General features: G+C 43.9%; 6 protein-coding genes, 1 long non-coding RNA gene and 1 pseudogene across 14 annotated transcripts in view; 4 read left to right on the top strand and 4 right to left on the bottom strand.

The window, feature by feature from the left end:
- Window positions 1-9,587, top strand: part of LOC309703481 (NLR family CARD domain-containing protein 3-like) — a 24,329-nt gene extending 14,742 nt beyond the window's left edge. The window contains exons 8-11 of the mRNA XM_082528338.1: window positions 1,790-1,963; window positions 4,861-5,031; window positions 8,480-8,526; window positions 8,684-9,587. Coding sequence (XP_082384464.1) covers window positions 1,790-1,963; window positions 4,861-5,031; window positions 8,480-8,526; window positions 8,684-9,213 — 922 coding nt within the window. The 3' untranslated portion in view covers window positions 9,214-9,587. The remainder of the gene's footprint in view (window positions 1-1,789; window positions 1,964-4,860; window positions 5,032-8,479; window positions 8,527-8,683) is intronic.
- Window positions 9,588-14,493: 4,906 nt separating this feature from the next.
- LOC309703527 (E3 ubiquitin-protein ligase TRIM21-like) lies at window positions 14,494-18,377 on the top strand. The gene is made up of 2 exons (XM_082528432.1): window positions 14,494-14,882; window positions 16,452-18,377. Exon 2 carries the CDS (start codon window positions 16,461-16,463, stop codon window positions 18,126-18,128), a length of 1,668 nt encoding a protein of 555 aa, XP_082384558.1. The 5' UTR covers window positions 14,494-14,882; window positions 16,452-16,460; the 3' UTR covers window positions 18,129-18,377.
- Window positions 18,378-21,033: 2,656 nt separating this feature from the next.
- LOC309703675 (CST complex subunit CTC1-like) lies at window positions 21,034-23,235 on the bottom strand. Of its 3 annotated transcripts, XR_014275925.1 has the most exons (5): window positions 23,123-23,235; window positions 22,865-22,920; window positions 22,602-22,758; window positions 21,783-21,903; window positions 21,034-21,712 (listed from the first exon to the last, which is right to left on the bottom strand). XR_014275925.1 is itself a non-coding variant. In XM_082528625.1 (4 exons), the coding sequence occupies exons 2-4, from the start codon at window positions 22,779-22,781 to the stop codon at window positions 21,621-21,623; spliced, it is 393 nt and encodes a 130-aa protein (XP_082384751.1). In that variant the 5' UTR covers window positions 22,782-22,920; window positions 23,123-23,235; the 3' UTR covers window positions 21,034-21,620. The 3 variants fall into 3 exon arrangements, 1 of the variants encoding a protein (XP_082384751.1); XR_014275924.1 differs by having other exon boundaries at window positions 21,783-22,455; window positions 22,602-22,920; XM_082528625.1 differs by having other exon boundaries at window positions 22,602-22,920.
- A 45,966-nt stretch (window positions 23,236-69,201) lies between these two features.
- On the top strand, window positions 69,202-73,108 carry LOC309703540 (E3 ubiquitin-protein ligase TRIM21-like). Its single transcript, XM_082528445.1, has 2 exons — window positions 69,202-69,609; window positions 71,180-73,108. The coding sequence occupies exon 2, from the start codon at window positions 71,189-71,191 to the stop codon at window positions 72,845-72,847; it is 1,659 nt and encodes a 552-aa protein (XP_082384571.1). The 5' UTR covers window positions 69,202-69,609; window positions 71,180-71,188; the 3' UTR covers window positions 72,848-73,108.
- A 6,387-nt stretch (window positions 73,109-79,495) lies between these two features.
- LOC309703662 (ladderlectin-like) lies at window positions 79,496-81,403 on the bottom strand. Of its 2 annotated transcripts, none has more exons than XM_082528608.1 (7): window positions 81,349-81,403; window positions 81,180-81,257; window positions 81,032-81,082; window positions 80,704-80,813; window positions 80,465-80,599; window positions 80,074-80,185; window positions 79,496-79,782 (listed from the first exon to the last, which is right to left on the bottom strand). In XM_082528608.1, exons 2-7 carry the CDS (start codon window positions 81,253-81,255, stop codon window positions 79,712-79,714), a joined length of 555 nt encoding a protein of 184 aa, XP_082384734.1. In that variant the 5' UTR covers window positions 81,256-81,257; window positions 81,349-81,403; the 3' UTR covers window positions 79,496-79,711. The 2 variants fall into 2 exon arrangements, with proteins under 2 accessions (XP_082384734.1, XP_082384735.1); XM_082528609.1 differs by having other exon boundaries at window positions 80,704-80,810.
- An 18,219-nt stretch (window positions 81,404-99,622) lies between these two features.
- On the top strand, window positions 99,623-106,996 carry LOC309703547 (E3 ubiquitin-protein ligase TRIM21-like; annotated as a pseudogene). The gene is made up of 2 exons (XR_014280842.1): window positions 99,623-99,728; window positions 105,197-106,996. The product of XR_014280842.1 is annotated as an E3 ubiquitin-protein ligase TRIM21-like (transcript).
- On the bottom strand, window positions 104,081-124,082 carry LOC309703465 (CST complex subunit CTC1-like). 4 transcript variants are annotated; one of them, XM_082528294.1, is made up of 25 exons: window positions 123,747-124,080; window positions 119,228-119,312; window positions 118,744-118,843; window positions 118,446-118,668; window positions 117,181-117,410; window positions 116,975-117,104; window positions 116,597-116,905; window positions 116,394-116,516; window positions 116,078-116,307; window positions 115,813-115,957; window positions 115,537-115,739; window positions 115,295-115,464; window positions 115,102-115,216; window positions 114,554-114,956; window positions 114,387-114,476; window positions 113,925-114,062; window positions 112,866-112,912; window positions 112,636-112,721; window positions 112,329-112,464; window positions 111,984-112,052; window positions 111,748-111,910; window positions 111,490-111,545; window positions 111,227-111,383; window positions 110,399-110,519; window positions 109,653-110,331 (listed from the first exon to the last, which is right to left on the bottom strand). In XM_082528294.1, exons 1-25 carry the CDS (start codon window positions 123,930-123,932, stop codon window positions 110,240-110,242), a joined length of 3,807 nt encoding a protein of 1,268 aa, XP_082384420.1. In that variant the 5' UTR covers window positions 123,933-124,080; the 3' UTR covers window positions 109,653-110,239. The 4 variants fall into 4 exon arrangements, with proteins under 4 accessions (XP_082384421.1, XP_082384419.1, XP_082384422.1 ...); XM_082528295.1 differs by lacking the exons at window positions 109,653-110,331; window positions 110,399-110,519 and adding an exon at window positions 104,081-104,527 and having other exon boundaries at window positions 115,126-115,216; window positions 123,747-124,082; XM_082528293.1 differs by lacking the exons at window positions 109,653-110,331; window positions 110,399-110,519 and adding an exon at window positions 104,081-104,527 and having other exon boundaries at window positions 123,747-124,081.
- A 1,833-nt stretch (window positions 124,083-125,915) lies between these two features.
- LOC309703713 lies at window positions 125,916-131,773 on the bottom strand. Its single transcript, XR_014275976.1, has 3 exons — window positions 131,641-131,773; window positions 126,517-126,570; window positions 125,916-126,401 (listed from the first exon to the last, which is right to left on the bottom strand). It is a non-coding gene; the product is annotated as an uncharacterized lncRNA (long non-coding RNA).
- Window positions 131,774-143,138: the final 11,365 nt, after the last annotated feature.

Genomic DNA, 143,138 nt, shown 5'->3' with positions numbered 1-143,138 from the left:
ATGGAGGAAATGAGTGTGCCGACTAGAAAAATCAACCGAGCGTGACCGAAGAAAAACCAGATGATGGTTCCAATAATGCCGGAGAGATTGTCGAACGGAAGAGCCATAGAAGCTCCGTAGGGTGAAGGTATTTCGGCTATTTCAAGTCTGACAAAAACAGAGTAGCGTGCACTGTAAATGTGCCGAAAGCAAGTCTGGAAATACAATAAACTGGTGCATGCGTCACACTGTGCGCCACGTTATTGTTTCGGTGAAATGAATTTCTACAATACTGTTAATTCTACTCTCTGCAGTGTTTAAATGCTTACATATACACACAGTTACTGTCCGTCCACACATACGACTCGGTTCTGCTTCTATGCCCCAGCTTTGTTTACTTTTTCCACTTCTAGACTTCTGATTGGCCAACATTTCTGCACGGTTAGGAATCTAGCGCCACCTGCTGCTTTGGCATGTTCATAGCAGCGTTTTCCTTCATTTCTGCCTTTATGTGTGGACGGGATTATTTTTTAAAACGAAAACGGAAAATCTCCGTTTTCAAAAACACCCGTGTACGTGTGGACGTAGCCTCAGTCTCTGACTGGAAGCGCTAATTCGTCATTTGGCTTTTGTCAGACTAAAGTAACTGTTAAAACTGTTTGAAAAGCTCAGCTATACAACAAGGAGAGATTGAGAATTTCCTTTTAGTTCTCAGTTTATTTGATATTGACAAAAGTTAGTCATTTTTGTCTGTTCTTCTGTAAAACAAACTAAGATTTATTTTTAGAATTAATATTTTGTTTCTAAGTGGAATTGACAATTTAGTCTGTTTTGTTTGTTCTATTTTGAAACTTAAACGCTTTAGCGGCTGCCTTTTGTGTAGTTTGCAATATTTGCCTTTATTTATCTGAAAAAGTCTCATGTTCCTGAAGTACATCTACCCTGTTGAACTTATTATGGGAAATAAATATTTAAATAAAAACAAGCTGCTGATTATTTCACATTTTACTTGTGAGCAACGGCACATTTAAATCTTACAAATATAGTTATTTGGCTTATATCGTGATAGATATCGTTATCGTCTGAAATGAAAAAAACATATCGTGATATGAAAAAATCTCATATTGCCCAGCTCTAACCCATTTCAATTATTTATTTTTACCAGTGAAACCAATATAACATCTCCACATTCACAAATATACATTTCTGACATTCAGTCTCTGAGTATTGCACACCTTGTGCTCTTGGGCACTCCAGTGATGTTGCAGCTCTGAAATATGGCCAAACTGGTGGCAAGTGGCATCTTGGCAGCTGCACGCTTGACTTTTCTCAGTTCATGGGCAGTTATTTTGCGCCTTGGTTTTTCCACACGCTTCTTGCGACCCTGTTGACTATTTTGAATGAAACGCTTGATTGTTCGATGATCACGCTTCAGAAGCTTTGCGATTTTGAGACTGCTGCATCCCTCTGCAAGATATCTCACTATTTTTGACTTTTCTGAGCCTGTCAAGTGCTTCTTTTGACCCATTTTGCCAAAGGAAAGGACGTTGCCTAATAATTATGCACACCTGATATAGGGTGTTGATGTCATTAGACCACACCCCTTCTCATTACAGAGATGCACATCACCTAATATGCTTAATTGGTAGTAGGCTTTCGAGCCTATACAGCTTGGAGTAAGACAACATGCATGAAGAGGATGATGTGGACAAAATACTCATTTGCCTAATGATTCTGCACTCCCTGTATGAAGTGTATTTCTCTTGTCTACATGAAACAATAAAACTATTTTCAATAATAATTGTTTCAGACTAAGTGGCTGCAACCTCTCAGAGAGAAGCTGTGAGGCTCTGTCCTCAATTCTGACCTCCCTGTCCTCTAGTCTGATGGAGCTGGACCTGAGTAACAATGATCTGCGAGATTTGGGAGCGAAACTTCTGTCTGCAGGACTGGAGAGTCCATATTGTACACTGGAAACTCTCAGGTTAGAACTCAGACAGTCAAGCAGTCATTTACCCTTCAGAAATCAAAAGTGTAACTGGCTATTTTTCACTAACTGTAATGTGACCTTTCTATTCTTTTACATTAAAAGAAAATGTCTCGTTTGTTGGCATTCTATTTAACACAACCTCACGTTTAAATTGGCAGTTTCTTTGTTTTTTTCATTTTGACGTACTGCCTTAACACAACCTAAAATCTCACAAAAAACACTTAAAAACAATGTTTTTTATTTTTATTTTTTAGCATTAAATCACCAACATGTTTAAGAAATCATTTAAAACTTTAGCCGCTAATATTAACTAGAGCAAAAATGTACTGCTATTGAGTATAGTTTACCTTTCTTTCACTAGAGGAAGCCAAACGCACCATGACTGTAGTTTGCCATTCATACCACTAGATGGACTGTAGTTTCATATTCATTTCAATAGGACCAAAATTTGTGCAGAAATTTCATATATAAAAAGTATAAAGGGTTATAACCATCAAAAGTCATAGAACACCATTTGCGATCAAGCCAGACAAAACTATATAACATATTTTAACATCCCTCCGACAGAAGACAGAGACGATATGTTATCTGGTTACCGGGTGTTTTTATTTATTTATAAGAACAGTAACACAGGCTACCGTGGACCGTAGCCAATGCCAAAACTACAAGGGAAAAAATGTGTTCCCCTGAATCAAAACAAAAGTTTTTACAGAACCCCCGATAGAACCATGCCCAGAAAGCGACGCAACGTGTGCCGAGTTTGTGACACTGGAAAGTCCACAACGGCCTGAACTTTTTCAGTCACGGGCCATACCTGCCCTTGTCCCACTTGCTTGCCCAAATAGGTAATAGTAGCCTTCCCGAACTCACATTTAGAAAGGTTGAGCGTGAGGGAGGCATCGTTGAACCGCCCAAACACCTCAGAAAGTGTTGCAAGATGTTCAGGCCACAAGGTAAAATAGACAACCACGTCGTCCAAGTATGCCTCGCACTTAGACACTCCACACAGCACCTGCCGCATTGAAACGTTGAAACGTTGCGGGCACATTACGTAACCCGAAAGGCATCACTGTATATTGGAGGAAGTGATCGGGCGTTACAAACGCAGAGATCTCCAAAGCCCTAGGTGTTAATGGAACCTGCCAGTACCCCTTTAATAGGTCCAGCTTTGTAACATACTGAGCAGAACCAACACGATCGAGGCAATCTTCCGTCCGCGGGAGCGTAAACGAGTCTGGTTTGGTAACCGCATTCACTTTCTGGAAATATTGTCCGCTATTGCTACCAGAATACAAGGCGAGCTCCACGCGTCATGACTGGAAATAGCAAGGCCATGCTCAATGAGATATTCAACTTCTACTGCATCAAGCTCCACTTTGTGGTGTTTACACGATAAGCGTGCTGTTTTATCCTCCTGTCAGTTTCCACCGTGATGTCGTGACACAGGACAGATGTTTGCCTACGGTAGTCAGAAAACAAAGGTTGATGAGCTTTCACTAACGCAAGGACATCCCTATGAGCAGGGGGTGGCAAATGAGAGCGGGAGGACTCCAAAGTGGCCAACATCTTGCAATTCCAATCTCCGAGCCCCCAGTATACAGCCACTTTTTTCCATCAAACCATCGTCTTGTGGGTGGTACTCTGTGGTGCCCAGAGCAAATTACATCACCGGTGGCGAGCTCTTTGGACACATAACATTTGAGCATATTAACATGACACACTTGCAACTTTCGCTTCCGATCAGGCGTTTTAATGACATAGTTAGTATCACTTATTTTCCGATCCACCTCATAAGGACCAGAAAATTGAGCTCGAATGCTAGACACAGTCACTGGAAGCAAAACCAGCACCTTCTCCCCCGGGGCAAAATTCCGAACCACGGATTTCTTGTCAAAATGTGCTTTCATACTGCCCTGGGCTCGCCTCAAGTGGTCGTGGGCCAACTGCACGAGAGAGACGTTCCTTAAAAGCACACACATAATCCAACACATTATCCTCCACCGGATGCGATTCGGACAATAATTTCTCTCTAAGTAATTGCAACGGCCTGCGTACCGTGTGTCCAAAAACAAGATCAGCTGGGCTGAAACGGAGGAATTCCTGCTTGGCTTCTCGAACGGCAAACAACAATAAAAGAAGCTAACTCAGAGGAGCGATTGCTTACGTAGCCCCCAAAAACATAACTAAACAACAATCACTTCCCTCCCTGACTAACTAAACATGAGAAAACTGTACCCAACTGAAAAGGCGATCCACTCGAACTTCCTCATGACTTGCAGAGCAACACAGGACATGTCGCAGCCCCAGCTGGTTGGGGTAAAACCGAGGATGGATGATTGCCGTCCTCAACCGCGCCATCTTATACTCCTGGTGTACCATCTTCGGGATCCACCACTCCTGGAGGCGCACCTGCACACTCACATTTACATGTCATAATCCCAGCCCACGACGGCAGCCGTAACAGCAGTGTGTGTGACATTCCATCATTGTCCAACTGTTCTGACACACACACCAAACAAACAAACAAAAAATGTCTAAATTGCACACTACCTACTAACTGTGTAAATTCTCTGTTATGACTGGTTTTCCTTGGCCTATAAAAAAAAAAAAATTACAATATTACATATCAGAATTTGATGAAATTGTCTATTTCTTCTTAAACAAATAAAACAAGAAATCTCACAAAGTTTTCTTCAGGTGTTTGAGGGTGCATGGAATTTATCCAACAAGTCTACATGTATCTTGTGGACTTGGCATTTGACTATCATTCATTTGTTTGTGACAAATAAAATTTGAATTTGAATGGGTATTTTATCCATAAAAATAATTGAAAATAAGCCTTTAGTGACGTTTTAACAAATGTATTGGTTTTTTTGTATGTGTTTATATAGTCTATCAGGCTGTCTGATCACAGAGGAAGGCTGTACTTCTCTGGCTTCAGCTTTGAGCTCCAACCCCTCCCATCTGAGAGAGCTGGACCTGAGCTACAATCATCCAGGGGACTCAGTCCAGAGTTTGTTGGCTGGACTGAAGGATCCACATTGGAGACTAGACACTCTCAGGTATGGAGAGAATGTCTGATAGAGGAGGAAAAGTTGAAAACATCTGCTGTGTCCTACATTCAGTTCCTGATTGTTTCATGCAGATGTCACAAATGAAGGGAAGTGCTTGCTCATTACAGACAATCTAAGGAGCTTGAAAAGAGCAACTGGGCTTTTTCTTGCAGACATTTCATATGAGAAGCTTCTTCAGTTCTAAAATAAAATTTTGGAGAGACTTAGGTATTTAATTTAATTTAAAATTTGGTTATCCCTAAAAAGGGTCGTTGACCCATTATTAATTATGTGCCTCATCACATGAGCCAAGCTGTGAAATAGATAGAAATGTTCAGCTGAGTCTTTCCCTGTAAAGGTAGCGGCCATCTCTGTCCCACATCTTGGGTAGCACTGCTCTGTTCTGTCAGGGTCCCATGTATGGGGTGGGCTATGTTGTCCAACAGGGATGACATCTTAGCCACCATTCTCCTTTCTCCATTCTTACTCACCACCTCCACTTGGTCTAGAGGGCATCCTAGAACAGAGCTGGCCCTCTGGATCAGGCTGTTCAGTCTCTTCCTGTCACCAGTAGAGATGCTGCCGCCCTAGCAGACCACACCGTAAAAGATGGCTGAGGCCACCACAGAGTCATAGGTCTTCAGGAGTGGGCCCTTCACTCCGAAAGACCTCAGTCTCCACAGCGGGTACAGCCTGATCTCCCCTCTTCTGTAGAGGGTTTTTAAATTGTGAGTCCAGTCAAGTTTATTGTTCAGATGTACACCAAGGTACCACAGCCTCAAAATGTCCATACCTTGGATGTTTAGTGGTTGAAGTAGAGGATGTTTTTGGTTGTGGAAGTCTACCACCAGCTCCTTGGTTTTTCTTGTGTTGATCTGGAGGTAGTTCTGCTGGCACCAGTCCTCAAAGTCACTGGGTGAGGTGTTCCGGAACATGCCCAGAACACCTTACCCAGGAAGCGCCCAGGATGCATCCTTGTCAGATGCCTAAACCACTTCAGCTGGCTCCTTTCAATGTGGAGGAGAAGCAGCTCTACTCTGAGCCCCTCCCAGATGGCTGAACTTCCCTACCCTCTCCTATCTCTAAGGGAGAGACCAGCCACTGTTCAGAGGAAGCTCATTTCCACTGCTTGTATCTGTGATCTTGTTCTTTTGGTCACTACCCACAGCATGTGACCATAGGTGAGAGTAGGGACGTAGATCAGACAGGTAAATTGAGAGCTTCACTTTTGCGCTCATCTCTCTCTTCACCACGACGGACTGGTGCAGCGGCTGCAGCACCAATCCGTCTGTCGATCTCCAGCTCCCTTCTCCCATTACTCACAAACAAGACCCCGAGATACTTAAACTCCTCCATTTGGGATAGGAACTCGTCCCCGACCCAGAGTGGGCACTCCATCCTTTTCTGGCTGAGAACTGTGGCCTCGGATTTCGAGGTACTGATCCTCATTCCCACTGCTTCACACACGACTGTGAACCGTTCCAGAGTGAGCTGGAGGCCATCAACCGATGAAGCCAACAGAACCACATCATCCACAAAAAGCAGAGATGAGATTCTGAGACCACCTACGTGAAAGCCCTCCGCCACTTGGCTGCGCCTAGAAATCCTGTTCATAAAAATTAACAGAATTGGTGACAAGGGGCAGCTCTGGCGGAGCTTATCCCCCACAGGGAACAAGTCCGAATTATTGCCGGCAATGTGAACCGAGCTCTTAATGGTTGTATAGGGATCAAATAGCCCGTAGCAATGGGCCAGACACCCCATACTCCCATAGCATCTCCCACAGGACACCCCGAGGGACACGGTCGAATGCCTTCTCCAAGTCCACAAAACACATGTAGACTGGTTGGGAAAACTCCCATGCCCCCTCAAGTGTCCTTGAGAGGATAAAGAGCTGGTCCAGTGTTCCGCAACCAGGACGAAAACCGCATTGTTCCTCCTGTATCCGAGGTTCGACTAGCGGACGAACTCTCCTTTCCAGCACCCTTGTATAGACTTTCACAGGGAGGCTGAGGAGTGTGATTCCCAATGTAGTTGGAACACACCCTCCAGTCCCCCTTTTTAAAAATGGGGACCACCACCCTGGTCTGCCAGTTCAGGGGTACTGCCCCTGATCTCCACGCAACATTGTAGAGGCGTGTCAACCAGGACAGCCCTACAACATCCCGAGCCTTCATGAACTTGGGGAGGACATCATCCACACCAAGGGCTCTGCCACCAAGGAGTTGTTTAACTGCCTCAGTGACTTCGCCCCCGTAAATTGGCGGGTCATCCCCCTCATCCCAAGACTCTGCTCCCTCCTTGGAAGACGTGTCAGTGGGATTAAGGAGGTCATCCAAGTATTCCTTCCACCGTCCGACTATTTTCTCAGTCGAAGTCAGCAGCGCTCCACCAACACTATCCACAATACTGGTAGACGCCTGACAGTTTACCAGAATCTCTTTGAGGCAGTCCAAAAGTCTTTTTCCATGGCCTCTCCGAACTGCTCCCACACCCAAATTTTTGCTTCAGCCACTGCCTCAGCCACAATCCACTTTGACTGTCGGTACCTGTCAACTGCCTCCAAAGTCCCACAGGTTAACCAAGCCTGACAGGATTCCTTCTTCAGCCTTGTGGCTCCCTTCACCTCTTGTGTCCACCATTTGGTTTGGGGAATACCACCTGCCCTGGGGCAGACTGACAGAAGCGAGGCTGCCATATCGCGCCATCGGCCCCTCTGGCCAACACCAGTAGGCGGTAGGGTAAAGTGTCTTGCCCAAGGACACAACGACCAGGACAGAGAGCCCGGGGATCGAACCGGCGACCTTCCGGTTACAGATACGCTTCATAAGTGCACATGACAATCAGGACTTGTTCCCTGAACCTAAGGCGCAGAGAACAAACCCTCTCATCCACCGGGAAGAACCCCAATGTACAGGCAGCAAGCCGAGGGGATAGTAGCATACCCACCCCAGCCCGCCAGACTGAGACAGAGTCCACCGCCTCTCCAGGAGACTGGTTCCAGAGCCCAAGCCATGCGTAGAGGTGAACCCGACTATATCTAGCCGGTACCTCTCAACCTCATGCACTAACTCAGGCTCATTCCCCACGAGAGAGGTGACATTTCATGTCCCAATTGCCAATATTGGTAGCCGGGGATCGGTCCGCCAGGGCATCTGCTCCTGGCTGTCTCCCGGCACACAATGCACCCGACCCCTACGGCACCTCATGCGGGTGGTGGGCCTGCAGGAGGATGGGCCCATGTCCCCTCTTCTGGCTGTGGGCCTCGGTAACCCTATCCAGGGCAGGATAAACTGTTGTCTCAATGTTTTCCTCATAAGTGTATTCGTGAAAATGTTGCACTGTTCCTTTATCAGTGTCTAACAGTATGTATATGAGAGCCATGTAATGTCCAGTTGTGTATGCTGAAAGAGACTGTGCTGGTCTGACACCCCCCCCCCCCCCCCCCCTCTTTCAGGGTGGAGCCTGCTGGAGTCCAGTGGTTGAGACCAGGTCTGAGGAAATGTAAGTGGGTTTTTAATGTGATTCATGAAAACAAAGCAGCACACATTCAACCATCTTCAAACTGTCACATCACTCATTTACATCTCTGATGTCAGGAGTCAATCAATGAACAGATGATCAATAACTGCAGCTGGATTGTGTTTGTTCTCTCCATCAGATTCCTGTCAACTCACAGTCGACGCAAACACAGTACACACAAAACTCCAACTGTCTGACAACAACAGGAAGGTGGCACATGTGGAGGAGGTTCAGTCATATCCTGATCATCCAGACAGATTTAATTACTGGCCTCAGCTGCTGTGTAAAAATGGTCTGACTGGTCGCTGTTACTGGGAGGTCGAGTGGAAAGGAGGGGTTTATATGTCAGTGAGTTACAGAAGAATCAGAAGGAAAGGAGACAGTAAAGATTGTTGGTTTGGTTACAATGATCAGTCCTGGAGCCTGATCTGCTACGATGATGGTCCTCATTCTGTCTGGCACAATAGCAGAGGAACATCCATCTCCTCCTCCATCTCTGTCTCTAACAGAGTAGCGGTGTATGTGGACGTTCCTGCCGGCACTCTGTCCTTCTACAGAGTCTCCTCTGACAATCTGATTCATATTCACACCTTTAGCACCACATTCACTGAAACTCTTTATCCTGGGTTTAGATTCAGGTATCTTGGTTCCTCAGTGTCCCTGTGCTGAGCTGAGTTTAAAGTAGGGCTGCTCAATTAATCGAATTTTAATCTCGATTACGATCTGGGCTTTCAACGATCATTAAAAATGACCGAGCCGATTATTAGCCCCTCCCTCGTGCTTTACTCTCGCGCTGCTCCGTGTGGCAAATCGAGCGCACCTCTCTGCATTTCGAACACGCGTCACAACAATTAAGAGCAGCGGTCTCCAACCTTTTTTGCGCCACGGACCGGTTTATGCCCGACAATATTGTCATAGACCAACCTTTAAGGTGTCGCGGATAAATACAACAAAATAAAACTAGTACCGGTACCGAAAAAAAGAAAATTTATTCCTAACACACGTGAAAAGACCAAGGAAAACCGAGTAAATGATAAAAATTATAACAAAATAACGCTGAAAACCGATAAAAACCCTGAAAACTATACATTTCACACCTGAGCCTCAACTCTCGCGGCCCGGTACCAAACGATTCACGTCCGAGGCCCGGGGGTTGGGGACCGCTAATTAAGCGGACCCGAGGGAAGCTCGGAAAGCTAAGCCGAAGTTATTTGGAGAGGAGAGTGACTGCCGTTGGTTGAAAAGAGAGGTAAAAAAACTTCAGTGGTGTGGAAACATTATGGGTTTGAGGGGTCAGACGTGGATCAAGTAGACACAGTGTGTAAACGTTGCTACAGTGTCGTAGCTGCACCACAGAGCAACACTGCAACGTTCACTAAACACAGATGTTTACATTTTTCATTCATTTTTATATTGCAAACATTTGCACTGTTATCAGTATTTGCACTATTTTATATTATTTTTGACAATCTTTAAAGTCATTATTCAACACATTGTTATTGTTAAATAAATATCTTCAAATAATCGAGATCTCAATGTCAGTGAAAATAATCGTGATTATCATTTTTGCCATAATCGAGCAGCCCTAGTTTAAAGAGTGTCTCCTGTTAGAGAAACACTCTGACTGTTGAACAGATAGTTCAACTCTGTACATGTTAGTGTCTTTCACTCAGAAACACGTTTTCAGATTCATACATTCAGTCAGTTGATGTTTGAAGCTGTTCTAAATGATTCCTGGTAAACTTCTTCCTCTTCAGTCCTTTAAAGATGGAAGCTCCCATTATTCCAGCATCCACATGTTGTTTTTCTGTCTTTTTACACTCAAAGCTTCAGAGTGAATATCAATATGTTGTTTTTCTCTGAAGCTCAGTTCACAACAAGCTCCTCTGCATTTTCAACAAGTCGGAGCTCATTAAAATGAATCCAAATGTTCGATTTCTCTTTCTTAATGGGATGTTTCCAAACTCTCCACATCTTTTACTCGTTGTTGGAAGCTCATCATTTCAAAATGTTTCAGCCATATAAGCTGAAAATATAGGCTCAATTGTTTTGAATGCAGTTCAAGCAGAATATGATTTTATATATATATATATATATATATATATATATATATATATATATATATATATATATATATATATATTAATATATATATATATATATATATATATATTAATATATATATATATATATATTAAGAGGACAGTTACAAGTACCTGGGGATCCCGCAGGCAAATGGGAACCATGAAGAGGCCGCTAGAAAGGCTGCAACCACCAAGTACCTGCAGAGGGTCAGGCAAGTCCTGAGGAGTCAGCTGAATGGTAAGAACAAGATCCGGGCCATCAACACATACGCCCTGCCCGTGATCAGGTACCCTGCTGGGGTAATAGGCTGGCCAAAGGAGGAGATAGAAGCCACTGACATAAAGACAAGAAAGCTCCTGACCATGCATGGAGGGTTTCACCCCAAGTCCAGCACCCTGAGGCTGTACGCTAAGCGGAAGGAAGGGGGCCGGGGACTGGTGAGTGTCAGCACCACAGTCCAGGATGAGACAAGGAACATCCAAGAATACATTGGGAAGATGACCCCAACTGACCGAGTGCTCAGTGAATACCTCAGGCAGCAGAAACCCAAGAAAGAGGAGGGAGACGAGGAACCATCATGGAAGGACAGGCCCCTGCACGGTATGTACCACCGGCAGATAGAGGAGGTGGCTGATATCCAGAAATCCTACCAGTGGCTGGACAAAGCTGGACTGAAAGACAGCACAGAGGCACTAATCATGGCAGCACAAGAACAAGCTCTGAGTACAAGATCCATAGAGGCTGGGGTCTATCACACCAGGCAAGACCCCAGGTGCAGGCTGTGTAAAGATGCCCCAGAGACTATCCAGCACATAACAGCAGGGTGCAAGATGCTAGCAGGCAAGGCATACATGGAACGCCATAACCAAGTGACCGGCATAGTGTACAGGAACATCTGTGCCGAGTATAACCTGGAAGTCCCGAGGTCAAAATGGGAGATGCCCCCAAGGGTGGTGGAGAATGACCGAGCTAAGATCCTGTGGGACTTCCAGATACAGACGGACAAAATGGTGGTGGCTAACCAACCGGACATAGTGGTGGTAGACAAACAGAAGAAGACGGCCGTAGTGATCGATGTAGCGGTTCCGAATGACAGCAATATCAGGAAGAAGGAACACGAGAAGCTGGAGAAATACCAAGGGCTCAGAGAAGAGCTCGAGAGGATGTGGAGGGTGAAGGTAACGGTGGTCCCCGTGGTAATCGGAGCACTAGGTGCGGTGACTCCCAAGCTAGGCGAGTGGCTCCAGCAGATCCCGGGAAAAACATCGGAGATCTCTGTCCAGAAGAGCGCAGTCCTGGGAACAGCTAAGATACTGCGCAGGACCCTCAAGCTCCCAGGCCTCTGGTAGAGGACCCGAGCTTGAAGGATAAACCGCCCGCAGGGGCGTGCTGGGTGTTGTTGTGTATATATATATATATATATATATATATATATATATTAGTGTATTGTCTGTCTTGTTAATGTTGGTTTTTAATGGAGCACTGTAACAAAAATAATTTCCCCCAGGGATCAATAAAGTGTTCTGATTCTGATTCTGATTAGCTGTTTGACAGCTACTCTTTCAAGGATGTTTGCTATAAAGGAAGGTTAAATCTGTTTTTATAATACGTGATGATAACTGTGGGAAACAAGCTTCTTTCATCACTTTAACTATAAAACATGTGGATGATGCTTCACTCCTGGCTGTGGTTAACTTTGCATCTACAGTGGTTTATTCTCAGACTATTGGTTCACTCTACGATGATGACATAATGATCTTCACGATGTCCATGTGAGAAGCTTCAGCATGAAGACAGCGTTCCTCAGTGTCTCTGTAGATGATCCACATCCAGAGGAGGTTCTCAGTCTCAGTGCCTGACAGAAGGACGAGGGAGGCTGCAGACCTCAGCTGACGTAGGGCAAGAGGCAGGGTACACCCTGGACAGGTCAGCAGTCTGTCATAGGTCAGCATATATTAAAGGTTGATTCTTTTTTTCTTTTGGTTTGTGGAACAAAAATCAGCAACGAAGAAACGCGAGCGTAAAAAAAAAAGCTGTAGTGCCTTTCACTGTGCAATACTTTTGTTAATATCCACCGGTGCAAAAGACTCACAGTACTTGAAATGTGGAATTCCCTTGTATTCTTATTTACTCTATGATCCCTTCTGCATACTCTGTATTTATACCTGTGTATATATGGTATATTTCAGCTCACATTCTGTAACTTCTGTCGGTGCTGTGCTATTAGAATCCACCCGAGGGATTAATAAAGTTTTATCTAATCTAATCTAAAAACTTGGTGTAGATGTGCAACAAATGTAAGCCGGCTCATTTGATGCTGTGAAGCTTGAAAAGGATTTGCGCACCTACATCATTATTTACGGTTTAAATTGTGCTGCCTTCAGGTGCACCTGGTAAATTCAGGAATCTCTACTCCAAACCACAGCAGGTTGTTTTAGAGGCTTTTCTGGGTTAATGTTGGTTTGTTGGCAGAAACATGTCTGTGATCGCTGTGTTGTTCTTTTTGATGCAGGATTTCATGTAACTCGGTGCTAAAATCATAACAATGAAGTTGAACAGTTCTAGTGCTCATGCGGCAGCTAGCTGATGCGTCAGCTAGCATGCGTCAGCTAGCATGCAGCCTGTTTCAGTTGCTCCTGCTTTTACTCTTTACTCTAATTTTTTCTTACTTATTTCTTTGTCCTTTACTGAGTGTGTTCATCTGTTTAAAAGCTTTCTTTTCAAACATGTGGATGGAGAGAGTTTTTGTTCTGCTGTTGCTTTCACTGAGGAATGGGAGCGCAGCACAGCAGCTACACACCAGAGATCAGCTGAGCCGCCTGATGCTGCTGTTGCAGATTAACTGGTGTCTCAGATTAACTGGAGACGGTCAAACAGATGTGTGACAGACTTTAAGGAGCTGCTGCCAACAAACCAGCAAATAAACACTGAATATTTCATGTGTGACATTTGTGAGGTGGCCTTAAACACAGTCCGTCAGTCTTTTTGCTCTTGAACAGTGAAATATTAAAAACTGTCTGGAGTTTATTTGGTGATGTTCTCGTGCACGAGGCGAAAACAGCAAACAAACGTCACAGTAAATCTTTCCAGCTGATGTTAGGCATCCTCCACCTGCTGAATCCACTTCAGCCTCTTCCTGCTCATGTTCCTGTTTAGAGGCACAGTCGGCCTGTAAATGGAGAAAACTGAACACAGGAATATTTGGATTTCCTTCTTTTTCTCTGCTCATGTTCAACTTGTCTGATTCAAGCTGGGAATATTTATTAGAAACAAAGTGAATAATATTATTTTATTATCACGTTGATGCAGCACATGGTTCAGTTAGCTTTGTATAAACACGTGTTAGAAATGTTCTTCAATCAGCTCTTTTTACTCTCATTTCACAGCCACTACTTTTTACTTTTACTTCAGTAAAGAAGTTTATTTATTTATTTATTTATTAACCTTTATTTAACCAGGAAAAGTCCCATTGAGATTAAAAACCTCTTTTGCAAGGGAGTCCTGGCCAAGAGGCGACAACACGTTGAAATTACAAAGTTACATACATATTATAAATAACAATTACATTTTAAAAACATTTTTCTCTGGCTCTCTCAATCTGGACTTAAAAGCATTTAATGAAATAAGATCTGCTATCTTCCAGTCTTTTTGCATCATGTTCCATGTGAAAGGGGCAGCATAAGTAAAAGCCCTCTTTCCCAGTTCAGTTCTGGCAAATGGAACATTGAGCAATAAAAGATCGCTTGAACGCAGGCTGTAAGAAACAGTACTTCTCCGTGTGAGCAGATCGCAAATGTAGGTGGGCATTTGTCCAAGCAGGGCCTTATAAATAAAGTTGAAACAGTACTTGGAGTATTTTTAACAGTAGTACTTCTACTTCAGTACACACTGTGTGTACTTTTACCACCTGTGTCTGAGACCTCCTTCAGGGTCCACCTGAAGCTCTCAGTCTGCTGTGGAAAAAGGAAATCCAGGTGAGTTTCTCCTGATCACCTGAGGCCGTCATTACTGTGTGAACCCACACACCACTCCTCACTCCTCCCACCCGCTGCACACAGTCACTGAGTACAGACCGGCTGATTCCTGTAAAGGGAGAGGCAAGAAGAGGCGGAGCAACACCTGAAAAACAAGAAGCCCAACGTCATTTTGCAGAAGTGAAAGTGTGAGAGAGCAGCAGCAGAGCTGCAGTCGAGTCCTGTTTGTCTCTAAAAGAAGATTCACTGGAGTCCATCAGGTTCCTCTCAGCAACAGTGGTGAGTGCAGCTGATCACACTTCCTGCTTCTACACAAATCTTCACTCTGTTCACTTCATCAGGACTCATCACAGTCACACTGGATCCATAGAAATCTGCTCATGTAACCACAGATCCACTGTAGGAGCATCGAGCTGCTGCTTCAGTCTCACTGTGGCTCTGCTCAGGACTGTGGACTCAGGCTGTGCTCTGGACTTCAGACTGACTCCACACTTCCTGGTTATTCATCACTTCCTGTTCCTCTTAGATTGATTCTGGATCTGATTGATCATAAGGATTACAGACGTGAAAACACCTATTTATTCTTTATTGATATAAAGCCTTTGATACTGTAAACCAGCAGATTTTGGTCAGTACTTCAAAAAGTCATTCACACATTTTACAAAGATTATCTGACTTAGTGTATCCTGTAAGAGTCACAGATGATCCTCAATCATTCAGAAAACAGTCGATGCTGCACTTTATAACTTTGTGTGGAAACATGAATCTCATTATTTAGACAGATGTGTTTGAATCATCCTGATAATCAGGCTTTAAACATGTCAGAGTTCCACACATCAGCTGTGATATTCAAGCTGACCTGGATCAAACATGTCATCAGACACAAACATAGATGATGCTGTTTAATCCCAAAGCTTATTTAAACAAACTGGAGGACAGAATTCCTCCTTAAATGGGATTTTGATCAAATCCACTGATCTCGTTTTCACACACAGGCTTTATCATGGTGGCTTCTTCTCTACTAACATCAATCTTTGATTTGGACAAACAAATATGTGAAACACAAAAATAAATCAATGTTTTCTGAGGATCCAGAATAACATGAATGATGTATCCCAGCGAGTGACTGGAAAAGTTCATCTTCTTCCACATCCTGAGTTTGTGAGGATGTTCCAGTATCTGTGAGAGAAAACAGGACAGTTTTTACTGACGCACAAATGGACCAAATATACAGACACCTCTGAATAAACATGTTCTCATCAATGCCATTAAAATACTGGATCAACAGTTAATAACACATTTCTGAGGTTTGTGATTCATCGTCCTCCTCACTGTCAGCTCTACTGGAACAGTCACTGTTTAATATTAATGGCTCGTTGATCTGGACGTACAATAAGAAGTATTCAGTCACCAACAAGGTCGAAGTTTACTTCACAGTGATTGATGGAAAATATCCAACAAACTGATTTATTCAAGTATACAAATGATCTGGATGAATCTTGGACCTTCTGTAAAACAGAGAAACAATTTCACATCTTTGTAACGACTGTATTTATCTTCATCCCCAAACGTTGATCCTGTCTATCTGGACGCTGCACTGTACAGCAGACACTACGATGTTAGGTTTGTGTTTGGATGAACCAGTTTGTGTCTGAGTGTGTTGCTGGGTCTCCACCAGTTACTCTGAGAACTGAAGAAGCTTCTCTGATGAAACGTCTTCAAGAAACTCAAAGAAGTCCAGACGCTTTTCTCTCCAAGCTCCTCAGACTACTGACGCTTGTTTCTCTCTTTGTAAAATGAAATTTAAAGTGAATTTTGAATCAAATGTTTCTCTTCTTTCTCCCTCAGAGTGCAGACATGTCTGCTGCCAGCAATCTGCGATCTGAAGATCAGTTTCTGTGCTCCATCTGTCTGGATGTGTTCACTGATCCAGTCACTACACCATGTGGACACAACTTCTGCAAAACCTGCATCAGTCAGCACTGGGACATGAGTCAGAGCTGTCAGTGTCCCATGTGTAAAGAGACTTTCTACACTCGACCTCAGCTGAGGGTCAACACCTTCATCTCTGAGATGGTTGCTCAGTTCAGACGTGAAGCTCAGCAGAAAGCCAGCAGCAGCAGCTCAGAGCAACAAGCTGCCAAACCAGGAGAAGTTCCCTGTGACGTCTGCACTGGAACCAGACTGAAGGCCCTGAAGTCCTGCCTGGTGTGTCAGACCTCCTACTGTCAGACTCACCTGGAGCCTCATCTGACACTGAAACGTCTGAAAAGACATCAGCTGGTTGATGCTGTGGAGAACCTGGAAGGCAGGATGTGCACGAAGCACGATAAACTCCTGGAGCTGTTCTGTAAGACCGACCAGACATGTGTCTGCATGCTCTGCCCTGTTTTAGACCACAAGAACCACGAGTTTGTTCCTCTGAGAGAAGAATATGAAGGAAAGAAGGCAGAGCTGGAGAAGACAGAGGCTGAGATTCAGCAGATGATCCAGAAGAGACGACTGAAGATTCAGGAGATCACAGAGTCGGTGAAGATGAGTAAAGATGCTGCAGACAGACAGAAAGCAGAAGGTGTTCAGGTCCTCACGGCTCTGATGGAGTCTGTTGAGAGACGCCTGAAGGAGCTCATGAAGGAGATCGAAGACAAACAGGAAGCTACAGAGAAACAGGCTGAAGGTCTCATCAAAGATCTGGAACAGGAAATCTCTGAGCTGATGGAGAGAAGCTCTGAGGTGGAGCAGCTCTCACGCTCTGAAGACCACCTCCACCTCCTCCAAAGCTTCTCCTCCCTGAAAGCTCCACCCAGCAAGGACTGGACAGAGGTCAGAGTTCATCCACCATCATATGAGGGGACTGTGGGGAGAGCTGTGGCTCAGCTGGAGGAGACAGTCAGGAAACTCATGAAGAAGAAGCTGTTTGAGGCTGAGCTGCAGAGGGTGCAGCAGCATGAGGTGGATGTGACTCTGGATCCTGATACAGCTCATCCTAAACTCATCCTGTCTGATGATGGAAAACAAGTGTACTGTGGTGATGTGAGGAAGAATCTTCCAGACAACCCAGAGAGATTTTCTAAGTGTGGTATTGTTTTAGGAGAGCAGAGTTTCTCTTCAGGCAGATTTTACTTTGAGGTTCAGGTTAAAGGAAAGACTGAGTGGGATTTAGGAGTGGCCACAGAGTCGATCAACAGGAAGGGACGAATCACACTGAGACCTCAGGATGGTTTCTGGACTGTGATGCTGAGAAATGGAAATGAGTACGAAGCTGCTGCTGGTCCTCCAGTCCGTCTCTGTCTCCATCCTGGTCCTGAGAAGGTGGGGGTGTTTGTGGATTATGAGGAGGGTCTGGTCTCCTTTTATGATGTAGGTGCTGCAGCTCTGATCTACTCCTTTACTGGCTGCTCCTTCACTCACAGACTCCACCCATACTTCTGTCCCAGTTTGAATCATGGAGGTAAAAACTCTGCACCTCTGATCATCTGTCCTGTCAATCAAACTGATCAACGACTGATTTTATTGGATGAATGATTGATTTTTCTTGAAGGGAACAAATGAACATATTGAGTGTAAATCCTCTACAGTCTCCATGTTTCTATAGAATCTGATCATCAGGACTCTGATTCACACTTTGATTCTCATGGAGTTTGATTTGAACAGAAGAAAAGTTGAATCAGGAAATGTTCCCACTGATGGAGACTCGAGCTGAAGAGCAAATATCAGAGAACAAATGTCCAAAAGCTTCATTTCCAATAAAGTTTGTTCAATGCTTTGAGTGAATCCAGACTCATGTGTGGCTGTTATACGGAGCATCAGAGTCCAGCTGAGTTATGTTGGATACAAACTGCTTATTTTGGCTCTGTGAGGAGTTTTGTTCACTGAAAACTGATGAGACGGAAAATATTCAAAGAACTCTGTAGAGATTCATGCATCCATGTTCTCCACCTGCAGGTGTGGAGGAGAAAGGTGGAGCACAGACTGCTGCATCCTTCCAGTCACATCATTTTGATGATTATATTTGCATGTTGTGATGATTTGGGTTAAAGACAAACAGAGTTGAACGGCTGCAGTCACAGCATGAAGACGATGCTGAAGCTGAGCTGTCAGTGAACATGTTTCACTGTGATTTGATTTGAAGAATAGAAAGTGTGTGTGGCTGCTGACAGCTGCAGTCTCTGCTAGTCTGCATAACACACACACAACTTTCCCCCTGAGGCAACGATGCAGCAACAACACAACAGCTGCAGACACACACACGATTGTGCGCTCCCTTTCAGTCTGAACTCTCAAACACACAAACAAACTCTATCAATGTCGTACTGTTAAAGAACTCCTCCTTCTTCAGTAACAATGATTTGAGGTCTCTACCAGTGTCTCTTGTTTTGACCTTTGACCTCTTTATTCCTTATAACCAAAAAAACCCTTTTATCTGATATTTTCACCTTATTGATTGATTATATATATCTATTATATTTTCTCACCTTATTTTGACCTTTGACCTATGTCCTTGTTAGCCTTGATCTTCCTTCATCAAACGTGAAATTTCTTTCACCTTTGAACTTAAAGCTTAAATCAAACCTTTGTTAAAAAGCTTCTTACCAACTTGTAATTCCAACTCTCTGCATTAAACACGTATCTTATCATATAAACACTGGATCACTGAGAGAACTTTAGGCAGAACCAAATGAAGCAGCTGACCTCGTCAAACTCACAGCGACAGTAACTGACAGTGAATTATTTTAATCTTCTTCACTGTATTTGTTAGAAACATTTATTTTCCTTTAATTGGACTTTGGTTAAGTTCAATCCGATGTATTAACCGACCTTTGAGGTGAAGTGCAGCTGCGAAGAACGCTACGGCAGGCAATGAGGTGCGTTTAATGTCGCTCTGTTAATTTGAGCGTCCATAAATTGAATGTCTTATTTTTTCTTACTTTATTATTGCTCATTTATTGGAGAATTTGGCCATTTAATCAAGATAGATTTTATGTTGTTGGTGGTAAAGATCTGGATGGATGTTTTATTCTGTGTTTCTATTTTTCAGTTTTACTTTTCAAGACTTGGTGAATTGCCTTTTTCTACTTTTTGTTTTGTTAAAATTAGCAGCAGTGAGAAGTGTTGTTGTCGGTCTTGAATATATTTGATGTAGCCCATACTGTTAAGGTAAGTGTCATGTTTTTAGTTGTTAGTCTGATGAAGAATCTTTTATTTTTCTCCAAAAGTTGATTGTGTTTATCTGGACATAGTGTTCTTCAGGTCCAGCTGAATGCAGGTTTCCCCAGTCTTATACGTTGTGACAGCCACTATGGTGTGGTGTCCCTTTAAGACACCCAAGTCGAGGGTTGATGGTGTCATCAGTTTGTGCCGCTGCTCTCTCTCTCTGGGATTATGAGGACACGTGCCTGCACGCTTCTGCTTAACGAGGGACGGATTTACGTTTTCTTCTTGTTTTGTTTGCAACGCTTGGGTTGTATGAACGCTGGGCGTTATGTTGTTGAGCCGCAGCCGTTCAGCCGGGCTTTTATATGGTTGTTGAAGAAGGCGTATTAAAGAACCACCGTGGATTACCGATACCAGCGTGGGTGTGTGTTCTTCCGACTAGCCTGCTAGGTGTTTTGCCGCCTCCTCTCAACCACGCAACACAACCCAACGTTCCAACGTGTCAGGAGCATCAGCACAGCTGAAATGCATTTTTTCTAAGCACCGCGTCTCTGTGGCTTTTAAACCCCAAAACACGCTACAACAAAAATGGGTCCACCCCAAGGATGGGGTCCCCCGGTGTAGTTTCCACTGTGAGAGACTGTGGGCTTCCTCAGAGTGAGGCTGAGAGCGGCAGGCCCAGGTGGAGTCTGACCTGTGGCCCTTCAGATAAAGCTGAAAAAGGCCAATATATGATATTAAATATAAAATATAATTAAAAAACAACATCAGAATGAACAACGAGCTGCTGTTAAGAACTCCCGACGTCCATCCAAGGCCCGATTGGTTTCTGTTTCCATGACAACAACAACCGTATGTGGAAAAGACCAAAAACTGAAGCGGTGAAAAAGTTTTGTTGCAGATTAACTATTAACTTTATGTTATTCATTGTCAGCTCGTGCCATCATTAAAGCATGTTAGAACACACATGTAGGATTTCACAAATCATCGCTCCTAAATTTAATCGTCTCCATAACAACTGTGTGTACGTGTTCGCTTTGAAAACATCACGTTCTTTATGTTGGTTGGTTTAGACGAGTGATCTCCAGGATGAATGAGGGCAGAGGCCCGTTTCATGGAGACTGTTTAAGTGTAAACCTGGATTAAAAGCCACATTTGAACACCTTCATCAGAGGCTGTGACCATGTTGAAGGACTGATGCTGACGTGCTCTGACACTCATTAGCATAGAAAACAAAGTGGTGAAAGCACAGAGCCCTGAGGAGCTCCACTGGACGGTCTGTTCACAGAACATTTAATTATTTCACTTTTATTTACATGCAAAACAGCCTCAGAGAGAACAGCTGTTTCAGAGCTGCCAGCTTTATTGGAAAGATGAACTGAAATCCTAAAATAGTCCAATTCATGACAAACTGACACGGTGAAATGTTGCAGGATTCAAATGTGTCGATGGATGAACTCTTTCAGTATAAGATGCAATAATACAAAACACATGAAGGTGAGGAGGAATTCATTTAAAGTAAGTGTGATTTAAAGAGGACTGATTCTTTCCTGGTCAGGCTGAAGCTTTCACCGTCTGACCTCTGTAAACAAACCGAAACACGTTCAGTGTTTAGTTTTACCAATTAGGTTTCATGAATCACCATCTGAGAACGTCTCCGATGTGGGCGCCACTCACAGGGATCACTTCCTGTAGAAGGGTCACATGACCTGTTAAACCCAGAGAGCTTCGTGTGACCTCTGACCCTGATCACCAGCGTCAGGGTCAGTGAAGGTGAGATACCGTGTGACAGGAGGAGGAACTATAAAGTTTTATTTGTATGAACACGTAGAACAGATGAAGTCAGAACGAAGCAGGTGGAGCTCAGTCAGGGTGGAGGTGCAGACAGGTGAGCTGAAGGGGAGGAGCCAGTCTGGTCAGGAACTCTCTGTCTCCTCGAGTGAACCTCCTCACCTCTGAAACACACACACACACTCTGAAGGTTGCAGTCAGGGTGGTGAGGGTGGTGTGTGAGGGTGGGGTTACCTTCTGGTCTCTGGTTGGTGTGTTTCCTGCAGGTGAGGCTGAGCGGCCGAATCATGACATCGCTGCTGCACAGACACAACAGGAAGTGGAGGAGGAAGTCGTCAGCGTCCCCGTCACACACCTGAGACAGACACAGAGGTTATGTCTCTGCAGACTCACGGCTCGGCCCTGTGGAAACGTCCTGCAGGACGCCTGTTTCTCTCTGTGGTGGCCCCCCCACAGCGTCCCCACCGTGCTTCACTGTGTGGACGCTGTTCTTTGGGTTGTAGCTGCATCTTCTTCTCGTTTCACCTCCTCTGACCACAGGACGTTTCAGTCTTTTAACACAGCTCCACCTGTGGGTGGAGGGGCCCTGTGGGTTCTCCTGGTGTGACCCGAGTCCTAAATGCCTCTCGCTGTCCTGCCCCTCCCCTGTGGTCTCCACCCTCCATGTGGGAGGTGTGGCGTTCACAGTCAGCCCTGATTACCCTCAGAACTACACCACCTGCTGCTTCATCAGGTCGAGTGGGTGGAGTCAGGGGCACGACCTGAGTCTCGCTGAAACACACGGCTGTAAGGCCCCTCCCTCCTGTTCACGTGAGCCCAGCGTGGGTCCGTCACACCTACAGACTTTTAAAGGTGGAAGTGGCCACGCCCCCAAACCAGTTCAGCAGTAAGGTGTGAGCAGACGGAGCTGTTACCAGGATGCAAACAGGATGTGTCCTTTCACAGTTAAAGCCTCATCTTAAATTTTAAAGACAAAATAAAGTCTAAAGACGACGATGAGCACGTGACTCACCTGTGACAGGTTAACATATACACCTGACAGGTGCTACTGACCTGGCTCTGCCCACGAGGGAAGACTCTGATGTGACCTCTGACCCTGAGTGCTCTCTGAAGCCCCTCCCACTGAGCATCAGCCAATCCCAGCAGAGCAGGAACCAGAGCAGCTGAGAAGCAGACGTGAGCCTCACCTGTCCCGTCATCGATCACCAGCCTGATCGAAGAGCAGAGCCACATGGTTTGATCATGTGACTGTCACCTGACTCATCCAGGTGATTAACACGTATCAGCAGGTGAGCTCAACAGGAAGCTGCTCTTACTTTGCTTTGGACTGAAACACTGACGAGGTCGAGTGACACTGAGAGCTGCTGCAGCCCTGAGAGAGAGAGAGCAACAGGTAAACACACACACCTGAAATCGTGAGCAGTTTCCTCCAAAACGACACTTTACTTACTGCACCAACACTAACACGCCACCAACACGCTAACAACACATGAAGCACTCTGAGTACTTTCACTGCACCCGAGAAACTGACACTAAACACATCCTGTACACACTGTGTGTATTTTATGCAGTACCTGTGTGTACACGCTGCCACACAGCGAGCAGCTCCACTGCAGTTGCAGGAACAGGAAACACACCACGTGACCTTTGACCTGTCCCACAGCGCACCTCTGCTTGCTGCTCAGAGCCCACTCTCCTGCTCTTGTTTTTCCTGTAACAGACTCCTCCGCTCCTCCCTCCTCCTCCTCATCTCCACACCTGCACCTCCTCTAATCCTGTGAACTCTCCTGCTCTTGTTTGGCCTGTAACAGACTCCTCCGCTCCTCCCTCCTCCTCCACCCTCGTGCTGGTTGTAGCAGGTCTGGTTTCGGTGGTTCTTCTTGTTCTGCTGGTTTGGGGAGTTCTCTGGAGGAAACAGAATGAAATCTTTCAGAGTTTAAAGCATGATGTCAAAGCTAGAAGGTCTCCTGACTGCAGACTGGGAGCTGACGCCACAGTAGAGCGGGTAGAACAGGAACCAGTGTGAAACAAACTCTGGATCAGCTGAAGGCTTTTCAGCAAGTTTTTAGGACGTCCTGATAATAATGAATTACGGTCGTCCAGCCTGGAAGTAATAAATGCAGGAACTAGATCTTCAGCACCACTCTGAAACCCTGTGAATGTGTTGGTGTGTTTCTTTGTTCAGGAGCGCTCCACTCCTCCTCTCCTGTACATGTGAACAGTGACGTCACCATCAGACAGAGAGCCAATAGGAGAGCTGCGTGTGCTCTCATAACACACACACAGTTTCTCAGGTAAATGATCCTGTGTGTGTGTTTTCCAGCTAAAAGTCCTGATGATCCAGATGTTATCTACTCTGATGTGAGGACTCGCACTTCAGGTACAGATGATGATGACGATGGTTCAGTGTAGTGATGAAGGACACACACCTTCTTCAGTCTGAGTAACTTCCACAGTGGGAGCTGCTGAGAAGGTTCATCTCTGTTTGATGTTTTGTTCTGATACTGATACTTTTGATTCTCTCTGAACACAGATGTGCTCTTTTTAAAATCAGTGAGCACAGTTAGTGTGACTTCATTCATCCTTCAGAGGAAAAGTCTTTAACAGAGATGATGGTTCAGAGTCAGTTTGGAGATTAAAAAAATATTTGGAGATAGGCAGACTGCAGGGGATCCAGAGTGTCTGTATACGTCATGTTATGTTCACCCCGCCCTGTCTTGTTATGGTTATCTGTGTCAGCTGTGCTCCCATGTATGGCCAATCCCCTGATCATCCATCATGTGTATTTAGCCTCTGTGTTTCATGTAGTCTGTGTCGCGTCGTCTGTGTTTCCACCCTCCGTGTTTCCATGCCCGGTCTTTTGTATCCCCAGCCATAGCATAGTTTGTTCCCAGTTTAGGTTTGTTTAGTTGCTACGCTTGTACTGCCCTCATTCTTGTTTGTTTCTTGATCATCAGCCACAATAAAAGGCTCGCTTTTGGTTAAAGTGCACTCCCGTATCCTCACTTGTGTTCGCACCTGGGTCCTCAACACACTCTCCACACGGTCTGCCACTGCGACCGTGACAACACATCTGATCAAACTGTGAGTCACAACTGAAGCTGCAGCATCACTCATTCATTTTTCTGTCTTTAGGCCCTGATGATGCCGTTTACGGTGAGGTGATCTTCAGAAGGTAGAGGAAATCTGGTGAGACAACAGGTAACCATGACAATCACACCTGTAAGTGAATTTATTTACCACCAAATGTGAAAAAAATGTCAAGTCAAAATTGAGTCAAATATGACTCCAAGGTTCCTCACAGTGTTCCTGGAGGCCAAGGTAATGCCATCCAGAGTAAGAATCTGCTTAGATACCATATTTCTAAGCTTTTCAGGGCCGAGTACAATAACCTCAGTTTGATCTGAATTAAGAAGCAGAAAGTTAGCATCCAAGTCGTTATGTCTTTAAGACATTCCTGCAGAGTCCTGCATTCTTAGAGGACTCTCCATTTACATGCACAAACTAGAGTCTATTAGATAGATATGATACAAACCACTGCAGCACAGCACCTGTAATACCTACAGCATGTTTTTCAGGCCCCTCTTCTGTGGAACCAGCTTCCAGTTTGGATTCAGGAGACAGACACTATCTCTACTGTTACATCCCCCAGGAGGATGTCTCTTCTCCCTATTAACCCTTTGTTTTGTCCAGGCTCCACCTCCTCTGTTCTGATTGGATGTTGCGCAGAGTCTGGCTGATTGGTAATCAGCAGAGCACTATTTAAGGCCTGTGGAGCTGTGCTTCTGGGCCCTCCGGCCATTTTGGTTGCCATACTTGTGCAGTCTTGCATGCCTTTGTATTTTGTGTGAGCATTATTGTTTCATGTTCAGACTGCTTGTAGGGGAGAGCTGCCTTTTGTTTTGACACCCTGTTTTCTCCTGTTTATGTGTTGTTAGGTAGGTTATGGTTATAGGTTGTATATTTTGTTTCTTTGGAGTTAGGTAAGTTTCTTTTATTTCTACGTCAGGGATGTTTTGTTTGTTATGTTGGCCTTGGCCGGAGGTTTCTTCCTGTTAAAAGGGAGTTTTTCCTTCCCACTGTTGCCAAAGTGCTGCTCATAGGGGGTCATATGATTGTTGGGTTTTTCTCTGTATCTATGAAGCGCCTTGAGGCGACTTTTGTTGTGATTTGGCGCTATATAAATAAAATTGAATTGAATTATTAGAGATAGGTTGATCATATTTAAGATTGATGCATTAATTAATGGCAGGACTTTTTTGAGCAGTCTAGTAGGAATGGGCTCTAATTATGAGATGAAAGCAGATGAAATAGCAGATATACTTGGAAAAAAAGTTTGTTTGTTTTTTGTTTTGTCATGTTTTCTCAATGAGCCTGTAGGGGGCACTACAGATATAACTTAACTGACTAATCTCCAAAAGTTGATTCTGTACATCTGGACGTAGCGTTTTCACACGAGATTTACGTACCTGGATGAGCATGCATCAAGACATAAACTGAGTAATAATAAAAATTGTGGTGCTCTATAAATAGTGAACAGCTGACATCAGTGATGTTTGTCTCTGAACAGGAAACTGAGGACACACTCGGTCTGATGGACGACCTTCATCCTTCACTCTGCTCCTCTTCTTCTCTTTGTTTCTCCTGAAGCTCAGTTGTTGTATTGTTTACCATGAACAGCTGCACAAAACATTGATTAAACCTAGCTGGTCTGTTTTTGTGCAGATATGATCTGAAACATGAAATTTACACAAATGAAGAAAAAGAGTCAGAATAAGGAAATAAATATACCTATGACATTTGAATATCACAATGAAATAATTCTGTAAAATGAGCTGTACTCTCAGGATATTTTTAGTAATTCAGTTACTCACAGACAGTCAGTGACGGCTCCTCTCCTCAGCTTTTCTGCTGCCATCAGATGCTTGTTGTTGGAAATCTCACTCCTCATGCACTGGTATGGCACTTGGTGACAGCAGGAAGGAAGAACTCCCATTAAAGGGGAAGTTTTAAGACTGTTTTATTTTTCTGTATGAAAAAATAAAACAGAACATCAGCATCTGTTCTATGGGAAGCAGGGAAAGCTGTGATGAGAGGTAGAATAATTTCTTTCTCATCACATAAAAAGATAGAAGAAAATGTGGGGCAGCATCTCCCTCACTTGAAAAACAAAGCTTGTCATAACTGATGGCAATTTAAGGGAGAAACATATTAAGATAAAATTCTGCTGGTGGAAATCACATATTGCCACAGTCTGGGACCAAACTCTTGCGTCCAAGATGAGAACTCTCACCCTCCCAGAAGGGAGCTTTTCAGAAACTTCCTCCAGGATTGCCATCATTTCATTTTCGATTTCTCCGTCCTGATTCATTTTTGTACTAGGTAAATCCCCCCCCCCCCCCCCTTTTTTTGAGATATGCACATTCGTTTAAATTCTGAAACTTAAATACTTATATTTAGATTCTGCTGTTGTTGTTGAATTGATTCATCCGAGTTTTGTGATCAATTAACCAGTATCTGTCCAACAGTTTCTGGCCTCATCTCTAAAATCCCTAACTCAATTTAAATGTGTCCAACACCCAAGGTCCAACCTTTGCTGCCCAAAAAAGCGCAAATAAAGTGGTCCAACCACTAGCTTATTCCAGGATGCCCTGTACCCCACAGTTAAGCCACACTGAACTAATCCTCTTCGCCGAGAGGTCAATGTCGCGGCTCCACGACAAGGAGGGAGCGTAAACTCCGGGCTATGCGCTTCTTAGCAGTCCAACCGTCGTTCTGGAATAATTTATAATACTTTGGAACAACAGTAAAACACCCAAAAAAGTGTAAGACTGAAGCAGGTCCAACCTTATAACCAGTAGGGACTCTAACCCAAAAAATAACCAAATTCCCAAATATACTAAATTCACTCAGCAGTCCAACTGCTTTAAATCCTCATTAGCGGTCCAACCGCATTAAATCCTTTTTAGCAGTCCAACTGCTTTAAATCCTCATTACTATCATGAGATTTTCACCAAAATCAAAACAGACATTCACCAGTAATTTCAGGGAGTAGACTTTTATTTTTTGTCCAATTTGTCACACTTTGGAAACAGGTAGTGTCTTACCTTTGGATAAGCCGGCTTATGCCCACTCACTTCGACCACTGGCACTCGTGCCTGCCCGTCTGACCACCTCGGACCCCGGATTTCTCCGTCCAAGCCTCCAACTCACTCTCCCTCCTTAACAACCGGACGAGCCCCCAAATGTTAAGGGTTCAAATATTAAGGAGGAATATAGGAGGAAATCCAAATAACAACACTGGTCCGGCCGGATTAGTCAAAACGATGATTTTAATGAACACACGTGTGGGAGATGAATCCTGCACGCACACAGCATTGATCTCTCCCTAACAAAGCATAAGCAGATGTTTTATACCATCAGGGTTTAGATTTACTGACGCCCCTTCAACGTCAAACAAATACAATACATACATAGGTTTCAAAACCACAATGACTTTTAACACAGTTTAAAAGAACATTGTCTCCGTCTCCACGGCAGGTGCTTCCTGTCAACCTTCTGACCCTTCGCTTCTCGTCTGGAACATCAGACCCACATCCTGCAAGAAACTGTTCTTTTTTGCAGAGACAATTTTGCAGTTGCAAGAAAACATGATTAGCCTATAAATGAGTCTATCTACTATGTGTGCGTGGGTGTGTACGTGTGTGTGTCAGCATGAAATGCACTCAGTTTCACCTCTCACCTCACCAGCTGAACCTTGTAACCTTTTCCACCAGACAGAAGGCCAGCACGTACACAACTGAAACTATACGTGTAATATAAGAAATAAATGTTTTAATCAAATGGATGCCCCTACTTCAAAGCTTAATAAGAAGGATATAAATGAATACAAGATAACAATGAATCATCTGGAATAAAAGGTTAATATGATAACAGTATGCATAAACATTTTAAGGCCACCTTAAAGCTTTCTGTTATATTGCTAAAGCAATGATTATACCGCAGATTATATAAAGACAAAAGGCATTTTATTCCCCTTTACTAACAAGGAAACATCTCACGCTGGTTAAGTTGGGGTATGCATGAAAGCATGTAGAGTATTTCTTCTTTTGGCTAAAACTTGTGGATGATTTGAATGGGATTACAGCAGGTGTGTGTGTGCTATGAGAATGGTTCAGGAAATGTGTTTCCTGCTCAACCTGTTTCCAATGAGCCTTTGTGTCTGTCATGCTTTCCAAAATTGAAAGCTGCAAAATAAGGAAATAAAACTTTTTGAGAGAACGATAAAAGTAAATGGTAAGTAGATTTGAAACAAAAGAAAGAAAATGAAAGAAAGAAAAACTGAGACTAGAATTGATCACTTTAGAGACACTGCAGTCACTACCAAGCACTTCAACACCTTCAGTTCAACACATTAGAAGTGAGGGTTCAGTGGCATTGCATACAGGTTAATCAGAGATAACACAAGATTGTTTACACTACTGCAAAAATTGGAAGGGAAAAGAGCAGTGAAGCAGACATTTGTTTCAAAGGCTGTGATCACAAGTGGTCAAATTCATTCAGGTGCAAAGCGATTGTTGTTTGTGTTTACTTGTTCACGGGGCCAGAAAGTAGAGAACTATGGAAATCAGTTCTACAGGAAATAAAAGCACGCAATAGTGTCTCTGAATTGTTGTAAGAGAAAAACTTTGGTATGATGTGAAAAGGTATTTGTCCGTTTGCATTTCGCATTCATGTGAAATCGAGTCACATCTCCTTCTTAAGTCATAGGATTTAATATGATGTCGGCCCACCCACTGCAGCTATAACATCTTCAAGTCTTCTGTGAAGGCTTTCCACAAGATTCTGGAGTGTTTAGGAGAGTTTTTAACTTTTTAATTCTTCCCGAAACTCATTTGTGAGGTCAGACATTAATGCCCTCAGTCGCCTTCATAATTCATCCCAAAGATTCCTTATTAGGTTTTTGATTCTCGTCAACAAATGTACTATGAATATAATTTGGCAGTGTTACATCCAGCACGTGCACGATCCTTACTAAAAGGAGGAAAAGAAGTAACATTGGTTTTCTTTTTATGCTGCTCTTATTAAAATGGCTTAGCATGCAACCTCAGTTCATCTCTCACAAGTTATATGAAGAATTCCTGTCTGAGGAAATATATTCGCTAGGTGAACTCACTGAGCAAAAAGGAGAAAGGAATCAAAAGAATTCAGGACGGGTTTGTCAGTTTGTTGCAAAACTTATTAACGTGTGGTATTTTTCTGAATTCACTTCCTGTTTAACACATTTTTTTCATTTGAATCATTTAGTCAGAGTTAAACCCTTCTCTTTCCTTATGAGTGCAAGGGAGACGCATTATGCGCTTATGAATCAGAAAAGTCAACAGAGGTTCTAACAACTGGTTCATGGTGATGGCTAAGTGGAAAACACATCTGACTTGGCTCAGGGCTACTTATGGCTGACAGAGAACAAAGAGCCATAAAGACTGAAAATGTGAGTGGTGGGAGCTGTGCTTGGCACCTGATAGCTGACAGAGTAGAGAGGCTGTGAAAAGCTAAGACTTGCAAGGGACAGGTGGGAGAAGACCGTGCCTTAAGGACCAAGCTGCTGTAGGCTGGAAGAGACCACTGAGACCATAATGAGGCCTAGAGTTGGCAATGGGAGTAAGAAGACAGACCTTGATAGCAACGCTAGATATACGCCGACTTGTTAGAAATGAACATAAATGAACCCCCCCCCCCCCCCCCCCCCCCCCCTCTGTCCCCTTCTGGCTGCCTCTGCCTCAATTTTATCCCACAACTTAGACATTCACATTACTCACACTCTCATTACACATACATATAGGATCTTGGGGGTGGGCACAATACACGGAGTCCAAGTTACCATCAGGGTGTACACCTCACCCCTGGCATCGTTGCCCACCTCTCAATTTTAAATACACGTAGACATTGAGGGCTAACAGGAGGGACTATGCGCTTACCTGCTGCTCTCTGGCAGGTAGCTCCATGCCCTCCTGGGTTTTAATTGCACCTTAGAACACACATGCATCAACACTACAATGAGCGGGTGGAGGGAGGTTTGGAGTCTTCTCTCACCCCCGTTCTCTGCGGCCTGCTGGAGCGGGGGGGCTGGGAGGAGTTGGCCGTCCGGCTGCGGTCTGGGGTGTGGGGCCTCCCTGCTGCTGCGGAGTCGGGGCGGTCGGCCTCTCCCCACCGCAGGGAAAAGGGTAACACCACCTGGGTCTGGGTGCGGTTCCCCCCTCCAGGGGCAAGGGTACCTAGACCCGGTTTGTAGAGTACGCTTGGGGAGTGTGATCGTGGATACAGCGTCTCTTTATGTCTGTCTCCACGTCGGTTGAGTGTGAAGTGCACATGAGAGCATGAGGGTGGGAATGGATGTTTGTGTCTGTGTGTGCCTGTATGTCTGTGTCTATATGTCAGGTTGGATATCAGACGCCACCTCTCTGGGGACATCTCAGGCCCTCCAAGGTTTGGAGACCTATCTCCACCCACCACCACTTCCCCTGCCGGTGGCGGACTCCCTCAGGTGTCGGTGCGTTGGTGGTTCTTTGTATCTGGGGGTGGGCGTCCGGGTACACACCGGCTCACTCCTTGGCGGCCGCTTATTGGGGCTCGCTCGGGCCATTTCGGAGGTGGGGTGCCCCCGGCCTCTCGGCCTGGGGCTCGGTCACTCAGGCACAGCTGGCTGCCGGCGGAGCTCACGGGCGCATCACTGCAACTCCCCCTGGCTTCTGCTCCGCGGCTGCTGAATGAGCCCTCATCTGGGACTCTCCTTAGCTCTTACTGGGACAGTGGCGCGGCTGCCCCTCTGTGGGTCTTCCTTGGTCTCTTGTGTTCTGGGGGCCTCTGGATGTCTGGAGTTTTGATCTCCTCCATACCTGCTTGATACCATAAAGGACAGGGCTGTGGCTCCCCACACTCCCTAGCAGATCATTACATGGAGAAACCTTTGGAATGCAAGCATGCTGATCCACACAGGTATGCACACAGGTGTACACATGGGTATTCACAGACGCGGACTACAGCTTTCTTGGCTGCTGCCTCAAAGCACACTGTGCGCTGTCTATCTTGCGTGTTGCACAATATCGTTTATTATTTAGTAACTATTGATATCTACTGCTAGCTAGTTTATTGTGATGGTGCTTTTTTTTTCTATTATTATGTTGCTCTTTGTTGTTTGCTGTCTCCTCTGTTTTGTTTTTTTCTCCATACAGGTGACCCAGGAGTTGTTTGCTTGTTTTTTCTCTCTTCCCCCCCTTCTCACAGTCTCTTCTCCCCTTTGGTTTTCTTTCTTTCTCTCCCCCTCTTTCTTTCATTCTTTCCCCCTATCCTATCCCACAGTTATGTCTGTCCCGTTTGCAACTGAAAATAAAATAAATTCATAATTATAATAAAGGTCAAACAAATGGACCAATATGGCAAGGCCATGATGATCCACTTGGTAAAATAAATCCGCTTGGCATCTTTCTTGGCCTCAAGACAACAATTCTGATGGCTGTAGATCCAAACGGGACAAAAAAAAGAAAAAAAAAGAAAAAAAAAAGAAATGAACATTTAAAATGCTGCAGCAAGAGTCCTGACAGGGACTTGAAAAAGAGAGCATTTGTTTTCCTATATATCCCAAAAGGTTGATTTTGTTCATCTGTATGTAGCCTTTTCAATGGGAGAAACGTTTCATCACTCATCCAAGTGACTTCTTCAGTCTCAGCTGACTGCAGGTTTCCCCAATCTTATAAAGAGTACATTTGTACAATAAGTGAAACCAGTCCATTGAATGAACAATGGACTCTGAGGTCAGTTCCTTGATCATTAATCAGTAATATGATCTCCTACATAGGTTTCTCTTCATTTGCTCCCTGTTATATCCAATATTGAATTCACAATTCTGGTCCTCACATACAAGGTCTTGAAAAATCAGGCCCCATCTTATGTTAATGATCTCATAGTACTGTATCACCATATTAGAGCACTTCACTGTCACACTGCAGGCCTACTTGTTGTTCCTAGACTATTTAAAAGTAGAATGGGAGGCAGAGCCTTCAGTTTTCAGGCCCCTCTTCTGTGGAACCAGCTTCCAGTTTGGATTCGGGAGACAGACACTATCTCTACTGTTAAGATTAGGCTTCAAACTTTCCTTTTTGCTAAAGAATATAGTTCTTTAGCAGCATCAGCAGCAGCGGCCCGGTGTGCGTGCACCGTCACCAGAGCCATGCTGTGGCATCATTACCCCGCTGCCTCATGAGCCAGTAGCAGTCAGAGTCGGAACAGTGAGGCTCACCACCAACACACCATTGGCTCACGCTTCATTGGCTTCCGCATCTTCGCCACCGCCTGACTGCACGGAGATGCCAGAGGCTGTTGACTTTGGTGAGGAGGAGCGGCAGCAGGTGCTACGGGCGTATCAAGAGGATGAGCTCCGATGGAAGCCCTGGCTTATCTCCGAGGAGGAGCACCCGCCAGCCGCCCCGCCCCGGACCGGCCGCCCATCCTCGCCGCCTCGATCGGACTACTTGTCTCCCGCTTCTTATTTGGCACGGATGTGGTCGGAAGATGAGGAGCCGGTCGCCACAGAAATCCAAGTTCCATCCACGACCACTTCAAAAAGGAAGCGGCGCTCACGTCGCCGTCGCTCATCGCTACGGCATGTCTCGCCCTCCACTGAGCAACACGAGGAAGCTGTGGAGGGCATGGATTTTGACCTCGAGGAGCGGCAGCGCGCCGCATGCGCGCAACTGGAGGAAGAGCTACGGGAGGAGCCATGGCTCGCTCCTAACTACGGAGAGGTTTTCCGCGGGACACGCCTGGCCCTTGGGGGCCCCCGGAGTTGCCAGGAGCTCCCGCCTACCGCTCCTCCAACACTCGCCTCCTCAGCCTCTGCGACGCCGCAGGAGGCTCCGCCTTCCACGTTAACGGGGCCCACGGCCAAAAAGAAACAACTTTCGCGTCGCCATCGCATCGCCCGACGCTCGGAGGTGAGTGAAACTGTCCAGTCACCCCAAGTTACCTCTGAGCGGAAGGCATGTGAGGTGGCTACAGACTTAGCCGGTGATGTGGCTAGTAATGAGCTATTCACCAAGCCACAGGCTAGAGACAGTTCTTCTCAGACTGCTTCACTCAATCCTGCAGGGACCACAGAATCTACACACAGACTGACAGGGTTTCCCACTGCCTTTTGTTTTAAAAGCGGTAGGGAGGTGTTTCCTTTGGTGTCTCTTTCCGTGTCTGCAGTTCCAACCAAGTCTGAGTTGCCTGTGGCTAATTTCTTCCCTCCTGAGCCGGCCCTGCTCCTCCACCAGTCACTGAATGAAGGTAACGAAAGCATAACTAGTGCTCCGCTTTGCCCAGCTACACTTGTTTCTCACGAACTGGAAACTGTGAACGCTGATCATGAACCCATGTTAAGTTGTTGTGAGGTAAACATAACTGCAGATCCCGATGACCCAGACTGCGTAATGCCACAACGCGAATTCTGTCCTCCTGAAGGTAACACAGAGGGCGATTTTGAACGGTCTTGCTCCTGCACGATTACCTCCAATCAGGAGATAGAGGCTGACATCAGGGTTAATGTGACACCGTTTTCTCCTGTTTCCATGAACTCATCACTGGAGAAAATTCTGCTCTTGGACAATGAGGTTACCACTCACTCACAGCCTAAAGTGTCACCTGCCGCAGTTAATGGTTCAGGTGCCGTTTTATCTGTGTCTGTTTCTCAACTCAATATAGCCATCACTCCGAAGCCACAGATCACTACGGGTGCGGGTTCCAACAAACACATCCATCCAACACATCACAGTCATGTTACCACAGTGCCATTGGTTAGGTCCATACCTGTGTATTTACTGTTTGTCCAGGAGTCAGCTCCTGATGTTCTAAGCCTTGTTTTTATGGGTCGAGTGGCAATTCTTGTTTTCCGTATGGTTGAACCAGCTCCTCTGAGCCGCACACTACCATCGATTAAGTCCAACCAGCTTATGTTGACCTCTCCTAGGACTACAGAGACTGGGCCGTTAACCTTTGAGCCACTTTGGACTGATGCAGACTCTGGGAACCTAATGATTGATGGCTCAGAACTGGTGGTCACTACCACTGTTCACTTCATGGTCTTTTGTGCCAAGATATTAAGCCCTATAGACTGTTTTTCACCTGCTCTCTCTCTCTCTGGGATTGTGCTTCAGCAGCCTGTGTTTCCTCAGCTCCTAGTCCAGCCAGGGGCCTCCATAACTGTTTGTCCTGCGTCTGCTGTTGGACTCCCGGGTGTGCCTATCCGGCACCCTGCGGCGACACCACCGCTTCACATCACATCAGCTGGAGGGTCCGAGGGTCCTGTCCGACAGCCGTTTCTCGTCTCCGCTGGCGGCTCTGGTCAGCCCGGCCAGCACCTCCTCGTCTCCGCTGGAGGGTCGGAGGGGCCCGTTCAGCCTCCCGTCTCCGCTGGAGGGTCCGAGGGCAGCCAGCCTCCTGAACTGCTCCGTCGTCTCCTTCGCCGCCGCCGCTACCTTCCGCGCGGCTGGTCTCCTGAACTGCTCCGTTGTCTCCTTAGCCGCCGCCGTCTTCCACGCAGCCGGCCTCCGGACCCACTCTGCTGCCGCCGCCGTCTTCCACGCGGCCGGCCTCCGGACCCGTTCTATGGCCGTCTTCGACTTGGCCGGCCTCCGGATCTTTTCTGTCGCCGTAGCCACCTTTCCCGTGGCCGGCCTCCGGAACGGTTGGACTGGACTTTTGTGCTGTTGCCTCTCGGGTTGGCCTTTGGGCCTCTTTGGACATTCGCCTCCCTGTTCTGGACTTTTTTGTGTATTTGTGGACTCAGTTTTGTTCTCATGCTCCTTGTTTTTTGTTCGTTTCGTTCCCTCCGTCCTGGTCCCCCGCCTCCCGCCCTGGGTGGGGTGTTTTCTGTTTTGCTTCTGTTTTAGTTCCTGGGTTTGGGCTGTCGGGAGCCAGCCCTTGTGGGGGGGGGGGGGGGGGGGGGGTACTGTCATGGTCCTGGGCCATGTTGGCCCAGTATTCTTAGTTTCTTGTATTCCTGTATTTCATTCCTTATTTAGGCCATGTTTCCTGAGTTGTCCTGTTGTGTTGTTCCCTAAGTGTTTTCCCTTCGTGACTCTTACCCCCTGTGTGCCCCTCTGTGAATTTATGAGCCCTCGTCTCTCTTTGTGTTTATTCCATGTTTCCCCTGCCCGTTATGTTTATGTTCTTCCTGTGCTCTCTCTCTCCCCTCCTGTCTGAAGCCCCGTGTACTTCCTGTTTTACTTTGTGACTCTCGTGCCCGTATACGTCATGTTATGTTCACCCCGCCCTGTCTTGTTATGGTTATCTGTGTCAGCTGTGCTCCCATGTGTGGCCAATCCCCTGATCATCCATCATGTGTATTTATTCTCTGTGTTTCATGTAGTCTGTGTCGCGTCGTCTGTGTTTCCACCCTCCGTGTTTCCATGCCCGGTCTTTTGTATCCCCAGCCATAGCATAGTTTGTTCCCAGTTTAGGTTTGTTTAGTTGCTACGCTTGTACTGCCCTCATTCTTGTTTGTTTCTTGATCATCAGCCACAATAAAAGGCTCGCTTTTGGTTAAAGTGCACTCCCGTATCCTCACTTGTGCTCGCACCTGGGTCCTCAACACACTCTCCACACGGTCTGCCACTGCGACCGTGACAACACATCTGATCAAACTGTGAGTCACAACTGAAGCTGCAGCATCACTCATTCATTTTTCTGTCTTTAGGCCCTGATGATGTTGTTTACGGTGAGGTGATCTTCAGAAGGTAGAGGAAATCTGGTGAGACAACAGGTAACCATGACAATCACACCTGTAAGTGAATTTATTTACCACCAAATGTGAAAAAAATGTCAAGTCAAAATTGAGTCAAATATGACTCCAAGGTTCCTCACAGTGTTCCTGGAGGCCAAGGTAATGCCATCCAGAGTAAGAATCTGCTTAGATACCATATTTCTAAGCTTTTCAGGGCCGAGTACAATAACCTCAGTTTGATCTGAATTAAGAAGCAGAAAGTTAGCATCCAAGTCGTTATGTCTTTAAGACATTCCTGCAGAGTCCTGCATTCTTAGAGGACTCTCCATTTACATGCACAAACTAGAGTCTATTAGATAGATATGATACAAACCACTGCAGCACAGTACCTGTAATACCTACAGCATGTTCTAATCGCTCTAATAGGATATTATGGTCTACAGTATCGAACGCTGCACTGAGGTCTAGCAGGACAAGCACAGAGATGAGTCCACTGTCAGAGGCCATAAGAAGATCATTTGTAACCTTCACTAAAGCTGTTTCTGTGCTGTGCTGAGCTCTGAAACCTGACTGAAACTCTTCAAATAAACCATTCCTCTGCAGATGATCTGTTAGCTGTTTGACAACTACTCTTTCAAGGATGTTTGATATGAAAGGAAGGTTGGAGATTGGCCTATAATTAGCTAAGACTGCTGGGTCTAGACATGCTTTTTGAGTAAAGGGTTAACTACAGCCAGCTTGAAGACCTGTGGTACATAGCTGATTAATAGAGATAGGTTGATCATATTTAAGATCGAAGAATTAATTAATGGCAGGACTTCTTTGAGCAGTCTAGTAGGAATGGGCTCTAATTATGAAATGAAAGCAGATGAAATAGCAGATATACCTGGAAAAAAAGTTTGTTTGTTTTTTGTTTTGTCATTTTGTCATGTTTTCTCAATGAGCCTGTAGGGGGCACTACAGATATAACTTAACTGACTAATCTCCAAAAGTTGATTCTGTACATCTGGACGTAGCGTTTTCACACGAGATTTACGTACCTGGATGAGCATGCATCAAGACATAAACTGAGTAATAATAAAAATTGTGGTGCTCTATAAATAGTGAACAGCTGACATCAGTGATGTTTGTCTCTGAACAGGAAACTGAGGACACACTCGGTCTGATGGACGACCTTCATCCTTCACTCTGCTCCTCTTCTTCTCTTTGTTTCTCCTGAAGCTCAGTTGTTTTATTGTTTACCATGAACAGCTGCACAAAACATTGATTAAACCTAGCTGGTCTGTTTTTGTGCAGATATGATCTGAAACATGAAATTTACACAAATGAAGAAAAAGAGTCAGAATAAGGAAATAAATATACCTATGACATTTGAATATCACAATGAAATAATTCTGTAAAATGAGCTGTACTCTCAGGATATTTTTAGTAATTCAGTTACTCACAGACAGTCAGTGACGGCTCCTCTCCTCAGCTTTTCTGCTGCCATCAGATGCTTGTTGTTGGAAATCTCACTCCTCATGCACTGGTATGGCACTTGGTGACAGCAGGAAGGAAGAACTCCCATTAAAGGGGAAGTTTTAAGACTGTTTTATTTTTCTGTATGAAAAAATAAAACAGAACATCAGCATCTGTTCTATGGGAAGCAGGGAAAGCTGTGATGAGAGGTAGAATAATTTCTTTCTCATCACATAAAAAGATAGAAGAAAATGTGGGGCAGCATCTCCCTCACTTGAAAAACAAAGCTTGTCATAACTGATGGCAATTTAAGGGAGAAACATATTAAGATAAAATTCTGCTGGTGGAAATCACATATTGCCACAGTCTGGGACCAAACTCTTGCGTCCAAGATGAGAACTCTCACCCTCCCAGAAGGGAGCTTTTCAGAAACTTCCTCCAGGATTGCCATCATTTCATTTTCGATTTCTCCGTCCTGATTCATTTTTGTACTAGGTAAATCCCCCCCCCCCCCCCTTTTTTTGAGATATGCACATTCGTTTAAATTCTGAAACTTAAATACTTATATTTAGATTCTGCTGTTGTTGTTGAATTGATTCATCCGAGTTTTGTGATCAATTAACCAGTATCTGTCCAACAGTTTCTGGCCTCATCTCTAAAATCCCTAACTCAATTTAAATGTGTCCAACACCCAAGGTCCAACCTTTGCTGCCCAAAAAAGCGCAAATAAAGTGGTCCAACCACTAGCTTATTCCAGGATGCCCTGTACCCCACAGTTAAGCCACACTGAACTAATCCTCTTCGCCGAGAGGTCAATGTCGCGGCTCCACGACAAGGAGGGAGCGTAAACTCCGGGCTATGCGCTTCTTAGCAGTCCAACCGTCGTTCTGGAATAATTTATAATACTTTGGAACAACAGTAAAACACCCAAAAAAGTGTAAGACTGAAGCAGGTCCAACCTTATAACCAGTAGGGACTCTAACCCAAAAAATAACCAAATTCCCAAATATACTAAATTCACTCAGCAGTCCAACTGCTTTAAATCCTCATTAGCGGTCCAACCGCATTAAATCCTTTTTAGCAGTCCAACTGCTTTAAATCCTCATTACTATCATGAGATTTTCACCAAAATCAAAACAGACATTCACCAGTAATTTCAGGGAGTAGACTTTTATTTTTTGTCCAATTTGTCACACTTTGGAAACAGGTAGTGTCTTACCTTTGGATAAGCCGGCTTATGCCCACTCACTTCGACCACTGGCACTCGTGCCTGCCCGTCTGACCACCTCGGACCCCGGATTTCTCCGTCCAAGCCTCCAACTCACTCTCCCTCCTTAACAACCGGACGAGCCCCCAAATGTTAAGGGTTCAAATATTAAGGAGGAATATAGGAGGAAATCCAAATAACAACACTGGTCCGGCCGGATTAGTCAAAACGATGATTTTAATGAACACACGTGTGGGAGATGAATCCTGCACGCACACAGCATTGATCTCTCCCTAACAAAGCATAAGCAGATGTTTTATACCATCAGGGTTTAGATTTACTGACGCCCCTTCAACGTCAAACAAATACAATACATACATAGGTTTCAAAACCACAATGACTTTTAACACAGTTTAAAAGAACATTGTCTCCGTCTCCACGGCAGGTGCTTCCTGTCAACCTTCTGACCCTTCGCTTCTCGTCTGGAACATCAGACCCACATCCTGCAAGAAACTGTTCTTTTTTGCAGAGACAATTTTGCAGTTGCAAGAAAACATGATTAACCTATAAATGAGTCTATCTACTATGTGTGCGTGGGTGTGTACGTGTGTGTGTCAGCATGAAATGCACTCAGTTTCACCTCTCACCTCACCAGCTGAACCTTGTAACCTTTTCCACCAGACAGAAGGCCAGCACGTACACAACTGAAACTATACGTGTAATATAAGAAATAAATGTTTTAATCAAATGGATGCCCCTACTTCAAAGCTTAATAAGAAGGATATAAACGAATACAAGATAACAATGAATCATCTGGAATAAAAGGTTAATATGATAACAGTATGCATAAACATTTTAAGGCCACCTTAAAGCTTTCTGTTATATTGCTAAAGCAATGATTATACCGCAGATTATATAAAGACAAAAGGCATTTTATTCCCCTTTACTAACAAGGAAACATCTCACGCTGGTTAAGTTGGGGTATGCATGAAAGCATGTAGAGTATTTCTTCTTTTGGCTAAAACTTGGATGATTTGAATGGGATTACAGCAGGTGTGTGTGTGCTATGAGAATGGTTCAGGAAATGTGTTTCCTGCTCAACCTGTTTCCAATGAGCTTTTGTGTCTGTCATGCTTTCCAAAATTGAAAGCTGCAAAATAAGGAAATAAAACTTTTTGAGAGAACGATAAAAGTAAATGGTAAGTAGATTTGAAATAAAAGAAAGAAAATGAAAGAAAGAAAAACTGAGACTAGAATTGATCACTTTAGAGACACTGCAGTCACTACCAAGCACTTCAACACCTTCAGTTCAACACATTAGAAGTGAGGGTTCAGTGGCATTGCATACAGGTTAATCAGAGATAACACAAGATTGTTTACACTACTGCAAAAATTGGAAGGGAAAAGAGCAGTGAAGCAGACATTTGTTTCAAAGGCTGTGATCACAAGTGGTCAAATTCATTCAGGTGCAAAGCAATTGTTGTTTGTGTTTACTTGTTCACGGGGCCAGAAAGTAGAGAACTATGGAAATCAGTTCTACAGGAAATAAAAGCACGCAATAGTGTCTCTGAATTGTTGTAAGAGAAAAACTTTGGTATTGTTAAGGTTCAAAATTGAGGAGGGAGAGTACAAACCACTCTTGGTCCAGAAGGTCTTTGGTCAAACAATGATTTTAATGAATACACGCGTGGGAAGACACTCTGTACGCAGACAGCCAGTAGTCCTCGACTTAATCAAAGCATGAACAGATATTTTATAGCATCAGGGTTTGTTTACTGACGCCCCTTCATGCGTCACCGGTACATTTTATACATAGATCAGATCAACATCATCATGACTTTTCACCCAGAAAATCATCTTCTATTTTCATGGCTTGGTACTTTCCGTTCTTATCTCAAAGTGAATTGTTCCTCTTTCTTGTCTAGACATAACTGATCTCTCCTCTAAATAAGTCTAACTAATATGTGTGTATGTGTTGACCTCACATGCTCTTTGTGTCACCTCTTAACTGTCTGTGTCTCGTCCTCAAATGCTCCTCAAAATAACCTACACTTAGACTCTGCTTTCGGTTTCAGTTCTGCAAAAGGCACACTCTGCAAACCTGCAACTTCCTGTCAGCCTGCAACTTAGTCTCTCTGAAAGACACACACTGTTTAAACATCTGAATGCAATATAAACTCCAGATTATATTATTAATGCAATGGTACTGATGACAATTATTTAACAATAGCAGTAAAATAATTTCCCTGCTCCACACTCCCTCTCTTGACCTCTGGAACACCAGAGGTCACAATACATTGTGTCCTCACGCAGACCCTCTCTGGTGGTCTCGGACCTCGAGATCTCCAGGATCCTCGCCCCTCCTGTGGTCGCCGAGATCGATCTTCTGCAAAAGAAACAAAACACCTTTTCCTGCACCTCCCTAACTTATCCTATCTGGGACTCTTTAATCAAAAGCCTGATCCTAATTATCTTCTTAACTTATTGACTTGTATTTATGTATACTCTTCAACGTTACTCATCCCTTTAGAACTCTTTAAGCCCTGCTTTCACGTCCGGTTGCTCGCTCTATTTTTCCCTTATCTGATCATCAACATCCTGTGCACAAATTGTCGCTGCTGCAAGTTCCTCTACTCCAAAAGAAAACAACCACTTTAATCAATTAAGTTTAAGCATATAAGCAATTACTCCTGTATACATTTCATCATAGCTAAATGCTGCCTTGAAACAACTCCTATGTGTTAACTTCATTTTAACCTCACATTTCCTATGTTATAACCCGTTTTTGGTATAGCCTTTTTATTTCATTTGCTCCTTTTAATGTAACAATACCTTCTAATTCTAATTTATCAGACTTACCCAAAATATATGCTTTCCTTCCTCTTTGGTCCTTCTTTAAGTTCAGTCAAAAAGCTAAATGAATTTGAGGCCTTTTGCCTGGAATCAATACTGTCATGTGTGTTTCTTAACTCTGTGTCTGTAAGCGTGTGCAATCCTTCATGAACTCATATTATCCTCACAGTAGATTGGCTAATCATAGCGCTAGCCAAAGGCTCGTGACCCTCAAGAGACAAATTTGAGCCACAACTCCTTTAAAAGCACAAAATGCAATATGTATAAAAATCATTTCTACGTAGAAGCTCCCCCTTTATCCTAAAGATAAACCTATGTAATATCTGTATGTGTACGCCTACATTATAACCACTTCTTCTAGAAATCAAAAAGAAATCAAACCTGTTCTACTCCTTCAACCCTCACTAATTTTCCCTCTAAGATTTATTCACAGCTTTGAAAAACCGGCATTGTATCTTCTAAACAGGATTCAGTTCTGTCATGGTCCTGGGCCATGTTGGCCCAGTATTCTTGGTTCCTTGTATTTTCGCTCCTTATTTAGGCCCGGTTTTCTGAGGTGTCCTGTTGTGGTGTTCCCTAAGTGTTTTTCCCTTTGTGACTCTTACCCCCTTGTGCCCCTCTGTGTATTTATGAGCGCTCGTCTCTCTTTGTGTTTATTCCATGTTTCCCCCAGCCTGTTATGTCTGTGTTCTCCCCGTGCTCTCTCTCCTCCTGTCTGAACCTCTGTGTACTTCCTGTTTTACTTTGACAGTCTCTCGTCAGTATGCATAATGTTGTGTTCACTCCTGCCCTGTCTCGTTATGTTTATCAGTGTCACCTGTGTTCCCCACCTGTGTGTAATCTCCCTGTGCTCTCTGGGTGTATTTAAGTTGTGTCTTCTGATATTGTAGTTCCTGGTTCGTCTATATTGTTTCCCCTCGGTCTCCCTGCGTCTCTTGTGTATTTCCCCGGACCTCCCTGCATCCTCGTTTCTGGTTTGTGTTATTAGCTTACCCAGTTTAGGTTTCCGGTTTCTTGTTTTTCCACCAGTGCTGTTTTGTGCCCACCGTTGTAAATAAATATTCACCTGCACCAGAGCTGCCGCCTTTTGGGTCCTTTTCTACAACTCCACACGGCTTGCCTCGCAAACCGTGACAAGTTCACTTTTAATCCTTTAACCTTAACTTAAAAATAACAGTTTCAATTTTACCATATCCAAATGATCAAAAACCCCAAAAGTCCTAAAATGATCCTAAATTATTAAACAATTAAATTAATAAACCCTAAACCCCCCTTTATCTTGATACATTTCATGTGTCAAGATACTATACAAAACTTAAAAATGCTCAGTTTTCCCCACTCATGTTCCAATCTATGTCATAAAAATAAACTTAAAACAGAACAGTTATCAGTCATGTGTTTCTTCAATTAATGGTAACTGAGTTACATCAAAAAATATTTCCCCTTTAGCATTTGGCATTCTCCCAACAATATACTATAATCCCATAATCTAACCCCAGTCAACAAAACAAAACAGAAATTTTCTCTGGTAAAAACAAATTGTTTGTCCACATTAATTCATCCTCACTCACATTCAGTCACACATTCACTCACATGCAGTCACACATTCACTCACATGCAGTCACACATTCACTCACATGCAGTCACACCATGTATTTGCTGATAGTGGAGCTTCCCGCACGATCAGATACTCCACCCTCAGCAAAATGAGCTCAGTCATTTTATATTTTCCATAGGAAAATATTTCTTTATGCTTTTGGACTGGATTGACTCGCATAAAATCCTTTTTACAGGGACTTACGACCTGAATAGTCCCCAGGTAGCTTTCTCCTCAGCCAATTGAAATCTGGAAAGCCGCCTTATATTTGCTCTTCCCGAGAATTTTCAGCGCCGTTATTCACTGTTTCAGGCCTGCTTAGAACAGAAATGAAAAAATAGAGCTGATTGTTAGCTCATAAAAACAAAACAAAATCACTTGACAGGTTTTCTTTAAGTGCACTGTTACAAAATAATGGGCCCAATTTTTTAGACATGTCCATGTTTCCTAAAACTCCCTCTATTAAAAACAAAAACACCAACCCAAACCTAACTGACAAAATCAACCCATCACCACAACAACCTTAAACACACAAGTCTTGCCACCACATAATTTCACCTCCTCAATACACCGAAAGTCTCATTAAAACCACACAATTTGCAAACAAAAATCACCCCCTTTAACATACTTAAATTCAGCATAAAACCCCCTTACGACAACGTATAATCACTAAACTATAAACTATTTCCTACCCAAATCTGTACTTCTCTTGTCTGCCATGCTTCCTCGTCTGAAAGTCACTTCCTCAGTCACACACACACACAGGAAGTTCCTTCGTCACCACTCACTCCAACTAATTTGCATACTGAGTCATCTCTCAAGAAGCTGTAACAACAGAAACATATGTTTAAACATCACCAACTCATTAAATTATTTTATTTCTTTCTACAGTGATCACTGGTTTTGATCACTCAGTACGAGAGAGCACTCCTAAGTCACTCTTTTAAAACTACTTTAATCACTTTTTGTTTTCATAACTCACTCCCTTTGTCATATGGCTTTTTCTATTCCTCAATTACAAACTCAAATGTATTTGATTAAACATTCACACCATTGTATCATTCATACAAAATAGCAAGCTGTTCTTCATTGCATATGTTTGTGTTCTTAGCCAGGTTTAATCAGTGTCTATGCATTAAACTCCATGAGCTTGTCTTGTCTTTATAAGGTTAATGCATTTTCTGTTTGTGTATGTGAATTTGCATATGTTGCTTTTGCAGTGTGTCAGACTCCTTCATAATTTTGCCTTTAAACAGTCAATTTTCTCCTCCCCAAATTTACTAACCCAAATTCTGATTTCCTACCTTAAATAGCAGCATTCCTTGTCCTCAGCCAGAAGGTAGGGCTCCACTTGCCACTTACCCCCTCTGCCTCAGCCCAGCGGCCTTACCCGTCAGGTCCCGTCTTCTTACTGAAGCCGAGTAATCGTGACTGTGCCTGCCTTAGGTTGTCCCAGGGTTTCGAGGTGGGATCTTACCCGTCATGGGCTATCCAGCCTTCCATACTCGCCTGATACGGGGCCCAAGTGGGCAGGGGAGGGAACACACTGGCTCTGGAAATTAAAGGAGTATAAGCTGCTTCCTTCATTGCATCTTATATTAAACTATCTCAGTTCTGACTCCTTCCTAGAATAATTTCACATATGGCACTTTGTGTATGTGTGTTTTCTATTCATTAATGTAATTGTCAGTTATTTTCTCTCTTCATTTTACCTTCTTTTGTTTGTTTGTAACGTTCTACTTTAGTTCTACTAAATCTTGACGTAAAAACAATACTCCCTTATTTCACGCACACACTCTGCATTTTGCCTACGCACACACTTCTCTCTCAGACTTCCTCTGTTCACGCACCACCTTGCACTCACTCTACTATCAACTTTCATAGTGTTATTATTATTTAGTATTTTGTACACCTCACACAGAATCATTCAAATCGAGTACTCACAGCATTCACATCACAACCTTCAACTTTCACTTTCAATCCTGCAAGACGCAGAGATGGACATCTCCTTCACCTAACATAAAACTAAATTACCATATCAACATACAATTACTGAAATTCAAACTCAAATACACCGTCTGTTTTAATAAAGTCAAAGAGTAAACAGGTGTACCAAGTGTATGTACTTATGTGTTTTAAACTGAAAGAAAAAGAAACTCAAACTCTTATAACATCACTCATGCCTCTCTCAAATTAAAAACACTTTCAAACTTTAAAACCTCCTACTTTACATCACCAAAGAAATACCTCTCACACCTTTATTCATCATGTCAAAGCTTTCTCCATTTTGCACAGCCTGCCACATGTTTAACAAAAAAATCGCTGCCCGAGAAGGCTCCCACATATCAAGGTGGTCGTTCTCACAAATTTCCAGCAGACCCTCAAATAAACAAAAACAACGACCCAGGCAGGCTTCCAGTTCCGCCTCCTCAATTTCTATGCACACCGAAAACTCATGGGGAGATTCTTCTGTCTCCCCGTGTCCTACACAATTCACCTCCAAATGATCCCCTACAATTGAGATTTCAGTGTGGAATGACGCAGAGATTAACATTCCCTTATTTATTTACTATATGTAACCTGAATTTTTCTCTCTCTTATCAAATAACAAAGGTTATCTTTAAAATTTGTTATTGAACTACTAATTAAGTTGCTTTTTATGGTATCAATGGTAAACTACCCCTAAAAAGTCCACTTTATTGCGTGTTCATTGAGTTACTTCTATTAAGGCTATTTAACAAGTTCAATTTACGCATACTCCTTAATCTGTCACGCTTATTAGTGGCTCATGGTTGCTTAAAACCTATGTCTGACTTGACCACAGAGTTAGAGCATCATTCAATCCTCTCAGGATGACCACTCTACTTACTCTGCATCCAGTCAGCTCATGAATTAACAACACTTGCAGACTGTAACCCTTTTATTTTTTGTTTATGCCTTCAAATCCACCTTAAATCTTCTTACCTAAACGTTGGTTTTAAACACAAACAATTCTTATATTCTATTTTGAAACGCTGTCACCATTCATATATTTACAATGTTATTATTTACTAAGCCAGCATTTTAATCGCAGACATTTATCCACATATGCAAACAATAGTTATAGGGCTGAATAATCACACAAAACCGAAAGCATAGTCCTCTCATGCGCTCTACATCAGCTGCCTCATTTGCATGCACACACACTCTCCATTTAAAAATGGCAGCAGGCAGTCAGTGCATTACTGACTCGACACACAGAGATCTCTCACACCAAATTTTCTTATTCTATATTACAACGACGTCCTATATTTACAACCACTGTCAGATCTGTCAGCTTTAGCGCCTACACAATTTTAGACAAATTTAAAATAACCGCCCAGCGGATAAACTCCCTGAGTTTTTTGCGACCAATTAACCAGTATCAAGACTTTAACTGTTTCTGGCCTCATTTCTAAAATCCCTAACTCAATTTAAAAGCGTCAACCAACCCAAACTTTGAAGTTTTAGGTTAAAGTTACACGCCCGAAGTCCAACTTCTTCTGACCAAAAAAGCGCAGGTACCGTTCCAAACGGTAAGGAGACTCTAACTCCTAGCTTAATTCCAGGATGCCCTGTACCCCACAGTTAAGCCAAACTGAACTAACCCTGTTCGCCGACAGGTCAATGTCGCGCGTCCACGACAAGGAGGGAGCGTAACCTCCGGGCTCTGCGCTTCCTAGAACCCCCACGGTTCCGTTCTAAAATAATTTATAATACTTTGAAACAACAATCAACACCCGAAACAAGTGTATAACTGAGGCAGGTGCAACCTAGTGGTCAATGGAGACTCCAACTCACAAAATGACCGCTCAGGTCCACTCTTATGACCAAATTTGGACTCTAACCAACACAATAACCAATTCCCTACCAAACTACTTGAGACTCGAACTCAATTTCTTTGGGACTTCAACCCAGTATTTAAACTTTTCTTATCAGACTCTTAACTACTTTCATTTCTTCTTAGCAGAACTCTAACTGCATCAACTCATGAGATTTTCATCAAAATCAAAACAGACATCCACCAGTAACTTCAGTGAGTAGACTTAAATTTTATCATGTCCAATTTGGCACACTTTGGAAATAATTCAACAGGTAGTGCCTTACCTTTTGGATAAGCCGGCTTATGCCCACTCACTTCGACCACTGGAATTCATGTCTGCCCGTCAGACCACCTCAGAGACCACCAAATTTCTCCATCTAAATCTCCAATCCTCCCTCCTCAACCACCAGACGAAGCCCCCAAATGTTAAGGTTCAAAATTGAGGAGGGAGAGTACAAACCACTCTTGGTCCAGAAGGTCTTTGGTCAAACAATGATTTTAATGAATACACGCGTGGGAAGACACTCTGTACGCAGACAGCCAGTAGTCCTCGACTTAATCAAAGCATGAACAGATATTTTATAGCATCAGGGTTTGTTTACTGACGCCCCTTCATGCGTCACCGGTACATTTTATACATAGATCAGATCAACATCATCATGACTTTTCACCCAGAAAATCATCTTCTATTTTCATGGCTTGGTACTTTCCGTTCTTATCTCAAAGTGAATTGTTCCTCTTTCTTGTCTAGACATAACTGATCTCTCCTCTAAATAAGTCTAACTAATATGTGTGTATGTGTTGACCTCACATGCTCTTTGTGTCACCTCTTAACTGTCTGTGTCTCGTCCTCAAATGCTCCTCAAAATAACCTACACTTAGACTCTGCTTTCGGTTTCAGTTCTGCAAAAGGCACACTCTGCAAACCTGCAACTTCCTGTCAGCCTGCAACTTAGTCTCTCTGAAAGACACACACTGTTTAAACATCTGAATGCAATATAAACTCCAGATTATATTATTAATGCAATGGTAATGATGACAATTATTTAACAATAGCAGTAAAATAATTTCCCTGCTCCACAGTATGATGCGAAAAGGTATTTGTCCGTTTGCATTTCGCATTCATGTGAAATCGAGTCACATCTCCTTCTTAAGTCATAGGATTTAATATGATGTCGGCCCACCCACTGCAGCTATAACATCTTCAAGTCTTCTGTGAAGGCTTTCCACAAGATTCTGGAGTGTTTAGGAGACTTTTTAACTTTTTAATTCTTCCCGAAACTCATTTGTGAGGTCAGACATTAATGCCCTCAGTCGCCTTCATAATTCATCCCAAAGATTCCTTATTAGGTTTTTGATTCTCGTCAACAAATGTACTATGAATATAATTTGGCAGTGTTACATCCAGCACGTGCACGATCCTTACTAAAAGGAGGAAAAGAAGTAACATTGGTTTTCTTTTTATGCTGCTCTTATTAAAATGGCTTAGCATGCAACCTCAGTTCATCTGTCACAAGTTATATGAAGAATTCCTGTCTGAGGAAATATATTCGCTAGGTGAACTCACTGAGCAAAAAGGAGAAAGGAATCAAAAGAATTCAGGACGGGTTTGTCAGTTTGTTGCAAAACTTATTAACGTGTGGTATTTTTCTGAATTCACTTCCTGTTTAACACATTTTTTTCATTTGAATCATTTAGTCAGAGTTAAACCCTTCTCTTTCCTTATGAGTGCAAGGGAGACGCATTATGCGCTTATGAATCAGAAAAGTCAACAGAGGTTCTAACAACTGGTTCATGGTGATGGCTAAGTGGAAAACACATCTGACTTGGCTCAGGGCTACTTATGGCTGACAGAGAACAAAGAGCCATAAAGACTGAAAATGTGAGTGGTGGGAGCTGTGCTTGGCACCTGATAGCTGACAGAGTAGAGAGGCTGTGAAAAGCTAAGACTTGCAAGGGACAGGTGGGAGAAGACCGTGCCTTAAGGACCAAGCTGCTGTAGGCTGGAAGAGACCACTGAGACCATAATGAGGCCTAGAGTTGGCAATGGGAGTAAGAAGACAGACCTTGATAGCAACGCTAGATATACGCCGACTTGTTAGAAATGAACATAAATGAACCCCCCCCCCCCCCTGTCCCCTTCTGGCTGCCTCTGCCTCAATTTTATCCCACAACTTAGACATTCACATTACTCACACTCTCATTACACATACATATAGGATCTTGGGGGTGGGCACAATACACGGAGTCCAAGTTACCATCAGGGTGTACACCTCACCCCTGGCATCGTTGCCCACCTCTCAATTTTAAATACACGTAGACATTGAGGGCTAGCAGGAGGGACTATGCGCTTACCTGCTGCTCTCTGGCAGGTAGCTCCATGCCCTCCTGGGTTTTAATTGCACCTTAGAACACACATGCATCAACACTACAATGAGCGGGTGGAGGGAGGTTTGGAGTCTTCTCTCACCCCCGTTCTCTGCGGCCTGCTGGAGCGGGGGGGCTGGGAGGAGTTGGCCGTCCGGCTGCGGTCTGGGGTGTGGGGCCTCCCTGCTGCTGCGGAGTCGGGGCGGTCGGCCTCTCCCCACCGCAGGGAAAAGGGTAACACCACCTGGGTCTGGGTGCGGTTCCCCCCTCCAGGGGCAAGGGTACCTAGACCCGGTTTGTAGAGTACGCTTGGGGAGTGTGATCGTGTGTACAGCATCTCTTTATGTCGGTCTCCACGTCGGTTGAGTGTGAAGTGCACATGAGCGCATGAGGGTGGGAATGGATGTTTGTATCTGTGTGTGCCTGTATGTTTGTGTCTATATGTCAGGTTGGATATCAGACGCCACCTCTCTGGGGACATCTCGGGCCCTCCAAGGTTTGGAGGCCTATCTCCACCCACCACCACTTCCCCTGCCGGTGGCGGACTCCCTCGGGTGTCGGTGCGTTGGTGGTTCTTTGTATCTGGGGGTGGGCGTCCGGGTACACACCGGCTCACTCCTTGGCGGCCGCTTATTGGGGCTCGCTTGGGCCATTTCGGAGGTGGGGTGCCCTCGGCCTCTCGGCCTGGGGCTCGGTCACTCAGGCACAGCTGGCTGCCGGCGGAGCTCACGGGCGCATCACTGCAACTCCCCCTGGCTTCTGCTCCGCGGCTGCTGAATGAGCCCTCATCTGGGACTCTCCTTAGCTCTTACTGGGACAGTGGCGCAGCTGCCCCTCTGTGGGTCTTCCTTGGTCTCTTGTGTTCTGGGGGCCTCTGGATGTCTGGAATTTTGATCTCCTCCATACCTGCTTGATACCATAAAGGACAGGGCTGTGGCCCCCCCACACTCCCTAGCAGATCATTACATGGAGAAACCTTTGGAATGCAAGCATGCTGATCCACACAGGTATGCACACAGGTGTACACATGGGTATTCACAGACGCGGACTACAGCTTTCTTGGTTGCTGCCTCAAAGCACACTGTGCGCTATCTTGCGTGTTGCACAATATCGTTTATTATTTAGTAACTATTGATATCTACTGCTAGCTAGTTTATTGTGATGGTGCTTTTTTTTTCTATTATTATGTTGCTCTTTGTTGTTTGCTGTCTCCTCTGTTTTGTTTTTTTCTCCATACAGGTGACCCAGGAGTTGTTTGCTTGTTTTTTCTCTCTTCCCCCCCTTCTCACAGTCTCTTCTCCCCTTTGGTTTTCTTTCTTTCTCTCCCCCTCTTTCTTTTATTCTTTCCCCCTGTCCTATCCCACAGTTATGTCTGTCCCGTTTGCAACTGAAAATAAAATAAATTCATAATTATAATAAAGGTCAAACAAATGGACCAATATGGCAAGGCCATGATGATCCACTTGGTAAAATAAATCCGCTTGGCATCTTTCTTGGCCTCAAGACAACAATTCTGATGGCTGTAGATCCAAACGGGACAAAGAAAAAAAGAAAAAAAGAAAAAAAAAAGAAATGAACATTTAAAATGCTGCAGCAAGAGTCCTGACAGGGACTTGAAAAAGAGAGCATTTGTTTTCCTATATATCCCAAAAGGTTGATTTTGTTCATCTGTATGTAGCCTTTTCAATGGGAGAAACGTTTCATCACTCATCCAAGTGACTTTTTCAGTCTCAGCTGACTGCAGGTTTCCCCAATCTTATAAAGAGTACATTTGTACAATAAGTGAAACCAGTCCATTGAATGAACAATGGACTCTGAGGTCAGTTCCTTGATCATTAATCAGTAATATGATCTCCTACATAGGTTTCTCTTCATTTGCTCCCTGTTATATCCAATATTGAATTCACAATTCTGGTCCTCACATACAAGGTCTTGAAAAATCAGGCCCCATCTTATGTTAATGATCTCATAGTACTGTATCACCATATTAGAGCACTTCACTGTCACACTGCAGGCCTACTTGTTGTTCCTAGACTATTTAAAAGTAGAATGGGAGGCAGAGCCTTCAGTTTTCAGGCCCCTCTTCTGTGGAACCAGCTTCCAGTTTGGATTCGGGAGACAGACACTATCTCTACTGTTAAGATTAGGCTTCAAACTTTCCTTTTTGCTAAAGAATATAGTTCTTTAGCAGCATCAGCAGCAGCGGCCCGGTGTGCGTGCACCGTCACCAGAGCCATTACCCCGCTGCCTCATGAGCCAGTAGCAGTCAGATTCGGAACAGTGAGGCTCACCACCAACACACCATTGGCTCACGCTTCATTGGCTTCTGCATCTTCGCCACCGCCTGACTGCACGGAGATGCCAGAGGCTGTTGACTTTGGTGAGGAGGAGCGGCAGCAGGTGCTATGGGCGTATCAAGAGGATGAGCTCCGATGGAAGCCCTGGCTTATCTCCGAGGAGGAGCACCCGCCAGCCGCCCCGCCCCGGACCGGCCGCCCATCCTCGCCGCCTCGATCGGACTACTTGTCTCCCGCTTCTTATTTGGCACGGATGTGGTCGGAAGATGAGGAGCCGGTCGCCACAGAAATCCAAGTTCCATCCACGACCACTTCAAAAAGGAAGCGGCGCTCACGTCGCCGTCGCTCATCGCTACGGCATGTCTCGCCCTCCACTGAGCAACACGAGGAAGCTGTGGGGGGCATGGATTTTGACCTCGAGGAGCGGCAGCGCGCCGCATGCGCGCAACTGGAGGAAGAGCTACGGGAGGAGCCATGGCTCGCTCCTAACTACGGAGAGGTTTTCCGCGGGACACGCCTGGCCCTTGGGGACCCCCGGAGTTGCCAGGAGCTCCCGCCTACCGCTCCTCCAACACTCGCCTCCTCAGCCTCTGCGACGCCGCAGGAGGCTCCGACTTCCACGTTAACGGGGCCCACGGCCAAAAAGAAACAACTTTCGCGTCGCCATCGCATCGCCCGACGCTCGGAGGTGAGTGAAACTGTCCAGTCACCCCAAGTTACCTCTGAGCGGAAGGCATGTGAGGTGGCTACAGACTTAGCCGGTGATGTGGCTAGTAATGAGCTATTCACCAAGCCACAGGCTAGAGACAGCTCTTCTCAGACTGCTTCACTCAATCCTGCAGGGACCACAGAATCTACACACAGACTGACAGGGTTTCCCACTGCCTTTTGTTTTAAAAGCGGTAGGGAGGTGTTTCCTTTGGTGTCTCTTTCCGTGTCTGCAGTTCCAACCAAGTCTGAGTTGCCTGTGGCTAATTTCTTCCCTCCTGAGCCGGCCCTGCTCCTCCACCAGTCACTGAATGAAGGTAACGAAAGCATAACTAGTGCTCCGCTTTGCCCAGCTACACTTGTTTCTCACGAACTGGAAACTGTGAACGCTGATCATGAACCCATGTTAAGTCGTTGTGAGGTAAACATAACTGCAGATCCCGATGACCCAGACTGCGTAATGCCACAACGCGAATTCTGTCCTCCTGAAGGTAACACAGAGGGCGATTTTGAACGGTCTTGCTCCTGCACGATTACCTCCAATCAGGAGATAGAGGCTGACATCAGGGTTAATGTGACACCGTTTTCTCCTGTTTCCATGAACTCATCACTGGAGAAAATTCTGCTCTTGGACAATGAGGTTACCACTCACTCACAGCCTAAAGTGTCACCTGCCGCAGTTAATGGTTCAGGTGCCGTTTTATCTGTGTCTGTTTCTCAACTCAATATAGCCATCACTCCGAAGCCACAGATCACTACGGGTGCGGGTTCCAACAAACACATCCATCCAACACATCACAGTCATGTTACCACAGTGCCATTGGTTAGGTCCATACCTGTGTATTTACTGTTTGTCCAGGAGTCAGCTCCTGATGTTCTAAGCCTTGTTTTTATGGGTCGAGTGGCAATTCTTGTTTTCCGTATGGTTGAACCAGCTCCTCTGAGCCGCACACTACCATCGATTAAGTCCAACCAGCTTATGTTGACCTCTCCTAGGACTACAGAGACTGGGCCGTTAACCTTTGAGCCACTTTGGACTGATGCAGACTCTGGGAACCTAATGATTGATGGCTCAGAACTGGTGGTCACTACCACTGTTCACTTCATGGTCTTTTGTGCCAAGATATTAAGCCCTATAGACTGTTTTTCACCTGCTCTCTCTCTCTCTGGGATTGTGCTTCAGCAGCCTGTGTTTCCTCAGCTCCTAGTCCAGCCAGGGGCCTCCATAACTGTTTGTCCTGCGTCTGCTGTTGGACTCCCGGGTGTGCCTATCCGGCACCCTGCGGCGACACCACCGCTTCACGTCACATCAGCTGGAGGGTCCGAGGGTCCCGTCCGACAGCCGTTTCTCATCTCCGCTGGCGGCTCTGGTCAGCCCGGCCAGCACCTCCTCGTCTCCGCTGGAGGGTCGGAGGGGCCCGTTCAGCCTCCCGTCTCCGCTGGAGGGTCCGAGGGCAGCCAGCCTCCTGAACTGCTCCGTCGTCTCCTTCGCCGCCGCCGCTGCCTTCCACGCGGCTGGTCTCCTGAACTGCTCCGTTGTCTCCTTAGCCGCCGCCGTCTTCCACGCGGCCGGCCTCCGGACCCACTCTGCTGCCGCCGCCGTCTTCCACGCGGCCGGCCTCTGGACCCGTTCTATGGCCGTCTTCGACTTGGCCGGCCTCCGGATCTTTTCTGTCGCCGTAGCCACCTTTCCCGTGGCCGGCCTCCGGAACGGTTGGACTGGACTTTTGTGCTGTTGCCTCTCGGGTTGGCCTTTGGGCCTCTTTGGACATTCGCCTCCCTGTTCTGGACTTTTTTGTGTATTTGTGGACTCAGTTTTGTTCTCATGCTCCTTGTTTTTTGTTCGTTTCGTTCCCTCCGTCCTGGTCCCCCGCCTCCCGCCCTGGGTGGGGTGTTTTCTGTTTTGCTTCTGTTTTGGTTCCTGGGTTTGGGCTGTCGGGAGCCAGCCCTTGTGGGGGGGGGGGGGGGTACTGTCATGGTCCTGGGCCATATTGGCCCAGTATTCTTAGTTTCTTGTATTCCTGTATTTCATTCCTTATTTAGGCCATGTTTCCTGAGTTGTCCTGTTGTGTTGTTCCCTAAGTGTTTTCCCTTCGTGACTCTTACCCCCTGTGTGCCCCTCTGTGAATTTATGAGCCCTCGTCTCTCTTTGTGTTTATTCCATGTTTCCCCTGCCCGTTATGTTTATGTTCTTCCTGTGCTCTCTCTCTCCCCTCCTGTCTGAAGCCCCGTGTACTTCCTGTTTTACTTTGTGACTCTCGCGCCCGTATACGTCATGTTATGTTCACCCCGCCCTGTCTTGTTATGGTTATCTGTGTCAGCTGTGCTCCCATGTGTGGCCAATCCCCTGATCATCCATCATGTGTATTTATTCTCTGTGTTTCATGTAGTCTGTGTCGCGTCGTCTGTGTTTCCACCCTCCGTGTTTCCATGCCCGGTCTTTTGTATCCCCAGCCATAGCATAGTTTGTTCCCAGTTTAGGTTTGTTTAGTTGCCACGCTTGTACTGCCCTCATTCTTGTTTGTTTCTTGATCATCAGCCACAATAAAAGGCTCGCTTTTGGTTAAAGTGCACTCTCGTATCCTCACTTGTGTTCGCACCTGGGTCCTCAACACACTCTCCACACGGTCTGCCACTGCGACCGTGACAACACATCTGATCAAACTGTGAGTCACAACTGAAGCTGCAGCATCACTCATTCATTTTTCTGTCTTTAGGCCCTGATGATGCTGTTTACGGTGAGGTGATCTTCAGAAGGTAGAGGAAATCTGGTGAGACAACAGGTAACCATGACAATCACACCTGTAAGTGAATTTATTTACCACCAAATGTGAAAAAAATGTCAAGTCAAAATTGAGTCAAATATGACTCCAAGGTTCCTCACAGTGTTCCTGGAGGCCAAGGTAATGCCATCCAGAGTAAGAATCTGCTTAGATACCATATTTCTAAGCTTTTCAGGGCCGAGTACAATAACCTCAGTTTGATCTGAATTAAGAAGCAGAAAGTTAGCATCCAAGTCGTTATGTCTTTAAGACATTCCTGCAGAGTCCTGCATTCTTAGAGGACTCTCCATTTACATGCACAAACTAGAGTCTATTAGATAGATATGATACAAACCACTGCAGCACAGTACCTGTAATACCTACAGCATGTTCTAATCGCTCTAATAGGATATTATGGTCTACAGTATCGAACACTGCACTGAGGTCTAGCAGGACAAGCACAGAGATGAGTCCACTGTCAGAGGCCATAAGAAGATCATTTGTAACCTTCACTAAAGCTGTTTCTGTGCTGTGCTGAGCTCTGAAACCTGACTGAAACTCTTCAAATAAACCTCTGCAGATGATCTGTTAGCTGTTTGACAACTACTCTTTCAAGGATGTTTGATATGAAAGGAAGGTTGGAGATTGGCCTATAATTAGCTAAGACTGCTGGGTCTAGACATGCTTTTTGAGTAAAGGGTTAACTACAGCCAGCTTGAAGACCTGTGGTACATAGCTGATTAATAGAGATAGGTTGATCATATTTAAGATTGAAGCATTAATTAATGGCAGGACTTTTTTGAGCAGTCTAGTAGGAATGGGCTCTAATTATGAGATGAAAGCAGATGAAATAGCAGATATACCTGGAAAAAAAGTTTGTTTGTTTTTTTTTTTTGTCATGTTTTCTCAATGAGCCTGTAGGGGGCACTACAGATATAACTTAACTGACTAATCTCCAAAAGTTGATTCTGTACATCTGGACGTAGCGTTTTCACACGAGATTTACGTACCTGGATGAGCATGCATCAAGACATAAACTGAGTAATAATAAAAATTGTGGTGCTCTATAAATAGTGAACAGCTGACATCAGTGATGTTTGTCTCTGAACAGGAAACTGAGGACACACTCGGTCTGATGGACGACCTTCATCCTTCACTCTGCTCCTCTTCTTCTCTTTGTTTCTCCTGAAGCTCAGTTGTTTTATTGTTTACCATGAACAGCTGCACAAAACATTGATTAAAACTAGATGCTCTGTTTTTGTGCAGATATGATCTGAAACATGAAATTTACACAAATGAAGAAAAAGAGTCAGAATAAGGAAATAAATATACCTATGACATTTGAATATCACAATGAAATAATTCTGTAAAATGAGCTGTACTCTCAGGATATTTTTAGTAATTCAGTTACTCACAGACAGTCAGTGACGGCTCCTCTCCTCTTCTTTTCTACTGCCATCAGATGCTTGTTGTTGGAAATCTCACTCCTCATGCACTGGTATGGCACTTGGTGACAGCAGGAAGGAAGAACTCCCATTAAAGGGGAAGTTTTAAGACTGTTTTATTTTTCTGTATGAAAAAATAAAACAGAACATCAGCATCTGTTCTATGGGAAGCAGGGAAAGCTGTGATGAGAGGTAGAATAATTTCTTTCTCATCACATAAAAAGATAGAAGAAAATGTGGGGCAGCATCTCCCTCACTTGAAAAACAAAGCTTGTCATAACTGATGGCAATTTAAGGGAGAAACATATTAAGATAAAATTCTGCTGGTGGAAATCACATATTGCCACAGTCTGGGACCAAACTCTTGCGTCCAAGATGAGAACTCTCACCCTCCCAGAAGGGAGCTTTTCAGAAACTTCCTCCAGGATTGCCATCATTTCATTTTCGATTTCTCCGTCCTGATTCATTTTTGTACTAGGTAAATCCCCCCCCCCCCCCCCTTTTTTTGAGATATGCACATTCGTTTAAATTCTGAAACTTAAATACTTATATTTAGATTCTGCTGTTGTTGTTGAATTGATTCATCCGAGTTTTGTGATCAATTAACCAGTATCTGTCCAACAGTTTCTGGCCTCATCTCTAAAATCCCTAACTCAATTTAAATGTGTCCAACACCCAAGGTCCAACCTTTGCTGCCCAAAAAAAGCGCAAATAAAGTGGTCCAACCACTAGCTTATTCCAGGATGCCCTGTACCCCACAGTTAAGCCACACTGAACTAATCCTCTTCGCCGAGAGGTCAATGTCGCGGCTCCACGACAAGGAGGGAGCGTAAACTCCGGGCTATGCGCTTCTTAGCAGTCCAACCGTCGTTCTGGAATAATTTATAATACTTTGGAACAACAGTAAAACACCCAAAAAAGTGTAAGACTGAAGCAGGTCCAACCTTATAACCAGTAGGGACTCTAACCCAAAAAATAACCAAATTCCCAAATATACTAAATTCACTCAGCAGTCCAACTGCTTTAAATCCTCATTAGCGGTCCAACCGCATTAAATCCTTTTTAGCAGTCCAACTGCTTTAAATCCTCATTACTATCATCAAAATCAAAACAGACATTCACCAGTAATTTCAGGGAGTAGACTTTTATTTTTTGTCCAATTTGTCACACTTTGGAAACAGGTAGTGCCTTACCTTTGGATAAGCCGGCTTATGCCCACTCACTTCGACCACTGGCACTCGTGCCTGCCCGTCTGACCACCTCGGACCCCGGATTTCTCCGTCCAAGCCTCCAACTCACTCTCCCTCCTTAACAACCGGACGAGCCCCCAAATGTTAAGGGTTCAAATATTAAGGAGGAATATAGGAGGAAATCCAAATAACAACACTGGTCCGGCCGGATTAGTCAAAACGATGATTTTAATGAACACACGTGTGGGAGATGAATCCTGCACGCACACAGCATTGATCTCTCCCTAACAAAGCATAAGCAGATGTTTTATACCATCAGGGTTTAGATTTACTGACGCCCCTTCAACGTCAAACAAATACAATACATACATAGGTTTCAAAACCACAATGACTTTTAACACAGTTTAAAAGAACATTGTCTCCGTCTCCACGGCAGGTGCTTCCTGTCAACCTTCTGACCCTTCGCTTCTCATCTGGAACATCAGACCCACATCCTGCAAGAAACTGTTCTTTTTTGCAGAGACAATTTTGCAGTTGCAAGAAAACATGATTAACCTATAAATGAGTCTATCTACTATGTGTGCGTGGGTGTGTACGTGTGTGTGTCAGCATGAAATGCACTCAGTTTCACCTCTCACCTCACCAGCTGAACCTTGTAACCTTTTCCACCAGACAGAAGGCCAGCACGTACACAACTGAAACTATACGTGTAATATAAGAAATAAATGTTTTAATCAAATGGATGCCCCTACTTCAAAGCTTAATAAGAAGGATTTAAACGAATACAAGATAACAATGAATCATCTGGAATAAAAGGTTAATATGATAACAGTATGCATAAACATTTTAAGGCCACCTTAAAGCTTTCTGTTATATTGCTAAAGCAATGATTATACCGCAGATTATATAAAGACAAAAGGCATTTTATTCCCCTTTACTAACAAGGAAACATCTCACGCTGGTTAAGTTGGGGTATGCATGAAAGCATGTAGAGTATTTCTTCTTTTGGCTAAAACTTGTGGATGATTTGAATGGGATTACAGCAGGTGTGTGTGTGCTATGAGAATGGTTCAGGAAATGTGTTTCCTGCTCAACCTGTTTCCAATGAGCCTTTGTGTCTGTCATGCTTTCCAAAATTGAAAGCTGCAAAATAAGGAAATAAAACTTTTTGAGAGAACGATAAAAGTAAATGGTAAGTAGATTTGAAATAAAAGAAAGAAAATGAAAGAAAGAAAAACTGAGACTAGAATTGATCACTTTAGAGACACTGCAGTCACTACCAAGCACTTCAACACCTTCAGTTCAACACATTAGAAGTGAGGGTTCAGTGGCATTGCATACAGGTTAATCAGAGATAACACAAGATTGTTTACACTACTGCAAAAATTGGAAGGGAAAAGAGCAGTGAAGCAGACATTTGTTTCAAAGGCTGTGATCACAAGTGGTCAAATTCATTCAGGTGCAAAGCAATTGTTGTTTGTGTTTACTTGTTCACGGGGCCAGAAAGTAGAGAACTATGGAAATCAGTTCTACAGGAAATAAAAGCACGCAATAGTGTCTCTGAATTGTTGTAAGAGAAAAACTTTGGTATTGTTAAGGTTCAAAATTGAGGAGGGAGAGTACAAACCACTCTTGGTCCAGAAGGTCTTTGGTCAAACAATGATTTTAATGAATACACGCGTGGGAAGACACTCTGTACGCAGACAGCCAGTAGTCCTCGACTTAATCAAAGCATGAACAGATATTTTATAGCATCAGGGTTTGTTTACTGACGCCCCTTCATGCGTCACCGGTACATTTTATACATAGATCAGATCAACATCATCATGACTTTTCACCCAGAAAATCATCTTCTATTTTCATGGCTTGGTACTTTCCGTTCTTATCTCAAAGTGAATTGTTCCTCTTTCTTGTCTAGACATAACTGATCTCTCCTCTAAATAAGTCTAACTAATATGTGTGTATGTGTTGACCTCACATGCTCTTTGTGTCACCTCTTAACTGTCTGTGTCTCGTCCTCAAATGCTCCTCAAAATAACCTACACTTAGACTCTGCTTTCGGTTTCAGTTCTGCAAAAGGCACACTCTGCAAACCTGCAACTTCCTGTCAGCCTGCAACTTAGTCTCTCTGAAAGACACACACTGTTTAAACATCTGAATGCAATATAAACTCCAGATTATATTATTAATGCAATGGTACTGATGACAATTATTTAACAATAGCAGTAAAATAATTTCCCTGCTCCACACTCCCTCTCTTGACCTCTGGAACACCAGAGGTCACAATACATTGTGTCCTCACGCAGACCCTCTCTGGTGGTCTCGGACCTCGAGATCTCCAGGATCCTCGCCCCTCCTGTGGTCGCCGAGATCGATCTTCTGCAAAAGAAACAAAACACCTTTTCCTGCACCTCCCTAACTTATCCTATCTGGGACTCTTTAATCAAATTGCAAAGCAATTGTTGTTTGTGTTTACTTGTTCACGGGGCCAGAAAGTAGAGCACTATGGAAATCAGTTCTACAGGAAATAAAAGCACGCAATAGTGTCTCTGAATTGTTGTAAGAGAAAAACTTTGGTATGATGCGAAAAGGTATTTGTCCGTTTGCATTTCGCATTCATGTGAAATCGAGTCACATCTCCTTCTTAAGTCATAGGATTTAATATGATGTCGGCCCACCCACTGCAGCTATAACATCTTCAAGTCTTCTGTGAAGGCTTTCCACAAGATTCTGGAGTGTTTAGGAGAGTTTTTAACTTTTTAATTCTTCCCGAAACTCATTTGTGAGGTCAGACATTAATGCCCTCAGTCGCCTTCATAATTCATCCCAAAGATTCCTTATTAGGTTTTTGATTCTCGTCAACAAATGTACTATGAATATAATTTGGCAGTGTTACATCCAGCACGTGCACGGTCCTTACTAAAAGGAGGAAAAGAAGTAACATTGGTTTTCTTTTTATGCTGCTCTTATTAAAATGGCTTAGCATGCAACCTCAGTTCATCTCTCACAAGTTATATGAAGAATTCCTGTCTGAGGAAATATATTCGCTAGGTGAACTCACTGAGCAAAAAGGAGAAAGGAATCAAAAGAATTCAGGACGGGTTTGTCAGTTTGTTGCAAAACTTATTAACGTGTGGTATTTTTCTGAATTCACTTCCTGTTTAACACATTTTTTTCATTTGAATCATTTAGTCAGAGTTAAACCCTTCTCTTTCCTTATGAGTGCAAGGGAGACGCATTATGCGCTTATGAATCAGAAAAGTCAACAGAGGTTCTAACAACTGGTTCATGGTGATGGCTAAGTGGAAAACACGTCTGACTTGGCTCAGGGCTACTTATGGCTGACAGAGAACAAAGAGCCATAAAGACTGAAAATGTGAGTGGTGGGAGCTGTGCTTGGCACCTGATAGCTGACAGAGTAGAGAGGCTTTAAAAAGCTAAGACTTGGAAGGGACAGGTGGGAGAAGACCGTGCCTTAAGGACCAAGCTGCTGTAGGCTGGAAGAGACCACTGAGACCATAATGAGGCCTAGAGTTGGCAATGGGAGTAAGAAGACAGACCTTGATAGCAACGCTAGATATACGCCGACTTGTTAGAAATGAACATAAATGAACCCCCCCCCCCCCCTGTCCCCTTCTGGCTGCCTCTGCCTCAATTTTATCCCACAACTTAGACATTCACATTACTCACACTCTCATTACACATACATATAGGATCTTGGGGGTGGGCACAATACACGGAGTCCAAGTTACCATCAGGGTGTACACCTCACCCCTGGCATCGTTGCCCACCTCTCAATTTTAAATACACGTAGACATTGAGGGCTAGCAGGAGGGACTATGCGCTTACCTGCTGCTCTCTGGCAGGTAGCTCCATGCCCTCCTGGGTTTTAATTGCACCTTAGAACACACATGCATCAACACTACAATGAGCGGGTGGAGGGAGGTTTGGAGTCTTCTCCCACCCCCATTCTCTGCGGCCTGCTGGAGCGGGGGGGCTGGGAGGAGTTGGCCGTCCGGCTGCGGTCTGGGGTGTGGGGCCTCCCTGCTGCTGCGGAGTCGGGGCGGTCGGCCTCTCCCCACCGCAGGGAAAAGGGTAACACCACCTGGGTCTGGGTGCGGTTCCCCCCTCCAGGGGCAAGGGTACCTAGACCTGGTTTGTAGAGTACGCTTGGGGAGTGTGATCGTGTATACAGCGTGTCTTTATGTCTGTCTCCACGTCGGTTGAGTGTGAAGTGCACATGAGAGCATGAGGGTGGGAATGGATGTTTGTATCTGTGTGTGCCTGTATGTTTGTGTCTATATGTCAGGTTGGATATCAGACGCCACCTCTCTGGGGACATCTCAGGCCCTCCAAGGTTTGGAGGCCTATCTCCACCCACCACCACTTCCCCTGCCAGTGGCGGACTCCCTCGGGTGTCGGTGCGTTGGTGGTTCTTTGTATCTGGGGGTGGGCGTCCGGGTACACACCGGCTCACTCCTTGGCGGCCGCTTATTGGGGCTCGCTCGGGCCATTTCGGAGGTGGGGTGCCCCCGGCCTCTCGGCCTGGGGCTCGGTCACTCAGGCACAGCTGGCTGCCGGCGGAGCTCACGGGCGCATCACTGCAACTCCCCCTGGCTTCTGCTCCGCGGCTGCTGAATGAGCCCTCATCTGGGACTCTCCTTAGCTCTTACTGGGACAGCGGCGCAGCTGCCCCTCTGTGGGTCTTCCTTGGTCTCTTGTGTTCTGGGGGCCTCTGGATGTCTGGAATTTTGATCTCCTCCATACCTGCTTGATACCATAAAGGACAGGGCTGTGGCCCCCCCACACTCCCTAGCAGATCATTACATGGAGAAACCTTTGGAATGCAAGCATGCTGATCCACACAGGTATGCACACAGGTGTACACATGGGTATTCACAGACGCGGACTACAGCTTTCTTGGCTGCTGCCTCAAAGCACACTGTGCGCTATCTTGCGTGTTGCACAATATCGTTTATTATTTAGTAACTATTGATATCTACTGCTAGCTAGTTTATTGTGATGGTGCTTTTTTTTTTCTATTATTATGTTGCTCTTTGTTGTTTGCTGTCTCCTCTGTTTTGTTTTTTTCTCCATACAGGTGACCCAGGAGTTGTTTGCTTGTTTTTTCTCTCTTCCCCCCCTTCTCACAGTCTCTTCTCCCCTTTGGTTTTTGTTTCTTTCTCTCCCCCTCTTTCTTTCATTCTTTCCCCCTATCCTATCCCACAGTTATGTCTGTCCCGTTTGCAACTGAAAATAAAATAAATTCATAATTATAATAAAGGTCAAACAAATGGACCAATATGGCAAGGCCATGATGATCCACTTGGTAAAATAAATCCGCTTGGTATCTTTCTTGGCCTCAAGACAACAATTCTGATGGCTGTAGATCCAAACGGGACAAAAGAAAAAAAAAAAGAAATGAACATTTAAAATGCTGCAGCAAGAGTCCTGACAGGGACTTGAAAAAGAGAGCATTTGTTTTCCTATATATCCCAAAAGGTTGATTTTGTTCATCTGTATGTAGCCTTTTCAATGGGAGAAACGTTTCATCACTCATCCAAGTGACTTCTTCAGTCTCAGCTGACTGCAGGTTTCCCCAATCTTATAAAGAGTACATTTGTACAATAAGTGAAACCAGTCCATTGAATGAACAATGGACTCTGAGGTCAGTTCCTTGATCATTAATCAGTAATATGATCTCCTACATAGGTTTCTCTTCATTTGCTCCCTGTTATATCCAATATTGAATTCACAATTCTGGTCCTCACATACAAGGTCTTGAAAAATCAGGCCCCATCTTATGTTAATGATCTCATAGTACTGTATCACCATATTAGAGCACTTCACTGTCACACTGCAGGCCTACTTGTTGTTCCTAGACTATTTAAAAGTAGAATGGGAGGCAGAGCCTTCAGTTTTCAGGCCCCTCTTCTGTGGAACCAGCTTCCAGTTTGGATTCGGGAGACAGACACTATCTCTACTGTTAAGATTAGGCTTCAAACTTTCCTTTTTGCTAAAGAATATAGTTCTTTAGCAGCATCAGCAGCAGCGGCCCGGTGTGCGTGCACCGTCACCAGAGCCATTACCCCGCTGCCTCATGAGCCAGTAGCAGTCAGAGTCGGAACAGTGAGGCTCACCACCAACACACCATTGGCTCACGCTTCATTGGCTTCCGCATCTTCGCCACCGCCTGACTGCACGGAGATGCCAGAGGCTGTTGACTTTGGTGAGGAGGAGCGGCAGCAGGTGCTACGGGCGTATCAAGAGGATGAGCTCCGATGGAAGCCCTGGCTTATCTCCGAGGAGGAGCACCCGCCAGCCGCCCCGCCCCGGACCGGCCGCCCATCCTCGCCGCCTCGATCGGACTACTTGTCTCCCGCTTCTTATTTGGCACGGATGTGGTCGGAAGATGAGGAGCCGGTCGCCACAGAAATCCAAGTTCCATCCACGACCCCTTCAAAAAGGAAGCGGCGCTCACGTCGCCGTCGCTCATCGCTACGGCATGTCTCGCCCTCCACTGAGCAACACGAGGAAGCTGTGGGGGGCATGGATTTTGACCTCGAGGAGCAGCAGCGCGCCGCATGCGCGCAACTGGAGGAAGAGCTACGGGAGGAGCCATGGCTCGCTCCTAACTACGGAGAGGTTTTCCGCGGGACACGCCTGGCCCTTGGGGACCCCCGGAGTTGCCAGGAGCTCCCGCCTACCGCTCCTCCAACACTCGCCTCCTCAGCCTCTGCGACGCCGCAGGAGGCTCCGCCTTCCACGTTAACGGGGCCCACGGCCAAAAAGAAACAACTTTCGCGTCGCCATCGCATCGCCCGACGCTCGGAGGTGAGTGAAACTGTCCAGTCACCCCAAGTTACCTCTGAGCGGAAGGCATGTGAGGTGGCTACAGACTTAGCCGGTGATGTGGCTAGTAATGAGCTATTCACCAAGCCACAGGCTAGAGACAGCTCTTCTCAGACTGCTTCACTCAATCCTGCAGGGACCACAGAATCTACACACAGACTGACAGGGTTTCCCACTGCCTTTTGTTTTAAAAGCGGTAGGGAGGTGTTTCCTTTGGTGTCTCTTTCCGTGTCTGCAGTTCCAACCAAGTCTGAGTTGCCTGTGGCTAATTTCTTCCCTCCTGAGCCGGCCCTGCTCCTCCACCAGTCACTGAATGAAGGTAACGAAAGCATAACTAGTGCTCCGCTTTGCCCAGCTACACTTGTTTCTCACGAACTGGAAACTGTGAACGCTGATCATGAACCCATGTTAAGTCGTTGTGAGGTAAACATAACTGCAGATCCCGATGACCCAGACTGCGTAATGCCACAACGCGAATTCTGTCCTCCTGAAGGTAACACAGAGGGCGATTTTGAACGGTCTTGCTCCTGCACGATTACCTCCAATCAGGAGATAGAGGCTGACATCAGGGTTAATGTGACACCGTTTTCTCCTGTTTCCATGAACTCATCACTGGAGAAAATTCTGCTCTTGGACAATGAGGTTACCACTCACTCACAGCCTAAAGTGTCACCTGCCGCAGTTAATGGTTCAGGTGCCGTTTTATCTGTGTCTGTTTCTCAACTCAATATAGCCATCACTCCGAAGCCACAGATCACTACGGGTGCGGGTTCCAACAAACACATCCATCCAACACATCACAGTCATGTTACCACAGTGCCATTGGTTAGGTCCATACCTGTGTATTTACTGTTTGTCCAGGAGTCAGCTCCTGATGTTCTAAGCCTTGTTTTTATGGGTCGAATGGCAATTCTTTTTTTCCGTATGGTTGAACCAGCTCCTCTGAGCCGCACACTACCATCGATTAAGTCCAACCAGCTTATGTTGACCTCTCCTAGGACTACAGAGACTGGGCCGTTAACCTTTGAGCCACTTTGGACTGATGCAGACTCTGGGAACCTAATGATTGATGGCTCAGAACTGGTGGTCACTACCACTGTTCACTTCATGGTCTTTTGTGCCAAGATATTAAGCCCTATAGACTGTTTTTCACCTGCTCTCTCTCTCTCTGGGATTGTGCTTCAGCAGCCTGTGTTTCCTCAGCTCCTAGTCCAGCCAGGGGCCTCCATAACTGTTTGTCCTGCGTCTGCTGTTGGACTCCCGGGTGTGCCTATCCGGCACCCTGCGGCGACACCACCGCTTCACATCACATCAGCTGTAGGGTCCGAGGGTCCCGTCCGACAGCCGTTTCTCGTCTCCGCTGGCGGCTCTGGTCAGCCCAGCCAGCACCTCCTCGTCTCCGCTGGAGGGTCGGAGGGGCCCGTTCAGCCTCCCGTCTCCGCTGGAGGGTCCGAGGGCAGCCAGCCTCCTGAACTGCTCCGTCGTCTCCTTCGCCGCCGCCGCTGCCTTCCGCGCGGCTGGTCTCCTGAACTGCTCCGTTGTCTCCTTAGCCGCCGCCGTCTTCCACGCGGCCGGCCTCCGGACCCACTCTGCTGCCGCCGCCGTCTTCCACGCGGCCGGCCTCCGGACCCGTTCTATGGCCGTCTTCGACTTGGCCGGCCTCCGGATCTTTTCTGTCGCCGTAGCCACCTTTCTCGTGGCCGGCCTCCGGAACGGTTGGACTGGACTTTTGTGCTGTTGCCTCTCGGGTTGGCCTTTGGGCCTCTTTGGACATTCGCCTCCCTGTTCTGGACTTTTTTGTGTATTTGTGGACTCAGTTTTGTTCTCATGCTCCTTGTTTTTTGTTCGTTTCGTTCCCTCCGTCCTGGTCCCCCGCCTCCCGCCCTGGGTGGGGTGTTTTCTGTTTTGCTTCTGTTTTGGTTCCTGGGTTTGGGCTGTCGGGAGCCAGCCCTGTATTTCATTCCTTATTTAGGCCATGTTTCCTGAGTTGTCCTGTTGTGTTGTTCCCTAAGTGTTTTCCCTTCGTGACTCTTACCCCCTGTGTGCCCCTCCGTGAATTTATGAGCCCTCGTCTCTCTTTGTGTTTATTCCATGTTTCCCCTGCCCGTTATGTTTATGTTCTTCCTGTGCTCTCTCTCTCCCCTCCTGTCTGAAGCCCCGTGTACTTCCTGTTTTACTTTGTGACTCTCGTGCCCGTATACGTCATGTTATGTTCACCCCGCCCTGTCTTGTTATGGTTATCTGTGTCAGCTGTGCTCCCATGTGTGGCCAATCCCCTGATCATCCATCATGTGTATTTAGCCTCTGTGTTTCATGTAGTCTGTGTCGCGTCGTCTGTGTTTCCACCCTCCGTGTTTCCATGCCCGGTCTTTTGTATCCCCAGCCATAGCATAGTTTGTTCCCAGTTTAGGTTTGTTTAGTTGCTACGCTTGTACTGCCCTCATTCTTGTTTGTTTCTTGATCATCAGCCACAATAAAAGGCTCGCTTTTGGTTAAAGTGCACTCCCGTATCCTCACTTGTGTTCGCACCTGGGTCCTCAACACACTCTCCACACGGTCTGCCACTGCGACCGTGACAACACATCTGATCAAACTGTGAGTCACAACTGAAGCTGCAGCATCACTCATTCATTTTTCTGTCTTTAGGCCCTGATGATGCTGTTTACGGTGAGGTGATCTTCAGAAGGTAGAGGAAATCTGGTGAGACAACAGGTAACCATGACAATCACACCTGTAAGTGAATTTATTTACCACCAAATGTGAAAAAAATGTCAAGTCAAAATTGAGTCAAATATGACTCCAAGGTTCCTCACAGTGTTCCTGGAGGCCAAGGTAATGCCATCCAGAGTAAGAATCTGCTTAGATACCATATTTCTAAGCTTTTCAGGGCCGAATACAATAACCTCAGTTTGATCTGAATTAAGAAGCAGAAAGTTAGCATCCAAGTCGTTATGTCTTTAAGACATTCCTGCAGAGTCCTGCATTCTTAGAGGACTCTCCATTTACATGCACAAACTGGAGTCTATTAGATAGATATGATACAAACCACTGCAGCACAGTACCTGTAATACCTACAGCATGTTCTAATCGCTCTAATAGGATATTATGGTCTACAGTATCGAACGCTGCACTGAGGTCTAGCAGGACAAGCACAGAGATGAGTCCACTGTCAGAGGCCATAAGAAGATCATTTGTAACCTTCACTAAAGCTGTTTCTGTGCTGTGCTGAGCTCTGAAACCTGACTGAAACTCTTCAAATAAACTATTACCTCTGCAGATGATCTGTTAGCTGTTTGACAACTACTCTTTCAAGGATTTTTGATATGAAAGGAAGGTTGGAGATTGGCCTATAATTAATGTTGGTTTGTTGGCAGAAACATGTCTGTGATCGCTGTGTTGTTCTTTTTGATGCAGGATTTCATGTAACTCGGTGCTAAAATCATAACAATGAAGTTGAACAGTTCTAGTGCTCATGCGTCAGCTAGCATGCATCAGCTAGCATGCAGCCTGTTTCAGTTGCTCCTGCTTTTACTCTTTACTCTAATTTTTTCTTACTTCTTTCTTTGTCCTTTACTGAGTGTGTTCATCTGTTTAAAAGCTTTCTTTTCAAACATGTGGATGGAGAGAGTTTTTGTTCTGCTGTTGCTTTCACTGAGGAATGGGAGCGCAGCACAGCAGCTACACACCAGAGATCAGCTGAGCCGCCTGATGCTGCTGTTGCAGATTAACTGGTGTCTCAGATTAACTGGAGACGGTCAAACAGATGTGTGACAGACTTTAAGGAGCTGCTGCCAACAAACCAGCAAATAAACACTGAATATTTCATGTGTGACATTTGTGAGGTGGCCTTAAACACAGTCCGTCAGTCTTTTTGCTCTTGAACAGTGAAATATTAAAAACTGTCTGGAGTTTATTTGGTGATGTTCTCGTGCACGAGGCGAAAACAGCAAACAAACGTCACAGTAAATCTTTCCAGCTGATGTTAGGCATCCTCCACCTGCTGAATCCACTTCAGCCTCTTCCTGCTCATGTTCCTGTTCAGAGGCACAGTCGGCCTGTAAATGGAGAAAACTGAACACAGGAATATTTGGATTTGCTTCTTTTTCTCTGCTCATGTTCAACTTGTCTGATTCAAGCTGGGAATATTTATTAGAAACAAAGTGAATAATATTATTTTATTATCACGTTGATGCAGCACATGGTTCAGTTAGCTTTGTATAAACACGTGTTAGAAATGTTCTTCAATCACCTCTTTTTACTCTCATTTCACAGCCACTACTTTTTACTTTTACTTGAGTAAAGAAGTTGAATTAGTACTTGGAGTATTTTTAACAGTAGTACTTCTACTTCAGTACACACTGTGTGTACTTTTACCACCTGTGTCTGAGACCTCCTTCAGGGTCCACCTGAAGCTCTCAGTCTGCTGTGGAAAAAGGAAATCCAGGTGAGTTTCTCCTGATCACCTGAGGCCGTCATTACTGTGTGAACCCACACACCACTCCTCACTCCTCCCACCCGCTGCACACAGTCACTGAGTACAGACCGGCTGATTCCTGTAAAGGGAGAGGCAGGAAGAGGCGGAGCAACAGCTGAAAAACAAGAAGCCCAACGTCATTTTGCAGAAGTGAAAGTGTGAGAGAGCAGCAGCAGAGCTGCAGTCGAGTCCTGTTTGTCTCTAAAAGAAGATTCACTGGAGTCCATCAGGTTCCTCTCAGCAACAGTGGTGAGTGCAGCTGATCACACTTCCTGCTTCTACACAAATCTTCACTCTGTTCACTTCATCAGGACTCATCACAGTCACACTGGATCCATAGAAATCTGCTCATGTAACCACAGATCCACTGTAGGAGCATCGAGCTGCTGCTTCAGTCTCACTGTGGCTCTGCTCAGGACTGTGGACTCAGGCTGTGCTCTGGACTTCAGACTGACTCCACACTTCCTGGTTATTCATCACTTCCTGTTCCTCTTAGATTGATTCTGGATCTGATTGATCATAAGGATTACAGACGTGAAAACACCTATTTATTCTTTATTGATATAAAGCCTTTGATACTGTAAACCAGCAGATTTTGGTCAGTACTTCAAAAAGTCATTCACACATTTTACAAAGATTATCTGACTTAGTGTATCCTGTAAGAGTCACAGATGATCCTCAATCATTCAGAAAACAGTCGATGCTGCACTTTGTAACTTTGTGTGGAAACATGAATCTCATTATTTAGACAGATGTGTTTGAATCATCCTGATAATCAGGCTTTAAACATGTCAGAGTTCCACACATCAGCTGTGATATTCAAGCTGACCTGGATCAAACATGTCATCAGACACAAACATAGATGATGCTGTTTAATCCCAAAGCTTATTTAAACAAACTGGAGGACAGAATTCCTCCTTAAATGGGATTTTGATCAAATCCACTGATCTCGTTTTCACACACAGGCTTTATCATGGTGGCTTCTTCTCTACTAACATCAATCTTTGATTTGGACAAACAAATATGTGAAACACAAAAATAAATCAATGTTTTCTGAGGATCCAGAATAACATGAATGATGTATCCCAGCGAGTGACTGGGAAAGTTCATCTTCTTCCACATCCTGAGTTTGTGAGGATGTTCCAGTATCTGTGAGAGAAAACAGGACAGTTTTTACTGACGCACAAATGGACCAAATATACAGACACCTCTGAATAAACATGTTCTCATCAATGCCATTAAAATACTGGATCAACAGTTAATAACACATTTCTGAGGTTTGTGATTCATCGTCCTCCTCACTGTCAGCTCTACTGGAACAGTCACTGTTTAATATTAATGGCTCGTTGATCTGGACGTACAATAAGAAGTATTCAGTCACCAACAAGGTCGAAGTTTACTTCACAGTGATTGATGGAAAATATCCAACAAACTGATTTATTCAAGTATACAAATGATCTGGATGAATCTTGGACCTTCTGTAAAACAGAGAAACAATTTCACATCTTTGTAACGACTGTATTTATCTTCATCCCCAAACGTTGATCCTGTCCATCTGGACGCTGCACTGTACAGCAGACACTACGATGTTAGGTTTGTGTTTGGATGAACCAGTTTGTGTCTGAGTGTGTTGCTGGGTCTCCACCAGTTACTCTGAGAACTGAAGAAGCTTCTCTGATGAAACGTCTTCAAGAAACTCAAAGAAGTCCAGACGCTTTTCTCTCCAAGCTCCTCAGACTACTGACGCTTGTTTCTCTCTTTGTAAAAATGAAATTTAAAGTGAATTTTGAATCAAATGTTTCTCTTCTTTCTCCCTCAGAGTGCAGACATGTCTGCTGCCAGCAATCTGCGATCTGAAGATCAGTTTCTGTGCTCCATCTGTCTGGATGTGTTCACTGATCCAGTCACTACACCATGTGGACACAACTTCTGCAAAACCTGCATCAGTCAGCACTGGGACATGAATCAGAGCTGTCAGTGTCCCATGTGTAAAGAGACTTTCTACACTCGACCTCAGCTGAAGATCAACACTTTGTTCTCTGAGATGGTTGCTCAGTTCAGACGTGAAGCTCAGCAGAAAGCCAGCAGCAGCAGCTCAGAGCAACAAGCTGCCAAACCAGGAGAAGTTCCCTGTGACGTCTGCACTGGAACCAGACTGAAGGCCCTGAAGTCCTGCCTGGTGTGTCAGACCTCCTACTGTCAGACTCACCTGGAGCCTCATCTGACACTGAAACGTCTGAAAAGACATCAGCTGGTTGATGCTGTGGAGAACCTGGAAGGCAGGATGTGCACGAAGCACGATAACCTTCTGCAGTTGTTCTGTAAGACCGACCAGACATGTGTCTGCACGCTCTGCTCTGTTTTAGACCACAAGAACCACGAGTTTGTTCCTCTGAGAGAAGAATATGAAGGAAAGAAGGCAGAGCTGGAGAAGACAGAGGCTGAGATTCAGCAGATGATCCAGAAGAGACGACTGAAGATTCAGGAGATCACAGAGTCGGTGAAGATGAGTAAAGATGCTGCAGACAGACAGAAAGCAGAAGGTGTTCAGGTCCTCACGGCTCTGATGGAGTCTGTTGAGAGACGCCTGAAGGAGCTCATGAAGGAGATCGAAGACAAACAGGAAGCTACAGAGAAACAGGCTGAAGGTCTCATCAAAGATCTGGAACAGGAAATCTCTGAGCTGATGGAGAGAAGCTCTGAGGTGGAGCAGCTCTCACGCTCTGAAGACCACCTCCACCTCCTCCAAAGCTTCTCCTCTCTGAAAGCTGCTCCACCCAGCAAGGACTGGACAGAGGTCAGAGTTCATCCACCATCATATGAGGGGACTGTGGGGAGAGCTGTGGCTCAGCTGGAGGAGACAGTCTGGAAACCCATGAAGAAGAAGCTGTTTGAGGCTGAGCTGCAGAGGGTGCAGCAGCATGAGGTGGATGTGACTCTGGATCCTGATACAGCAAATCCCTGGCTCATCCTGTCTGATGATGGAAAACAAGTTTATCATAGTGATGTGAGGAAGAATCTTCCAGACAACCCAGAGAGATTTTCTTACTGTGTTAGTGTTTTAGGAGAGCAGAGTTTCTCTTCAGGCAGATTTTACTTTGAGGTTCAGGTTAAAGGAAAGACTGACTGGGATTTAGGAGTGGCCACAGAGTCGATCAACAGGAAGGGACAAATCACAGCGAGTCCTCAGGATGGTTTCTGGACTGTGTGGCTGAGAAATGGAAATAAGTACATAGCTGCTGCTGGTCCTCCAGTCCGTCTCTGTCTCCATCCTGGTCCTGAGAAGGTGGGGGTGTTTGTGGATTATGAGGAGGGTCTGGTCTCCTTTTATGATGTAGGTGCTGCAGCTCTGATCTACTCCTTTACTGGCTGCTCCTTCACTCACAAACTCCACCCATACTTCGGTCCCTGTCCTAATGATGGAGGTAAAAACTCTGCACCTCTGATCATCTGTCCTGTCAATCAAACTGATCAACGACTGATTTAATTGGATGAATGATTGATTTTTCTTGAAGGGAACAAATGAACATATTGAGTGTAAATCCTCTACAGTCTCCATGTTTCTATAGAATCTGATCATCAGGACTCTGATTCACACTTTGATTCTCATGGAGTTTGATTTGAACAGAAGAAAAGTTGAATCAGGAAATGTTCCCACTGATGGAGACTCGAGCTGAAGAGCAAATATCAGAGAACAAATGTCCAAAAGCTTCATTTCCAATAAAGTTTGTTCAATGCTTTGAGTGAATCCAGACTCATGTGTGGCTGTTATACGGAGCATCAGAGTCCAGCTGAGTTATGTTGGATACAAACTGCTTATTTTGGCTCTGTGAGGAGTTTTGTTCACTGAAAACTGATGAGACGGATAATATTCAAAGAACTCTGTAGAGATTCATGCATCCATGTTCTCCACCTGCAGGTGTGGAGGAGAAAGGTGGAGCACAGACTGCTGCATCCTTCCAGTCACATCATTTTGATGATTATATTTGCATGTTGTGATGATTTGGGTTAAAGACAAACAGAGTTGAACGGCTGCAGTCACAGCATGAAGACGATGCTGAAGCTGAGCTGTCAGTGAACATGTTTCACTGTGATTTGATTTGAAGAATAGAAAGTGTGTGTGGCTGCTGACAGCTGCAGTCTCTGCTAGTCTGCATAACACACACACATGTAGCCCTCATTTACTCAATACCATTAAATAAATGGGCTTTGGGTTCTTTTTCTAGTGTACTCTCGTACGATATTTTTAAGCTAACTTCTCTTTTGTTTCTGGGATCAATGAAGCTTATTCCTTAACAGCAGCACTACACGTGAAAATGAACACGAGTGTCTACAGTGCAGTAAATCATGTCATACACCATGTAAAGTAGAGCCTTGCAACCCTCCTTTAATTTACCAAACAATGAAAACAAGAAAATAATAAAATGGCAGATTTCAGTATTCAGGCAAACCAAAAACACACACAGCAATTTACCCACTGTACACAGAATCTCCACACACACAGTGTAAACCACCAGTGATAAAACAATTACAGTCCCAAACTAAACCTAAAGCCGGCAGAGATAAACCCTACGTTGCAGGCCTGTGTTGCTCCAGAATAAATCCAAAACGATCTCCCAACCGGAAGTTCTTCACTCAACGAGCAAAAAATAAATCAATAAACTCAGTACCTTGTGAAACGTGCAATTCCCACCAGATTAATCCAGGCAACAAGTTGTCCTCAGCTCCTTCAGAAACACTCCGCTCTGAATGCAGTAGCACAAAGATGAGGAAGGTCCGTGATCTCCACCTGCTCCACAAGCTACCTGTTTTAGCTTCCCACGTTGCCAGAGGTACTCTGAGTGACGCGGGCACTCAGAGTGACTATCTGGGGTGTGTCCGTCGTTATCCAGTTCGGTAACGATCCTCTGCAGCTTGTTATGTTCCACAACTTTAGCTAAACAGCAGCCTACAGTAGTCCTTATTAGCGAACGGCTGGGTTAGCCTCACTTTAACTTTAACGTGCACGGCCGCAAGAAACAAAGCACACAGTCCAGACTCACGCTGAAACTTTACGTGTCATGTCACTAGCTTACCGACACTGACTTATCTGTCCGAAAAGTCAAAACACACTTACTACTAAGCTAACTTCTCTGGATGCTCGTGTAACTCACGCACCACCGCCCTCTCTCCTCGCGCTCTCTTTTTTTCCTTTTCCTCTCCACCCTGTGTTACGTTCACAGACCTTATCCCCGTAGGAAATTACAGTTCTCACAAACAATTCACAAGAAAAGAAAGATAACTTATTTTAAACAATGCAAACATGTTTTTAATCATTTTACATGAACTTTTACCTTTTTAATAAACAAGAAAATTTAAATAAATGAACTCTTTGATATTTATATTCTCAGACTTCACTTATCTTTTACTATTTATGCATCTTTTTAACCCGGGTTACACACACAACATTCCCCCTGAGGCAACGATGCAGCAACAACACAAAGAACAGCTGCAGACACACACACACACACACACAATATCATTTTATTCTGTCTTTGTTTTGATTTTTTACAATTTTTGCACATTGCACTTTATGTCGTCCTGTGTTGATTGTCTGTTATATGTAGGGATGGGTACCGGTATCCGGTGACATAAACGGTAGTAACCAGACCGAAAAGCAGCGCACATTTCGGTGCTTTATTTTCCTGAGCTGTCACACACTTTGGCTTCTAGCCAATCATTTTACCTTTGCAAGCGTAGTAGGCGGGCCCAGGTACGTACGTTCTTTTAGAGCAGAGCTACAGATTAAAAATGTCCAAGGCGAAGCGGTCAAAGTCTGGCTGTACTTCACAGCAAAAGATGCAAACTCAGCAGCAACAAGTGCTTTAAGCTGATACTGTGACACTGTCAAAGGAGGTAACACCTCAAATCTGATGAAACACCTGGCGACGCATAGCGTTTTTTTAAAAGCCCAGAAATGCGCCGTATTTGATAGCTTGCTGCGAGACCTCACACCGAGCACATCTACTGCGGGTGTGGTGCCTGTTATCGGACCCGGAGTTAGCAACATCCCCCAAAAACATGAAGAGGAGAGTCCTGGCCCCTAGCCCTGCCAGTGTAGCAGAAATGATGAGGATGATGATGCAGCAGCAGCCGTTCTTCTCTGCGTGAGTAGCTTCATGTTGTTCGTGTGTAATTTACGTTGAGTAGGCTAACCACGTTATTACATTAATGCATGTAAGGTGAACTAGCAAACATCATCATAGCTACATGCGGCTGTCCTCTTGTTTGATGGCAGATACTCCCTTCACCCTGGACAAAAAGGCTAAAATGACCAAAGAAAAAGTGGAAAACAGTTAAACATGAGAGGTTTTTGGACAAAGTTTGTGTTTTTTCCATTGTTTAAGCACTGCTTCCAGCCAAGAGTGATGCCATATATGCCCCATAGCTGCAGAAAAGGCTAACATTGTTATCTTTTTACAAAAAAACAGCTAAACATGAGAGGTTTTTGGACAAAGTTTGTGTTTTTTCCATTGATTAAGCACTGCTTCCAGCCAAGAGTGATACCATATATGCCCCATAGCTGCAGAAAAGGCTAACATTGTTATCTTTTTACAAAAAAAACAGCTGAACATGAGAGGTTTTTGGACAAAGTTTGTGTTCTCCATTCTTTAAGCACCAGTTTGAGCACCGTTTAAGCAGGAACATTGTGTACTGTACCTGGACATGGTTGTGTAACACAGTAACAGGAAAAAACAATATTAATTATTATTAATTAAAGAATATATTAATGGGCCAATAGGTTCGACTATAGAAGCACAGGGATGTGTTTTAATGAGACACAGAGACAGGAATGTAACTCAAAAGAACAAACCGGCTTTAGTGAAATAAAGCATGAGTTTGACAACCACAGGTTAAAGGCGATTTACAATTGTAGAAAAGAACAACAAATGAAAGCAAAGTAAAACACATAAAAATAGTAACTTTTGATCTCAATGTTGGGACACCCTAGTAACCTGACTCCTTAACTGTTATAGAAAGCAGATTACACAAATTCAGTGTTCATTCAGATGAAAATCTCACACACCTTTCACATGTGGAGAATGTTCTACACAACAGCTTATCATTTAAAGTCCCAAATAAAACATGTCCAAGGGGTAAAGTCCAAAAATTCCCAGGGTGTGAAAGAAAATAGGGGTGAGAGAATGTCAGTCAGTGGTGTTATAACCAGCTGTGTGTGAAAGTGTGAGTGATACAGTCCTACCACAACGCAAAGTGCAGCAGATCATCAAGAAAGAAGTGAATCTCAGTCTTTCAAAGTCCAGGTGGGAAGGCTCGCACCTCAGGAACAATCCAGTGTACAATAAACCAGACCTGTCAACAGAAGGGGTCAGCAACTCAAATATTAATTATGCTGTTCTAGCTGTAATTCACAACTTAGAAGTTTGATGACGTCATATTTGACCTAAATGACAAAAAATAAAACATCTCTCATACAAACTATGCATTAATGCAACGTATTGTTAAAACACTTTTCCAAATAATATATGAAAACATTAAAACTTACAATCCAACTAAGTAAAGTTATTGCAAATGCGACAATTATAAATCAAAACAATTTAGAGAAATTCAGTTACTGAACAATAAAGTGGAAAACAAACTAAAACTAACTGTATGTGTAGTATGTGCTCACTGATCTCAGCACATGGTGGCCGAACACAGTGGTATGGTGTCTCTCAGTCAGAATCATGGGGTTAGAACGATGCCACCTTAAAATGAAACTGAGAAACAATATTGTAACTGAAATAAATGTACTCTTGTATTGAAAGTTAAAAAAAATTGATAGTGAAAAAACAATTAATTGAAACTACATTTTTTGTATCACATTTTTTGTTTTTCAGTTTCAATCTGCTGGCACTGTCCGGGGGTGCGCTTAAGGGGCGGAGATTCCGACCTGCATGTATTTGCATACATTATAGAGGCAACTAGTGCTGACCAAGCTGCCATCTTTCTCTCTTCACCTCTTTCAATGGCTAGTTTTTTTTAGCTACATCTGGTGAAGTTGTGGTAAAATGTTAATGTAACCCAGTGTTAATTTGGTGATCTGATATTGTGTGATATTCAGTATATATGTATATATCTGTATTGGGTGTTCGGTTATAAAATGTTCTTCAATGATTTTGAGGGTTTTTGTATTGCTATTGATTTGCGGCTGCTTTACGACGGTCGACTGTGGTAGTACATCCTAGTGGGAGGGGCTACGAGCTCACATGGCTTGTAGCTGTGCCAGAGCAACACGTTCTCACTCCCAACTCGTCAAACGTGTGACGCATGGTCAGGCTCCCTCTGCTTCACTTATCGACGCGCAGGGTACCCCCTCGCGTCGAGAACTGACGTGCAGGGTCCTCTCATTGAATACTATAGAGCTCCCTAAACGTTGCTTATTGACGACAAGAGATTGCCGTGGAAGAGCCTGTTGTCCGTATTTATATATTTCCGAAATCCCACTGTAGTGAAGTGTACTGAACACAATATACAGGGTGGGCCATTTATATGGATACACTGTAATAACATGGGAATGGTTGGTGATATTAAAGTCCTGTTTGTGGCATATTAGTATATGTGAGGGGGCAAACTCCTCAAGATGGGTGGTGACCATGGTGGCCATTTAGAAGTCGGCCATCTTGGATACAACTTTTGTTTTTTCAATAGGAAGAGGGTCATGTGACACATCAAACTTATTGGTAATGTCACAAGAACAACAACGGTGTGCTTGGTTTCAACATAACTTTATTCTTTCATGAGTTATTTACAACTTTCTCTTTGTTCACAGCCATTGACATGTCGAAGAGGTTAACGTTTCTCGCAGTTAGTATCATGGTTGCTAGGCAACCTGAACAGCACGCCTCTCACTTCCGCACTTCTCGTACTTATAGTACGCACCGTACGTAGTACGCGTAGTGCGCGTACTTCAAGCGTGCGGTCTCTTAATTGGGGCACAGCCCTGGAATCGATTAGTCACTTCCGGAGTACTTCCGGTAAGGTCAAAAGGTCAAGGCTAGGGTCATCAATCAAACTCGCATTCTTGAGTGACACAAGCAGGGGTGGATATGGCTCTGTGGAAAAATTAAATAATTATAACTTAAGCTGTCAACTGACCATAGTTGGTTTTAGTACATAAATATTGGGCTGACTGTGTTTCTGCCCATATGGAAAAGAAATAGGAAAAACTTATAAAAGACCTGCATAAGATGTGGCCTGCTTCATATAGTGAATCATATCAGGCTTACGTGATTTACTCATGAAAGTGGCCACTTTCTCATTACTTTCACATAAGTATCCAAAACATACATGTTTCATTTATATGATTTTTCTAGGCATCTTATATCTGTTTTCACTCTTGTGTGCTGTTCATACAAGTTTTTTTTCTTTAGCATTCTGCAGTGTATAGGCAGCGTGAGCTAGTGCATGAGGTTGAGAAATACTTTATTATACGTTTTTAAAAGTTTTAAATTGTGTAACAAAAAAATATACAAATACCAATTTAATAATTGTTTAAGTATTATTAAACAGCACAAGACACAATAGTAGGAATATGCTTGTTTGATATTTAGCAGAACAGTGTCCAAGATGTTTACTGATATACTTTCTTGCATTTGAAAATCACCGTTGGACTGAGTTTAACTGCATTAGAAGAAATGCTGATAGTTATTTTTTAGCCATAATTATAGTGTTTAAGTGTTCTACTATAAATCTCAAGTTCAAGGATGATAAAACATTAGCAAAATTTAAAATAGTAAGCTAACACAAAATTTATATATATTTTTATTTTGTTAGATTTCAAATCTTTTTCAGTGGATAAACCATTAGTATTGCTCACTCAGGAAAAATGAAGTCATCTGTAGTACTTTGTACTCACAATGATTAAGTCGTCCTAATTTAGTCATCAGGCGTTGTTAGTGTCTCTTTGTTTTCTAGGCAATGTGTTTGCATACGTTTTTTAAGCTCAGAGAACTAGTTAGATTTTACAGTGAGGATGTATGTGATATTTAAGAGCACACTGATAAGCATGAAGCATTTAAATGCACAGACCATTTTGATTCAATGCTTAAGATTTTAATGATGAAGAAGATGAGAAACAACAATTCATTCTGGGAAACAACGTTTTGCTAAACGCATTCTTTCAAGTGCACATGCAGTCTGCTCCTGTTAAAAGAGCAACTCCAGTTTATGTCACTTGTCGCTTCATTCCTTATGCAGCATTACAGTAAAAGAAAAGAAGTAAATCAAATCAGAACCAGATTCTTATTGTGATACATTAGAGGATTTGCTCTGTCGTCAGGTAGGCCACGCCTTCACGAGAGCCCAGGAATCAGCAGATGGCCCTGACACAAATAAATGGGTATTGGCTGTCACATCTCCCATCATTCCAACACTTGCTTCCTGTAAGTACACAAAATCAGCATGAACTGAAATCACAATCACATGGAGAAATGATCACTGATCTAAATATGTTGTTCTGTATAACAACAGCACCTGACACATACATGTGTTTAGTATTGCATCAAAACACTATGTAAATAATTAATATGATGGAAAAATGTACTGCTGACATTTTTTCACTCATCACTGTTTGTCACATTAAATGCATAAAGATTATTTGGGGGATTCTGGGTATTGTTTCCTTTTTTCTTTAACATTTATAGTGCTCTTACATTGTACTTTTAGGTTTACCTGAAGAATTCACCATTAAGCAATGCTCGTTTCCCCCAACGTTGTTAGGTTCTCCGTGACACCACTGCGTAAATGTGAAATAGGTTCCATCAATCCAAAACCAGTAATTCTCCTAGAAAACAGAAAAACGTAGGCAAGAATATGTTCACAAATAAGCTACAGTTCCAAGTTCTAAATGTGCATGTAGATACAATAATATGAAGAAGGAATTTTAAAGTCTTGAATAATCAGATCCCATCTTAAAGACCTCCATATCTACTGCAGGTGGGAACTAATCCCTGAGCCTGGTTCTGCCTCAGGTTTCTTCCTGTTAAAAATTGTTTTTCTTCCCCACTGTCACCACGTGCTTGCTAATGGGGGAGGGTCCTCTGAATAATGATAAGTGATATACCTGTTGACCATCTGAGCCACCAACCCATGTTAGTCCACTTTCACGAGAGGCACTAGATATGACGGCTCGAATGAACTGGTACTCGTCGTTGCTGTTTACAGATGCCAGGTTTGCATTCAAGGACTGGCAGATTCGCTACAATGGAAATCAACAGACTGAGTTTATAGAAATGACAACGTAAACAGAAAGAGTTAAGATTGCACAAAGGATAAATGATAAATTCACATCACTGCTTTTACCTGCGCCTGAGCCCAAGTCATTTGACGGTTATCGTAGAGAAAGCATCGATTCCCATACTGAGTCCAGCCGCTTGGACAAGATGCTGCTCTCTTCTCAACATGATGTTCTCCTGAAGACAATCAAAGAATATTGAGCTACTTTACTGTGTCGGAAAAGTTTTTAAAATAAAAATTCATGAAAAATGTGTTTTTATCTGAGTGTTAAAGATGAACTTTTTTAAGTCCATCACACATGAAAACAAATTTATGAAAGCTGACGTAGGAAAGCTGATGTACTGATGATAAAAATGTGATTAGTTTTGGTTTCAAACCTGAAAAGTCCACTGACCTGCTGAAATTGATGCCTCTGTCCCATTACTGGCCACTTCATCTGGAAGTGCTAGACAACAGCAAATGTTGATTTTCATTATAATTTTCAGTTTAATATATTCATGCATAAGATGTATAGATGATGCTCAGTATACTGGAATACTCACCAGCAGCAGTGCCCAGAGCCACCATTGCGCAGAGAAGTGTAGACACAGTCAGCAGCTTCATGGTGATGTTTAGCATCTCTGTACAAATCAGAAAATTCAAAGTAGGTCGTTTATGAAAGAAAAGATAGACAATAATCTGACACTTCCCAGCAAGCATTTGATATAATACCTTATCTTCCCTGTTATCAGTGTCAGCTTGTAACTTCAGCCTTCAAGTGTGCAGGTGCTGAACCGAACACCAGCACTTATATACTGTTTCTGTACCTTCACTCAAAACCAAGAACAAACAGACTAAAATACACTGTTATTTATTTTAGCTCCATGCTTGCTGGCATTTCGCTTTATAACAATGGTTTTTACCTCCACCCAGATAAAATGTCACTGCTGTTTAATTTGTCATATTGACTGATGGTCAACACAGAGATACATAACCTCATCTTTGTGTCACACTGTTGTTTTGCATGGTGAAGGTAGCTGTCTTTTACTCATCATTATCCACACTAGATGAAATAAAACATGCCAACAGTGTGTTCCTTTGTTCTTCCCAGTAATGACTGGGGACACCCCTGAAATTGAGGAGCAACCTGAACAGTGATTTGGTGAACAGCCAATTGGAAAATGAGACAGAAAAGGACAGTTTAGAATGACTTCCATGTAAAATAAAAGTCATTAGATGATCTATTAGTACACCAACTATATACATTTCAAGTGTGCAAAGAAAGAAAAGAAAAGGAAATAAAATGGTCTCTCAAACCTTTTTATAGAAGAACACAAAACCCAAGTCCTAACTCAAGCATGGAGCTTTAACAGCAGCCCAGAGGACTCGGCTGAAAACTGCTTGGAAACCAAAAACCTCTGTGAAACGGCGACAGAAGCATCTTTGTGCGTCTGCGGTTCATTAAGTACCTCCAGATTATGGCAAATGTCATCTTGATGATTTTCAAACTCAATATTGCCAAATAAAAACCCAAAAGGATATGGTTCAGTTGGACAACACACACACTTTCAGATTACCAGTCAGTGACATGCAGTAAATGGTGTGGGCTACAGTGTTGAAGACACAGCCACTGTGCATGATGCAGGCACTCAGGTGAGCTATTAAAATGTTAGCTTCTTATAGTTAGTAAAGCACAAGCTTTTGAAATAAGTGTTTCCTAGCTTTAGTGGTCTTTTGTGCTACTGAGCCACGTGTTTTCATTTAGTAGTCTTAGGCTACGTTCACACTGCAGGCGAAAGCGCATCAAATCCAACTTTTCTGACCCTCTGCGACCATCTATCCCATCATGGTGTGACGCAGTGAAGCTGTCACTAATGCACTAGTGCAGCCTGCCTCACTTTCCCTGTTGCAGTAATGTTGAACCCAGTCAGCGCACTTTGCTGAGCTGCACCTGTGCAGATGCAGCTGCAGCTGCAGTGTAATGATGCACTCAGGGAAAGACACTGACTGGCCCACACAGTTTATTAGCTGCACTCCTGCAGCAGCGCCCAGCTCGTCTACATGCGGCTCCAACCTTGTGTTTGCTCTCATTTATTTTTCTGGGTTTCTGGCAGCATGTTCATATTTCTAACTTGTGTAATTTTGACAGGATATATTTTTATGGAGAGCAAAATATTTAAAGTTTATTTTTTGAAGTTTATTTAATAATATTCCTGTCTTTTTTTAATTCATATATATGTTTAAAAACATTGTTTTAGTGTTCAATAAATGTTTATCTTGTGTGGCCCGAGACCTAAAGTGTGCCTTGACCTTTGGCCCCCTGTGCGATTGAGTTTGACACCCCTGACCCAGCACAACTGTTGGAACAATACAAGTAAGAATACAAGACTTTAACTATGTCCTTATTGCAGCATTAATGAGCACAATAAAGCCAGCCTACTGATAAACATAAAGGCTGGTGAACAGATGATTTGTTTTTTTGTGAGACATAGAAAAGTTCTGGCTTCAGCGAACATGATTCAGGGTGAAAGGAGAAGACGTGGGTCAGGCAGCCAGGAGGAGCGGTGTGCCCCAGAACCACACGAGGAACAGAAGAGTGGCTCGTGTTCTTGGGTAAGCCACCCCTGCTGATACACGTGTCCTTCAACATGCAAAGTGCTGCTCATTGCTACATATAACAATTCTGGTGTGTTTGGTCCATTTCTTGGTCTTGGCTGCCCAGCTTGGCCTTACCTTGGCCTCAGAAACATTTCACGTCAGAGAGTACACGCCTGTCACATGTACGCCTTTTACTAACACTCAACAACAGCCTTCAGTAATTCTATATATCTGAAGCTCTCACATGTACACAAGGCTAGTAGGTCATCCTGAGTTCATCAATATATGTTCGTTTCATCTGTCTACAGTCTGTCTGTGTGTGTCTGTGCCTGTGGGAGGTTGTCTGTGTGTGTCTGTGGGAGGTTGTCTGTGTGTGTCTGTGTCTGTGGGAGGTTGTCTGTGTGTGTCTGTGGGAGGTTGTCTGTGTGTCGCACAGAGGCTGAAAGGACTTCATCCCAATAATGTGTTTGTTGACTGTTATTTCTAAAAGCTCTTTGTTTCTCTCACCTCATCCCCACCTGTGAAAAGATGACTGAATTTCCCAGAGTTCGTTCTGTTGGAGGTTTATTTCCTTCTGCTGCTGCTCAGAGATCATCAGAATCTATAAAGGCCTAAACTAACAAGCTTTTCCACTGGGACATTATTTTCAACAGACCTGAACAGAGTATAAGAGGACAAGAGAACATGAGTGTTTGTATTTACTTCTACAAATAGAAGTGAAGCTCACACTGCAAACAAAGTTGTATAGAAAGATTTTCCATGTGGAAAATTATTGCTATTATTGCCAAATAGCATCTCTTGTCTGGAGAACAGGACTCGCTGAAACATTATCCAGAGCTTTTGCTGACACGACATGTTCCAAGTCAAAGTCAGCTTTGTTGTCAGAAACCATGTGTGCAGATAATACACAGGAACTGGAAACTACAGCCTGAGTGTTGCACTAGAACAACGTAAAAACAACATGAAAGATAAAAAGACTCTGAGTTTGAAAAGAAATGAACTGTGGATTCATTTTAATTGTGAGAGAGCATAGCAACCAGAGATTCTGAAAGAAAAACACATTAGCAGGATTATGAATTGATTTACGTGCCATTGAGTGAAATAATAAACAGCCAATCATTCTGTCTCAGAGCTTTTCATGCTTTCCTCAGCTCCTCCCATCTCTATGTTCAGTCGTACTCACTGCCCATCATCCCAACTCCTGAGGGAAGAAACATAATCCTTGTAATTAGAAGGATGTGATCTCATAGTGTGGCTGTGGTTCAGAAGGGAGCACATCTATCAGTCTGCATGCCAAATATCCTCGGGCAAGATGCTGACCCCAGGTTGTTCTCCACAGCCCACTGCAGTGTGAGTGTGGGATAGAAAGCACTTAAAGCTTAAGAGATAAGATAGAACTTTATTAATCCCTCAGGTGGGTTCCTCTGGGAAATTCAGTTTCCAAAAAAGCACAGCACCGACAGAAGTTACAGAGTTACAGAATATTATATATATATATATATAATACACACACACACACACACACACACATATATATAAATACAGAGACAATATAAATAAAATATACAAAGGGGATAAATAGAATAAATAGGAATAAAAATAAAAATACAAGTGAATTGCACATTTCGAGTATTGAGGTCTATTGCACCGTTGACTATTAGGAAAAGTATTACACAGTGAGGTGAAGAGGCACTACAGCTTAGTTGTTCCCCCCTCCTTTGTCCTCCTGTTTCCCCTCCCTCTCCCCTCCAGAGAGGAGTTAAACAGTCTGATGGCGTGTGGGACAAAGGAGTTTTTAAGTCTGTTAGTTCTTGTCTTGGGGAGAAGCAACCTGTCACTGAACAGACTCTTCTGATTGTTTATGGCCGTGTGCAGAGGATGCCCAGCATTGTTCATAATGTCCATCAGTTTCTTTAGTGTCCTTTTCTCTGCCACTGTCACCAGAGTGTCCAGCTTCATGCCGACCACAGAGCTAGCCCTCCTGATCAGTTTCTCCAGCCTGGATGAGTCCTTCTTTGCTGTGCTGCTCCCCCAGCACACCACAGCATAGAAAAGTACTCCAGCAACCACCGACTGGTAAAACATCCTCAGGAGCTTGTGCCATTAATGAGGCGTGTTGTATAAAGTGGTGTGAGTGCTCAGGCAGAGTGTAAACAAGCTGAGTAAGACATACTCCACAAAATGAAAACTACATAATTCATTCTAAAGTTCAGAAGCTATATCTGAATTCTGCACTTATATTCTAATCTCTCTGCGCTTATTTAAACATCCACGTTTTCAAAAATCTGTGATAACCTCAATTGTTTTAATAATACATGTCGATTAGCTCTCCATTGTGTAGCCCTTTAAAATACAGCTTATTTCAAACCGTCAATCCTTCCTCTTGGATGCAGGATTATATTCTGTAGGAAAGCTGAACAGATGTGGAAAAAGACCTTATTAACCTTGTTCAACTGACTAAACGCTGCAAGAACATCTTACTTTACTGGCTTGATTAGCAGTGATAAGCACTATACGCACATCTCTGACTGCTTTGTCAAGGAGGGAGTGACAAAGCCGTCCTTCGGTGTAACCCGACCTCAGAAAAGAATCTCCACAAATATTTGCGTGCTCATACTCGTGATTGATATATTACTCCCTGTCTCGTGAAGGTCTGATGATCAGTGTGTCAACGTTTTAAAATTCTCTCCCAAGTTGTGCATTAAGGTGAGCCTGACTCTGTCTGGCTGGTACTCCTCAGATAATATCTGATGTTTAGATCATTTAGGATGTTTGTGCTTAAATGGTTTTATTTCATATAAAAACCTACAGTTACAAGCAAAATAGAGTAGAAAGCATTCTGTTTGTTCAGGCTTATTAAAAGCAGAAGAAAATCCAAATCTCTGGTGTAATGCACACACTGCTTCAGTCCTTAAGCTGCAGAAGAAAGGAGAGAATAAAAATGCAGACAAGTAGCGTCTGAGCCGATCACGTTCATCTGTAGTTCAGACATGTGGATTACAAACTGAGTTACAGGTGAACTGTTAGTTTGTTTCAGTGCTGGGATGATAACAGATTATGATAACGACAGATGGAGATTAGCATCATTCATATAAGAACAGGATCCAGATTTCCTCGCACACAGTGAGAGCGACGGTGATCATGACAATCAAAACAAAAGTAGTTTATCGAAGCAGCCGCTCAAAGACACGAAGAGAAGAAGAGCTTCATCTGTCAGTGTCTCACACACAGCAAGGACTTCTGAACATTGATTTATGTGTCATTAGAAGTGACCGAGATGCAGGAGTTAAACACAACTACAGCACAGAATGATTCTTTTCAATTTTTAATTCAGTTTTATCGCCACTTCACATAATAATACATGATTTACTCTGTGTGCTGGGATATGAGAATGTTTTCAAAGCCACTGTATCAGTTAAAGAACCACCTCTGCATCTGCTACCAACTCCTATTGAACAAACACAGCTCAAGGTCATCACATTAACTAACAGCTGAGTGCTCTGCTGTGTGACTGAAACGTCTCGTTTTATTTCCAGTCTTCATTTCTGTTGCTTTATCCCACAAGTAGTCAGTAGGTATGCAGATTTTATTCCTCAGACTAACTGTGACAGTTCAGTGTAAACTGTTCTTTCAACATCAGGTTTAGACTTCAAAGAGAGACCATCAGTTAAAGAGGAGATTCAGATTAGAGATCTCTGCTGCCACCTTCTGATGAAGACGCTTTGTTCTCCACACAGAAGTAAAGCTGTGACTCAGTTCTTCCAGGTGATAAAGTATTTTTCATTTCTGTAGTTGGTACGTCGATATACTAAAGTAAATATTAATAATTCATTTTGGGGTTGTGTCATATTTATTATCTGGGAATCTGCTACATTAAACATGGCCAAATATTCAAAGAGTGTGTGTGTGTGTGTGAGTGTGTCTGTGTGTGTGTGTGTGTGTGTGTGTGTGTGTGTGTGTGTGTGTGTGTGTGTGTGTGTGTGTGTGTGTGCAACCCACCCACCAAATTCAACACTGTGGACCTCCAGCCATCCTTTTAAAGCTCTTGTCCACTCCTTTCTCATTCAGTGTGACTGCTTTTGCGAGGCTGGTCTTAAAGGGTCTCTTGTGTCTGAGGAGAGGATGGTTACTTCCCAAACATTAATGCAACAACAGCACTGCACTTGAGTTTTTTCTGGCTGGATCAGAAGATTTGGATTTGCTCCCTTTGCCTTCATGTGAGCAAAGCTCCGTTAAATCTATTCTGAAGTTAGTCTCGTGATTTTTAAACATGGAATCATCAGGATTTGTTCAGTGCTGTAAGTGTGTCAGTCTGGTATCTGAATAGTTTTTGTGTGTCCTGTTGTTTGAATACTTATTTCAAAATCTGATATGGTCCAGAGCCTGCTGAGGTGATGTTCACTGTGAGAGGATGTGGAAGCTTTCTTAGTGGTGTGACCAGGAGATATTTCATTTTGTATTCTTATGATCACAGTCATAATCAGAAGTATCAATCATTAATCATTTACCATTGTTGAACCAGTTGACAGAATAATCTTTGAACCATATCTAGGTTAACATTAATCTACACAGATTATCAGTACTTTAATCAGTCTATTGTTGTTCTGTACTATTCATGTTATTTGCTTAAAGCTGTTTCACAGTTCTGTAATCACTCAGAAGCCTGTGGGGCCTGCTGGACCCTGCCTTGGTTCTATGTTCAGTTCTGCACGTACACAGGCCTTGAAAGTACATGCACGCTCTTATATAACACATGAATGTGTACACACACCCTTAGTAAGAATAGGAGGGTTGTCTGAGGACAGTTTTCTGATAGATATACTTTCACAATAGACACGAATAGATATACACACAACACACACTGGTTTTCTCTGAGTGCTGGGCTGAGTGGAAACATCTGGAGGCCTTATAAGGAGAACTTGTGGAGTGAGGGGAACCTCCTGAGTTCTGAGAACTGACTGATACTTATCATGGGACTTGACGTCATCATTGTAATAAAAGCCTTGTGAGATGCTTGTTCGGGGGAGATCGGCTCTAAAAGGCTTGTGATGCTCATCTTCCCCATATGTACATATGTATAATAAAAATCACTATTCTGACATCTACTGAGACCATGCAGTCGTTTGTCTCTTCCTCAAATTCGAACCCTGACAATCTGGTGCCGAAACACCGGTTTGAGGAGGGATATTTTAAGGAGCCTGGCTGACGGTCTAGTGGTGTCAGACGGACGGCCAGGAGCTACACTGAGTGATGGGCCCCGAAATATGAGAGGTAAGCACCGCCTGTTGACGGATCTCCAAAGGTGCCGAATTGGAAATGGAGCGCTAAATTAAAGGTTCACTCAGTGGGGCTTCTGTTCTGTCCGGGGTGATCTTGACTAATTAGTTTTAAAATAGGGCATAGTAGTCTGACTAAATTCATTGTTGTTTATTTTGGGGGTGAATTTTGAGTTAAGAAGTTATGTGTTTAAGTTAATACGGTTTAAGGTGTGTGGAAACAAATAAATACGGTTTAAGAGGTTTATCTGTGGGTTGACTGGGATGCCAGCCAGTCAATCGGTAGTGTAGGGATAATTTGGTTTTGATTGAGTAGCAAAAACGCGGTTTTGGGTCTCAGGTAATTAAACTGGAGGGCAGGGTACCCACAGTGAGGCTTTTAAAATAAGTAAATTTGATTAGGACTGGGGCGCGGCCCCTAGGAATGCAGTTGTTCAGCGTTTTGGCAGACGCCACATGCAACGGACGCGTTGTTATGTTTAAGCTCGGTTTTGGCCTACCGGGGGAATGTTGGGACGCCCTTAATGGCCAGGCATTCTAGGAGTGAGTGTCTTATACTGCATTAATTGGCAGGTAGAGTCGCGGACCGGCTGCCTCCTATTTAAACGTCAGGAGCTTGTGAACTTTAAGTAAAGCCAAAAGCGTGATCTGGGATATTTCACGCCGCTGGTGGAGATCCGGGTGTCCGGGCGGGGAAGCAGTTTTAAAGTACTAGAACTTAGTAATGAGGCCGTTTTCAAGGCGGCGTACTTGAAACGTGTAATTGATCAGCAAGAGCGAGGCTCTGGGCTGAAAGATGCTTTTAAATTAGTCAAAAATTTAGCAACACCAGCAGAGAAATAGAGAAGTGAGATAAAGTTGTTCTGGCATATGGTGTTTTCTTAGGAATTCGAGCGCTATCGGGAGGGCGTTCCCGAGGTGTGTATTGATCAGCAAGGCGAGGCCTGGGCTATAGGTGCTTTTAAATTAGTCAAAAAGTTAGGTGTAACCTCTTCTGGTATGACGTCTATGCGGGCCCGTGTGTATATAGATTATAAATTACCGGTGTGTGTAAATAAGTTGTATAAATCTGTTAGATCTGAAATTCCGGCTAAAGACTTCATCTCTAGTAAAGATCTTTTCTCTTCTCTCCCTCTTTCTCTCAGTTGGGATTCTGTGTGTGTATGTGTGCTGGAGAAATAAAAAAAAAAGGAAAAGGGTCTCTCTCTCTGTCTCTGTGAGAGAAAAAAGGTGGGGGCCGAGTGAGCCCGCGGGGCCGAGCGGGTCCGCGGGAGCGAGCGTGTATGCTGTATGAGGAAGAAGGGAGTGAGAGGGAGCGAGTGAAAAGAGTAACCGAGTATTTGGTGATTTTTATTATTTCAGAGGCACTGGGTAAGAGTGTTGACTTTAGCTGTGAGAGTTGTGAAAAGAGCAGGTTTTTCTTTTGTTGTAGACTGTGAGTAATCGGTGTTTTTCTGCCTATTGTGCTGCGTGGAAGACACAGAAGTGTAGAAATGTTTGTGGTTTATCTTTGTTTGACGTTTTATATAGAGTTGGTTGATTCAGGGTGATTTCTCCCGTTTAAGGGAGGAGTTGCATTGTGGTTATGTTAAAGCTTTGCTGTAGGGGTATGTGTGTGATTTTGTGCTGGCTTCGCATGTTTAAATGGATGCATAGAAGTTTGTCAGTGAGAAATTGTTATGGTGGGGTTTAAAGTTAGTAAAGAGTCAAACAACGCCCACTGTTTTAAAAAGGCCCAAAACATCATAAAAGACACCTCACATCCTGGCCACTCCCTGTTCGAACTGTTGCCCTAAGGCAGACGGTACAGGGCAATCAGAGCAAGGACTAATAGACTCAAACACAGCTGTTATCCAACTGCAATAACACATCTGAATACTACAAAAATGTCCACCATGCCACTCTTGTGTTAATCTATGCACGGTCTGAAGCATGACTGTGGGAATACTTAGTATGTTAAGTATTCTATCTATTTTATTTATTGAATTTTATTGTTTTGTTTATATTTTGATATTGCTAGGGATGATGCAATGATCGGGGACCATTCTTAATGTCGTCGGTCTCATGACAATGACAATAAAGTTTTTGATTTTGATTCTGATTCTGAAATCCACCCTCCTCAAGAGTTCAATAATTTAGGCAGTTATGTTTATACAAATACTAAATGTATGTTTAGTGTCTTCATACAGGTGTTTTTTCTTAACCTGGAAACCTGAGTACGGCAGCAGAAGACAGGCCAAGCTTTGGCTAAAATTCACGGCTGGACACCAGAGTTGTCCTCACCCCTCCCGGAAAAACAAAAAAGAGAGAATGTAGTTTGAGGCAGGTTTTTCTCGCTGAACTGCTCTGGGTGCTGTGTCCCTGAATCTCACCAGTGTTAACCTCTGGCGGAAGACATGGGGAAAAGGAAGAGATGTTCTTGGTAAATCACTGAAACAAATAGAACCACACACAACCAGAGAAAGATATGAGAAGGGTGAGGAACACACACATGTGCGTGTTAGAGAAATGCCTCGTTTGAGAAAAAGTTAAATTAACCCATATACAGACGCACCCATACATGCAATGAAGAAACAGCTTACATACATGTGCACGTACATGCAAGGTTAAAGTAGCGACACTTAACATACACCTGTTTTTAAATGATATAGTTTATACACTACTGACAAATAAACTCTTTGGGTTGCAGGACAACAACGTAACGTCAAAAGACAAAGACACTGGTCTGATGATTAAGGGAGGACACGACAAATTTAGTGGTTAAAAGGGTCGACTTGGGACATGTTTTTGTTGATTGTTTAAGACAAATGACTACTGAATGGTAGAAAATTCCTTTTTAGGTTTCTAAACAGGATCTTAAGAATTTTAACACGTACCTGTGTTGTCCTGTCAACTTGAGGGGTTATGAGTTGATTATATGGTGAGAAAAAAAAAAACAAAAAGGGGGGAGACGAGATCTCGTTGTTTCTCCCCTCTCTGGATAACACAGCCAACACAACACAGCCAACACAACATCATTTTCCTGTTCGCCTGTTTTGTTTTGTTTTTGTTTTTTCTGAAAGCCGAAGCTGACCTGGACTCCTACCCTCCCCTCTACCATCGTTGCCCTCTCCGCGACCATCTTTGACCCTTTGACCCCTGAAGGCCACAGCAGCTGGACTCACAACAACAACTTGAGGATGTCAACAGTGCTGCAAAAGAGCGATCTCATGCAGCAGAGACGGAGAGCACTAAAACCTAACGCCCGTTTCACTACACGGGGGAAATTCCCAGGCTGCGTCAGCTGACAGAGCTGTGACAAGACGCGCATTAAGCCCGGAGGAAAAGGGACGGTGAGCAGAAGAATGCTGACCTCTGAGAAGAGCCGAACAGCAGAGCTGCAGAAGGCCGTGGAGCAAAGTAAGGACAACATAAACAGACTCCAATCTGACGTGGAAGGAAAGACTCTGAGGTTTTTTGCCCTCAGTAAGAGCTTAAGGCATCAGAGCAGAAACTGAGCATGGCTCCGGAGGAGCTGGCTGCTAATGGAACTCATCAGTCAGATGTGGAGCTTCACGTACAGGACTTGTAATCAGGCGGAAGCTTGCTGGAGCAGGAGGTCGTCAGACTTGACGCAAAGCTCCAACAGCAGGAGTAAACCCTGAAAGACCATACAGAAGCAAAAGGGTCAAGTTACAAGGAGAAGATGCAGGCAGCTGCAACAACGGATGAAAACAGACCCAAAGAGGAGGGGAGGACCCTAGGCCATGCGTCAGGCCGCTGGTTTACCTAAACTACAGAACAGGAAGGTGATGAACACAAACATACACCAACACGCGAACACACACTTCTGCATGCGCCGACTTAGAATGAAGAGAAACACACACATGAACACTTATGCACTCGTTGAGGGAGTAAAAACTGATACATACCCATGCACTAAAATCAAAATGTTGATTTAATTTACTAAGAAGTGACACACAATGCTCCAGCTGCTGCAATGAAGAATGCTTTACTGACAAAGGCTCAATGCTGCACACGACAACGTCAAATACAGAATTTGCTATAATAATAAGCCCAGAGGGCATTTGTGTGGTCTGGGGAGCAGAGTCCGGAGCGGTTTGGTTATGAAAACGATGCCTGTGCGAGATATCTGGGGCTTAAGGCCTCGACTTAATTGTTTACTGTACACTAAAAAGAAAAGAAAACACTCTGAGCAGTGGTGCAGAGTGAAAACGAGGAATTAACAGTGTGAGTTTTATTTCAGAGCGCCACGTCATTGTGATGGAGATTTAATAAAGGAGGAACACACGGACAAGGAAGAAGAGAAGGGGGGACAGCCCTTGAGCACGATTGCCTGAGGCATTAAAGTTCTGTACTAAATTCTGGTTTCCAGTGTGAGAAAAGTCACGCAGTGCCAGTAGTAGAGCTAGGTTGAGTGATGATTCTAAATTACTGTAAGTAAATCATCGTACACCGTTCAAGTTTTATGATAACGGGGATCTAGACTTTGTTGAACCCTAGGCAATTTGAACAGGTAAAAGTCGAGTGACCAAGTAGCAGTTGAATAAAAGTCATTGAATAAGTGTTGAAATAAACTGGCAGAATTAAGAGAATTAAAACATTTCAAGAGCTCAAATTACTTAATGGTTCAATTTTGTTTCACGAACGCAAAACATATAGGTTTATGAATATGAAAAGGTTGAGGTGGTGTTGATTTGACTCTGTGTAGGTTTAGGTTGGTATTTTTATTGATGGGAAGAATATTCAGTGACAAGTCCTAAGACCCGGGCGTCTGCATTTTGTTTTTGTTATTTTTCATTTTATTTTGTTTTATATTTACTGATTTTTGTTTGTGAATCTTTTCTTTAAGCAGATCTGCACATCGGAAATTACAAGCATTACACGTCGGCGAGAAAATTGTTGTAAGTGAGTTTCTCCGCATTGAAATGGGTTCTGGAGGAAACACTTGTGGGGACAATTAGAAACGAGAGTCCCTGTCTAAAAATGGATTCAGCGAGGTAATCCAAACTCAAGTTCTTGTTTCTTTTTGAGATGACGTCATTTTGCTGAGTGTGGAAACTAAATGCGACGACAGGTTTCACTATCAGCAAAGAATGGATGAATGGATGAAAGACTGGAAATAAAAACAAACGGACTGACTGGTAAAAGATGACAAGACTTGACCATGACTCAAGGTTAACCACCTCCACCTAGATAGGATAAAAGGGTGGATGAATTTATGTGTGTTTCTTTTTACAGGAGTAGAAGGATGACAAAATATTCGAGGATGAGTGAACCTTTAAATGCCATTTTTGTGCCTTGTGTTGTTTACAGAGGTAACTGCGCAGCGTTACCATTTACATTTTTTTCCCTACAGGGTTACAGTTTTTAATGTTTTTCTATTACAGGATTTCTGGGCGGATGTGTGAAGAAACGGTGTTTATGGGTTAGGAGTTGGGGATGCTATTACACTGTATTCTGGTGAGAGTGTTGGGGGAGACACACCCTGTCTTGAAAACTGTGATTCTTTTACAGGAAATGTTTTTATAGCACCTATGGAATGAGGATGCCTGACTACGGTCAATGTGCTGCTAATGTTTGCTTTGCTTTGGTGAGAAGGGTGCAGTAGAAAACAGACAAGTGACATGAAAACAAGTAATAATAACAAATAACAAATTTGGGGACAGTTTAACCTAGAGCCCACTAACTGGCCATTAGGGGCTCTCGCTCTCTCTCTCTCTCTTTCTCTCTCTTGGAGTAATATTGCCCAAAGGGTGAATAAAGCAAATTGTGGCAATAATAGTGATTTAATGATCAGAGAAATCCTGAACATGATACTTGTCTGTTGTGCTGAATCTTTTATTACTCTTAGGATTTGCAGGTGGTTGTAAATAAGCTGTTTACTTTAACAGGTTTGCTTTTTAGCTGAATTGCAAAATACAACTAGAACGATTGATTGAGACTAATCGCTACTAACCTGAAACTGAGGAGGTTCTATATAAGGAGGAATTAAAACAGGTATAAAATGCATCTGATCTTTAATTGCAGGTGGGACCATGAAGATTTTTTGGTACAGATTGCAGGTTGTTATTGAAGTGTGCTCATAAAGGTAAAAGCTATATAGGGGGTCTATCATTTGGTCTGTGTTTTAATAATTTAGGTATGGCAAAATTAAAGGTTTCTAGACAATTTAGGGAACGAGTGAGAAGCATAATTAGATGATCAGAAACGGAGTACTACACTCAAGTTAGAATTAAGAATGCCCAATTTGTTTGAGGTCTGTTGTTCATTTTTATACACACATTGCAAATGTGCTTATAAGGAGCTGGCACTTAGTCTGTGAAGGTCAAAAGCTTCATCCGACAACGGATCGGATTGATATATTGGTGCTATTGACTTCACGTGCAGAGGGTTAAATGCATGCACGCTTACACACATAAGCATGGCATAGGATTGGAATAAACAAAGTCAACAACATTAGGTTAGGAGAGCCAGCGCAGGAGAGGTGTTGGCTTTCTGTCTCTTGCAGAGAAGGGAACAGACGCCAGACGGGGACACGGAGATATGGGGACCCTTCACAGCAACTGGGGTCAAGTGTCATGGCCTTGGGGCTCCTTGATAAGATGGATCCCATAACCACAGCGATAACCAGGAAGGGGTTGGCTAAAACTAGGAACACCAGAGACCAACGTGGTTCGAGAGGCTTTTGGCAAAAAGGGGGACACGGCGGTGACAACGGACAACAAACACACAGATTTGTGTAGCGACTGAAGGGTGGTCTAACCCCGGAAGACGAAGAAAGAAGAATCCGAGGGCGTTTCTTCACTCCAAGAGGAGGTGGTAAAGGGGCCTGAAGCGTGTCAGGCTGAAACTCGAGTCCGAGGCTAAAAGAACAGCTGGGTTGTGGGAAAATTGGAAAACAACGGAGGTGTTGGGATTGATAAGTGTCATAACGTGTTTGTTTGGTTTGGAAATAAATCCTGGGGTGAGTTGGGCTGGCAAGCCAGCCCAAAGAGGAGGAATGTGACCAGGAGATATTTCATTTTGTATTCTTATGATCACAGTCATAATCAGAAGTATCAATCATTAATCATTTACCATTGTTGAACCAGTTGACAGAATAATCTTTGAACCATATCTAGGTTAACATTAATCTACACAGATTATCAGTACTTTAATCAGTCTATTGTTGTTCTGTACTATTCATGTTATTTGCTTAAAGCTGTTTCACAGTTCTGTAATCACTCAGAAGCCTGTGGGGCCTGCTGGACCCTGCCTTGGTTCTATGTTCAGTTCTGCACGTACACAGGCCTTGAAAGTACATGCACGCTCTTATACAACACATGAATGTGTACACACACCCTTAGTAAGAATAGGAGGGTTGTCTGAGGACAGTTTTCTGATAGATATACTTTCACAATAGACACGAATAGATATACACACAACACACACTGGTTTTCTCTGAGTGCTGGGCTGAGTGGAAACATCTGGAGGCCTTATAAGGAGAACTTGTGGAGTGAGGGGAACCTCCTGAGTTCTGAGAACTGACTGATACTTATCATGGGACTTGACGTCATCATTGTAATAAAAGCCTTGTGAGATGCTTGTTCGGGGGAGATCGGCTCTAAAAGGCTTGTGATGCTCATCTTCCCCATATGTACATATGTATAATAAAAATCACTATTCTGACATCTACTGAGACCATGCAGTCGTTTGTCTCTTCCTCAAATTCGAACCCTGACAGTGGGAAAAGCACAACCAGAGGTGCTGAAGCTCTTCAGATCAAACTGTCATTATTGTTGTTTCATCATGACTGGCTCCAGCTGAATTGCTGTTGGCTGTTCTTTGTCAGTCTGCGACTGACCTTTGACAACGTTTCTGTATTTTTCAAATGTAGAATTGAGCGTCTGTGGAGGGAGGTTTGGACAGGTGTGACACATTTACTATGATGTACTCACAGCTTGGAGGAAGATGGATTTCTCATCATCTCAGATACTCTTCATCTCTTCTGTGCCCAGCACTCCTTCCTCCCAAGTCTCAACGTGGATTTCTTCTCTGTTGTCTGTCATGATACCCACCCAGGTGTTCTGGAGTCTCCACTGAAGGATGAAGATGTCGAATCTCAATGCCTTGACATTGATCCCCTTGTGCCTTCATCTAGTTTTAGAAGAGACATTTCCTGGACCGCACTCTCACATGCTCTGTACCTACATCACCATCTCTGAGAGTCGCAGCTTGGCCTGTCACAGGGTGAAGTTATAAGAACGTCTTATTTTACCAAGTCCTCTCTCAGGTTCCTAAATCATTGATGGCATTGAGATAGTTTTTTAAATAATCTCTTCTTCTGTAATATAAGAACCTCTCCTGCTTTTAATGGTACTTTTCATTACTTCCTGGTGCATTCTCGTCCCAAACAGATGCTGACGAGCTGACACAGTCACATGGAAGAGGGAGAGAAATCTGACAAAACTAATGATTTCAGTGAACCTCATGTCTAACAATGACAAATGTATAAAATAAATAAAGATAAAAGTAACACGTCCTCTTTAGTTTTCTGTGTTACTAATACTCCACTGATCAGATGTCTGAAGCTTCTCCTCTGGCAGGACAGGAGTGAGGCCTGGTCCTGTGAGCCGCTGTGAGGATGTACTCGGGGAAAGGTCACCGGCCTCAGGCTCTTCACCTTTTTAAAGACAAAGCAGTCATTTAGATAGAAGATTGGACAGTGTTCACCTGCACAAAGAGAAATTAAATTAAATGTAATTACTGACCAACACTCACAGTGTTTTCTACAGCTGTGGCCCAACATTTAGAGAACAACAAGTGTTGCTCTTCACACACTTTTAGATCTTTTTGTCAGATGTTTTCTGAAGGATAGAAACTTCTATGTTTCTACAGCATGTGATTGATTATATTTGCTCAGCTCTGAGTTCTAATTGTAGCTGATGTGAAATGACTGAACCATCCTAGTGACAGCTCTGGATCTTAGACTGTAGGATCCACAGGAAGTTTCTAAAGATGATGACCCCGAGCGTGTTTCTGCTGTGCTGATGGATCTCCACGGAGCGTCCTGACTCTGTGTCACATGTTAGCTTCATGTGGGTCAAAGGTCAAAGCTGCTGACTGTCAGGAAGCTTCAGAGAAGATCAGACAAAAACGAAACACAGAGCTGAAGATGAAGCAGATCTACATGTGACTGTTGATGGTTTCAGATGTGGATCTCTGTGCTGTCCACACACAGATGCACGTTAATAAATACAAATAGAACAAGATAAGATACAAATACTATGAATAAATGAGTGGAGACTAAATGTAAGTGTGAGGTAGATGTATGTGCAAAGGAGCTGTGAGCTTGATATGAAAGATGACCTGATGTGCAAACATCACTGTTAAAACAGGTCAGCTGTTCAAGAGTCTGATAGCAGTGGGAAGAAGGAGTTGTTGAGTCTGGATGTTCTGGATTTTGAATGGATGTTTTGGATTTTGGGGTTCAAAATGTTGAAAATGGGGAACAAAACAAGAAAAAAAAGAAAAAAAGAGAGGAGTGTAGAAATGTGTGTAACAGTTGTTTCCGACTAGAGGGTGAGGGTGGTACTGCAGGCCACCAGCATTGTCTCACTTTCTGGATTTTAAGAAAGGGGCGTTCAGAACCAGAGAGGGGAGATGTGTTGTTTTAAGCAGTGAGAACAATGATCAAAATGTCTCAGTGTGTCACTTGCAGGTGAAGAGCAGACCTGCATCAATTTTCCACGTGCAGCAGACGGAAGAAAATTATAGGTTAACACCATTATAGGTTAACATCATTAGAAACACTCAAGCCAAGTTTTGGCTGAATTGTTTTACAGCTTAACTTCCATGTGTTTGTCACCCTGAGAACACAAGCTCCAAAATCTCTCCCTGAAGACAAGAAATGCAGTTCCAGAACAACGAGATGGATCTCAAGAGCTCACAGCAGCATCCTGAGCAGTGAAGAAAAGGTCAGCAGCAGCAGCTGTGCAAGACCGCGGCAGCAAGGAGGAAAATGGCATCATCATGACTGGATGGATGGATGTGCATTTCCAACGAGCTGCAACTTCACTGTGTGTGAATGGACTTTGAAAAGACTGCCTGAGTTGGACATTTGCCACTTTCGGCGCAAAAATGGCAAGATGAGAGTGTTAAAGACACAGGACAAAGCTGAAAGACAACTGACTCTCACTGGACTGCTGCAAGGAGGGAGATGAGATGAGACCACAGTGGAAGGAGCAGGGAGGACATGGAGGAAGGTTGTTTTAGTGTGGGGAATGAAATTTGGGTTTAGGAAACTGGGAAGAAAAAACGACTGCCTTGCGTGGAGAATTGAAAAGTGTCTGGACCACTGCAAAGAGGAGAGGTACACAAAATTACACAAACAGAAAAATGCATTAATCCTACTAACACAAACACACATGCAATGAAGCTCATGAAGATCAAACAGTATTTTAAGCATTTCTGTTAACATCATCTTGTCCGGTTCACTTAGTAGGTTGAGAAGTGATACATAGACTAGTGAACTAGTATTATTTTGGGGGAAGGATGATTGAATCATTGCAGGGGTGAACAGAATGCTGCAGGGGGTCAGATGAGTGGAGACTAATAGATTATTGAGTTTCTTGTTTCTGATGTGTGGGGAAGGTCTTATCATGACACACATCTGGGTACATGGGGGAAAACAAAAACTCATTATGTAATAGAATATTGCTGTTGTGTGAGGTGTGACTGGTGGATGAAAGTTTTGGAGATTTACTGATGCATTTTCTTTTGGTACCACTTTGAACCTGCCAGTTTTGATAAATTATTCTAAGAGTATGCTTAGACAAGTCCTAAAACTAGGCCTTCATATTTTTTGATTTTTAACAGTGCACTGAGATTTTTTGTTTGGCAATTTTCTCTTTTTCAAGCAGGCTGCAAGATCGGAATCGAAAGCGCTACACAACATGTTGAACAATCGCAAGTGAGCTTCTCCAAAGTTAAAATGGGCTGTCATTACTGTTTGAACTTTACCCACACACCACTCCTCACTCCTCCACCCGCTGCACACAGTCACTGAGTACAGACCGGCTGATTCCTGTAAAGGGAGAGGCAGGAAGAGACGGAGCAACACCTGAAAAACAAGAAGCTCAACGTCATTTTGCAGAAGTGACAGTGTGAGAGAGCAGCAGCAGAGCTGCAGTCGAGTCCTGTTTGTCTCTAAAAGAAGATTCACTGGAGTCCATCAGGTTCCTCTCAGCAACAGTGGTGAGTGCAGCTGATCACACTTCCTGCTTCTACACAAATCTTCACTCTGTTCACTTCATCAGGACTCATCACAGTCACACTGGATCCATAGAAATCTGCTCATGTAACCACAGATCCACTGTAGGAGCATCGAGCTGCTGCTTCAGTCTCACTGTGGCTCTGCTCAGGACTGTGGACTCAGGCTGTGCTCTGGACTTCAGACTGACTCCACACTTCTTGTTTAAGATAAGATGAGATAAGACTTTATTGATCCCACAACGGGTAAATTTTTGCGTCACCTCAGCTCAGGTACAGATATCAGAAGGAAATACAAAAATACAAATAAGTACAATCAATGAAAAAAAGTAAGATAATACACTATATACAATGGTAGCATACACAGTATGTGATTATGGATATAATTGGAAATATGGAAGACATAAACTATATAGCTTGATATAGCTATTGTACCACTACTATTCCTATTTATAGACATGCACACACACACACATGTACACACTAGATATACATATGTATACATATACAGACATATACCTGCACATGTCCGTACACATGAAGGTCCATTATGCATGAAGTGGTGACTGTGGATGTTCACAGTGTCCAGTGACTTATGACATCGTGATTGAGGAGTTATAGAGTCTAACTGCTGTTGGGACGAATGATCTGCCAAAGCGCTCCTTCCTGCAGCGAGGGTGTTTCAGTCTCTGACTAAAGGAGCTGCTCAGCCCACTCACAGACTCATGCAGTGGGTGATGTGGGTTGTTCATGATGGATGTCAGCTTTACTAACATCCTCCCCTCACCAACCACCTCCACAGACTCCAGGGGACATCCCAGCACGGAGCTAGACCTCCGCACCAGTTTGTCAATCCTGCTCCTGTCCCTGTCCGTGCATCCACTCCCCCAGCAGGCCACTGCATAGAAAAGGGCAGATGCTACCACAGTGTCATAGAATGTCCTTAACAGAGTCCTGCAGACTCCGAAGGACCTCAGTCTCCTCAGCAGGTGGAGTCGACTCTGGCCCTTCTTATACAGGACGTCTGTATTTGTAGTCCAGTCCAGTTTCTTGTTGAGGTGAACACCCAGGTACTTATAACAGTCCACTATCTCAATGTCTTTCCCTTGGATGTTCACCGGTGTTGTAGGGGGTGACTTCCTCCTGAAGTCTATGATCATCTCCTTTGTCTTGCCGGCGTTGATTTGGAGTACGTTGGTCTCACACCAGCCAACAAAGTCACTGATGACCCCCTTGTATTCCTGATCATTCCCGTCTGATACGCATCCAATGATGGCTGTATCATCTGAGAACTTCTGTAGATGGCAATCGTCCGAATTATAACAGAAGTCTGAAGTGTAAAGGCTGAACAGGAAAGGTGAGAGAACCGTGCCCTGTGGTGCCCCCGTGCTGCAGATTACCACCTCGGACACACAGTCATGGAGCCTCACATACTGTGGTCTGTTGGTAAGGTAGTTGATGGTCCATGCAGTCAGCTGTTTGCCTACTCCGGCTCCCTCCAGCTTCCCTCTCAGTAGTGCGGGTTGGATGGTGTTGAAAGCACTGGAGAAGTCAAAAAACATGATCCTCACAGTGCTCCCCGCCTGCTCTAAGTGAGAGAGGGATCGGTGTACCAGGTAGATGACAGCGTCATCCACCCCAATTCCAGAAGGGTAGGCAAACTGCAGGGGGTCCAACACTGAGCCCACCAGTGGCTGAAGGTGGTGCAGGATGAGCCTTTCCATGGTCTTCATCAGATGAGAAGTCAAGGCAACAGGCCTGAAGTGGTTGGGCTCCCTGGGGTGTGCGATTTTTGGCACCTTAACCACACAGGAAGTCTTCCACAGTTCAGGAACCCTCTCCAGGCTCAGGCTCAGGTTGAAGATGTACAGGACCACGTGACAGAGCTGGTCTGCACAGTCCCTGAGCAGTCTGGAGCAGATTCCATCCGGACCTGCTGCCTTCGTCCTCTTGAGCTGATTTCTCACCTGATCAGCTGTGAAGGAGATGTGAGGCTGGGCTGGAGTGGGGGGTGGGGCTCGCTTCGTTGTGGATAGATGTGTGGATAGGGGTGAAGCAGGGTTGTGGTGAGAGGAGAGCTCAGGTGACAATGGCATTGCACCCGGAGGGGGGGGGCGGCAACTGGAGGGGGGTTAATGGAACCTGGGGGGTGGGAGAGGTGATCAGTGGGCCATTGTCAAATCTGTTAAAAAACAGATTCAAGTCGTTAGCCCACCCCCGGCCAGCAGACACTGTGGCTCCTCCATTGTCCTGGAAATGTCCAGAGATTTGTTTCATGTTCCTCCAGACTTCTCTGACGTTTTTCTGTTGGAGTTGGTTTTCCCATCTTCCTACTGAAGTGCTCCTTGCCTTCTCGGATCTTGTATTTAAGATCCTTTTGGACTTTCTTAAGTTCCTCCTTGTCTCCCGACCAGAAAGCACTCTTCTTCTTGTTCAGCAGGGCCTTCAGTTCTGGGGTGACCCACGGTTTATTGTTTGAGAAACACTGTATCTTCTTGGTAGGCACAGTGTTCTCAACACAGAAATTAATGTAGTCCGTGATGCAGTGGGTGAGGGCGTCGATGTCCTCACCGTGAGGCTTGCAGAGTTCCTGCCAGTCTGTGCATTCAAAACAGTCTCTTAAGGCCTCAGTGCATTCCTCAGACCACACCCTTATCACCTTCTTCGTGGGGGGGTTCCTCTTCACCATAGGAGTGTAGGTGGGGTGGAGAAGGACCAGGTTGTGGTCTGAGTGGCCAAGCGGGGGGAGGGGTGATGCACTGTAAGCCTGCTTTGTGTTGGCAAACAATAGATCCAGGGTTTTGCTGTCCCTTGTATGGCAGTCAACGTACTGGGAGAAGTTTGGGAGAGTGACAGATAGTGAGGCATGATTGAAGTCCCCAGAAATAATAATGAGGGACTGCGGATGTGCCATCTGTAGCTGAGAGACAGTGGAGTGAATGTAATCACAGGCTGCTGTAGCGTCGGCCGAGGGTGGGATGTAAACAGTCAGCACAATAGCGTGTGAAAATTCCCTGGCCAGGTGGTATGGCCGGACGCTAACTGCCAACAGTTCAATGTCTTTGGTACAGCTCTGTTCCTTCACAGTGATGTGTCCCGGGTTACACCATCTCTCACTGACATACATTGCTAGTCCCCCACCTCTGCTCTTACCACTCTCCATTGCATTCCGGTGCGCTCTAACCAGTTGAAAGCCATCCAGAGTTATGACAGAGTCCGGTGTGTGGTCCGTGAGCCATGTCTCAGTGAACAGGAGGAGGCTGCTCTGCTTGTACTCCCACTGCAGTCTGGTTAGCGCAATTAGCTCTTCCATCTTGTTGGGTAAAGATCTTACATTACCCATGAGAATGGATGGAATGCTTGGTTTGTACCGTCTCCTTCTTTCCTGGTACTTCACTCCAGCCCTGCGTCCCCTCCTCCAACGTCGTAATTCCTTCGGAATCTTGGGTCGCTCCTCCGGGAGTACTTTCCTGTTGCTCAGTGCTAGCAGCTGCTCCCTATTGTAAACAATGGCTTGGCTTACAGATTCTCCAGAAGTGGTGGTAAAAAGTCCCAAAAAGAGTAGAAGACATACTACTACTCTCTTTTTTTTTTTTTTGTCCCGTTTGGATCTATAGCCATCAGAATTGTTGTCTTGAGGCAAAGAAAGATGCCAAGCGGATTTATTTTACCAAGTGGATCATCATGGCCTTGCCATATTGGTCCATTTGATTGACCTTTATTATAATTATGAATTTATTTTATTTTCAGTTGCAAACGGGACAGACATGACTGTGGGATAGGACAGGGGGAAAGAATGAAAGAAAGAGAGGGAGAGAAAGAAAACCAAAGGGGAGAAGAGACGGTGAGAAGGGGGGGAAGAGAAAAAAACAAAACAAACAAACAAAAAAAACAAAACTCCTGGGTCACCTGTATGGAGAAAAAACATACTACTACTCTCACAAAAAGTTGTGGGTCCACGTTGCACAAGAAATAAAACACGACCAAGAGTGTCAGGTAAAAAAAGCTTAAAGCACAAGAAAAAACAGAAAGGAAAGGAAAAAGCTGGGAGCTGAGGAAACAGGCTGCCTACCGTGGCGCCATCTTGGATGTTATTGGGGTGATTTATTCATCACTTACTGTTCCTATTAGATTGATTCTGGATCTGATTGATCATAAGGATTACAGATGTGAAAACACCTATTTATTCTTTATTGATATAAAGCCTTTGATACTGTAAACCAGCAGATTTTGGTCAGTACTTCAAAAAGTCATTCACACATTTTACAAAGATTATCTGACTTAGTGTATCCTGTAAGAGTCACAGATGATCCTCAATCATTTAGAAAACAGTCGATGCTGCACTTTATAACTTTGTGTGGAAACATGAATCTCATTATTTAGACAGATGTGTTTGAATCATCCTGATAATCAGGCTTTAAACATGTCAGAGTTCCACACATCAGCTGTGATATTCAAGCTGACCTGGATCAAACATGTCATCAGACACAAACATAGATGATGCTGTTTAATCCCAAAGCTTATTTAAACAAACTGGAGGACAGAATTCCTCCTTAAATGGGATTTTGATCAAATCCACTGATCTCGTTTTCACACACAGGCTTTATCATGGTGGCTTCTTCTCTACTAACATCAATCTTTGATTTGGACAAACAAATATGTGAAACACAAAAATAAATCAATGTTTTCTGAGGATCCAGAATAACATGAATGATGTATCCCAGCGAGTGACTGGAAAAGTTCATCTTCTTCCACATCCTGAGTTTGTGAGGATGTTCCAGTATCTGTGAGAGAAAACAGGACAGTTTTTACTGACGCACAAATGGACCAAATATACAGACACCTCTGAATAAACATGTTCTCATCAATGCCATTAAAATACTGGATCAACAGTTAATAACACATTTCTGAGGTTTGTGATTCATCGTCCTCCTCACTGTCAGCTCTACTGGAACAGTCACTGTTTAATATTAATGGCTCGTTGATCTGGACGTACAATAAGAAGTATTCAGTCACCAACAAGGTCGAAGTTTACTTCACAGTGATTGATGGAAAATATCCAACAAACTGATTTATTCAAGTATACAAATGATCTGGATGAATCTTGGACCTTCTGTAAAACAGAGAAACAATTTCACATCTTTGTAACGACTGTATTTATCTTCATCCCCAAACGTTGATCCTGTCCATCTGGACGCTGCACTGTACAGCAGACACTACGATGTTAGGTTTGTGTTTGGATGAACCAGTTTGTGTCTGAGTGTGTTGCTGGGTCTCCACCAGTTACTCTGAGAACTGAAGAAGCTTCTCTGATGAAACGTCTTCAAGAAACTCAAAGAAGTCCAGACGCTTTTCTCTCCAAGCTCCTCAGACTACTGACGCTTGTTTCTCTCTTTGTAAAATGAAATTTAAAGTGAATTTTGAATCAAATGTTTCTCTTCTTTCTCCCTCAGAGTGCAGACATGTCTGCTGCCAGCAATCTGCGATCTGAAGATCAGTTTCTGTGCTCCATCTGTCTGGATGTGTTCACTGATCCAGTCTCTACACCATGTGGACACAACTTCTGCAAAACCTGCATCAGTCAGCACTGGGACATGAATGTCATCTGTAAGTGTCCCATGTGTAAAGAGACTTTCTACACTCGACCTCAGCTGAAGATCAACACCTTCATCTCTGAGATGGTTGCTCAGTTCAGACGTGAAGCTCAGCAGAAAGCCAGCAGCAGCAGCTCAGAGCAACAAGCTGCCAAACCAGGAGAAGTTCCCTGTGACGTCTGCACTGGAACCAGACTGAAGGCCCTGAAGTCCTGCCTGGTGTGTCAGACCTCCTACTGTCAGACTCACCTGGAGCCTCATCTGACAGTGAAACGTCTGAAAAGACATCAGCTGGTTGATGCTGTGGAGAACCTGGAAGGCAGGATGTGCACGAAGCACGATAACCTTCTGCAGCTGTTCTGTAAGACCGACCAGACATGTGTCTGCATGCTCTGCTCTGTTTTAGACCACAAGAACCACGAGTTTGTTCCTCTGAGAGAAGAATATGAAGGAAAGAAGGCAGAGCTGGAGAAGACAGAGGCTGAGATTCAGCAGATGATCCAGAAGAGACGACTGAAGATTCAGGAGATCACAGAGTCGGTGAAGATGAGTAAAGATGCTGCAGACAGACAGAAAGCAGAAGGTGTTCAGGTCCTCACGGCTCTGATGGAGTCTGTTGAGAGACGCCTGAAGGAGCTCATGAAGGAGATCGAAGACAAACAGGAAGCTACAGAGAAACAGGCTGAAGGTCTCATCAAAGATCTGGAACAGGAAATCTCTGAGCTGATGGAGAGAAGCTCTGAGGTGGAGCAGCTCTCACGCTCTGAAGACCACCTCCACCTCCTCCAAAGCTTCTCCTCCCTGAAAGCTCCACCCAGCAAGGACTGGACAGAGGTCAGAGTTCATCCACCATCATATGAGGGGACTGTGGGGAGAGCTGTGGCTCAGCTGGAGGAGACAGTCTGGAAACCCATGAAGAAGAAGCTGTTTGAGGCTGAGCTGCAGAGGGTGCAGCAGCATGAGGTGGATGTGACTCTGGATCCTGATACAGCAAATCCTAACCTCATCCTGTCTGATGATGGAAAACAAGTTTATCATAGTGATGTGAGGAAGAAACTTCCAGACAACCCAGAGAGATTTTCTCCATGTCCTTGTGTTTTAGGAGAGCAGAGTTTCTCTTCAGGCAGATTTTACTTTGAGGTTCAGGTTAAAGGAAAGACTAAATGGGATTTAGGAGTGGCCACAGAGTCAATCAACAGGAAGGGAGGAATCACAGCGAGTCCTCAGAATGGTTTCTGGACTGTGTGGCTGAGAAATGGAAATGAGTACGAAGCTGCTGCTGGTCCTCCAGTCCGTCAAGTACAAACCCATTCTTCAGTCCCTGTAACAATGATGGAGGTAAAAACTCTGCACCTCTGATCATGTCCTGTCAATCAAACTGATCAACGACTGATTTAATTTGATGAATGATTGATTTTTCTTGAAGGGAACAAATGAACATATTGAGTGTAAATCCTCTACAGTCTCCATGTTTCTATAGAATCTGATCATCAGGACTCTGATTCACACTTTGATTCTCATGGAGTTTGATTTGAACAGAAGAAAAGTTGAATCAGGAAATGTTCCCACTGATGGAGACTCGAGCTGAAGAGCAAATATCAGAGAACAAATGTCCAAAAGCTTCATTTCCAATAAAGTTTGTTCAATGCTTTGAGTGAATCCAGACTCATGTGTGGCTGTTATACGGAGCATCAGAGTCCAGCTGAGTTATGTTGGATACAAACTGCTTATTTTGGCTCTGTGAGGAGTTTTGTTCACTGAAAACTGATGAGACGGATAATATTCAAAGAACTCTGTAGAGATTCATGCATCCATGTTCTCCACCTGCAGGTGTGGAGGAGAAAGGTGGAGCACAGACTGCTGCATCCTTCCAGTCACATCATTTTGATGATTATATTTGCATGTTGTGATGATTTGGGTTAAAGACAAACAGAGTTGAACGGCTGCAGTCACAGCATGAAGACGATGCTGAAGCTGAGCTGTCAGTGAACATGTTTCACTGTGATTTGATTTGAAGAATAGAAAGTGTGTGTGGCTGCTGACAGCTGCAGTCTCTGCTAGTCTGCATAACACACACACAACTTTCCCCCTGAGGCAACGATGCAGCAACAACACAACAGCTGCAGACACACACACGATTGTGCGCTCCCTTTCAGTCTGAACTCTCAAACACACAAACAAACTCTATCAATGTCGTACTGTTAAAGAACTCCTCCTTCTTCAGTAACAATGATTTGAGGTCTCTACCAGTGTCTCTTGTTTTGACCTTTGACCTCTTTATTCCTCATAACCAAAAAAACCCTTTTATCTGATATTTTCACCTTATTGATTGATTATATATATCTATTATATTTTCTCACCTTATTTTGACCTTTGACCCATGTCCTTGTTAGCCTTGATCTTCCTTCATCAAAGGTGAAATTTCTTTCACCTTTGAACTTAAAGCTTAAATCAAACCTTTGTTAAAAAGCTTCTTACCAACTTGTAATTCCAACTCTCTGCATTAAACACGTATCTTATCATATAAACACTGGATCACTGAGAGAACTTTAGGCAGAACCAAATGAAGCAGCTGACCTCGTCAAACTCACAGCGACAGTAACTGACAGTGAATTATTTTAATCTTCTTCATTGTATTTGTTAGAAACATTTATTTTCCTTTAATTGGACTTTGGTTAAGTTCAATCCGATGTATTAACCGACCTTTGAGGTGAAGTGCAGCTGCGAAGAACGCTACGGCAGGCAATGAGGTGCGTTTAATGTCGCTCTGTTAATTTGAGCGTCCATAAATTGAATGTCTTATTTTTTCTTACTTTATTATTGCTCATTTATTGGAGAATTAGGCCATTTAATCAAGATAGATTTTATGTTGTTGGTGGTAAAGATCTGGATGGATGTTTTATTCTGTGTTTCTATTTTTCAGTTTTACTTTTCAAGACTTGGTGAATTGCCTTTTTCTACTTTTTGTTTTGTTAAAATTAGCAGCAGTGAGAAATGTTGTTGTCGGTCTTGAATATATTTGATGTAGCCCATACTGTTAAGGTAAGTGTCATGTTTTTAGTTGTTAGTCTGATGAAGAATCTTTTATTTTTCTCCAAAAGTTGATTGTGTTTATCTGGACATAGTGTTTTTCAGGTCCAGCTGAATGCAGGTTTCCCCAGTCTTATACGTTGTGACAGCCACTATGGTGTGGTGTCCCTTTAAGACACCCAAGTCGAGGGTTGATGGTGTCATCAGTTTGTGCCGCTGCTCTCTCTCTCTGGGATTATGAGGACACGTGCCTGCACGCTTCTGCTTAACGAGGGACGGATTTACGTTTTCTTCTTGTTTTGTTTGCAACGCTTGGGTTGTATGAACGCTGGGCGTTATGTTGTTGAGCCGCAGCCGTTCAGCCGGGCTTTTATATGGTTGTTGAAGAAGGCGTATTAAAGAACCACCGTGGATTACCGATACCAGCGTGGGTGTGTGTTCTTCCGACTAGCCTGCTAGGTGTTTTGCCGCCTCCTCTCAACCACGCAACACAACCCAACGTTCCAACGTGTCAGGAGCATCAGCACAGCTGAAATGCATTTTTTCTAAGCACCGCGTCTCTGTGGCTTTTAAACCCCAAAACACGCTACAACAAAAATGGGTCCACCCCAAGGATGGGGTCCCCCGGTGTAGTTTCCACTGTGAGAGACTGTGGGCTTCCTCAGAGTGAGGCTGAGAGCGGCAGGCCCAGGTGGAGTCTGACCTGTGGCCCTTCAGATAAAGCTGAAAACGGCCAATATATGATATTAAATATAAAATATAATTAAAAAACAACATCAGAATGAACAACGAGCTGCTGTTAAGAACTCCCGACGTCCATCCAAGGCCCGATTGGTTTCTGTTTCCATGACAACAACAACCGTATGTGGAAAAGACCAAAAACTGAAGCGGTGAAAAAGTTTTGTTGCAGATTAACTATTAACTTTATGTTATTCATTGTCAGCTCGTGCCATCATTAAAGCATGTTAGAACACACATGTAGGATTTCACAAATCATCGCTCCTACATTTAATCGTCTCCATAACAACTGTGTGTACGTGTTCGCTTTGAAAACATCACATTCTTTATGTTGGTTGGTTTAGACGAGTGATCTCCAGGATGAATGAGGGCAGAGGCCCGTTTCATGGAGACTGTTTAAGTGTAAACCTGGATTAAAAGCCACATTTGAACACCTTCATCAGAGGCTGTGACCATGTTGAAGGACTGATGCTGACGTGCTCTGACACTCATTAGCATAGAAAACAAAGTGGTGAAAGCACAGAGCCCTGAGGAGCTCCACTGGACGGTCTGTTCACAGAACATTTAATTATTTCACTTTTATTTACATGCAAAACAGCCTCAGAGAGAACAGCTGTTTCAGAGCTGCCAGCTTTATTGGAAAGATGAACTGAAATCCTAAAATAGTCCAATTCATGACAAACTGACACGGTGAAATGTTGCAGGATTCAAATGTGTCGATGGATGAACTCTTTCAGTATAAGATGCAATAATACAAAACACATGAAGGTGAGGAGGAATTCATTTAAAGTAAGTGTGATTTAAAGAGGACTGATTCTTTCCTGGTCAGGCTGAAGCTTTCACCGTCTGACCTCTGTAAACAAACCGAAACACGTTCAGTGTTTAGTTTTACCAATTAGGTTTCATGAATCACCATCTGAGAACGTCTCCGATGTGGGCGCCACTCACAGGGATCACTTCCTGTAGAAGGGTCACATGACCTGTTAAACCCAGAGAGCTTCGTGTGACCTCTGACCCTGATCACCAGCGTCAGGGTCAGTGAAGGTGAGATACCGTGTGACAGGAGGAGGAACTATAAAGTTTTATTTGTACGAACACGTAGAACAGATGAAGTCAGAACGAAGCAGGTGGAGCTCAGTCAGGGTGGAGGTGCAGACAGGTGAGCTGAAGGGGAGGAGCCAGTCTGGTCAGGAACTCTCTGTCTCCTCGAGTGAACCTCCTCACCTCTGAAACACACACACACACTCTGAAGGTTGCAGTCAGGGTTGGTCAGGGTGGTGAGGGTGGGGTTACCTTCTGGTCTCTGGTTGGTGTGTTTCCTGCAGGTGAGGCTGAGCGGCCGAATCATGACATCGCTGCTGCACAGACACAACAGGAAGTGGAGGAGGAAGTCGTCAGCGTCCCCGTCACACACCTGAGACAGACACAGAGGTTATGTCTCTGCAGACTCACGGCTCGGCCCTGTGGAAACGTCCTGCAGGACGCCTGTTTCTCTCTGTGGTGGCCCCCCCACAGCGTCCCCACCGTGCTTCACTGTGTGGACGCTGTTCTTTGGGTTGTAGCTGCATCTTCTTCTCGTTTCACCTCCTCTGACCACAGGACGTTTCAGTCTGCAGGGTCTTTTAACACAGCTCCACCTGTGGGTGGAGGGGCCCTGTGGGTTCTCCTGGTGTGCCCCGAGTCCTAAATGCCTCTCGCTGTCCTGCCCCTCCCCTGTGGTCTCCACCCTCCATGTGGGAGGTGTGGCATTCACAGTCAGCCCTGATTACCCTCAGAACTACACCACCTGCTGCTTCATCAGGTCGAGTGGGTGGAGTCAGGGGCACGACCTGAGTCTCGCTGAAACACACGGCTGTAAGGCCCCTCCCTCCTGTTCACGTGAGCGCAGCGTGGGTCCGTCACACCTACAGACTTTTAAAGGTGGAAGTGGCCACGCCCCCAAACCAGTTCAGCAGTAAGGTGTGAGCAGACGGAGCTGTTACCAGGATGCAAACAGGATGTGTCCTTTCACAGTTAAAGCCTCATTTTAAATTTTAAAGACAAAATAAAGTTTAAAGACGACGATGAGCACGTGACTCACCTGTGACAGGTAAACATATACACCTGACAGGTGCTACTGACCTGGCTCTGCCCACGAGGGAAGACTCTGATGTGACCTCTGACCCTGAGAGCTCTCTGAAGCCCCTCCCACTGAGCATCAGCCAATCCCAGCAGAGCAGGAACCAGAGCAGCTGAGAACCAGACGTGAGCCTCACCTGTCCCGTCATCGATCACCAGCCTAATCGAAGAGCAGAGCCACATGGTTTGATCATGTGACTGTCACCTGACTCATCCAGGTGATTAACACGTATCAGCAGGTGAGCTCAACAGGAAGCTGCTCTTACTTTGCTTTGGACTGAAACACTGACGAGGTCGAGTGACACTGAGAGCTGCTGCAGCCCTGAGAGAGAGAGAGCAACAGGTAAACACACACACCTGAAATCGTGAGCAGTTTCCTCCAAAACGACACTTTACTTACTGCACCAACACTAACACGCCACCAACACGCTAACAACACATGAAGCACTCTGAGTACTTTCACTGCACCCGAGAAACTGACACTAAACACATCCTGTACACACTGTGTGTATTTTATGCAGTACCTGTGTGTACACGCTGCCACACAGCGAGCAGCTCCACTGCAGTTGCAGGAACAGGAAACACACCACGTGACCTTTGACCTGTCCCACAGCGCACCTCTGCTTGCTGCTCAGAGCCCACTCACCCAGGTGCATGATGGGAGCAGGAGGAGGAGGCTGGGCCGAGCTGATAGAAACCAAACAAACAAATAAACAACAGCACGACAAACACGTGAACCAGACTTTACCTGTAAACTTACCTGGTGTCTCCCAGGGAGACCACAGTTATGGAGCTGACAGGTAAGTACGTGCAGTACACACTTCCTGTCCTGAAACACACACACAGGTAAACCGCACAGGTACGTAACCATGGGCGTGACTTTGTATTGAACATTGGGGGGTCAAGATCTCTGTCTAAATAAATAAATCTGGGTACATTTCCAGATGATTAAACAACTATTTTGCTGGTAACACCTGAAACCAGTAAAGAAAACCAGCAGCCTATTGATGCAAGATGATCCATAACTTTATTGGGGCTGACATTGTTGGAAATGAGTCCAAATAAAGAGTCCAAACTTTTATAAGCCTGTCTATGTGTGTCTCACCTGGACAGCCTCCTCTGGAAACCAGACAACAGCAGAGTGTTACCCGGCAACAGGCCAGGTGGGTAGGGGGTGTGCCTTAAGTCCAGGTACACCTGCAGACTCCTCCCAGCTTGGTCACAAAGAGTGAGACGCACACCTGCACACACACATTGAGCTAACAGTCAGAACTGAGACTCAGACCTGAAGCACTGATGCCTGCAGTTTCTCTAGTGTCCAGCAGAGGCAGCAGTGAGTCGCCCCCATAGACCCCCATGTTAAAACTTCACAGCAGAAAAGCCTGATACACAAACCACCTGTGTGTTTGTACCTGAGTGTGTGTGTCCAGAGTGGGCGGTCCTGTTGTTCACACTGATCCTTTCAGACACCACACCCTGAAAACACACCAGCTCTGAGCTGAAACACACACACACACACACACACACACACACACACACACACACACACACACACACACACCAGTAAGAGTTTAAAGCAGGCTGCAGCTGCAGTTCCTCGGATGGCCACAGGGGGCGACTCAGTGAGGGACGAGCAGTTTACCTGCAGTCTAAGACCTCTGAGACGGACAAGACTGTGGGTGGGACGGCCTGAAAACACAGACATTGAAAATATGACGTCATTCAGGGGTAAAACCGCAAAGGATTGTGGGAACGAGTGGCAAGCGGTACTAGCGCACGCAGGCTTTCACACGAAAACAGTCACACAGTAATAAAAAGAAACACAAAAATGGCAAGAAGCTGCTGTATTATTAACTGTGTTGTATTATTAAGTCTTCTGTTGGAGTTATTACGTAATTTATCACAACATGATTGATGATGTAGGTTACAAATAAGTCTTATATTGATTTGAATTCGTTGCTATGCTGCTTTGTTCACTGTGGCTTTGCGGGCTAATGTTTGTTGTGTTTTGTAGGAAAACCAGAAACAAAATGCAGGAATGTGATCCAGACTGGCCCCTCTATCAGCCTGGGTCATACCGAGTTTAAAGCTGCTACCACAGCCAGATCTGATTGGTTAAGAGAGAGAGCGATATCGAAACAGCCACGAAACGTCCGCATATATGTGCCCAAGGGTTGTACTGAAGCAAGCAAGTGATGAATAACTGTTTTCCAGTTTGTTGTTAGCAAAGTTTTTTTTCTTTGCATTGTTGATTTGTTTTTCAGGAAGCAGCTAATAAAGCTGATGGATTTTTACAATGTTGCTTCTTTCTTGTAAGATTCTATAATAGAATGAAACAATGATGCCAGTTAGAAATAAAGACAATAAATTGAATGAATTACGAAACACTCATTTTATTTATATTAGATCTGAAAATGTTGTGTAACACTACAACCTGAAACAACAAACAGATTGTGTTGGCCTGTACAGGAGATAAAATATTTAACAACAGCTAAATAAACGGTAAATGGCCTGTATTTGTATTCTTTACTTAGTCCCGAAGGACCCCAAAGTGCCGGAAATACTAGCGCTTAATGCAGTGTTTTGATTTTGTTGCCACTTGTACCCACAATGCAATGCGTGAAAGTCACATGGTCTGTCAATCTCTAAAAAAAAAAGTTTAAGGGTCCTGGAGGAAGACGGGGAGCAAACCGAGTGTTACCTGTCTGCAGGTGGGCAGCAGCAGTGGGCGTGTCAGAGTGTGGAATCTCCAACCACGTCTGACTTGTAGGGTTGACTCAGCGTGGAGATCCACCCCACTGCGCTCAGAAACTCCACAGCCAATCAGAACACTGGGATCCTGATTGACAGACACATGGGCCAATCAGCTGCAAGGATTCAGGTCAGATCAACTCCCCACAAACAGGAATGGTGGGAGTCATCTGCATAGCAGTAAAAATGTAAGCTGTGTTTTGATGATGCTGCCTAAGGGAAGCATGTATAATGTAAACAGAACTGGTCCAAGCACTGAACCCTGTGGAACTCCATAATTAACCTCAGTGTGTGAACAACTACAGTTAAAGCTGAAAAACGTGTTCATGTGTACTAATATCAGAGAGCAGAGACCGATGAGGCCAACCTCTGGCCACGCCCCTTAGTGACATCATCAAAGCTGGGTTGATACCTGAGTGTTAGCGGCGATGAGTCTGTAGAAACATCCAGGCTGGAGGACAGGAAACCACCGCGTACACACACCTGAGAACGCCAGCACCACCTGCACGCACACACACACACACATGTAACTGTGTATCCAGGTGAGCTCAGGTAAACACACACAGGTGCGTCTCTCACCTTTCTCTCCTGCTTTTGTTCACTTTCTTTCTCTGTCATTGGCTCATTCTTTGGGTCCCGCCTCCAGCTGACCACTGGACCAATCACAGCAGCTTTCACTGAGAAGCACAGTCTCAGCCCTGCCTCCTGATCCTCTGCCTCCGCCCCTGTATTCCTCCAGGACACACCCTCCTTCTGCTCCACCCTGATCACCATGGAGACACAGGGCCAGGGGTTGCCGGAGTTGGCTTCTTCTTCTCTTCTCCTCCTCTTACTCCCAGCAGTCTCTTCTTCTTCTTCTACTGTCTGCTTCCTGGCAGTGACATCCCCTCCTGGCTCCTCCCCCTTGTGTCTCAGGTGTGTCTCCATGGCAACAGATGGACTCAGGATGTGCAGGTGGTCCAGAGAGAACTGCAGGTAAACCCTGTGAATTGAACCCAGCTTTATTTAACTCATAATGTTTACAACCAGGAAGGAAGCTCACACCCTGAACCAATCAGACGCCCTCTTACATCACAGAGAGTGGACCAATGAGCAGTCAGCATGCTGCAGGTTGTGTGTGTGTGTACCTGCAGTGTTTGTGTGTGATGAACCTGTCCTGGTCCAGGTGTTGGTAGGAGGGGAAATCTGATTGGAGGAATCTCTCTGTCACCATGGTGAACTGCACCACACCCACCAGACAACCTGCAGCACACACACACACACACATTAAAGAATAAAGCTGTGTGTCCCTGTGTGTGTGTCTGTGTGCGTGCATTGTACCGATCCAGGCGCTGTTAAAGACCGCCCTCTGCGCTCCCTCCTCCTCCTCGCTGCTCTCCGTCAGCACGCAGGCTGCAGCTCCCGCGGCGTCTCTGAGCTGCATCGAGTGTTTGAACTCAGACGTCTGTGACGGCAGCTCCAGCACGCCGACCAGCAGCAGGGGGCGCTGCCTGACACACAAACCGGCAAAAACCATTGGTACGTAATCACATGACTTCATGTGGGAGCTACTGTCACCTTACCTGACAGCGTCTCCACCCCGAGGCTCGGAGGACAGAGTCCTGCAAGACCAGGACAGGAACCCGTTGATCTGGGCGGAGGTCAGGTTGGAGCCATCAGGGGGCAGCAGAGAGCTCAGAGGGGCCGACGACCAGCAGCCAGTCTGCAGGGACTCCAGGAGCTCCGACACACCGAAGTACTGCCGGACCGCCGAGGACACGCGGTACTGCAGGGACACAGAGCACACTGAGCATGCTCCACACTCACCTGTAAGGAAGACAGGTGAGAGTGGGACCTACCTGCGTCACAGGACAGGTGTGAGGCTCGTCCAGCATCTCAGCGTAGATGTCTCTGCGTCCTCGTCCTCCAGCTCTGCTCAGAGTCTCCATCAGCCTCCAGGACAGCAAGCACACACACTGCTGCCTCCACACACCTTGGACCAGACTGAGGACCAAGACCAGAACCAGGACCAGGAAACAAGCCAGAGCCAGCGGAGGACAGGAGGACAAAGGTTAGGCTCTGCTGTCTCTGACTGTGGACAGGTGGTGGTGGGTGGAGCCTCACCTGTGTGCCAGCTGCGAGCTTAGGTGACAGGTCCACAGGTAATCGGACACATCTGTGTTTCTCTGCAGCAGTAACCGTGGTAACGCCCCATCTCCCGGGCAGCGGTTGTCGGGTGGCGAGCCTCCCGCCCTGCTGAAGGCCGTCACCCTCAGGCTGGAGCGCAGGCAGGTGCAAAGCATGCTGGGAGGGAAGTCCGGGCAGGGCCGGTACAGGAAGTGGGCGTGATGCAACTGCAGGAGGAGGAACCATCAAACTTTATTAGTCGTGGCTGCCACGAACACAAACGGGCATGATGATGTCACATCATGTGACTCACCTCCACTCTGTCTCCCGCCCTCAGCTTCCTCTTCGCCGCCGGCTGATAGGCCACGCACAGACCCACCTTCCCATCCAGCACGTAGAGCCCCGCCCCCTCACTCACAACCTCAGTCACCGTGCCCTATCACAGCAGAGGAGGCTTAGTAATCAGCACACAGGTACAAACCTGTGGTAGCCAATCAGAGCTCACAGCACTCTCACCTGGTAGCTGATGACTTTGGATTGCTTTATCCTCACAGCTGATTGGTCCAGCTCCACCTCCTCATGCTCCGCCTCCTCACAGTCGTCCTCAGCAGGCTGTGACAGCAATGACTCAGAGTGTGTGTGTTCCTGTGTGTGTTCCTGTGTGTGTTCCTGTGTGTGCGTGTAGTCGGCGTGCAGCTCGGAGCGCTTCGTCACACACAGGATGTTGTTTCCTCTCCAGCCTCGTAGCGCACACACACGTAGAGCTGTCACACACACGCTCTGCCCGACACACACACGCTGGATCCAGCTGAGCCGGCTGCTGTCCTGCACACACACACACACACTGAGCTTCATCGTCCCTCCTCACCATCATCATCCTCAGAGAGCTGGTACCTGTACGAGCACGGGCAGCGAGCGCGACTCATCCGTCAGCGTGAAGCAAAAGAAGGTCGTTCCTGCCACGGCCAGCAGAGGGCAGACTGAGCCCACCTCTCCGAACACGCTCAGCCGCTGACCTTTGACCCTGGAGCACACACACACACATCTGTCACACACACTGCTCAGAAACTCCGCTGCAGTTCAGAGGTCATGTGACCCACCTGTGCCTCAGCAGCCTGCCGGCCTCTCCGACTCCCACCGCTCCGCTTAGCTCCACCCTTCCAGGAGCAGCAGCCAATCCCTGCTCAGCACCAGGACACAACAAGACAGGGGAGCCAATCAGCTCCAAGAAGCCTGCGGCCTCTTCCTGGCCCGATGCATTGTGGGGGATGTAGTTCCAGTGAGGGAGGAAAACAGGACGATCGAGCCACAGGGGCGAGAGAGACAGGCACTGGATGAGGGAGAGAGAGAGACGCGGGTGAGAGAGAGGCGGAGTGTGTCCTGGGTGGATGCTGGAAGCCTGTACTGATGATGACAGCTTCATCAGCTCTGATCTGCAGTGATGCCGTTTGTTTTATAGCTGCAGTAGATCAGATCAGATTAGATCAGATCAGATTAGATTAGATCAGATCAGATCAGATTAGATCAAATTAAATTAGATTAGATTAGATTAGATTAGATCAGATTAGATTAGATCAAATTAGATTAGATTAGATCAGATTAGATCAGATGAAACTTTATTGATCCCTCGGCTGCGTTCCTCCAGGAAATTCGGTTTCCAACAGCCCAGCACCGACAGAAGTTACAGAAGGTGAGCAGAAATATACACATATACAAATACAGAGTATAGAAAAGGGAAGAATAGAATAAATAGCAATAAGAACACAAGAGAACTGCACATTTCAAGTACTGTGAGTCATTAATCCGTGCGGTGATGCTAGGACCACACTGAGCCTGCTGCAGCTGTCTGACTGTAATCTGTCAGGTTACTGCAGGTGATGCTATCTGTATACTTTATGTGAGGAGGAGGCTCCACATCTTTATAAAGCTCTGCTGTCATCACGTCTGTGCCAGCACAGTTACTCACTTGCTGACAGACTCTGTCTTTACATCCTTACTTATCGATCAGCTAAGTGAATCCATATAAACACAGCTCACATTTAACAAGTCCTGATGTTTCTGAGTTACAGAAATGAAAGTCAGCTGTTGAGCTTGTTTGCTTGTTTCATGCTGATGTAAACATCAGCAGAGAAGCGTGTGATGACCAGACTCTATCAGCACTTGTGTCCCTGCACAGAGAATGAGCTGAATTAAAGAGGAATTCGATTTCATTCACGTTGCACATGAACACCTGCAGTTTGTTGTGACCTCGTTACCATCAGTTCTGACCAGATCCGGTTTAGTGACGCTGCTGTGAAGAAGCTCCTGAGAACTAACCAGCTGATGGACCATGGGTTAAGGTTAGGCTCCTCCCCCTCTGACTCACCTCACACATGACGCTGCCGCTGGCGTCCGTCAGCCTGTACTCTCCGTCAGGGCCTTCTCTCAGACAGCCAATCAGCAGCAGGTTGACCCTCGGCAGCGCCCTCTGACCCGGCACGGCGAGCTCCGCCTCCCTGGCCCAGGCTCTCTGCTGATTGGTGCTCCAGGACAGGTTGCTGACGCAGGCCAGGTGCTGCTGGGAGACGAGCTGGGAGACGGACAGCAGCCTGCGGACAGACGGGAGGACAGCGGTAAGGCCAGGTCACGTGACCTGCTACAGCGATGATGTCAGCGGGCGTTACCTGTAGCTGACAGGTAAGCTGTGGGCCACCCACATCTGCTGCTGGATCGCCTGCACCGCACACATGCTCAGATCGAAGAGGCTGAGGTCACCGTGGTTACCTGGGAAAACAAAGTTTAAAGGGTAAACACAAACATAAACAACTGAAGCCCCGCCCACTGAGAACACCTGAAGTGGACACCAGAGCTGGTGTGTCAACAGGTGGGACCACCTGAGGAAGCAGCTGCTCTTCATCCTCAGACTCTTAGTCCTCCCTGTTCCTCACTGACAGTCGGTCACCTTCATGGCTCTGACCTTTGAACCACACTCACATCTACACACTGGACTGCTCTGATGACACCTGTGAGGGCAGGTGAGCCCTGCTTTCACTGTTTAAATAATGGTTTAAATAGTATTTGGTTTCATAAAAGACATGGACATCGTCATTAAGGATTTAAAGTACAGCTGATTTATCAGCCAGCTGTTTCAAACAAACAGGAACTCACCTGTCTGCGAGGGGGCGGAGCTACACACCACAGGACTCAGGTGTTCAGAGATGGAGGTGAAGATGCTCTTTAACCACAGGGACTCCTAAAGAAACAAAGCAGCAGGTCGGAGGTCACAATAATAAATGTAGAACAGGCTCACATCCTTATATTCTCTTTTCTGTGTGGATTTCTGCTATAGAATTAGCTCGAAACAGCGATCGGCTGCTGCTCTTAATTGCCAGGACAGGCCGGGTTTCGGCAACCCTCAAGGGTGCTTCGCAACCAGCGGGCCTTAACGCCGTTAAGATGCCGCCTAAGAGGAGCAACGTTAATGAGGAGGAACTGGAGGACATAAAGAAATCCCTAAACTTTATGTCTGAAGAAATAACAACAATTTCAAAACAACAAAATCTGATACTCAATTTAATGGATGATATTAAAGAACTAAGAAGGCAGAGCGAGGAAAAGGACAAGAAGATTGCTATGCTGGAAGGACGGGTGTCAGATCTGGAACAATATTCAAGAGTAAATGATGTGATAGTGACAGGACTGGAAACCAAGCATCAGACATACGCACGGGTAGCAGCATCAGAGAGAGGGGAGCCACCCGAGCAAGAGCTACGCTCTTTGGAAGAGCAGGTAATGGCCTTCTTTAAAAGCAAAGGTATCAAAATGGACAGTAAAAATATTGAGGGATGCCATCCTCTTCCTGCCATTATCATTCATTTTGTTAATAGAAAACAGAAAAAAAGAACTGCTCAAGCAAGGAAGAAAGCTAAAAGGTACAAATGTTTATTTAAATGAACACCTAATCAAGAAAAATGCAGACATTGCAAGACAAGCAAGAATATTAAGAAAACAGAAGAAAATACAGTCAACTTGGACGTCAGACTGTAAAATATTCATTAAGTTAAATGGAACACCAGAGCAGGCTAAGGTTCTAGTCATCAAAGAGATGACGGAACTAGAAAAATATAACTGATAAATGCAAAGCAGTGCTAAATATGATGGGACCGTCCAAGTGCACAACCAACGCAGATGTCTGACAATTTTCAACTAACAACTCATATAGATATTGAAAATAAGACATTGATGTATGACAGCAACATAGATCCTGATTGTAATTTCTTTAACAATAAGACAAATGAATGCAATTATTATACAAATGAGCAACTTAAAAGGAATTCAAGGTAGAACAGGGTATAACAATGGTTCACTTTAATAGTCGAAGCTTATATGCAAACTTTCAATCCATCAAAGACTACATAACAGTTTGAACAGCCATTCAATGTGATAGCCATATCGGAGACCTGGATAACTCCTGGAAAAGAAGAAGACTTTAAAATAAATGGATATGAATTCCTTCATGTAGACAGGATCAACAAGAAAGGAGGTGGGGTGGCACTTTACATTGATAAAAACCTAAAGTACAAAAGAATGGGAAGAATGACGACTGTTATTGATGGAGTGATGGAATGTTTATCAGTGGAAATAAGTATAGAAAAAAGGAAAAACCTAATTGTCAGTTGTATATATAGAACACCAGGATCTAAGATTGAGATATTTAAGGATAATATGGAGGACTTATTTACAAATATAAATCAGAAAAGAATGTTTATTTGTGGGGACTTTAATATTGACTTATTGAATCCAAATCATAATAAGAGTACAGAAGAATTTATTGATTCCATGTACAGCATCGGTTTATTTCCACTGATAACAAGACCGACCAGAATAACATCTCATTGTGCAACTCTATTAGATAATATATTTACAAATATAATAGAAGGAAAGATAAAAAGTGGGCTGTTAATCAATGATATAAGTGACCATTTACCAGTCTTTGCATCGTATAATTGCCATTATAAAGTGAACAACGATGGACATAAGATTATTTACAAAAGAATAAGAACAGAGAAGACCTTAAATTGTCTTAGAAATGGACTTTTAAAGCAAGATTGGAATATTGTATATGAACAAACAGAAGTTAATAAAGCTTACGAAGGATTTTTAAGAACATTTAACACATTACTTGATAAAAAATGCCCAGTAATTGAAATCAATAGGAAACACAACTATGCAGGAAGACCATGGATGACAAAAGGACTACAAAATGCCAGCAAAAAAAGAATACCCTATATCGAGAATTCATAAAAAAGAGAACAATAGAAACTGAAATGAAGTATAAAACTTACAAAAATAAATTAACTAATATAATGAGATCCTGTAAAAGAGAGTATTACATTAAAAGGTTAGAACACAATAAAGATAACACAAGAGATATATGGAATGTATTAAACAGAATAATCAAAAATGAATCAAGGAATAATGATTACCCTGGGTACTTTATAGAAGGGACAAGAAGTATTAATAACATGGAGGAGATAGTAAATGGCTTTAATGAATTCTTCGTAAACATAGGGCCAAAACTGGCAGAAGAAATAAAGGTTGATGGAATAGAAAGGGACACTGGTGAAAATATTGAAAGGAATAGTAGCTCAATGTTTTTAAGAGCAGTGGAAGAGAAAGAGATTTATGACATGGTTAGAGGACTTAAGAACAAAACCAGTACAGACTGGAATGATATTGATATGGTAACAGTAAAGACAGTTATTGATGGTATCGTAAAACCATTAAAATATATATTCAACTTGTCGTTTCAAAAAGGAGTTTTTCCACAAAAAGTGAAAGTTGCTAAAGTTATTCCCATTTACAAAACCGGTGAAAGACATCATTTTACAAACTATAGACCAGTGTCAATACTCTCCCAGTTCTCTAAGATACTGGAAAAACTCTTCATAAAAAGATTTGACAGTTTTGTGGAAAAATATGAATTAATGACAGATAGTCAGTATGGGTTCAGAAACAACAGATCAACAGCTTTGGCACTGATAGATTTAATGGAAAAGATAACGGAATGTATGGATAATAAGAGGTATGCGCTCGGAGTTTTCTTAGATCTAAAGAAGGCGTTTGATACTGTTAATCATGAAATTCTATTAAAAAAACTGGAAAAGTACGGGTTTAGGGGAGTGGTTTTGGAATGGTTAAAAAGCTATGTAGGGAATAGGCAACAATATGTACAAATAAATGAATATAAATCTAATTTGATGGATATAGCTTGTGGAGTACCTCAAGGTTCAGTACTGGGTCCAAAAATGTTTATTATGTACTTAAATGATATCTGCAGAGTATCGGAGATTTTAAAGTTTGTAATATTTGCAGATGACACAAACATACTGTGTTCAGGAGAGGAATTGCCACAGGTTTTGGAAATGATCACACAGGAATTAACGATATTAAAGAAGTGGTTTGATATAAATAAATTATCATTGAATCTCGATAAAACCAAATTCATGTTGTTTGGAAACCAAAAGAAAAACATCGAAGTAGAAATATGTGTTGACAATGTATATTTAGAAAGAGTAAATGAAATAAAATTTCTTGGGGTGATCATTGACCACAAGCTCTGTTGGAAGCCACACATTACTTATGTTCGGGGGAAATTGGCACGGGGCATTGCCGTCCTGGGAAAAGCAAAGCATATGTTGGATCAGAAAGCACTGCACATTTTATACTGTGCTTTACTACTGCCATATATGAGCTACTGTGTAGAGGTCTGGGGAAACACATACAAAAGTAACACACAAACAATAACTATAATACAGAAAAGGGCCATTAGATTAATAAATAATGTAGGGTACAGGGACCATACAAATGCACTCTTTGTCAAAATGCAAGCTATTAAATTCCAAGACTTGGTGAAGCTTAAAACAGCGCAAATAATGTATAAAGTCAGAAATAAATTGCTTCCCAAAGAAATCTGTAAATTGTTCATAGAAAGAGAAGGTGGGTATAACTTAAGAGGGAAATGGAATTTAAAAATACAAAGTGCTAGAACAACTTTAAGAACTATGTCAATTGCAGGAGTTAAATTATGGAACAGTCTAACAGAAGAAATAAAAGACAGTCAAAACATAAAACAGTTTAAAGTAAAATATAAAAACCTAATTTTAAATAAGTATAAGAATGAAGAAAACGGGGTTAACCCAGGACGGTAATGTAGCTGGTAATGGTGTTGTGGTTCTTTTTTTGTTTTGTTTTGGTTTGTTGTTTTTCCATAACTTGTGTATCTGCAAATATACACATTCTGTATTTTTCATATGAAAGAAACTATACTGTGGTGGGGCTTGCTAATTTCTTGTTTTTGATTTATGTATGTTATGTTTTGTTTTACTTCATATGTTTCATATGTTGTTTGTTTAATTTAAGACAAAAAAAAATTAAATGAATGAGAGGTAAAACTTGAAGGGGTAGGGACAAATAAGTAAATACTTCAGCCTACTCCTTTTCAAACAAATACTGGAATGATATTTTGTAATGATTGTGAAGGCACATGTTTGAAATGTTTGAAATAAAAATGAACTGAACTCTGCCTACGTCATGACGCAGACAGTCTACGTACGCAGGGCTGTGCGTGTACGTAGACTGTTATTTATCGCTCAGTTCGGGCAAACAGGGTCAGACTGGGACTCACCGCCTCGGTGCTGGGCTTGACCCGGTCCAGGAGCTCCTGCAGGGGGTCCATGTCTTCGCTCCGGGTGCCGGTTTCTCCCCCTGCTGACAAACTCCCGCTCACGGCTTTCAAACAGCTTCCGGTCCTCCTCCTGTTGATGCCCTCCCTCTGACCGTCGCCCCCGTGTTCCCGCCTCTTACCGTTCATAAAGCCGCCATGATGCCCTACCGTCCTACTTTGTTTACTTTTGTTCTGTATTTTAAACAAATCATCAAACTTATTAAACTGACTAGTCTCTGCTCACGCAGGATCTCTACCGCGCATGTGCGGAACAACTTTTCCCTACCCTGCATTTCACAATAAAAGCCCTTCACGTTCACATACACTCAGTGGTCTCCTACCTCCTTTCCTAAGCACTTTTCCTTGATAGAAACGTTGTGAGGTGGAGGAAATGTGTTTAGGAGATGTGATAAGAACTCAGGAAAGGAAACAGCTGTGTTTGAACTACAAGTCGATCACGTGACTCCAGCCCAGCGTGTTCTCAGCCTGATTAGTGCAGGTGAAGAACATGCTTTTATTATGAAGGGGTCAGACTTCCTGCTGAGGCTCAGGGTCATGTGACTGACAGCACCTTTTGCAGCTCACCTGACGCCACAAGGTGTTTCCTTTTCAGGAGGATGACACCGTGCGAACCTCGGGAATCTCCAACAAAAACACATTTCTGTCAAGTGGAAACTTTAAAATAAAAAAAAATTATATATATATATATATATATATATATATATATATATATATATATATATATATATATTCAGCTTGCAGAGCATAGATGCAGATCAAACTGAAGGTTTGTCACTGTTTTTTGTTCACTTTTTATCCAGGCTGCAGGTGTCTCAGTGGAAAAATAGAGCGTGGCTGAGCGCACCTGTGCAGACCAGTGATACAGTTTAAGATCAGAGAATTGTAACCCCCTCTTTCATATGGCAGGTACAACAAGCCAAGTCTTCATCTAGGACCTTTGTTATTCCAAATTAACCAATTAAAGATATCGTTTAACTTCTGAAAGGATTCTTTTGGAGGAGGCAGAGGAAGTGACTCAATATAAAAACTTTGCATAACCTTTCATCCTTGTTCAGGAATAGGACGGAGGAGGATTTTGAATCATTTATAGCCAGAAAATCGTCTAAATAGCTCCATTTGTAGCATTAATTTTGCAACTTGGCTAACAGACAGCCAGTCTAGGGCCTAGGGCCAATCTCTGCTGTCGATCTCCTAACTGGAAACCAAATAGTACAGCTCTCATTGTAAGTGTCATCACCAGAGGTTCCATAGTCAGAATGAATAGCATTGGAGATAACGGGCACCCCTGATGAGTGGAACACTCCAATGTGACGGGTTAAGTTGAACCCATCTGAGAAAATGATTTCCAAATCCATATCTTGGGAGAAGGTTAAATAAATCTGACCAGTCTATTCTGTCCGAGGCCTGACGAGCGTCCAGTGATAATAAAGCTGCATCGTTAGCATCACATCTCTCATGAATTATATGAGAACCCTTCTTATATTGTGAAACCCTTGATGCTTTGGTACAAAGCGAATCAAATGTGGGATCCAAGGCTCTGATCTTCATGCTAAACATTTAAAGTATTTTAGTGTCAACCCCCGTCAGACTCTAAATGATGAGTGTTCTGCAGGTTTAGCAGGTTTCTCAGTACTCACTGCCTGTCTCACAGTGGGTGGAGAGCCTCCGTGTGATATGCCTCTACATACATGTTAAAAAGTGGAATTATTCTTTCTTCTGGGAAGGTTTTGTAAAGTCAGAAAGCCATCTGGCCCAGGTGCCTTACCACACAGCAAATCCAACATGTCCAAATGAAGACTGTCAGGTTTGATTTCAGCTCTTTTAAAGTCTCTTTATAAGTTAATTTAACTCTTATTGGAGAGTTGGAACGTTAACTCTGACTTAGTGTTGAATACCAAATCTGTCTGGAGTTGATCATTCAACACTTATTCATGCTAACTAGGTGTTAAGAGTTTATATACTAACCCCCACAGAGGATTTTAGTTTAACTACATAAGAGTTATCTTCTAATTCATTCTGTGAATTTTACTGTTCTGAATTTCTAGAAATTCCTTTGGAAATAAACATTATTGCAAAGAGGACTGCATCAGCTGAGGCAACATGGTGTACTGTGAGCTCAATTTCCTTTTAATCAGAAAAGGTCAGACACAACAAAAGCCAAGCAAAGCATCAAACAAAGGAAAAATAAAGACAAGTCAAATGTCCAGCCAAAGGATTTATGGGAGACTCCATCAGGGATGGACCGAGTCAACCGGAGCCACAGCTGGACTGGCCAGAGTGGCAACAAGCTCATCAGACCTCTGTGTTGGGCAGGTTTGGGGAGTGTCTGTGATGATAAAGCCACGACTCTGAAGACGACTGCAGAGTTTGGTGCAAGATGTTGCGTCCTTGCAAAACTCCTGCAGCTCCGAGAAGCTCCAGAGTCGACCTTCCCTGGAAAACAGCTTCTGGGAGGCTTTAGCTCTGGAAGCTTCTTGCTCCCTCTCCTGTGCTGTGCCGTGTTTCAGGCACACTCCGCTCAGGTGATTCCAAATGAACAGCTGGGGCTTGTTGCACAGCAGGCAGTACACAATGTTTTTCTCCATGTTGTTTGGACTGCAAATACAAAGAGAGAGACAAACTCTGCACATCACTTTATAGCACCAGTAGCGTGTCTCGGTATGATGCAAAGCTAGCTATGTCGCTACACTGGACACAGAGCAGTACCTACTTTAAAACTGAACCTTTGTTGATCCTCTGCTGTTTCTCCAAAGCACACAATGTTCTGCACAAAGACATTTAACTTTAGCACATGTATAAAACATGCACGCACACGAGCAGTTCGTTCAGCTAAAAGAAACGCTTCATAGAAACCATTTCTACAACCAGCAAACGCAAAGAAAACAAGCCATGACTAAAACAGCAGTTACGTAAATGAGCAGAAGTTGCTAAACAAACAAAACTGAACCAGAAAGTCTCCAGACATCATGTAACCACTGTTTGACAAACGGTCCTACTGTAGGATGATGTTACAGTGATGTCTGACAAACCATCCCACTTAACCGAAGCTGCAAATTCGATAGTTTTGTGCCAAAAGCAGATGGCGTTTTCACTTTAAAATGAACAAACATTCACAAAGGCTTAAAACAATATAGTATCCAAGTCAATAACATGCTAATACTTCCAAGTATGAACACGAAGTAGCGTTAAATCACCCGGTGTTCCAGATTAACTGGTGACGGTGGAACAGATGGTGGATTTTTTAATATTTTGTTGTTAACAGCAACAAGACTGGCGGAGTGTGTCTGAGGGAACCTCACAAATGTCACAGCAACACACTGCAGTGGAACCCCGACTTACGAAATTAATCTGTTCCCGACGGTTTTTCGTAAATCGAAGCAGCCATCGCGCCTTTTGAGTGAGAAGATGCTGGCTGGAGACGAAGTTCTTGGTGGCGGAGGTGGTGGAGGCTGAAGAAAGCATACGTATGCATGCATACATACAGCACCACCACGGGGGAAACTGGCATAACATTAAGGTGTAAAGTTGTTGATTTTTTAATTCAAAGATTAATCAGGCTTTAAACATCAGGAGGTAGTGCAACAGACACTGAAGTGCACATTAAAGACCAGAGAGAACATTATTTTTATTAACAAAAAGTTTTAATCCACCAACAGCCCTGACATCTAAAACACTACAAGTAAAAAAGAAAGGTAACAAAAAACAATTCAGACATTTTTACACAATTAGTAACACTTCAGCTTTCTTTGTAATGTCTGCTTGTATTTTAAGAAGTATCGCATTTGGGTAAAAACATTACCAATAACTCAAAATTAGAGGAATAAGTGTATATATGTGTCAGCTGTATGCATGCATACATATGCTGCATGCAGGCACACTTTCACCTGAAGGTTGACTTGTTGCTGGCCTCTTTGTGAAAAATCTATCCAACGACGTCTGTCTCTGTCTACTTTTCAAAATGGATCTGAAGTGGGAGATGTCAACAAAATGCTCTATAGCATGAGCGGTAAAGTTCTTTTCAGGGTGATTGTCCTTGATATCGGCCGATGGTATGACGGCCTCCTCCTCGCTGAATTGTTGCTGTACTGATGAGTGCAGCATCGCCTCCAACTCTTGCAGCTCTGCCGTTGACAGCTCCTCTCGATGTTCATGCACAAGGTCGTTTATATCCTCCTCGTCAACCTGCAGTCCCAGGGCGGTGCCGAGATTTACGATCTCCTCAACCTTGACTTCAGGTTGAGGTTCCCCCTCAAAGCCTTCAAAATCTCGAGGGGCAACAGCATCAGACCACAGCTTCCTCCAAGCAGAATTTAGCGTTCGACGACTCACCTCCCGCCATGCCAAAGAAATCAACTTGAGGCATGCAGCGATGTCGAAATGATTTTTCCAAAACTCCCTGAGGCTGAGCTGCGTACTCTCTGTTATGTCCGAACACCGTTTGAACATGTGTTTCGTGTACAGTCTCTTTAAATTAGAGGTCACTTGCTGGTCCATGGGCTGGAGGAGAGGGGTCGTGTTGGGAGGGAGGAAGAGAACCTTGATGAACGAGAACTCCTCCAGGATATCGTCCTCGAGGCCAGAGGGGTGGGCGGGGGCGTTATCGATGATCAGAGGGCACTTCATGGGGAGCTCGTTCTCCTCGAGGAACTTCTTGACAGCAGGGCCAAAGACCAAGTTGACCCATTCGACAAAGAACTGTCGGGTCACCCAGGCCTTGGGGTTGGACCTCCACATAACCTCGAGCCTCTCCTTTAAAGTTTTTGTGTTTCTTGAAGGCACGCGGATTTTCTGAGTGGTACACTAGGAGTGGCTTGACCTTACAGTCCCACTGGCATTAGCACACAGGGCGAGGGTGGAGACGGTCCTTCATGGGCTTGTGGCCTGGCATCTTTATTTCCTCCGCGGTGATGTACGTACGCTGCGGCATCTTTTTCCAGAAGAGGCCAGTCTCGTCACAGTTGAATACCTGCTGGGGGATGTAGCCTTCTTGATTTATAAGTTCCTCAAATTTTTTAACAAATTCTTCGGCAGCCTTGTGATCAGAACTTGCTGCCTCGCCGTGACGCACAACGGAGTGGTTGCCAGTCCTCTTCTTGAACCAATAAAACCACCCATGCGATGCCCTGAACTCTGGGGAGGTTAGGGGTGCCTCCTGCGAGGACGTCGATGCCGTTGGCTGCTCATCGGAAGCTGCCTTACTTACTAAATCATTATAAATTGAGGACGCCTTCTCGCAAATGACAGTCTCTGTGGGGGTATTGCCAGTCTCTCCCTTGTCTTTAATCCAAACAAGGAGAAGCCTTTCCATCTCATCGTGTATGGGGGTCCTCCTTTTGGACATGATGGTGGTGCCCTTTGAAGGTTTACCTGCTTTGATGACTTCTTTTTGTTTTAGAATTGTTCCTATGGTCGAAGGATTTCGGCCATACTCGCGTGCAATAGCACAAAGTTTCCCACCTCGCTCATATTTATCAATAATTTCTCTCTTTGTTTTCATCGACAGTACTTTACGCTAGGGCTGGGTTTTTATAATCGATTCATCGATTAAAATCGATTCTGGCTTGGATAACGTAAAATCGATTCATTAAAATCCTGAATCGATTTTTAATATAAATTTATTTTGCCCGAAATGCCAGAATCTCAGGTGACATCTCACAAAATTTCAAGAACCACCAAACAGTTAAGACAGTAAATGAGGGCAGGTACAGGGACTCTGCACATAGACTTAAACACACAGCGCGACCCGCGGATCAGAATCAGTTAGATGGCGCCTTTCTCACAGTCGGGGCTGAAAGCCGACAGCTCGCTGATTCTGATCTGTCGGCGGGTCGGCGCTTTGTGTTCACGCCCTTTATGCGCTGATTCTAAAGCTGTTAGTTTGATGTCTCTCCAAACAATATTGACCGAACCAGCAGCAAAAGAAGATCCAAACGCTTCACATAAACATCGTCATGAATTCACTTTTACTGTTTTGCTTCCATCGCGATGCGCAGCTAGCTCTCTCTCTCTCTATACTTCAGGAACAGTTTCCCTTTCTTCATTATTCGCTTGCTTGTTACGCACAAGTCTACTGTTGCTTACAGGCTGTCGGCCGCTGTTTTTTTCCCTTTTACATTCTTCCGAAAAGAAAACCTAATTTCTGCCGTTCAATACTGAACAAATTTAAACTTTTTAACATTATTCAAAATGCAAAACGCTTAACCGTGTCTCTAATAAAACCGCTGTAACGTCAGAGGTAATGTTCATATGTTGATTAATGGTTTTCTTTCGTTTTTGATGTACTGCAGAATATTTTAATAAAATCCCAGAACAGGAAAATCACCTTCATGTTTTTCTGTGTTTTATCCTCAGCTACTTTGACACAAAGGCCTCTGCTGTGACGCTCACACCTGTGATAAAGTCTTGCGTGTGTCAGCTTCCTTTTTATTGATACAAAAATATGTAAATGTACTGATCTGAATTATATTTCTGACTGTCAAAATTTCCCAGATTTAAATCGAATCGAACTAAATCGAATCGATTCGGGACCTTGTGAATCGGAATTGAATCGATTCTAGAAATCAGTGACGATACCCAGCCCTACTTTACGCTTCATTTTGCTAGCTGCGTGGTTCAAGTGGAACAGCGAAGCGCAGGTGTCACTACCCGATCCGTACCGGAAACCCGATCGGTACCCCGCATGCGCGAAAGGTGTCTACTTCCGGTCGAAGCATTTTACGATAGTTACAGGTCAGAGTATCTGTTAAGATGTTAAGAATAACAAGTATCTCTTAACATGTTTCCGCTAATGAAACATTTAATATAATGTAGACAAAAATAAAAAAATTAAAAGATAGTGACGGATCGGGACTCCCGATCCTTACTGCGCATGTGCAAAGTCAGACCGTACAAATCGGTTCTACCCGATCCGTACCGCGCATGTGCAGGGGTTTTCTTCTTCTTCTGTTCCTTTAATGGCAGTGTACTCCCCAGTGTACGAGGATACCGCCACCTGCTGACTGAGCGAATGAACCCTATTGTAAACTGAATTAGCGTCATTACAAACGTGTGTTAAATTTGATTTAGTGATAATCGAGTGTGTTTATGCTTGTCTGTGTGGAGAGGATTGTTGGAAAAGTGATGATAATGTCTGCTATCACTGTCAATTGCCAGTAAACACTTCATCTGGCTGCTGAATCTTCACGTGACATATTATAAAGTCTGTATTATTAACTGTCATTAGGCACCATTCTTCTTATTTTACGGCGCTGTTGTTCAATCGGGGAACGCCTTCTGTTTAGGAGAAAAGCAAAAATTTGTTGCGGATACGGATTATTCATTGTTTAAATGTCCTGGTAGTCGAAAAGGAGGCAGAGCTGCTGAGAAATGCTAGGAGCTAACTGGGCGCTAACCGTATCATTCAAATATATTGAATGTCGCAATGTTGGCAAAGAGAGGAAGTGACGTAAGATTTGCGCATGCGGGGTACCGATCGGGTTTCCGGTACGGATCGGGTAGTGACAGCAAGTACGGAAGCCAAGGGGTTGTCACATGATTTGGAAGGCACTGTGGCATTGAAGGCTCAGCCAATCAGAGCCAGCGGATTTCGTTACGCGGGCATTTTGCCGTAACACGGGCAGAAGTATTGCCGTTCAGTGCCTTCGTAACTTGAACTTTTCGTAAGTCGGGGCTCCACTGTATTCTGCATTAGCCAAGTCGCTAGCATTAGCATCCATCAACCTGCAGCCTAAAGCCACAGTGTACACACAATGACCCGCATCCTGATGTGCGAATGACCGAACAACAGCCTGTACTGTGAGGTGCGCCGTGCACATTCATTGTAATGTTTACTAACCTGAGGCAGTGAAGCTGCTGTCAGCCTGGATAACAAGTAGACGAAAACACAATAATCTTCTGTAAACCGTGAACACAAACGACACACATGCTGTGCTGGCTTCACAACAGGAAGTTCTTTCTGTGAAATTCTTCTTCTGCGCCCCAAAACACTGCTCGGTACCACCATCGCGCTCTGCGCCCTCTAGTGTCCGGATGTAGAATTGCATTTAATGCCTGAAACTCACAATCCAACAGGTTTTTGCAACGTTTTTAAATCACTGTAACTTTTGAACCGTTCGCTCAATTGAAACTAATCCAATTGTTTCTGAAAGCAGAGACTCTGCGCTTTCTCTGCATTTATCTTTAGCGTGAATATGCATGCACACTTTGTTCACCTGATAGAAAAAGTCACATATAAAATTACCCGATACTTGAAAAAACACCAAAGTTAGCAGGTTTACTCTCGCTGTAGTTTCTCCGTAGCGTTACATTCACCTGCACACACCCAGGACACCGGGTGTTTAAGCTGCTGCCGTCTGGCAGGAGGTTCAGGCTGCTGAGGTCCCGAACAAATAGACTCAAGGACAGCTTTTACAACAGGGCAACAGCCCTGATCAATACAAATAGCTGACCTGACTGGATACCTCCCTGGACTTTTTAGGGGGAGTTTACAATGTTTAAAACGATAACAATAATATTTATATTTATAACAAGGTGCAATAATAATTAATGTGCAATAATAACAGTGTGCAATACACATACACTTATTCTTCTTTTTTATACTAAGTTAATATACTGTGTTGTGTTGTTTGTTACGTTGTGATGTGTCATATCGTGTCGTGTTGTGTTATATGTAGTGCCGACGTAGGACAGTTTTTCCAATTTCATTGTACTACTGTACTATGTATGACTGTGCAATGACAATAAAGAGTTATCTTATCTTATCTTAAGTATGTCGGTTCTCAGTCATCCAGCTCAGCGTAGTGTAAGGAGCTGCTGATGGAGAGTCCCACATTTAGCCATATGGGAGAGTCCCCAACAGGGTCATGGACCCCTAATCATCCTCTACCTAATCATATGAACCGAGGTGTGAAGATAACAAAGCCAGCAGGCAGGGTGGCACCTTTGTCTCTCATGCACGAAGAGAGACGCCTCTGAAAAGGCCTCCAGGCCTCTTTAAGTGCAGTCACACCTGACAAGAAGGGATCTTAAAACTGGATTATAGATGTTCAACGATGGTCGTTCACACAGCACAAAAGCATTGCACATCTGCCTTTCACGAGCTGCCGTCTTCCAACAAAAAGCATTTACAATTCCTCATCAGCCGTCAAAGGGTTTCCTACAGCTCGCCTCCTGCCTCTTCACAGCCAGGGAGCTTCTAACGACCTCTGACCTCCTGTAGTTTGGAGTTATCAAAGTAACCCATGACAGTAATGTTTATGCTCCTCCTCTGCCTCACCTCGTGCTCTCATCCTGGGTTTGCATTGAAAGTATCCCCACCTAATCCCTTATCTATGTAATGCTGAGCTTGCTAAACCTTTTTTATACTTTTTGTTTTATTGGTGACTCCAGAACTCGTGCAGCTGTTAGTGATCACAGCAAGTTTCCCAACCCCAGTTTTAGTTTCCACTCACCCTTTATTTACAGACAGACATCAGTAACATTGTCAGCTCTGTCTTGCCTGTTGATGGTCTTGTTTTCACATTTTGGGGTTAATCCTTTTAAATAAACTATAAAAACAATCCATGTGTCAGAGCCTCGTTTGTGCTGATTAGAGTCAAGTTTCTTTATTTGTCACATGCACAGTTATACAAATACAACACGCAGTGAAATCTATCCTGACACGCTCCTGCACTGTGAAGGGGACAGAAGAACATGATGTTATATACATTAAGTATAGCAAATATACTTTGATGTATATATTATATACACTGTAGGTGTTGGAGCTGTTATCGATGAAACACTGTCCTTCTCCCTGCCGTCTCTCTTCATGAGATCCTCCACCGATGGGCCAAAGTCGGCTGTCATTCCCAGAATGGTCCAGGTCTCTATCTTACAATGAAACACAGACCGATCTCTGCTTCCTCCTCTGCCTCCTTCATCCCCTCTGAGGATCCAGAAAAGGCTTCAAAGACTCTACTCCCTGTCAAAATTAGGGCTTAAAAAGTTTTCTCCCCCAATAAAGATTAAACCATAAGCTGGGAGGGCTGGGTTTGTTTGCTCTCACTGGTCTGATCGAGCATCCCTGACGTTTCACACTGGTTACCAGTTCTTCAGAGGGAAAAACACAGATGGGAACAGGAGAGAAACAAGGCACAAGATAAACAGCTCCCCACGGGGTCACATGGGACTATTTCACACATGGTGTGTTCAAAAGCACATCATTAACCACGTACATTCTAAACCCTAACCAGCTTCACAACATCATTCACACTATATGAGGGTTAGTGTTGAGGAAAAGACTGCAGAAGCTGGTAATCCACAAGTGCACGGTGCTTCAGGAGACAGGTGGTCAGGAGCTGCTGAAAAGAAAGCTCACCATGGTAGGGACAGTGAGGAAGAACAAGCCTGAACTTCCCCCTCAGCTGGTATCAACCAGAGGAAGGACTCTCATCCAAATGTGCTTTCACTGACACACACACTCTTGTGTCATAAGTTCCCAAGAAGAATAGAAATGTCATCCTGACATCTTGTCGTCCTACACAAAGACGCCGCTGTCAGCACCACAGAGGACAGGAAGCCTCTGATGATCCAGGACTACAACAAGAACAAAGGAGGCGCTGAGAGCCTTGATAAGGTTTCATCCATCATACATTTTATTTTTATTTATGTGAATCATAGCATTTTTTATTGTTATATATAATATATATAATTATATATATTATTTATTATATTATATATATATAGATTCAATATTGTTCCTAATCTCTTATTTATTGTTCTTGTTATTACAGCTTAATGGTACAAACACCTGCAAGTGAATGACAGCACGCACACACACACACACACACACACACACACACACACACACACACACACAGCACAAATTAGTTCTTAATTAATTAAGTAAGTAAGTAAAAGACAGCAAAGGAGTCGACCAAAAAGTCCACAGGGAACTTCTCCTGGTTTGGCAGCTTGTTGCTCTGAGCTGCTGCTGCTGGCTTTCTGCTGAGCTTCACGTCTGAACTGAGCAACCATCTCAGAGATGAAGGTGTTGACCCTCAGCTGAGGTCGAGTGTAGAAAGTCTCTTTACACATGGGACACTGACAGCTCTGACTCATGTCCCAGTGCTGACTGATGCAGGTTTTGCAGAAGTTGTGTCCACATGGTGTAGAGACTGGATCAGTGAACACGAGCTCCTCAGACTACTGACGCTTGTTTCTCTCTTTGTAAAAATGAAATTTAAAGTGAATTTTGAATCAAATGTTTCTCTTCTTTCTCCCTCAGAGTGCAGACATGTCTGCTGCCAGCAATCTGCGATCTGAAGATCAGTTTCTGTGCTCCATCTGTCTGGATGGAGAGAAAAGCGTCTGGACTTCTTTGAGTTTCTTTTCATCACAGAAGCTTCTTCACCTCATCCTCAACACGGACAGAACCAAGGAATGAATACTGCACTTTTGGAAGAACCCCTGATAACACAACACTGAATATGCCACAGTCAGACTGATGGCAAACAAAAACACAGAACACTTAAAATAAACACTGCACTACTTCACCTCATTTTGAATGTACGATCGATTCACTGACTAATGTGCAACATACTCACAACAGACTTCTGTAACAGGTCCGTGAAAAATGTGCAATACTATAAGAGAACTACAAACGCTGTACACTTTTTCCCCTTGTATATAGAAAATATTGCCATTGCCCCATTCCTGACTTTATTTCTATCCTTCTGCTTCTTCTGTCTTTATATTGTTATAGTATTATATTGTTATGTTGTTAGAGTGTGTGCAGTTTATTAAAGTGCAATTCGAAAATGTTTTTTGAAATGAAGACTTAAAAAGCGTTTTAAAAACCAGTTTATTAAATTGGAATTCAAAAATGAATTTACAAATACAGATTTTATTCTACAATTCATTAATTAAGTACAGAATTTCTTTATTTCGGTGCGCGTGGCTCTTGTGGTCCTCCATACGGCTGGACGGCGTCAACACGTTAACGAGCTAACTGCGCTAACGCACTAGTTCCCACCAGGGGCGATTCTAGGATCAGAGCTTTGGGGGTGCTGAGCACCCAGAGAGCTGCCCATCCAGGCAAGATAAACTTTACTCATCACGATGAGACGTCCTCCCCGTCTCTGTCAGTCCCTGCATCCTTAAATGTCTCCAGTTGTCCCGAGTTCCCTCTGTTCCTCATCGTCTGTTGTCTTCATCTCCATTTTCAGTCATAATAATTTTACCATCTCTGTTCAAGTCTGCAAATTTCTTTATTAAATCGTAAGATTCTTAAATGCACCAAGTCTCTCTGTGCCTGAGTCCTCGTCACAAAACATGACATCACTGCTTTGTACATTTTAACACAATTGAATCCCACATTTGTGAAAGAAAAGCAAAACACTATTTTAAAGTCTGTAACAAAACCATCAAATCTGATAAAGGTTATTTAAATACTGCTAAAGAAGAATGGATTGGAATTTAAATAAATATCCTAACCTTAATTACTGGAGGAGAATAATGAATGATGCTCACAGTGAGTAAAAAGTAAACTGAGTGCATTTTTTGGACAGAGATTCACTTTTAATGTGTTTGTATAATACAATACAGATATATGAAAAAAGACTCCGAGTCCTTGAAATGTGCAAAATATTATTAATACGTTAGAAAACCTGAGACACCTTGGCCTATGGTATGAAAAGATGTTTACTGCAGATACTTCTATGGCCCTGCAGATCTTTTCTTTTCTTTTATCCTATGTCGCCTCAGCTTGAGGTTGGTAAATCTGTCTATCACATTTTGGTGGTCAAGTCTCTCAAGCATCTCTTTCTCAACTGACATCACAGCCAGGTGCTGGAGTCTGCTTTGACCCATGGTCCTTCTCAGCCAGGTATGGAGCTGACTCACGCAGCTACTCAGCTACAGCTGCTAACTGGGTTTGTTAGGGCAACCTGAATAACAGTTTTCAGTGTGGGGAAGATCTGATTATCCAGAAGATTGCACAATGTTAACATATCTGGGATGGCACCAGCCTCACTCTTGAGCTTCAAAACGTTTTTGGCAACCGTGACTTCCTCTGACTGAAGCTCAACATGGTAATGCAGTGCCAGGGCTGACAGCCCAGTTTGTTTAGCAGACTCGGTATAGCAGCTTTAATATAGGGAGGACACAACTTCCAGATTGTATGAGTAAACTTAGTTGGGGTTTTTTCTTTGCCAGTTTAACAGTTTCTGTTGTGCCTGTCACTGTTTCCTGTCTGTTTTCTTACCTGGTTCTTCCTGACCTTGTACTTTCTCCTCATGTTCTCCTCTTTCCTCTCTCCCTCTTTGGACTGACAATCAAACACAAATAGGTTGTATTCAATTAGATTAAAAAAAGTATTATTAAGATCACTAATAAAAAAAGTCCTCTCTCAGTTTACTTTCAACCAAAAGGCAAATAACCAAAGCAGGAAGGCGGCCGGGCCAGATGGAGTGCTGGGCCGGGTGCTAAAAGACTGTGCTGCGGACCTGGCGGACGTCTTCACCTCTATATATAACACCTCGTTGTCCTGTTCACTGGTACCATCCTGTTTCAAAGCAGCAACCATCGTTCCCATCCCAAAACAGTCAAATGTCACATGTCTGAACGATTTCAGACCTGTGGCACTCACCCCCATTCCCGCCAAATGCCTGGAGAGACTGGTCATTAAACACATCAGAGCTGCTTTTCCACCATCCCTGGACTCGCACCAGTTTGCATACAGGGAGAACCGGTCAACCGAGGATGCGATCGCCACAGTGCTGCACACATTACTGAAGCACTTGGAACACAGGAACACCTATGCACGGCTCCTCTTTGTAGACTACAGCTCGGCTTTTAATACCATCCGGCCATACAAACTCCGTCCCAAACTCCACCAACTGGGACTTAACTCCTCTCTGTGCAACTGGATTGTGGACTTCCTCACTAACCGTAGACAGAGTGTCAGAGTGGGTAAGAACACCTCTTCCACCCTTGTGGTCAACACCGGTGCCCCTCAGGGGTGTGTTCTGAGCCCTCTGCTATACACTCTCTTCACCCATGACTGTATTTCCTCCTGCGCGTCCAATCTCATTGTTAAGTTTGCAGATGACACTACAGTGCTCGGACTTATATCCAACAATGATGAGACAAACTATAGGACAGAGGTGCAACAACTAGAGTCATGGTGCCACGACAATAACTTGGTCTTAAACACCAAAAAGACCAAGGAGATCATTGTAGATTTCCGGAAGAAGGGTCATAACAACCATCTGCCTCTCTTCATTGGCAGTGAGGCGGTGGAGAGGGTGAGCAGTTTTAAATTCTTGGGGGTAACTGTGACCGAGGACCTGTCCTGGGGCAACCACATCACCTCAGTTGTACGGAAGGCCCAACAGCGCCTCTACTACCTGAGGAGACTGCGGAGCGCACACATTCCCAGATCTCTGATGTTGAACTTCTACAACTGTGCCATCAGCAGCGTTCTGACGTATGGATTTCTAGTGTGGTTCCCCAGCTGCACCAAGGCCGATCAGCAAGCACTCCAGCGGGTGGTGAAAGAAGCTGGCAGAATTATTGGAACAAGTCTGCCAGAGATCAGTAATATCTTCCCCACTCGCTGTCTGAGGAGGGTGCACAGTATCCTGCGGGACCAACATCACCCTGCGCGCCACCTTTTCCATCTGCTGCCCTCAGGGAGAAGGTACAGGTCTATACAGGCCAGAACATCCAGACTGGCCAACAGCCTGTATCCACAGGCTGTGAGGCTCCTGAACTCTCTGCCCCCCTCTCACGGACAATAACCATATCCAACTTCTTAATAGCAATGAACTGGTCTGCATTGGTGCATCATATCTTTATTCTCTTCCCCCTCCTGCCCCCCCCCCCCCCCCTCTTTCTTAAATAGATAACTATCATATCTGATATCATATCTCACAGTACAATAATATTGAATGGGTTGCATTGTTGTATTTTGTCATGTTTCTCAGGTCTTTGTCTGAATTTCTACGAACATTATTGCTAAGGATTGTCTTATTGCATTGGAGTCACACTGGGTTAAATATGTACACTTGGGTTTTAAGGGGTATTTATTATTTTCTTCTTTTTTTTGGGTTGTATGGAAGCCCCAAACGCAATTTCATTGTTCTTGACAATGACAATAAATAATACTACTACTACTACACATGTACATCTAATAAAGGATATAAATACTGAAACACTGATCCAACACTTTTACCTGAATGTGGCTCCTGTTTTTGAAAAAACTTCCTCATATCCATTATGAACCTGGCTGTCTCTCTGTACACAAACACACACGCACACAACAGGAGTTATAAGGTTAATGCACATATGACAAAATAACCAGTTTCTCTGATTACACTTCAAACAGGACAGTGGTAACAGCAGCAGCATGTTAAGTTTTAGATTTTAAATAGGCTGTATAAATTTCAATGGGAGCAACAGGACGGTCAAATATGGCTGATTTTACTACAGAGCAGGACGGATTGTAGGGCAGCAAACATAGTCGGGAAACACGTTTTTAACCCAGCAGGTAGTGATGGCCCGCTTGAAGCTAACGCTCCGGAGCGTGTGTCGAAAAAAACAACACACTGGTTCAGAAGCACTGTGTCGAGGCTTGCTTCGTTTGGCAAAAGTCACGTGACCAGTGACGTCCGAAGCTTCATTACGCACGTAACTGCTTCGGTACCTGATTCAAACAGATATAAGGAAGTGAATCATCCACGGGATTCGTGGAGTGTGTTGATGGTGACAGAGAGCGACGAGGTGATCATTCCACTGACAGATATGAGCGAGGAAGAGAGGACGTTCTGGCGTGTGGGGATATTTTGAGTTGATTTTGCTCAATTCATTTTATCTGCCGAAGTGAAAAACTTGAAATGTCCAAAATCATGTTTTCATAATGTAAATATCATTACAGCATATGACTTTAGGAACACTTCCATGTGAATTAAAGCTAATGAAGACTACAAAAATGTATTTGGCACTATACGTACATTACATTGCTACAGTTTAGAAAATCATTTTGTTTATTGTTTTTAGGTGATAGTCTGCAGGACCCAGGAATACCTGCATATCTACCAGCTTGCAGTGTAGTTCCTGCACTCCACAGTGTTGTGATATTTTGATACCATAGTAGCATTTACAGGATATTGTTTTATTGTGATATTATACGGAAAAGAGTTACTCAATAAGGCCCATCTACTAGTTGTTTTTCTCTTTCTCTGTGACCCAAGAATTAATGTGTAGGACTCACAGGCTGGTACTCCAAGGTCGAAAACACCACAGAGATGAGACCACTTCCTTACTCCCATCCTCCCTTTTTCTTTATCTCCTGGAAAAGGCTCGTTAAAGGCTAGGTGGTTTGTTTCAGAATTCACTAATGAAAGAACTCTGTATTTTATGTCTAGGAGTGTATTTTGCTGGGATGATCATAAATTATAGCTGAACTGATAAACTACACAAGGGATACTTTGCTCAGAAGGCAGGAAGACGTTTCCTTATTTAGTCTGTACCGGTTTGAACTGGGAAAGCTGACACACGAACCTTTTTTCCTCTATATAAACTGCTGTGTATCAAATAAACCTTTGAGTCGATTGGGAAGGCAACCTAAAGCAGTCTCTGTTTTCTTGTTCTCCCAAGCTGCTCCCGAGCTCGTACTAACACGCTGAATGGCATACCTGAGTGTTACTTTAAATAATTAGGAATCTTAGAAGGAAAGGACAAAACTCTGCTTATCGCTCGTGCCTTGGAGGGAAAACCGGGATGGACATTTTTTCCTTCAATTTGGCGTCAGAAGTGGGATCCGCTGACAGAAGGTAAATACACGTCTTTAATATTTATATGAGACCGTGTTATGCCTCTCTCAGTGATCGATCCATAAAAAAACGGGATATGCTGACGAAGTTTCACTTAGTGATCCAGAGAGATACACTGACTGACTTCCTCAGTCCCCGAATAAAGTAAATTAACCCTTGTGTGGTGTTGGTGGACACAGGAAGTTGCCTGTTGTCTTGAATATTTTAATTTTGTTTAAAAAAATAATAATAATAATAATTAATTGTTTAATTAAACGTACGTTAAAAAGTGAGAAGTTGCTCACTCAAAAAGAGTGACACAGGAAGTTGCCTGTTGTCTTAAATACTTCTCGTTAAGTGAGAAGTTGCTCATCAAAGAGTGACACAGGGAGTTGCCTGTTGTCTTGAAACGTACGTTAAAAAGTGAGAAGTTGCTCACTCACAGAAAGCTAGTAAATAATTAAATTTAATTTTGTTAAAAAAAAAAAAAAAAAAAAACGAAAGAAAACTGAAAACGGGTCTCACAGACCCGATTACCATACAAGGGTTAAAAGCAGTAAATTAAAAGCAGAAAGACACAGGAAGTTGCCTGTTGTTTTACGAGAAGTTGCTCGTTAAGCGAGAAGTTGCTCGCTAAGTGAGAGTTGCTCACCCAAACAAAAAATTGCTAGCAATAAATTTAAAGTGACCTCAGCTGTGCCGCAGCGAAAATACTAACATAAATCCTCCTAGCGTGTAAACCCCTCTAGAAATCACTGAACATGGGTCAGAATTATTCAAAGACCACAGACAAGTCCGATAAAAAAAAAATCTAAAGTACCTGTAAAACCAAAAAATTAATAAAATACAAAATAAAGTCTCAAATAACGGCTCAGTATAACTCCCATTTCCGGTTACGTGTAACCTACGTCCGCGAATCGGTGAAGACGTCCATGATCACGTATCCAGAACATGCGGGAGTGCTTATGTGACTGACTTTGTTTACAACTTAAGAAGTTCAATGCATTCTAATTTATTTCTGGAGCCTTATCCCGAACGATTATCGCCAGAAACCAGGTCAGTAGAAATGTTGAATATCATTTGTGATAAGAAAAGTAGTCTGCTTAAAAAGTCCTGTAGAAAATATATGATAGAATGCCGCGACGTGATGCATCAAATGTTACCACTATGGAAAAAGGGACCGGAACCAGGTGTAGATGCTTTAACATCAAATAAAACTAGTGCAGGCTCCAGCATAGAAAATAAATCTACTGCGGGAAAAGCTAGTCTTGCATGCTCAGCCATTCAGCCCACAGCCCCGCCGCCTTACGAAGATGAGACCGAATTAATAGTCGCTGTAGCAGCTGCACGCAAACAATGTCAGCATTCTGATCCAACCAGCTCAAAAGAAAGCGACGAAAAATCTGAATCACATGCAACGGATCTTAGCCATCTCTTTAAACAGGATCAGGAAAAACAATATATACGCCGCAAGGAAGAATTAGCAGAACATAAAAAAAGAGAAAAACTTTTGAAAGAAGAATGTGAGGAACTTATGAAAAACAATTTAGACGTCTATGAAGAAAAACTTTTGCATCAGGCAGTGTCCACAATAGACACCCACATGAAACGCCACGATATCGTAGCTAGAGGTTTAGAGGTAGCTAAAGAAATACCTGTTACCCGAACTTTAATAAAGACTTATCTAAAAGGAAAAAAGGAAAAACAAAGCCAGGATGACAAAGGTCCTCACGCCAACACTCGCGGTAGTAAACAAACAGACCCAAAGCATGATAAAGCATCCACAACTGCAGAGTTTTTGTGGGTAAATAATGACAAAATCACCAATTTCTTTAAGAATCTAAAGAAATTCCTGCTAACAATGTCCAGAGACAAAATTGACTTAAATGCAGTAACTATGTGTAAACAGAAGCCTGATGAATCTATCCTAGTATTCATAAAACGCTTTATGCACTGTTGGACAAGCTAGACGTGCAAATTTAGCTCAGTTTTCCAGCAGCCGCAGACACCCAGAGCAAAAATGAATTTGTGTATTTAATTTAACACAAAGGGTGAAATGTTTGCTGACACTGATAACAGCTTATGTTTTCTCTGCCCTATGTACCGACATGATGGAGAAGGAACAACCTCTGTGTCAGCTGGACCCTCAGCAGAGAATGAACTCAACATCCTTTTGTCCGGTACTCTATGTCACACACTGTGCCAAAAAAAACGTGTACAGACGCCACTACCAGGTAATCCCATGACTGGGAGCCACACTTTTGTTTCTCTAAGGTCAAACAGTGATTTTGTCACATAACTCAGACATAGGTTACGAAATACGTCGACACATAGATCTAACCTACCCTATCCACTGTACTATTTCTGCAGTTACGTTGCCAGCTGAATACCAGAATATGACATTATGGTCAAAAAGTGAGAATGAGATAGGATTTATTGACTGTACACTTTATCACGTACACCTATTAAAACACAACAAGCCAGTATATGTCAAGCAACATCCCATTTCTGCCGAAAAAACCGCAGTCCTAGATGTCATGAT

Source organism: Aulonocara stuartgranti (assembly GCF_965226115.1).
Source record: "Aulonocara stuartgranti genome assembly, chromosome: 3".
In the NCBI taxonomy this organism is placed as follows: Eukaryota; Metazoa; Chordata; class Actinopteri; order Cichliformes; family Cichlidae; genus Aulonocara; species Aulonocara stuartgranti.
This window is presented reverse-complemented; position numbering and strand designations above follow the sequence as displayed.

What these genes read in the sequence shown, in the direction of transcription:
- LOC309703675 (XM_082528625.1), bottom strand. Translation starts at nt 22,781, where the DNA reads ATGTGGCTCTGCTCTTCGATCAGGCTGGTGATCGATGACGGGACAGGT. An exon ending in TCCCTCGTGGGCAGAGCCAG is followed by an intron (nt 21,904 to 22,601) that starts GTCAGTAGCACC and finishes TGTCTGTCTCAG; the next exon opens with GTGTGTGACGGGGACGCTGA. An exon ending in CACCAACCAGAGACCAGAAG is followed by an intron (nt 21,713 to 21,782) that starts GTAACCCCACCC and finishes TGTGTGTTTCAG; the next exon opens with AGGTGAGGAGGTTCACTCGA.
- LOC309703527 (XM_082528432.1), top strand. Translation starts at nt 16,461, where the DNA reads ATGTCTGCTGCCAGCAATCTGCGATCTGAAGATCAGTTTCTGTGCTCC.
- LOC309703540 (XM_082528445.1), top strand. Translation starts at nt 71,189, where the DNA reads ATGTCTGCTGCCAGCAATCTGCGATCTGAAGATCAGTTTCTGTGCTCC.
- LOC309703662 (XM_082528608.1), bottom strand. Translation starts at nt 81,255, where the DNA reads ATGCTAAACATCACCATGAAGCTGCTGACTGTGTCTACACTTCTCTGC. An exon ending in AGAGGCATCAATTTCAGCAG is followed by an intron (nt 80,814 to 81,031) that starts GTCAGTGGACTT and finishes GATTGTCTTCAG; the next exon opens with GAGAACATCATGTTGAGAAG. An exon ending in CTTAATGGTGAATTCTTCAG is followed by an intron (nt 79,783 to 80,073) that starts GTAAACCTAAAA and finishes GTGTACTTACAG; the next exon opens with GAAGCAAGTGTTGGAATGAT.
- LOC309703465 (XM_082528293.1), bottom strand. Translation starts at nt 123,932, where the DNA reads ATGAACGGTAAGAGGCGGGAACACGGGGGCGACGGTCAGAGGGAGGGC. An exon ending in CTTTAACAGCGCCTGGATCG is followed by an intron (nt 115,217 to 115,294) that starts GTACAATGCACG and finishes TGTGTGCTGCAG; the next exon opens with GTTGTCTGGTGGGTGTGGTG. An exon ending in TCAGAGGTCTTAGACTGCAG is followed by an intron (nt 112,722 to 112,865) that starts GTAAACTGCTCG and finishes TGTGTGTTTCAG; the next exon opens with CTCAGAGCTGGTGTGTTTTC.